Source organism: Petromyzon marinus, chromosome 62 (assembly GCF_048934315.1).
Source record: "Petromyzon marinus isolate PM22_M1 ecotype Great Lakes invasive population chromosome 62, UKy_Petmar_22M1.pri1.0, whole genome shotgun sequence".
Taxonomy (NCBI): Eukaryota; Metazoa; Chordata; class Hyperoartia; order Petromyzontiformes; family Petromyzontidae; genus Petromyzon; species Petromyzon marinus.
The window spans coordinates 10,393,077-10,537,255 of NC_133728.1; the positions used below are offsets into that span (position 1 = coordinate 10,393,077).

General features: G+C 51.7%; 3 protein-coding genes across 4 annotated transcripts in view; 2 read left to right on the forward strand and 1 right to left on the reverse strand.

Moving 5' to 3' along the window:
* Positions 1–28,331: 28,331 nt before the first annotated feature.
* Positions 28,332–79,980, reverse strand: LOC116955863 (uncharacterized). The gene is made up of 14 exons (XM_076053763.1): positions 79,822–79,980; positions 69,285–69,351; positions 57,539–57,629; positions 53,767–53,851; positions 50,783–51,582; positions 44,709–44,787; positions 40,330–42,179; positions 38,422–38,509; positions 35,592–35,735; positions 33,234–33,336; positions 32,569–32,703; positions 31,980–32,100; positions 29,861–30,012; positions 28,332–29,237 (listed from the first exon to the last, which is right to left on the reverse strand). The coding sequence occupies exons 2-14, from the start codon at positions 69,347–69,349 to the stop codon at positions 29,096–29,098; spliced, it is 3,855 nt and encodes a 1,284-aa protein (XP_075909878.1). The 5' UTR covers positions 69,350–69,351; positions 79,822–79,980; the 3' UTR covers positions 28,332–29,095.
* Positions 79,981–110,304: 30,324 nt separating this feature from the next.
* Positions 110,305–123,259, forward strand: LOC116955864 (hyaluronan synthase 1-like). Its single transcript, XM_032977187.2, has 5 exons — positions 110,305–110,930; positions 111,925–112,266; positions 114,682–114,907; positions 119,156–119,288; positions 120,773–123,259. The coding sequence occupies exons 1-5, from the start codon at positions 110,559–110,561 to the stop codon at positions 121,437–121,439; spliced, it is 1,740 nt and encodes a 579-aa protein (XP_032833078.2). The 5' UTR covers positions 110,305–110,558; the 3' UTR covers positions 121,440–123,259.
* A 3,960-nt stretch (positions 123,260–127,219) lies between these two features.
* LOC116955934 (F-box only protein 6-like) overlaps positions 127,220–144,179 on the forward strand; it is a 19,587-nt gene continuing 2,627 nt past the window's right edge. Inside the window, exons 1-5 of one of the 2 annotated variants that reach the window (XM_032977293.2) lie at positions 127,220–127,323; positions 134,309–134,678; positions 136,509–136,629; positions 141,269–141,364; positions 144,148–144,179. The exon at positions 144,148–144,179 is cut by the window's right edge and continues 107 nt beyond it. In XM_032977293.2, the coding sequence (XP_032833184.1) occupies positions 134,333–134,678; positions 136,509–136,629; positions 141,269–141,364; positions 144,148–144,179 (595 nt within the window). In that variant the 5' untranslated portion in view covers positions 127,220–127,323; positions 134,309–134,332. The remainder of the gene's footprint in view (positions 127,324–134,308; positions 134,679–136,508; positions 136,630–141,268; positions 141,365–144,147) is intronic. The other variant, XM_032977294.2, reaches the window with a different exon arrangement.

Genomic DNA, 144,179 nt, shown 5'->3' on the forward strand with positions numbered 1-144,179 from the left:
CACATTTACACTTACGCGATCTAAGCCAAAAACCTTGATTATGATTAAATATTGTATGGCTGATGTAGATGCAGAGCAACAACATGAATTTCACATTCAGGTGGTCAAGCCCAGCTAACCTCGACAGGAGTTGTCGTGGAATGTATCGCTGTGATGTTTTCTTTGTATTTGCCTCGTTATACGTTGTGTTATGGTCTGTTCTGGATGACCACACTCACACACTCCTGGAGAGTTTAAAATTTTCCATTTGTCCATTATCAGGTACCCGCATCTGCTGCCATTGCTTGTGCAGTGGACCATGAGCTTGGTGGAAGATCAAACCGCGGGGATCTTCTGCGTTGGGTTTTTCACAACAAGGTGGTGTTTGTTAGTTTGTGAGCTCTTTTGAACTCCATTGAGCTCTCCAACCTTCATCGGGGTTGAACTCGCATCGTCGAAGGTTAAGTGCATGGGTCCAAAAGGCCCTATCACTTGTGCCCTGGAACAACAACCCCCATACACATTCGCCTCTCTGGACCGTCTGGGATACGCGCTTAAAGGAAAGCAGACAGACTTCAAGAAAATATGGGGACCCTTTCTTACGTCGAAGGACGAACTCCGGTCATCGTCGCAGCAGCGGCTTTTGGCTGGCCATCGAAAAACAATGGTCACCACATCATGCACTTTCAGGCTCACTTCTGCGGCCATCTTGAATGCTTTAAAGCTTTCGTGACTGCAGGGATTCATATTCTCGGTTCCATACTCTTTGGTTCTATTCGGTAAAGTCCCTTCACCTGATGAAGGCCACTTGTGTTGTGGCCGAAACGTCGTGATTTTTGTTGTTTTATTTTTTACCTACGTGACTTTACCGAATAGAACCAGAGAGTATGGATCCTTGCAGTCACGAAAGCTTCAAATCTAGAATATTCTTGGTTCTTTCGGTAAAGTCACGCAGAAGGGAAATAATGAAATAATAAAAATACAACATCATAAAATAAAATTCTCACGACGTTTCGGCCAGGACGCTGTCTTAATTAGGACGCTGTCTTTCCGACAGTTCTGTTTCTTCACCTGAGGACGGCTGCTTGCGTTGTGGACGAAACGTCGTGAGAATTGTATTTTATTATGTTTTATATTCATTATTTTATTATTTCCCTTCTACGTGACTTTACCGAAAGAGTCAAGAATATCTTGAATGCTCTTCCGATGTTAGAAAGCCACTGAGAGCTATGCAGTTTCAAGGCATCTAGATTGAACACTCCTTTCTTTAAAACTGCTTGTTGTATTTAGTTCGTTGTCCTTCCCCACGCACACCTCCGATTAGCACGGTTGGTCATGTACGGTGCAAAAGAATGTCAACATACATACAGATATATAGAGAGTTAGTTAGTTAGTCTTCTTCAACCCTCTCTGGGACATCAGACCGCAATGAGTTTCCCTCCACGCCTTCTGTCCTTGGCAATTCGTTAAGCCTCGCCCCCAAGAGACTTTGACTGCTGAGGCCAGCTCGGCCTTCAAAGTCTTGCGCAACGTGGCATTGAATCTCTTCATTTTCACGGCGGACTTGGGCTGTCTTTGACGTCTCGTACATATTGTGGACGTTCCACGTACCGATCCCTATCTTGTCTTTAGGACCCAGTAGGCTCTCCTTCACACTCCTGACTTCGGGAGTGGTCATACTGCATGTAGGTGGGCTGAAGCCCTACTTTGGGCCTAAGTGTTGTCTCTCTGAGGCAGAGTTGTTAGCACTTCGCCCAACTCCTAACCTGGAGGTGCCAGTATGCTGTCGTTTTTCAGGCCCCTCGCCTGAGAACAGTCCGGTATGGTTAAACTCTGCCGGGAGCCAGACACCCCCAAACAGTATAGCTCTCAGGGTCTTTAAAGCACACAAGCAAGAGTTTGAGGACAGATATATAGATAGCCCTTTTAAATCCCCATCCATACCTCCCTTACTGGCCACGTGAGTTGCCTCTCGGGCCAGCATGTGTGGGCTCATCACCCTTCCATGTAAATATCTTCCTCCAAAAGATCTCCTGAAGCAGAAGATTAAGTGTTGCATACGGCAATCACATTTGCAAATGCGATTTGTAACTCTGATCCTTACCCGCTCTGTAGTATCGATAGTTCAATGTGAACGTGCCATCTTCTTGAGGGACTACTCCTCCTGTGCGGTGTTGTCTTGGTGTGGTCTCGGACAGTCTTTTTTTCTGCCTTGCCCAAGCTTAATAAATTGTGCTTATGTGATTAATTGATTTATATTTATTGATTTGCTTACCATTTCCTTTATTGTTGCACTCCAATAATTTTTGTTGTATTGTGTTTGCTGTTGTAACTTTGCTGACCCCGTGCCCCATACTGGGACAAAAAGAGCTTCACAGCTCATCGGATTCCTCCTCCTCCGGTCTAAATCGAGATTCTAATTCTAATATTGAGCATTCGCCATCTCCCACCTTCTCTCACCTCGCCTTACCCCCCTTTCGCCTCCCCCCTCCCCTCATCCGCCCTATGTTCATATAGAGTACAGCAATCCCTCGCCAACCGCGGGGGTTAGGTTCCTGAAAACCAACCGTGGATGCAAAACCGCGGTTGGCAAGACGAAAGGCTTATGTTAAATAGGGGGTTAGGTTCCACGGCCACGGGTTAACACTCTAATCGAAGCCCAACTACGCATCCTATGCTTTCAGTAAACACGAGAAACGTGTACAGTACTGACTGTACTGCAGTACCCTGTGTTAACAAAATAACTTTATTATTAATAGTGACCGAAATTATTTGTCATTACCTTTAATATTGATCGTGAAGTCCAGGTAACGATGACAGTATACATATACATCAATTACACGCTTGGCCAACCCTGCGGCATTCCAATCATGAACACTGAAGTCAGCGACGCTTCAGACGGTTTCACTGCAGGGCAAAGTGATTGTTTCCGGAATTTGGAACCACGCAACAATAAAACGAGATTATCGCACGCCTCCACCATGACTCATGCGGGCTGCAGGCATAATGCGGATACATACTTGCGAGGGTATTTGAGAGGTAGCGACAGCATGGAGGTTGTCTTGAACCAGCAGTGGACTGATCATGGCTAAGGCTTGTGACTTTATCTGAGTTAGTTTTTTGTAGAATTGATCACGGCCGAGGTTTGTAAACCGCTATGAAGAGCGACTATATTGTATTCTATCAGGTAAGGCCACACTGAAATATGTAGCTCTTGTGTCAGAAGCGACCTGGCCACAAATGAGAGCTCATTGAAGTGACTCATCGCGTGGAAATGTATAGCAGCGAAATACTCGAAACGCGTGTTTCTAAATGTAGAGGGGAAACCCTGGAGGACCCGGAGACAAATTCACGCGACCAGCAGGCCTTAAGGGTCTGGATCGAACCCACGACCTCTTGCACACAAGGCGAGGGAATTAACATCTCGCTGTACGACGCCTCTATGTACATGTTGAACTTATACTGTGCAGGAACCTCCTGGTTACACCACCAGCCCACAGGGGATTATTGTGTCCGTCCGTCGTGCATCCAAAAATGGGAGGGGTGGGGCTGGGTTGGCTTGTGTGCCCGCCCTCACAGTCGGGCATATTGTGCAGTGTACACCACGTGGTGGTGCCGCCGTTGACCCTGGCCATTGACCGAGCAACCCGACGTTCCTACCAGCTCCCTCCGCAGGAGAATGTGTTTTCGCACCGTACATAGCCAGCCGTTCTCATCGGTGGTACCTGTGGAGGTGGAGGTGGGGGACGGTGAATCACGGGAAGAAGACCAGATTAAGTTTGGGGCTGTGCCCCGCCTAAGCATTCACAAGTTTGATTGACACTGCCTATTACAGCGTATTTAAAACACTTCCAGTGCTTTAGAACGCCTGAGTGTGAAACTGAGGAATGTGGAAGGAGAGTTAACCCAGATCTGGGGCCCCCTCGTGAATGCCACTCCAGCGGCCTTGAGTTTACTTGACTGGACTTGAAATGAGACTGACTCCCCCCCCCCACCCCCTCTTTCCCCCTGAAGAAAAGTGATCTGATGCACCACGTACCGCAGAACGCTACGCTCCTACACGTCCGTGTTGGTTGTCTGTCCGAGCCACCTATCCCGCTACGCACCACACTCACCTGTCGCCCAAGTTCTACACCACCCCCCCCGCCCACCCGCTGTGGTCGGATCAATAAAAATAATTTACACAAAAAACACTCCCAGTAACTGAGTGTGAAGGAGGGATCGACTGCGGAGTCAACGCAGCACTGTTTATTGATTGACGGTTTTCTCCTTTCGTGTGCCGTTCGTCTATATATATACTCTAAAAGGGAAATGTGTTTGTTCGAAATGTTTAGCGTACTTCCCGACATGCAACAAACTTGAAATTTGGCATGTGGGTAGCTTCCAGACTGTACACAATGCAAAACGTATAAAAGTATAAAAATAAACTTTTATATATTTTTTTTTTTTTGGGGGGGGGGGGCGCGATAATGCATGTAATATTTTGCACGCCAAGTGAGCGGTGACGTCACATCTGTGATGTCACCCACATGCGGCAGCGTCACGCAGTGTCTGCCGACGTCACGCATCCCCCCCCCACCCTCCGCGTAGGCCGTGTAAGTCAAGAATCCAAGTCTCGTGCGAAGCCGGGTAGTAAAGCTAGCAATAAATACACGGATACTAAAACAAACAGGAGTGCTACAGTTATTATGTTTAAATGTCGTTGGCGAGATGTTAACTGCCTCTCGTGGTATGCAGGAGGTCGTGGGTTCGATCCCAACCCAACAACATTTAAACATACAATTCTTGTGCTTAAATCTTGTTCGCCATTCCACGGCATCTAGGGGCGGTAGCTGGGTGGAGCAGTCCGCTCGCTCCACCAGAGTACCCGTGTCATGTGCTGCGGTGACGAGATGTTAACTACCTCGTCAGGTATGAAGGACGTTGTGGGGTTCGATCCCAAACCCCCTGCTGTATATTTCGAGTTTGCATGTTCTCCCCGTGGTCACGTGGATTTTTCTCCGGGTCCTCCAGTTTTCTTCCCCTCCACATTTAGGATCAACATCACCCGTTTTAGAGTATTCGGCTGCTATAAACGTCCACGTGATAAGCCACATCCTTGAGCTAGTCCCCATGCGTAAATCGCGTAGGGATTCGGAAACAGGACTACCTGTGAAACGTCACAGTACTCAAACTGTAAATGTTGTGGATTTACTCTGTAACACACAACCGGTGAGTGCTGAACTCGTAAACTAATTGGCACGTTTTGTTTATGTGATAAACCCTGACTAATTGGCTGTGTAGGGTGGTGACGGATTAACGACACATTTATACTCTTTGGTTCTTTCGGTAAAATCACGTAGGTAGAAAAATAGAGAATAGATTCCTACAGTCACGAAAGCTTCAAATCAAGACACATTTATATTTACGCGATCTAACCCACAACAAAACGCCTTGATGATGAACACGGTTGGGGTGTTGCCCTGCTGTGGCTTATGTGGTGGATTGACTCATTGATTCGTGACCTCTGGCTGATGTGGTGGACTGACAAATTGGCTCGTGACCTCTGGCTTATGTGGTGAACTGACTCATTGATTCGTGACCTCTGGCTGATGTGGTGGATTGACTCATTGATTCGTGACCTCTGGCTGATGTGGTGGATTGACTCGTGACCTCTGGCTGATGTGGTGGGTTGACGCCTTGACTCGTGACCTCTGGCTGATGTGGTGGACTGACTCATTGATTCGTGACCTCTGGCTGATGTGGTGGATTGACTCATTGACTCGTGACCTCTGGCTGATGTGGTGGACTGACTCATTGACTCGTGACCTCTGGCTGATGTGGTGGGTTGACGCCTTGACTCGTGACCTCTGGCTGATGTGGTGGACTGACTCCTTGATTCGTGACCTCTGGCTGATGTGGTGGACTGACTCATTGGCTCGTGACCTCTGGCTGATGTGGTGGACTGACTCATTGATTCGTGACCTCTGGCTGATGTGGTGGACTGACTCATTGACTCGTGACCTCTGGCTGATGTGGTGGACTGACTCATTGGCTCGTGACCTCTGGCTAATGTGGTGGACTGACTCATTGGCTCGTGACCTCTGGCTGATGTGGTGGACTGACTCATTGGCTCGTGACCTCTGGCTGATGTGGTGGACTGACTCATTGGCTCGTGACCTCTGGCTGATGTGGTGGACTGACTCATTGGATCGTGACCTCTGGCTGATGTGGTGGACTGACTCATTGGCTCGTGACCTCTGGCTGATGTGGTGGACTGACTCATTGATTCGTGACCTCTGGCTGATGTGGTGGATTGATTCATTGACTCGTGACCTCTGGATGATGTGGTGGGTTGACGCCTTGACTCGTGACCTCTGGCTGATGTGGTGGACTGACTCATTGACTCGTGACCTCTGGCTGATGTGGAGGATTGACTCATTGGTTCGTGACCTCCGGCTGATGTGGTGGACTGACTCATTGGCTCGTGACCTCTGGCTGATGTGGTGGACTGACTCATTGATTCGTGACCTCTGGCTGATGTGGTGGGTTGACGCCTTGGCTCGTGACCTCTGGCTGATGTGGTGGACTGACTCATTGTCTCGTGACCTCTGGCTGATGTGGTGGATTGACTCATTGGCTCATGACCTCTGGCTGATGTGGTGGACTGACTCATTGGCTCGTGACCTCTGGCTGATGTGGTGGACTGACTCATTGATTCGTGTCCTCTGGCTGATGTGGTGAACTGACTCATTGGCTCGTGACCTCTGGCTGATGTGATGGACTGACTCATTAATTCGTGACCTCTGGCTGATGTGGTGGACTGACTCATTGACTCGTGACCTTTGGCTGATGTGGTGGACTGACTCATTGACTCGTGACCTCTGGCTGATGTGGTGGACTGACTCATTGGCTCGTGACCTCTGGCTGATGTGATGGACTGACTCATTGATTCGTGACCTCTGGCTGATGTGGTGGACTGACTCATTGGCTCGTGACCTCTGGCTGATGTGGTGGACTGACTCATTGATTCGTGACCTCTGGCTGATGTGGTGAACTGACTCATTGGCTCGTGACCTCTGGCTGATCTGGTGGGTTGACTCATTGATTCGTGACCTCTGGCTGATGTGGTGGATTGACTCATTGACTCGTGACCTCTGGCTGATGTGATGGACTGACTCATTGATTCGTGACCTCTCGCTGATGTGGTGGATTGACGCCTTGACTTGTGACCTCTGGCTGATGTGGTGGACTGACTCATTGGCTTGTGACCTCTGGCTGATGTGGTGGGTTGACTCATTGACTCGTGACCTCTGGCTGATGTGGTGGATTGACGCCTTGATTCGTGACCTCTGGCTGATGTGGTGGACTGACTCATTGACTCGTGACCTCTGGCTGATGTGGTGGACTGACTAATTGATTCGTGACCTCTGGCTGATGTGATGGACTGACTCATTGGCTCGTGACCTCTGGCTGATGTGGTGGACTGACTCATTGACTCGTGACCTCTGGCTGATGTGGTGGATTGACGCCTTGACTCGTGACCTCTGGCTGATGTGGTGGACTGACTCATTGGCTCGTGACCTCTGGCTGATGTGGTGGATTGACTCATTGGCTCATGACCTCTGGCTGATGTGGTGGACTGACTCATTGGCTCGTGACCTCTGGCTGATGTGGTGGACTGACTCATTGGCTCGTGACCTCTGGCTGATGTGGTGGACTGACTCATTGATTCGTGTCCTCTGGCTGATGTGGTGAACTGACTCATTGGCTCGTGACCTCTGGCTGATGTGATGGACTGACTCATTGATTCGTGACCTCTGGCTGATGTGGTGGACTGACTCATTGACTCGTGACCTTTGGCTGATGTGGTGGACTGACTCATTGACTCGTGACCTCTGGCTGATGTGGTGGACTGACTCATTGGCTCGTGACCTCTGGCTGATGTGATGGACTGACTCATTGATTCGTGACCTCTGGCTGATGTGGTGGACTGACTCATTGACTCGTGACCTCTGGCTGATGTGGTGGATTGACGCCTTGACTCGTGACCTCTGGCTGATGTGGTGGACTGACTCATTGGCTCGTGACCTCTGGCTGATGTGGTGGACTGACTCATTGATTCGTGACCTCTGGCTGATGTGGTGAACTGACTCATTGGCTCGTGACCTCTGGCTGATCTGGTGGGTTGACTCATTGATTCGTGACCTCTGGCTGATGTGGTGGATTGACTCATTGACTCGTGACCTCTGGCTGATGTGATGGACTGACTCATTGATTCGTGACCTCTCGCTGATGTGGTGGATTGACGCCTTGACTTGTGACCTCTGGCTGATGTGGTGGACTGACTCATTGGCTTGTGACCTCTGGCTGATGTGGTGGGTTGACTCATTGACTCGTGACCTCTGGCTGATGTGGTGGATTGACGCCTTGATTCGTGACCTCTGGCTGATGTGGTGGACTGACTCATTGACTCGTGACCTCTGGCTGATGTGGTGGACTGACTAATTGATTCGTGACCTCTGGCTGATGTGATGGACTGACTCATTGGCTCGTGACCTCTGGCTGATGTGGTGGACTGACTCATTGACTCGTGACCTCTGGCTGATGTGGTGGATTGACGCCTTGACTCGTGACCTCTGGCTGATGTGGTGGACTGACTCATTGATTCGTGACCTCTGGCTGATGTGGTGGACTGACTAATTGATTCGTGACCTCTGGCTGATGTGATGGACTGACTCATTGGCTCGTGACCTCTGGCTGATGTGGTGGACTGACTCATTGGCTCGTGACCTCTGGCTGATGTGGTGGATTGACGCCTTGACTCGTTACCTCTGGCTGATGTGGTGGACTGACTCATTGATTCGTGACCTCTGGCTGATGTGGTGGACTGACTAATTGATTCGTGACCTCTGGCTGATGTGATGGACTGACTCATTGGCTCGTGACCTCTGGCTGATGTGGTGGACTGACTCATTGGCTCGTGACCTCTGGCTGATGTGGTGGACTGACTCATTGACTCGTGACCTCTGGCTGATGTGGTGGATTGACGCCTTGACTCGTGACCTCTGGCTGATGTGGTGGACTGACTCATTGGCTCGTGACCTCTGGCTGATGTGGTGGACTGACTCATTGATTCGTGACCTCTGGCTGATGTGGTGAACTGACTCATTGGCTCGTGACCTCTGGCTGATCTGGTGGGTTGACTCATTGATTCGTGACCTCTGGCTGATGTGGTGGATTGACGCCTTGATTCGTGACCTCTGGCTGATGTGATGGACTGACTCATTGGCTCGTGACCTCTGGCTGATGTGGTGGACTGACTCATTGGCTCGTGACCTCTGGCTGATGTGGTGGATTGACGCCTTGACTCGTGACCTCTGGCTGATGTGGTGGACTGACTCATTGATTCGTGACCTCTGGCTGATGTGGTGCACTGACTAATTGATTCGTGACCTCTGGCTGATGTGATGGACTGACTCATTGGCTCGTGACCTCTGGCTGATGTGGTGGACTGACTCATTGGCTCGTGACCTCTGGCTGATGTGGTGGATTGACGCCTTGACTCGTTACCTCTGGCTGATGTAGTGGACTGACTCATTGATTCGTGACCTCTGGCTGATGTGGTGGACTGACTCATTGGCTCGTGACCTCTGGCTGATGTGGTGGACTGACTCATTGACTCGTGACCTCTGGCTGATGTGGTGGATTGACTCATTGATTCGTGACCTCTCGCTGATGTGGTGGATTGACGCCTTGACTTGTGACCTCTGGCTGATGTGGTGGACTGACTCATTGGCTTGTGACCTCTGGCTGATGTGGTGGGTTGACTCATTGACTCGTGACCTCTGGCTGATGTGATGGACTGACTCATTGATTCGTGACCTCTGGCTGATGTGGTGGACTGACTCATTGACTCGTGACCTCTGGCTGATGTGGTGGACTGACTCATTGGCTCGTGACCTCTGGCTGATGTGGTGGACTGACTCATTGATTCGTGACCTCTGGCTGATGTGGTGAACTGACTCATTGGCTCGTGACCTCTGGCTGATCTGGTGGGTTGACTCATTGATTCGTGACCTCTGGCTGATGTGGTGGATTGACTCATTGACGCGTGACCTCTGGCTGATGTGATGGACTGACTCATTGATTCGTGACCTCTCGCTGATGTGGTGGATTGACGCCTTGACTTGTGACCTCTGGCTGATGTGGTGGACTGACTCATTGGCTTGTGACCTCTGGCTGATGTGGTGGGTTGACTCCTTGACTCGTGACCTCTGGCTGATGTGGTGGATTGACGCCTTGATTCGTGACCTCTGGCTGATGTGGTGGACTGACTCATTGACTCGTGACCTCTGGCTGATGTGGTGGACTGACTAATTGATTCGTGACCTCTGGCTGATGTGATGGACTGACTCATTGGCTCGTGACCTCTGGCTGATGTGGTGGACTGACTCATTGACTCGTGACCTCTGGCTGATGTGGTGGATTGACGCCTTGACTCGTGACCTCTGGCTGATGTGGTGGACTGACTCATTGATTCGTGACCTCTGGCTGATGTGGTGGACTGACTAATTGATTCGTGACCTCTGGCTGATGTGATGGACTGACTGATTGGCTCGTGACCTCTGGCTGATGTGGTGGACTGACTCATTGGCTCGTGACCTCTGGCTGATGTGGTGGATTGACGCCTTGACTCGTTACCTCTGGCTGATGTGGTGGACTGACTCATTGATTCGTGACCTCTGGCTGATGTGGTGGACTGACTAATTGATTCGTGACCTCTGGCTGATGTGATGGACTGACTCATTGGCTCGTGACCTCTGGCTGATGTGGTGGACTGACTCATTGGCTCGTGACCTCTGGCTGATGTGGTGGACTGACTCATTGACTCGTGACCTCTGGCTGATGTGGTGGATTGACGCCTTGACTCGTGACCTCTGGCTGATGTGGTGGACTGACTCATTGGCTCGTGACCTCTGGCTGATGTGGTGGACTGACTCATTGATTCGTGACCTCTGGCTGATGTGGTGAACTGACTCATTGGCTCGTGACCTCTGGCTGATCTGGTGGGTTGACTCATTGATTCGTGACCTCTGGCTGATGTGGTGGATTGACGCCTTGATTCGTGACCTCTGGCTGATGTGATGGACTGACTCATTGGCTCGTGACCTCTGGCTGATGTGGTGAACTGACTCATTGGCTCGTGACCTCTGGCTGATGTGGTGGATTGACGCCTTGACTCGTGACCTCTGGCTGATGTGGTGGACTGACTCATTGATTCGTGACCTCTGGCTGATGTGGTGGACTGACTAATTGATTCGTGACCTCTGGCTGATGTGATGGACTGACTCATTGGCTCGTGACCTCTGGCTGATGTGGTGGACTGACTCATTGGCTCGTGACCTCTGGCTGATGTGGTGGATTGACGCCTTGACTCGTTACCTCTGGCTGATGTGGTGGACTGACTCATTGATTCGTGACCTCTGGCTGATGTGGTGGACTGACTCATTGGCTCGTGACCTCTGGCTGATGTGGTGGACTGACTCATTGACTCGTGACCTCTGGCTGATGTGGTGGATTGACTCATTGATTCGTGACCTCTCGCTGATGTGGTGGATTGACGCCTTGACTTGTGACCTCTGGCTGATGTGGTGGACTGACTCATTGGCTTGTGACCTCTGGCTGATGTGGTGGGTTGACTCATTGACTCGTGACCTCTGGCTGATGTGGTGGACTGACTCATTGACTCGTGACCTCTGGCTGATGTGGTGGACTGACTAATTGATTCGTGACCTCTGGCTGATGTGATGGACTGACTCATTGGCTCGTGACCTCTGGCTGATGTGGTGGACTGACTCATTGACTCGTGACCTCTGGCTGATGTGGTGGATTGACGCCTTGACTCGTGACCTCTGGCTGATGTGGTGGACTGACTCATTGATTCGTGACCTCTGGCTGATGTGGTGGACTGACTAATTGATTCGTGACCTCTGGCTGATGTGATGGACTGACTCATTGGCTCGTGACCTCTGGCTGATGTGGTGGACTGACTCATTGGCTCGTGACCTCTGGCTGATGTGGTGGATTGACGCCTTGACTCGTTACCTCTGGCTGATGTGGTGGACTGACTCATTGATTCGTGACCTCTGGCTGATGTGGTGGACTGACTAATTGATTCGTGACCTCTGGCTGATGTGATGGACTGACTCATTGGCTCGTGACCTCTGGCTGATGTGATGGACTGACTCATTGATTCGTGACCTCTCGCTGATGTGGTGGATTGACGCCTTGACTTGTGACCTCTGGCTGATGTGGTGGACTGACTCATTGGCTTGTGACCTCTGGCTGATGTGGTGGGTTGACTCATTGACTCGTGACCTCTGGCTGATGTGGTGGATTGACGCCTTGATTCGTGACCTCTGGCTGATGTGGTGGACTGACTCATTGACTCGTGACCTCTGGCTGATGTGGTGGACTGACTAATTGATTCGTGACCTCTGGCTGATGTGATGGACTGACTCATTGGCTCGTGACCTCTGGCTGATGTGGTGGACTGACTCATTGACTCGTGACCTCTGGCTGATGTGGTGGATTGACGCCTTGACTCGTGACCTCTGGCTGATGTGGTGGACTGACTCATTGATTCGTGACCTCTGGCTGATGTGGTGGACTGACTAATTGATTCGTGACCTCTGGCTGATGTGATGGACTGACTCATTGGCTCGTGACCTCTGGCTGATGTGGTGGACTGACTCATTGGCTCGTGACCTCTGGCTGATGTGGTGGATTGACGCCTTGACTCGTTACCTCTGGCTGATGTGGTGGACTGACTCATTGATTCGTGACCTCTGGCTGATGTGGTGGACTGACTAATTGATTCGTGACCTCTGGCTGATGTGATGGACTGACTCATTGGCTCGTGACCTCTGGCTGATGTGGTGGACTGACTCATTGGCTCGTGACCTCTGGCTGATGTGGTGGACTGACTCATTGACTCGTGACCTCTGGCTGATGTGGTGGATTGACGCCTTGACTCGTGACCTCTGGCTGATGTGGTGGACTGACTCATTGGCTCGTGACCTCTGGCTGATGTGGTGGACTGACTCATTGATTCGTGACCTCTGGCTGATGTGGTGAACTGACTCATTGGCTCGTGACCTCTGGCTGATCTGGTGGGTTGACTCATTGATTCGTGACCTCTGGCTGATGTGGTGGATTGACGCCTTGATTCGTGACCTCTGGCTGATGTGATGGACTGACTCATTGGCTCGTGACCTCTGGCTGATGTGGTGAACTGACTCATTGGCTCGTGACCTCTGGCTGATGTGGTGGATTGACGCCTTGACTCGTGACCTCTGGCTGATGTGGTGGACTGACTCATTGATTCGTGACCTCTGGCTGATGTGGTGGACTGACTAATTGATTCGTGACCTCTGGCTGATGTGATGGACTGACTCATTGGCTCGTGACCTCTGGCTGATGTGGTGGACTGACTCATTGGCTCGTGACCTCTGGCTGATGTGGTGGATTGACGCCTTGACTCGTTACCTCTGGCTGATGTGGTGGACTGACTCATTGATTCGTGACCTCTGGCTGATGTGGTGGACTGACTCATTGGCTCGTGACCTCTGGCTGATGTGGTGGACTGACTCATTGACTCGTGACCTCTGGCTGATGTGGTGGATTGACTCATTGATTCGTGACCTCTCGCTGATGTGGTGGATTGACGCCTTGACTTGTGACCTCTGGCTGATGTGGTGGACTGACTCATTGGCTTGTGACCTCTGGCTGATGTGGTGGGTTGACTCATTGACTCGTGACCTCTGGCTGATGTGGTGGACTGACTCATTGACTCGTGACCTCTGGCTGATGTGGTGGACTGACTAATTGATTCGTGACCTCTGGCTGATGTGATGGACTGACTCATTGGCTCGTGACCTCTGGCTGATGTGGTGGACTGACTCATTGACTCGTGACCTCTGGCTGATGTGGTGGATTGACGCCTTGACTCGTGACCTCTGGCTGATGTGGTGGACTGACTCATTGATTCGTGACCTCTGGCTGATGTGGTGGACTGACTAATTGATTCGTGACCTCTGGCTGATGTGATGGACTGACTCATTGGCTCGTGACCTCTGGCTGATGTGGTGGACTGACTCATTGGCTCGTGACCTCTGGCTGATGTGGTGGATTGACGCCTTGACTCGTTACCTCTGGCTGATGTGGTGGACTGACTCATTGATTCGTGACCTCTGGCTGATGTGGTGGACTGACTAATTGATTCGTGACCTCTGGCTGATGTGATGGACTGACTCATTGGCTCGTGACCTCTGGCTGATGTGGTGGACTGACTCATTGGCTCGTGACCTCTGGCTGATGTGGTGGACTGACTCATTGACTCGTGACCTCTGGCTGATGTGGTGGATTGACGCCTTGACTCGTGACCTCTGGCTGATGTGGTGGACTGACTCATTGGCTCGTGACCTCTGGCTGATGTGGTGGACTGACTCATTGATTCGTGACCTCTGGCTGATGTGGTGAACTGACTCATTGGCTCGTGACCTCTGGCTGATCTGGTGGGTTGACTCATTGATTCGTGACCTCTGGCTGATGTGGTGGATTGACGCCTTGATTCGTGACCTCTGGCTGATGTGGTGGACTGACTCATTGACTCGTGACCTCTGGCTGATGTGGTGGACTGACTAATTGATTCGTGACCTCTGGCTGATGTGATGGACTGACTCATTGGCTCGTGACCTCTGGCTGATGTGGTGGACTGACTCATTGGCTCGTGACCTCTGGCTGATGTGGTGGATTGACGCCTTGACTCGTGACCTCTGGCTGATGTGGTGGACTGACTCATTGATTCGTGACCTCTGGCTGATGTGGTGGACTGACTCATTGATTCGTGACCTCTGGCTGATGTGGTGGACTGACTCATTGGCTCGTGACCTCTGGCTGATGTGGTGGACTGACTCATTGGCTCGTGACCTCTGGCTGATGTGGTGGATTGACTCCTTGGTTCATGACCTCTGGCTGTGAGATTCCCCCTCCTCCAGGGTTGACGTCAGCACCCCCCCCACCCCGGGATGACTGACGCCTGGCAACGCATGCCCCGTGGCTCCTGTTGTTGTCCCTGGTAGGGCTCGACTCGTGTGTTTGTGTATGTTCGTAGCCTGGCGACTGACTGGGTGTAACCCTGTACCATCCTGAAACCCAAAGCCCCAAACCAGCACATCCAGTCGCCACTTTGAGTCCCTATCCTAAGGGGGTCTCCTCCTTCGTGAGAACAATTCTGTAAGGTCACCCATCGTAGAAGTGGACTGGTGTACTTACGGCCCCCTAGGCCATGAGTGAGCGTGTGTGAGAATGAATGTGTGCGAGTGTATGAATGTGTAATTGAGAATGAGTGAATGAGTGTTTGTGAGTGAATGAGTGCGCATGTGTGAGTGTGTGATTGAGTGAGTGATTGAGTGTGTAAGTGAATGGTGTGAGTGCTTGTGTAATTCAGTGTGTGTGAGTGAATAAGTGTGTGAGTGCGTGTGAGTGTGTGATTCAATGTGTGTGAGTGAATAAGTGTGTGAGTGAATGAGTGTGTGTGAGTGAATGGTGTGAGTGCGTGTGTGATTCAGTGTGTGTGAGTGAATGAGTATGTGGGTGAGTTTGTTTGTGTGTGGGTGCGTGCGTGTGTGAATCAATGATTGTGCGAGTGGTGTGAGTGGGTGTGCGTGTGGAGCTGTAGTGGGCAGCGGTGGTGTAGCGATTAGCGCGCTCACGGCCACCAACACCAGTGGCGATTATCTGAACCGGTCCTGAGCCTCCCCGAGGTCGACTCAGCCTGAAATGAGTCACTGGTGCGGTGTGTAGTGAACATCACCACTGGGGAAATAAAGGCGGCCGGGCGTGGTGCTGGCCACCTACCCCCTCGTGTGCCTCTGGCGACCTTCATAGGTGGTCGCTAACAGCACTTGCAGCTCCAGCCTGTTAAGACTACACTGGGGATCTTTGTGAGTGCGTAAATGTCTTGAGAGAGGTCATAGTCTGTATGTTTTTATTATTACACGATTTTTATCACACGCTTTTATTTAACTCACTCCGCCTGTTGTCGTATCCTCGAATCTTGTAACTCAATTTCAACCGTCTTCCCTATGTGGTATCGACTGCAAACATGGTATACTTATGTCATACTGATGACAATACCCGTGTTCTATCATTAAAAATTAATACAATATTTTTTTAACATTCTTTTTTACGGGTCTAATTGTCCACGCTCATTTCACGTTGGCTGTAAATCACCACGGCCCATTACGTTGTGGCAAGCTTCTTGGCCACTTCCTGGAGTTGTTCCATTACTAGCACGGTACATTTCATTAAAGCGTGTTTTTTTTAAAAAAAGTGTTTAAATATTACTTATTCCCCTGTTCTGCAGTGTGTGAGTGGAGTTTGTATGTACTCCCGCTGTTTTAGAGTGTGAATGAGTGTGAGTTAGTGGAGCTGGTATCTTCTCAACCCTGTTCTGCAGTGTGTGTGTGACATTGAGTGTATGGAGTTTGCTTTCCCCTTGATCGGCAGTGTATGAGTGCGTGTACTTTGTATTATTGTACCCCCTGTTTTCGCATGGATTTCCTACGATTTCTGCAGTTTCCTCCCAAAGCTAACAACAAAGATCCCCCGTGTAGCCTTAACAGACTGTAGGGGCAAGTGCTGTTAGCGAGTAGCACCTACGAAGACAAAGATCCCCCGTGTAGCCTTAACAGACTGTAGGGGCAAGTGCTGTTAGCGAGTAGCACCTAATGAAGGCCGGCACGGTACACGAGGGGGTGGGTGGCCAGCACCACGCCCGGCCGCCTTTGTCTCCCCCAGTGGCGATGTTTACACACCGCACCAGGTACTCGTTTGAGGCTGAGTCGACCTAGGGGAGGCCCAGGACCGGTTCAGACAATCGTCACTGTGTGTTGGCCGTGAGCGGGAATGGAACTCGGGTCGCCGGGTTCGTAGCGCAGCGCGATAAGGGGCCGGCCATAAATGACGTCACACGATTTTGGACGATTTTTGACCCCCCCTCCCCCCCCCCCATCGTCACACGGCGTCACAAAAAGTCAGACCCCCCCCCCCTCAAATGAAAATAAAACATGCTTCAAATCGCTTTAAACTATTGTCATTGTAGTGGACGGCACCCTCCACGTGTTCACCTTCTGAAGCGCTCGCTCGTCACCGTGGCCTGCGCGATCACCACCACCACGTGACTTTGCTTTCATGTTGTGCGTGCTGCATTTAGCGCCTCAGCGCGTGGATTTATAGCGATTATTTGTTGCTGGTGACTTTGTGTGTTTGTGTTGCTGGTGACTTTGTGTGTTTGTGTTGCTCGTGACTTTGTGTTGCTGGTGACTTTGTGTGTTTGTGTTGCTGGTGACTTTGTGTTGCTGGTGACTTTGTGTTGCTGGTGACTTTGTGTGTTGTTTGTGTTGCTGGTGACTTTGTGTGTTTGTGTTGCTGGTGACTTTGTGTGTTTCATATCGGAATCGCCTCCAGTGCTGTTGTTGCTGGCGACAATGAAAGTTGTTTCAAAGTCGAAAGTCTCTCCAAGCGTCCGTTCCCCTCGTGCGCTCTCTCTGTCTCTCCCCTTTTATACCCCTCGGGCCCCCCTTCTGGAAGGTTCGCTCCACCCCCATTTCCCTCAGCCAATCCCCGTCCTCCTCCTCCAACGGTTGTCAACCGTCTCCCCGACAGCCAACCCTCGTTTCCCGCCTTTTACGTTTGAATTTCTCTCCCAATCATTTCAAACCTCTGCCCTCAGCCAGTCCTCTTTGAGGCCTCCCTGCGCCCATCGGAGGCCTCGACACGCTTCCCGACTGTCCGGTTCGCACGCGTGCCACGTCAGGTGAGTTGGTCTTGTTGTTTTCCGTCGTTATAATTACAATCGAGTAGTTATTAAAAACGTTACGTCACGGTCACCCTCCGGTGCAGTGACGTCAGAGCGCGACGTCATGCACGGCGGGCGGGATGGTGACGTCATGTCCCCCGGGGGTATTTAGGTTGGGACCCGTGACGTAATCGAGGTCGTCGCGAGGAGCACAGGAACGTGTGAAGTTGGAACCCAGTCTAGTTTAGCACTGCGGGTGTGCTATGGAATCCCCAGTAGCCTTCCCCCGGGGTGTGGAGTGTGAGAGGAGATGCGAACGCGTGCCTGCAGTGGGAACAGCCCAGCCGCCGCCGAGGGAAGGCTAGAGGGTGAGAAGCCCCACCTCGTCGCCGGGCGGTGATGGGCGAGCCCCGGCCCGGGGCAGACGAGGAGAAGCCGTTGCCTGGCGTAGACTTAATGGGAGACGGTGCCGCGTGCAGGCCAGAGTTCTGACGCGCGCCATAACGGGGTGTGGAGTGTGTAGGCCAGTGAGTGTGCGGTACACAGGGCGTGTAATAAGATGTTAAATAAACAACTGGCGGAAGCCCTCACATGCAGCTCCGTCTCCGCGTGGATCTCCAGATCTCCAGTGGTGTCAAGACTAACCACGCAACATTTGTGTCACCCACCAGCGATGCTCACCTGACCTGGTGGACATCACCGCGTGCAACGGAAAATCGGGGAAGGGGCCGTCCATAAATGACGTCACGCGATTTTGGACCCCCCCCCCCCTTCGTCACACGGCGTCAAAATAAGTCAGACCCCCCCCCCCTCAAATATGACGTCACAGTACTGCCCCCCCCCCAAGAAAAAACATGCTTCAAATCGTTTTAAACTATTGTAAGTGCGTATTTAATGTGGCTCTGCACTCTGATGTAGGATAAAACATTAAAAAGTCAATTTAATTAAGTAGAACGTGTTGTCTATATTTATTTAAAGTTGCGCATTTTGATGTGACGTCACATTTCTCAAACCCCCCCCTCCCTCGTCACACATCGTCACAAATGTCTGACCCTCCCCCCCTCCCTAGGTGCGTGACGTCATTTATGGACGGCCTCGAAGTAAAAACACAGTCCCTCTGATGTGTTACTTAACCGGGCCTGAAATTGGCGATTGCTTAGAGGCAGGGAAATTGAAAAGGGGAGATTTGAGGAGAAACGCAAACATGGAAAGGCGCGGGAAACGGGGGATGAGATTGACAGGGAGGTCGTTTGGAGTTAGGAAATGTGGGGAAGGTGATTTGGCGGGAGGGACAGCGGAAGGTCAAGGAATCGTCGGGGAAAGGGGCTTGAGGGACAGATAAAGGGGAAGCCAGAGCGAGTTCGGGCCGCTTGTAGTGACGGGAATCCTTGATGACCCCGTGTGTGTCTCTCGTGTTGGAAGAAATAAAGACTCCTATTGTTGAAGACGACTTTGTCGGGTGTCACTGCACTGGCATCAAGGATATCAGCATCCCAGTGATGAAGAAAAACAACCCCGCTCATCAATACTAAAACTGGGACCACACAGCAGCAGCAGCAGTAACGTGGCCTTCCTCCTGCGAAAACGTGGCAGGACCCTCCTGAGAGAAATAGTCTTGAGACTCAGTGAGGCTTCCTTGGGCAAACAGACGTCACGATAAATACTTACAATCTACATCGCTTGTTTACGGTCCTCTCATCGTGCGCTTCCTCTTGCTTATCTATGTTGAACATCCTCTCGAACATTATCTCTCCGTGAGCCATTATCGGGCGGGGTGGCTATGAGATGTTATCTCCCTCGCCCGGTATGCAGGAGGTCGTGGGTCCGACCCCAACCCTGACGCCTGCTGCTGTATATTTGGAGTTTGCGGTGTCTCTCTCTCTCTCTCCCTGTGGTCGCGTGGATTTTTCTCCGGGTCCCCCGGGTTTCCCCCTCCACATTTATAAATCAACATCTGGCGTTTAGGGCATTTGGCTGCTATGCATTTCCACGTGATACGCCAATTAATTTTGGCTATCATTTGTGGCCATGCCGCTTTGTAAAAATAGAGCTATACAACTCATTGGTGCCTTACCTGGTCAAATAAAACATTGTTTAGTTTAACAATTTGGTTTAAAGTTAATTATCGGTCAATCGCCTTCATTGTAAGAGCCCGTGATAAAATCCGTGTTGTGTACTTCTCTTCGTTTTGCTGTTGACCTAGTGCCCACTGCCCACATCTTGACAGAGACTCTTTGCTGCCTATAATGAACATGTGGCGGCTCATCTGCGGTGGTTCACGCAAGGCTGACCCTGTCGATGCTGCGATACCAGCACGTCGCGAGGACGGTCCCGAGTTTCGCTCACATATTATTATTATCAGAGTTGTCTCTTTTTGTTTGCATTTTGACTACTTGTGTTGTGGCTATTGCAAACATGATCCCTTGTATAAAGGCGTCAGTTTTTTTGTGCCAGATAAAAGGGTAAAAACCTATTACTATATCTTGTTACTGGCAAAGGAGGTCTCATTATGTAAGTGCTTACCCCGAGCTCTCAATACTCTGATGGTGCGCTGTTTTTGAGTTGTACGCCTTTTGGCGTCTTCTGGTCCAACACCAGTGGAGACTGGGCTCTAAGAAAAGCCGTCTCGGGTGTGGACCAATCAAATTCAAGGACAGTGCATATCATTATCAGAGTTGTCTCTTTTTGTTTGCATTTTGACTACTTGTGTTGTGGCTATTGCAAACATGATCCCTTGTATAAAGGCGTCAGTTTTTGTGCCAGATAAAAGGGTAAAAACCTATTACTATTTCGCTCTGTTGCAGAAACGCTGTTGAAATGTTCGCGCGCCTTCCAGAAAGCCAGTGTGCGTGGTGGCTGAAGGGGATGTGCAAAGGGGCCGTCCATAAATGACGTCACGTGATTTTGGACGATTTTTGACTCCCACCCCCTCCCCCTCCCCGGTCACACGGCGTCACAAAAAGTCAGACCCGCTTTAAACTATTGCCATTGTAGTGCGTAATTAATGTGGCACTGCACTCTGATGTTGTAGGAGAAAACATTTATTTAAAAAGTCTATTTAATGAAGTAGAACGTGTTGTCTATATTTATTTAAAGTTGCGCATTTTGATGTGACGTCACATTTCTCAACCCCCCCCCCTCCCTCGTCACACATCGTCACAAATGTCTGACCACCACCCCCCCCCCCCCTCTCTAGCCGACTGTACCTACGAAGGGCACGCATAGCACACGAGGGATGAGTGTGGCCAGCAACTGGAACTCATTTTTAGGCCGCCGCAGTGGCTAGGAGATGTCAACTCCCTCGCCTGGTGTGCAGGAGGTCGTGGGTTCGATCCCGGCCCTGACGCCTGCTGCTGCTGCTGCTGTATATTTGGAGCTTGCGTCTCTCTCTCTCTCGCTCTCCCCGTGGTCGTGTGGAGTTTTCTCCAGGTCCTCCGGTTTTTCCCCTCCACTTTGAGAATAAACATCACGCGTGTAGAGTGTTTGTCTGCTGTGCATTTCCACGTGATGATGATGAGCCACTTCGTTGACCTGTCATTTGTGGCCAGGTCGCTTCTGAAAAAGTCATAAATCATAATGGGACCTCCTTTGCCAGTACCAAAGTATGGGAATAGGGTTTCCCCTTTTACCTGGCAACAAAACAGCTGTGTTAAGATGTTAAAACACCAAACTGAAAGAGTTAAATAGCTCAGGGGGCCTCACCAAATTAAATAAATACACTTAGGAATTCAAAAATGAAGGCTGAGTTGACCTCGATGAGGTAGTCCGGGACGGGCTTCGATAACCGTCACCGGTGTTGGCCGCGAGCGGGAATCAAACTCGACTCGCTGGGTTCGTAACCACCAACAACAGCCGCCACGGTGCTTATGCCAGGCTAGGTGCACCTCAGGTCCGCCACAACGAAGTGTGGAAGGCTCGCTGCTGGTAAGACGTCACGGGACAGACCCAGGTGTCCTAACTGAGATGACTGGTTGATAGATGCACCACCTGTGCTCCACGCTGTACAAACCTCGCTTGGTTTTATCCCCCCCAGCGCCCCGCTCGTTGTCGTGACCATCGCTCCTCCGCCCTCCGTTGTTGCTGGAAGACGACTGCCCGCCAGCGTCCTTCACGAGCCTCCTCCACCGAGACACCGCTGGAACCGGTAATTATCGAGAAGTCCTCTCAACTCCACATCCCCCCGGCACCGCATCAGCTCCATCACCCATTTAGCCCCCCCCTCTATCCGGTCCAACAAGCTGTTGGGGCATGTGGTGCCTGGACATGCGAGATTACGTGACCCGGCCGAATGCAGCTTTCTCGCCTGTACAACCACCACCATCACCACCACCACCCACTCCTGGCACATGCCTCACACGTAACGTAACGCGTTGAACTTCTTTCGGACCTTACGCACGCCTGCCCACCCATACGGTTTTACGGCGAATTCTTGTACAGCGAAATTCGATTTTCAGATCCATAAGACGAAAAGCCGTTTCAAGACAGACTTTTTTTATTGTTTGCCTATTGGTTTGTGTTTCTCGCCTTGTGATGGGACTTTGTAGGATGAACGTCGAGATTTATAAGGGCACGGGGTGACCAATGAGGTCTGAATTGGTCTGTGATAAGGTAGGGCGCTGATAAATAATGTATATGTTGACAGCTTTGCCTGCGTAGCCAAGCGTACGAGTTGCGGGGGAAGCACGCACGCACGCACGCCTCTCTCTATAGTGACGGATTTGCAGTGTTGACACGAATCCGCACAACAGTGAATTCTTTGCGAGGGCTTCGCTGGCAATTGCGACACTGAGAGGCAGTACTAGGAGACCGGGGGGAGGAGTAGGGAGAGAGGGAGAGGGGGACACCCCGCGTGTCACGTGACGGTTCATCTCGCAGAGGTTTCGAGGGATTGAGAAGTCCCGCAGCGGCCGCCCTGGACAATAACTGCAACAATCGTGATGGGCGGAGGGGCGGCGCTGCAGTGGTGACACTCGCGGCGTCGCAGCCAATAAGGCGACTGGCTTCGGGAGTGAGTGAATGGTGTGTGAGTGTGTGTGAGAGTGTGTGAGTGTGTGAGAGTGTGTGAGTGAGTGTATGAGTGAGTGTGTGAGAGTGTGTGAATGGTGTGAGAGTGAGTTGATGGTGTATGAGTGAGTGTGTGAGAGTGTGTGAGTGAATGGTGTGTGAGAGTGTGTGAGAGTGTGTGAATGGTGTGTGAGTGAATGGTGTATGAGTGTGTGAGAGTGTGTGAATGGTGTGTGAGAGTGTGTGAGAGTGTGTGCGAGAGTGTGTGAGTGAGTGAATGGTGTATGAGTGTGTGAGAGTGAGTGAATGGTGTATAAGTGAGTGTGTGTGAGTGGTGTATGAGTGAGTGTGCGAGAGTGTGTGAGAGTGTATGGGTGAGTGTGTGAGTGTGTGAGAGTGTGTGAGTGAGTGTGTGAGTGAATGGTGTATGAGTGAGTGTGAGTGTGTGAATGGTGTGTGAGTGAATGGTGTATGTGTGTGAGAGTGTGTGAATGGTGTGTGAGTGTGTGAGAGTGTGTGAGTGTGTGAATGGTGTGTGAGAGTGTGTGAGTGAATGGTGTATGAGTGTGTGAATGGTGTATGAGTGAGTGTGTGAATGGTGTGTGAGAGTGTGTGAGTGAATGGTGTATGAGTGAGTGTGTGAGTGAATGGTGTATGAGTGTGTGAGAGTGTGTGAGTGAATGGTGTATGAGTGAGTGTGTGAGTGAATGGTGTATGAGTGAGTGTGTGAGTGAATGGTGTATGAGTGTGTGAGTGTTTGAGTGAATGGTGTATGAGTGAGTGTGTGAGTGAATGGTGTATGAGTGTGTGAGAGTGTGTGAGTGAATGGTGTATGAGTGAGTGTGCGTGAGTGAATGGTGTGTGAGAGTGTGAATGGTGTATGAGTGAGTGTGTGAATGGTGTGTGAGTGTGTGAGTGAATGGTGTACGAGTGTGTGAGAGTGTATGAATGGCGTATGAGTGAGTGTGTGTGTGAATGGTGTATGAGTGAGTGTGTGAGTGAATGGTGTGTGAGAGTGTGTGAGTGAATGGTGTATGAGTGTGTGAGTGAATGGTGTATGAGTGAGTGTGTGAGAGTGTGTGAGTGAATGGTGTGTGTGTGTGAATGGTGTGCGAGAGTGAGTGAATGGTGTGTGAGAGTGTGTGAGTGAATGGTGTATGAGTGTGTGAGTGAATGGTGTATGAGTGTGTGAGAGTGTGTGAATGGTGTGCGAGAGTGTGTGAATGGTGTATGAGTGAGTGTATGTGTGAGAGTGTGTGAATGGTGTATGAGTGAGTGTATGTGTGAGAGTGTGTGAATGGTGTATGAGTGAGTGTGTGAATGGTGTGTGAGAGTGTGTGAGTGAATGGTGTATGAGTGAGTGTGTGAGAGTGTGTGAGTGAATGGTGTGTGAGTGTGTGAATGGTGTGCGAGAGTGAGTGAATGGTGTATGAGTGTGTGAGAGTGTGAGTGAATGGTGTATGAGTGAGTGTGTGAGAGTGTGTGAATGGTGTGTGAGAGTGTGAGTGAATGGTGTATGAGTGAGTGTGCGAGTGTGCGAATGGTGTGTGGAAGTTCGTGTGAATGACGACTGTGTGAGAGTGAATGGTGTGTGTGATAGTGTGTGAATGGTGTGTGTGAGAGTCTGCGTGCGGAGTGTGGGGGGAGCGGTGGTGTAGTGGTTAGTGCGCTGCACTTCAAACTCGGCCACCTGAGTTCGATTCCTGCTCACGGCTAACAGCAGTGACGATTATCGGAACCGGTCTTTGGGCCTCCCCTGGGTCGACTCAGCCTCAAATGAGTACCTGGTGCAGTGTGTAAAATTATCGCCACTGGGGAGACAAAGGCGGTCGGGCGTGGTGCTGGCAACCCACCCCCTCGTGTGTCCTGCCGGCATTCAGAGGTGCTACTCGCTAACAGCACTTGCCCCAAAAGTCTGTAACAGGCTATAGGGGGTAATCTTTGGAGCTCCCCGATGCCGCGACGGGTGTGATGGTAGCAGCCCCCTTCCTCCAATCTCAGCAACAGCAGGAGAGCGCGGGACGCACCACGGTTAGTCTGCGACGGGGGCAGGTCGCGTGCCGGCGAGGTGAAAGGAAAATCATTGTTTTCATTTGACCAGGTAAGGGGCCCCAGTGAGCTATGTAGCTATTTTTTTTAAGAAATGATAACCTGACAAAAGTGGCTTGTCATCAACGTGGCAATGTATAGCAGCCAAATATTCTAAGCGCAGGGTGTCGATTCTAAATCCACACGACCACGGGGACAGACATGCAAACTCCAAATGTACAGGCTTCATGGTCGAGATCCATCCTACGGCCTCCTGTATACAAGGCGAGGGAGTTAACATCTCACCACCGCGGCACCCCTATTTGAAACGGTACTGTGCCTATCGCTGGGACAATTTGGCCTTGACATCACTACCTGGTGGTGTGCTGTGTACACATCAGCACTGGCAAGACAAAGGTGGCCGGGCGTGCGTGGGGTTGTGTAGTCTCGGCGTTGTGAATGATTGACTCTTGTAGAATTCCTCGTGACCACGAGCTATTCTTTAACTCGCCACTGAAAACTAAAGACTAAACTATGTTTACTTTAGTAGGTACGGCCCCCACTGAGCGATGTAGCTCTTTTTCCGAAGCGACCTGGCCATCAGAAATTATAGCTCAACGAAGTGCCTCATCATCATCATGTGGAAATGTATAGCAGCCAAATATTCTATGGAGGGGGAAAACCCGGAGGACCCGGAGAAAAATCCACGCGACCACGGGGAGAGAGAGGCACGCAAACTCCAAATATACAGCAGCAGGTGTTCAGTCGGGATAGAACCCACGATCTCCTGCATACCGGGCGACGGAGTTTAACATCTCGCCACCCCCGTGACGTCTCAACATGGAGCGAGCGAATCCCAAACCTCCAGGGGTGTTTCGCTTCTTTGAGGCGTTGTGGACAAGGTGGGCGAGTTTAGACCACGGTTATCCTCGAATCAAAAGGCGGCCGGCTAAGGGACACAAACGAGGCTCAACAATTTTACCGGCAGACGCGGTGGCGGAGAGGATTGAATGTGGCGCGATTCGTTCTCGATTAAAAAAAAAAGAAATTCACTTTTATTTTTTCGCTAAAGCAGTTAAAACGAGATCTAAACGAGTGCCACGGCACCAAGGCGATTCCGCACAACTCACACACAGATTCCACGCAGTTCAGCCAGACAAACCCCATGGTGGGAAAGCACTGCTAGCAAGCACCCATTAACCAGAACCGTTAACCAGAACCGTTAACCAGAGCTGGCGTTTACACACTGCATCAAGCACAGTCTATTCTCATACAGCGCCTTGTTTTCATAAATAATCCGATGGATGTATCAGGGAACGAATTTTTTCACAAGGCGGATGCAAATGGTGATATATAATGCGATCCAGCGAACAAAACTACGTCGCAGCGCGAGTAGGGATAAGCTGTCGTTCGGCTGCCTCGGCGTAGCATCATCATCATCACCATCATCGAACAAGGCATTGGGATGCTGCTGGATGCTTCCGAGATGCTACCCACGGCGTCTCAGTCTTTGTTCGGCCTGCGTTACGCATCTCGCGTCACCGCGGACAGCGATTTCACCCCCTATATTATTTATTGCAGCGCGGTTTTAACACAACGCGGTGTTCTTCGTGCAAAAGCAACCGCGCCTGCGATGACCCCCGCGCTATAGGAGAACAGACTGTGCTCATTGAAGGCTGCATTCAACCTTGGCGACGGAGACCCAGGCGTTAAACAGATGTCCCCTGGGACCAAGTGCGCCGCGTTGCCCCTTGCGACCGCATCACGGCGTCGAGCGAGAGCGCTTCCATGGCAGGGTCAGGATTTGTTCGTTTCGCGGACAGGGGCCAGCGAGCCGCTGTCCGCTTGGCGATGGGGCGCGAGGGTTACGGCCCCGAGGGGGGGTGGGTCTGCGTGGACCGTGCGATCACACCAAGACGTTGGCAGAGACGGTAACCAACGGACCGTCGCTGCGGCGCTTACGTGCGGCGCTTCCGCGGCCGTCTGGAACGCTCTTCCTGGCGATACTAGGACGCCGCTGGAGCTGTGTACGCACTTTGAAATCATCTAGATTGACAAACGGGGACGCACGACATTCGTAACTCTCGAGCATCGATTAAAAAAAAAAGCGTGATATTTATCCAGGAGAGCCCCACTGAGCCGTAGACTCTTGTTATCGAGAGGGTCCTGCTACAAGCTTACAATGCTGTAGTGTTTTCATAAGGGGGGTGGGGGTTGGAGTACGCAGTGCAATGAGAAGCCCCACAAAAAAAACAAAGATTCCCCCCCCCGTATAGCCTTAACAGACTGTTGGGGGCAAGTGCTGTTACAGAGAGTAGCACCTATGACAGCCGCAACAGCACACGATGGGGTGGGGTTGCCAGCACCACGCCCGGCCGCCTTTGTCTCCCCAGTGGTGATGTTTTTACACACCGCTCCAGGTACTCATTTGAGGCCGAGTCGACCTAGGGGAGGCCCAAGGACCGGTGCAGATAATCGACGCCGGTGTTGGTGGCCGTGAGCGTGAATGGAGCCCGGGTCGCCGGGTTCGTAGCGCAGCGCTAGCAGACACGCCACCGCTTCCCGCACACACGAACGCACGCAAGGGGGAGAGACCGCACGGAGCCCTGACAGACGACAACTCTCAAGGAGGCACGGCACTCTCCGTACCGCGAGTGCCGCGAGGCATGGGGGCCTTCTGCATCTCGTGCCACAAGGCGGACTTTGTACGTGTACGTGACGCGAATCTGCGTGTGTGTGTGCGTGCGTATATCTTGTCTAGGGGAAACAAAGGCGGCCGGGTGTGGTGCTGGCCACCCACCCCTGTGAGCCGTGCCGGCCTTCGTAGACGCTACTCGCCAACAGCACTTGCCCCAACAGTCTGTCAAGGCATAGCTAACCGTGCTAATTGGAGGTGCGAAATATGCCTTGTTTTCTGTTTCCCGGTACGCGTGTATCCTGTGTATGACAAAGCCGTGTTTACTGTGTGTGTGTACAGTCCATTCTCCTGTAACGCCTTGTGTTTCACAAACGCGAACTGGATTAGAACCACTGGCGGAGCCAGTGGGGGGGGGGGGGGGGTGGCACGTTCCCCCCCAAGGATCATTGGGGTTTATTAGTAATAAATCGGCATTTTGCGACCCCCCACTGCCACTGTGTAGCATTTTATTACGTGCCAGGGACTCTATGAGATGATAGGACAATAGTCCGAGTCCATAATTGGCAATAAGTAACGGCAAAGCGGTTATAAGCGACTCACAGAATTGTGTGCAGTCGCGTCTACAGAGTCCACGACTTCCCTGAAGGCATCGACACCTTCAGTGAGCGCGATGCCGATCACTAACGACGCGGTTCGAATTCGACCCTCGATCGATTGCTGCGCCATCGCCGCACACGCGTCCAATAAGAAGCAAGGGACAAGTCTTTACTTACTAACAACTCCTCTATCCTTTTTCATTGCTGGAGGGGTTGCCACCCCCCCTCGTTGCCACCCCCCCTCCACCCCCCCCCCCCCCCGACCTGAAAATCCTGGCCCCGCCATTGATGAGAACGCGATGGATGTATCAGAGTGAACAGGTTTTCGATAGCGCGGATGCGAATTAAGATATGACGCGATTGAGCCAACGGAACTACGTCGCAGCGCCGTTGTAACAGCTGCCTCGGCGTAGCATTACGACAGACTCTCCGTGCACGCTGCGTGTCTGTACGCGTCCTCTACGTGTCCACGTGCACCGTGTGTGTCTCCGTGCACGCTGCGTGTCTGTACGCGTCCTCTACGTGTCCACGTGCACCGTGTGTGTCTCCGTGCACGCTGCGTGTCTGTACACGTCCTCTACGTGTCCACGTGCACCGCGTGCGTCTCCGTGCACGCTGCGTGTCTGTACGCGTCCTCTACGTGTCTACGTGCACCGTGTGCGTCTCCGTGCACGCTGCGTGTCTGTACGCGTCCTCTACGTGTCCACGTGCACCGTGTGTGTCTCCGTGCACGCTGCGTGTCTGTACGCGTCCTCTACGTGTCCACGTGCACCGTGTGTGTCTCCGTGCATGCTACGTGTCTGTACGCGTCCTCTACGTGTCCACGTGCACCGTGTGTGTCTCCGTGCATGCTACGTGTCTGTACGCGTCCTCTACATGTCCACGTGCACCGTGTGCGTCTCCGTGCATGCTACGTGTCTGTACGCGTGCCCTGCGTGTCTACGTGCACCGTGTGTGTGTGTGTGTGTGCGCGTGGTGTGTGTGTGTGTGTGTGCGCGCGTCTCTCTAGGCCCCACGAGAGACGAGTCCGTGCTGTGCCAGTGCGCGGTACAGCTCGTGCAGGTAGGTGAACACGCACTTCCAGTCGGGCTCTCCCATGCCCACCAGGTCCTCCACGTCCAGCAGGGGACAGCAGCCCACAAGCCGCCTACACACACACACACACAACGCAGAGCGCACACACAATCCCGTTTCTATTTCCGCGTTGAATGTTCGGGGTTTTTGTTGGGTTAGATCACGTGAATATCAGTGTCGTTAAACCCACCACCACCCGACACAGCCAAGGTTTGTCACTTAAACAAAAACATGCCAATGACTTCCTAGTTCAGCACACCGGTGTGTTGGAGAGTAAACGCACACCATGTTTTGCTTCGCATTAGAGGAAAAAAGACTATGTACGTATGTTGAAGATCTCTCGCACCGTACGTGGCCAACCCTGCTAATCGGAGGTGCGGGGGACGGGCAACAAACTCAACACAAAAAGCAGTTCGACAGAAATGAGTTTTCAATCTCGAAGATTTAAAAGTGCATGGCTCCAATTGGCTCCTTATATCGGAAAGAGAAACACAGAGACCCACAGAGACCTAGAAACCTATGTAGAACTATAGAGACCCACAGAAACCCAGAGACCCACTCATATGTATGTATGTAACCGTAATAATCGGAGTTGCGGTGGGCGGTAGTGTGGGGTGGTGTGTGGTGGTGGTGGTGTGTGGTGGGGTGTGGTGTGGTGTGGTGTGGGGTGGTTGGTGGGGTGGTGGGCCCACGCACTCGGCGGTGGAGAAGGCGAGCGTGAAGTTGTGACGGCGGTCGTGCGGCTCCAGGCGGGAGAAGTCGAACTCGTCAGGAAAGAAGTTGTGCACGAGGGCGCAGAAGGCGAGGCCGTCGCTCCAGCTGCTCGAGAGGTCACGCACGTCCACGTGCTGCACGCACGCACACGCATACGCGCACACACACGCACGTCCACGCGCTACATGCACGTCCACGCGCTACACGCCCGCACGTCCACGCACACACGCAGTCCACGCACGTCCACACACACACACGCATGTCCACGCACGTCCACACACACACACGCATGTCCACGGAGTCCACACACACACGCATGTCCATGTACGTCCACGCACGTCCACACACACGCACACGGCAGGATGCTGCTGGATGCTTCTAGACGCTATCCACGGCGCCTCAGTCTTTGTTCAGCCTGCGTTACACATCTAACGTGTTATTGCGGACTGTGCTTTACCCCCTATATTTTATATTATTTATTACAACACGATTTTTACGTGACGCAGTGTTCTTCAGGAACGCAACGACTACCACCACGTTACAGGAGAACAGACTGTGTTTGGTTCGATTCCCGACTCTGCGGGTGCCTTTCTGCGTGGAGTTTGCCTTCTGTTCTCCTCCCCGTGTTCTGCGTCGGCTTCCCTCCCATACTCTTCGGTTCTTTCGGTAAAGTCAAATTAAACAAATTAAATCACGTGACGTTTCGGGCGCAACACAAGCGTCTGCCATCAGGTGGGACAACCACAGCAAGAGACAATTGCTGAAGTGGGCAAAGTGGTTTTATTTTATACCTACGTCACTTTACCGAAAGAACCAAAGAGTATGGATCCCTGCAGTCACGAAAACTTCAAATCTAGATTTTTCCCTCCCATGGCCAAAAGCCATCACACAATGCAAACCGGTCCTGGGGCAAAATATCCCGGTGCTGATGAATAAATATCTGCAAATTGCAAAGTTGGGATGAAACGCAGCGGCAAGCATCGCCCCCCCTTACTCGCAGCCGACTATTCTCTCGGTGCTAAATTATTGTAATCGCAACTAAACAATTCATAATAAAGGTAAACAAAAACAATTTTGAGACCACTGAGCTACGTACATACATTTTCTAGGTAGATGTCGGAGTTAACCCGCATTTTATCCCACCGATTGTCAATTTGTGGTGTGCACGGTTGTACCGCTGGCGGTGGAAATTTGAGAAACATCATCCAGTGTTCGACTGCTTTTGCTGCTCAAGGAAGAAATTGAAGCCATGATTCCGAAGTCCGTTCTGCAAACCACTACTGCATAAACCACTACCGGATAAATCATCACAACACAAACCACCACAGCACAAATCAAGACAGCTAAATCCACTCCACTACAGCACACATATCCCCCATATAGCCTTGACCAGACTGTTGGTGCAAGTGCTGCTAGCGGGCACCTATAAAGGCCGGCACGGCACACGAGGGGGTAGGTGGCCAACACTACGACCCGGCCGCCTTTGTCTCCCCAGTGGCGATGTTCACACACCACACCAGGTACTCATTTGAGGCTGAGTCGCCCAAGGGGAGGCCCAGGACCGATTCAGATAATCGTCACTGGTGTTGGCCCCGAGCGGGAATCTAACTTGGGTTGCCGGGTTCATAGCAAAGCGCTACACTACCGCTCCCCAATTCGTGACACATGGTGTGACACAAAAGACAAAGTTAGCCTTTACAAACTGTTGGGTCAAGTGTTGTTAGTGAGCACCTATGAAGATGGTGTGACACACACACGCGCACAGTGTGACACACACACTTGGTGTGACACGCGCGCAAGCGGTGTGACAGACACACACTCACACACGGTGTGACATGCACACACACGCGGTGTGACATGCACACACACGCGGTGTGACATGCACACACACGCGGTGTGACATGCACACACACACGGTGTGACACACACACACACACGTGGTGTGACACTCACACACGCGGTGTGACACACACACACACACGCAGTGTGACATGCACACACACACGCGGTGTGACATGCACACACACGCGATGTCACATGCACACACACTCACGGTGTGACACACACACACACGCGCCGTGTGACACGCACACACTCGTACCTTGTAGCCACGCGTCTTGGAGCGGCACCATTCCAGCAGCCGCTGCTTCGCCTTCCCCACGCCGCCAACGCCGGCGGCCCCCCCGCCGCCTCCCGGAGTCCGTGGAGCCGGAGTTCCCTGCCTGGGGTCGCGCGCAAACAGCACACGGACCCCCCCACGGCTCAGCCTCACGCACACCGGCGGGGGCGGGGGGCTCACAATGGACCCTGCCAGACACTCCAAGTCGGCTCCGCTGAGCTCCTGCATGTGGCCACCTGGCTCAGAGGCACAGCCGGGGATACCTGGACCTCCTTCATAAGGTGGCGAGATGTTGGCTGCCTCGCCCGATACGCCGGAGGCCGCGAGTCTGGATCCGACACCGACGCCTGCTGCATACTTGGAGTTTGCGGTGTGTGTCTCTCTTCCCGTGGTCGCGTGGATTTTTCTCCACGCGACCACGGGGAGCTACGTCGCTCTTCTTTCAGAGGCGAACAACTCCCAGCCACCGTGGCGACCGTGACAGCCGAGCGTGACGACTGCGGCGCCGCCCTCCGCGTTGGCTCCCTTAACCTACGGGGGGTGGGGGAGTGGGGGGGGGAGCCGCTCTCACCACGCGCTCCGCCCTCCCAGCTTCTCCACCAGCGCCAACCGCGCCTGGCCTCCCGCGGGGGTCGCGACCTTCGGGGTCGCGAGGTCGCGCGACGGCCCAGCTCGACGGGGGGTCTCATCCTCGCGGTCAAACACACTGTGGGGGGGGGGGGGGGGGGCAGAGGGGGCGAGGTGAAGGTGAGTATGCCCATGGTAGCTCGAGAGTCAAATCAATCAGAACTGAGGCATTGGTGCTCTCATCTCTCATAGGGGTGCCATGGTGGCGAGATATATGCATGTGCTTGAACTTCTTTTGCACCGTATGTAGCCAACCGTGCTAATCGGAGATGTAACTGCCTCGTCCGGTATACAGGAGGCCGGGGGTTCGAACCCGACCCTGACGATGCCGATATATTTGGAGTTTGAATGTTTCTCTCTCCTCGTGGTCTCGTGGACTTTTCTCCTGGTCCTCTGGTTTCATTCCCCTCCACATTTAGAATCGACATCATGTGTTTGGAGTATTTGACTGCGATAAAATTTAACACGATAACCAACTTCGCTATATAACTCAGTGGGCCTTATTTGCTCAAATTAAACATAGTTTAGTTTTCCTGACTTGTCCACGCAGTGGTACTCATTTTATAGACCCGCCACCCCACCTTAGCCACGCATCATCATCATCATCACCTGCCGATCTTCTTCGCACCGGACCGTTCACCCAGAGTCGATGGTTTGGTAGTGGAGGTCGCGGTGGAGGTCGCGTTGGAGGCCGCGGTAGAGGCGATGACGCCTGAAACAATCGGAGGCAGGTGCAGTGAGAAGACTGACGGCCAACCCCCTCCTCTGAAACGAAGGTGACGCTACGGGCTACGCTACGGCACCTGGCTGGTGACGGCACAATCACACCGGTGTCACGCGCAAATGCAGTCAATCTTCCGCCCATCGCAGGGGCTTTTCCCATCGTGGAGTTGACCATTCCCGACAATTTCATTTAGGCACAGTTTTATGTAGAGCAGGGGTGGGGAACGTCCGGCCCTGCCAAGGCAACCGCAGGCGGGACTCGAAATTCAATAAATCTAGGAGCATCACACGCCTCACCAAAGAGAAGCAGTTCCAGCCATCACATTAGGGGTAAGTTAATGAAATGTTTGGCCAAATATGACGTACTCATTTTTAAGTTGATAATTTTGTATGGCCTGCAAATTATGTTATAAATATACAAAAGGCCCTTGGCAGAAAAAAATGGAGTGTCATATTACGAACCGTGAACCAAACCCTATTTTTCCCATTTGTCTTTGAGTTTGTGGATGCCACGAATAGGTGTGGAGCAGACAGGTGGGTGTGGAGACACGGGCTGGTGTGGACGAGACACGGTCTGGTGTAAAAGAGACACGGGCATTATCCCCACAAAAACAAGGCATCTCAATGTGGATTTTATGTCATCAATTACTGCACCCCCTCAACTCCCCATGAGTGATGGAGTGCAGCTGTGGAGAGAGTTGAGGAGTTCCAATACCCAGGTAGTGTGCTTATGACAAGTTCCGAATTGGCAGCAGAGGTCTCCGAATCAGCTGAGTAGCACTTTTCATCGGCTGTGTAACGCCTTGGGGAAGCTACCTGCCTGTCGCTGCATACGAAGTGCCGGGTTCTTCTCGGCCACAGTCATGCTATCCCTTCTTTATGCTTGAAAAACGTGGACCCCTTTTAAAGGAACATCTGCGCCGGGTCAGGCTGGCCTGCAATACATTCCATCCTGGCTTTAACACCAGGCTGGATTGTGTGAGCTCACAGATCCTTGAAAGATCTGGGCACAGTCCTCTGGCAGGCAAGGCTGCATTAGCTGGGTCATGCAGTCTGCATGCCCAGACAGTGCATGTCAAAGCAGCTTCTGTTTGGCCTGACAGAGGGGGCTAAATGGGCATAGCACGGCCTAGAGAAGAGATTGTCTGACGTGGTTCAGGAGGATATGGAGCTGAGTGGACTTGCTGAAGCCTGGTATCAGCGGCGTCAAGATCAGCCTCTATGGGGGAAGCTCGTGAAGGACGCTACTGGTAAGTTGGGAGGCAGTCGCCCTCCAACAACAACTGAGGGCAGGAGGAGTGACACTCACAACAACGAGCCAAGCTCAGGGGGGCTAAAACGCAGTGAGTTGGCAAAGTGGGGAGACCAGGTGGCGCATGTCAGCCATCACAGGCAGTTAACCCACAACACCTGAGTCTGTCCCATGACCTCTTGTCAGCGATCCTTCGACACTGGACATGGTCTGAAATTGCACCTCGCCTGGCACAAGGGCAGTGAAGACATCATCGCCACCAAGTTGCAAATGGCTGGCGTTGTGTTTGTGTGGCTGTTTGCATCCGAGTGACGGTGATTGGGTAAATGTGCGAGTGACCGGAAGTGATTGTGTGTCCGCGTGAATGTGAGTGATTGTGCGTCTTTGTTTAAGTGTCTGTGTGTCTGTTTGTGTGAGCGATTGAGTAACTGCGATTGGGCGAGTGGGCGAGTGGCTGTGCATTGCAGATGCACCTGCTGCAGGTGTGCGTAGGGGCTGTGCAGAGGAGACTTGGGGTGTCGAGGCGACACGGGCGGGTGCACAGGAGACACGGGCGGGTGTGGAGAAGACACGGGCGGGTGTGCAGGCGACACGGGCGGGTGTGGAGAAGACACGGGCGGGTGTGCAGGAGACACGGGCGGGTGCACAGGAGACACGGGCGGGTGTGGAGAAGACATGTGCGGGTGTAGAGGAGACACGGGCGGGTGTGCAGGAGACACGTGCTGGTGTAGAGGAGACACGGGTGGGCGTGGAGGAGACACGGGCTGGTGTGGACGGGACACGTGCTGGTGTAGAGGAGACACGGGCGGGCGTGGAGGAGACACGGGCTGGTGTGGACGAGACAGGGGTTGGTGTGGAGGAGACACGGGCTGGTGTGGAGGAGACACGGGCTGGTGTGGACGGTACACGTGTTGGTGTAGAGGAGACACGGGCGGGTGTGGAGGAGACACAGGCTGGTGTGGACGAGACAGGGGTTGGTGTGGAGGAGACACCGGCAGATGTAGAGGAGACGCTGGGTGCGGCGGAGATGCTGGGTGTGGAGTTGACGCTGGGCGTGGAGAAGGGGAGCAGCCCCGTGTGGGTGCTGTGCAAGGAGCTCCCAGATGCATGGCCAATCAACGTCCCCCGTGTCTCAGCTGCACCACATACACACACATTCACACACGCGTACGCAGTGCAAATGTAAAAGGGTTACAGGTGCAGCCCTGCAATTATTTGTTCACGTTGCTGTCGGGAAAGGTAAGTAATATAGAGGCCCCATGAAGGGTGAAAGGCCTAAGTCTCTCACGCTGGCCACATAATGGAAGTGCCCAGACTTTACTCCACCACACGCGGACATGCCGATTCGACCGCGGTGAACCCATTAACACTGCTGGGTGGTTAGAGGAGGTGGGGGGGGGGGGGGAGGGATTTAATAAATAATGCCCATTGTTATTAACTGCCGTGCCGGAAGATCAAATCCAACCGGCGACCTCTGGACTGCAACCCGAGCGTGCCAACCATTAACACCACAGTCGCGTCTAACACGGTGCACGTATCCATTGCAGAGGTTTCTTGGGTTAGATCACGTAGATATAAACGTGTCGTTAAACCTGCCACCACCCGGCACAGCCAGTTAGTAAGGTTCGCGTCAGATGGCACGGCCTTTCCGATTGGTGGAGATGTTCAAAGCATTGCGGGGGAGCTGCCGTTTTGCATCCGGGTGGGAAACGTCTTTGTTATGCTGCAAGTGGAACGCAGAAGCCACTGTGTGTCCATTCTTCCACAGTGGAGCAGCATTTGAAACCGTCAACGGTGGCAAGGAGATGTTAACTATCTCGCCCGGTATTTAATAGGAGGTCGTGGGTTCAATCGCAAACCCTAATGCCTGTTGTATATATGGAGTTCGCATGTTCTCCCTGCGGTTACATGGATTTTTCTCCGGGTCCTCCGTTTTTTTTTTCCTCTATTTCCAATCAACGTCACACGCGTTTTAGAGTATTTGGCTGCTATGAAAGTGCACATGATGATACGCCACTTCGTTGAGCTATCATTTGTGAAAAAGAGCTAATACAGCCGAGTGGGGCCTTACCTGGTCAAAATGAAAAATAGATTAATAGTTTTAAAAAATAGTTTAGCTTAGTGAAGTGCATCAGGGCATGCCAGGCGGACTGGTTGTCCCTGGATGGAGGAGGAAAGAGCGAGGAGGGAAGAGGGAGGAGGAAAGAGGGTGCTCTGCCTTCGCTGAATAAATCAATAAATGGTACAGGTGCCCCATTCAGGTGATGACTGACCACCTCAGCTGCCTGTAAGTGCATCTGGATGGGTACAACACCCATTTAAATGCCAACCTGAAAAACAATGGATCTGCCCGCAGCTGAAATATATATATATATACACCAGGTAAGGCCCCCACTGAGTTAAATAGCTATTTTTCAGAAGCGGCGGCCTGCCCACAAATGATAGCTCAACAAAGTGGATTCTCGCGTGGATTTTTATATCAGCCAAATACTCTCGAAACTAAACGATGTTTATTTTTCCAGGTAAAGCACCACTGAGATGTGTAGCTCTTTTTGAGAAGCGACCTGGCCCATCGCAAATGAGAGCTCAACAAAGCGGCTCGTCATCATCATCATCATCATCGCCGTGTGGACATTTATAGCAGCAGCCAAACACTCCAAACCGGGGGTCGGCAACCAAACACAACAAGAGCGGCCAATTTTTGTCGAATTCGGTAAAAAAAGCAACCCCTCAATATTGCAAGAGCCGCCGCAATGCACCGTGGTGAATGCGAGAGGCGGTGGTGGGCCTTCATAATGAACGTCACGAAACAGTCCCTTAGAGAGCCCGCCGCAAGCGGCTCCGGAGCCCGCAGGTTGCTGTACCCCTGCCCATGGTGAACTGGGCCATCTTCCATGGTGAACCGGACTCCCATGGTGAACTTGGGCAACTTCCATGGTGAACCGGACAATCATGGCAAAGAGGTCGGCAAATAAATTCCAAGAGCGGCCATTTTTTTTCCGAATTTCAAGAGCAGTCCCTTAAAGAGCCGCCAGTTGCTGACCGCTGCTCTTAGACACGTGACGTCGATTCTAAATATGTGGGGGGGGGGGGGGGGGAGGAAAACGGACCAATGGAACGGCTCATGGACACACTTCACGCGATTGGCTATTGCACCAAACACAATTCCGAGCTCCTCTTCCACTGTGAAAAAAAATAAAAACGCGTGCCTTGAAATTGACGGGTGCCCTTTTTGCAAGCACGGACATGTGTGCGAAGCCAGATTCAACGCACGTTTGTACGTACGTGTGTGTGTGTACGTGTTTAACTTCTTTCGCACCGTATTTAGCCAACCGTGCTAATTGGAGGTGCGATCCATACTTAGGCTTGCACCAAGCCTAAGTACAAGCTGAGATCCGACGTGCAACATCAACCACACCGCCAGATTTTGAGAAGCTGCTGTCGAATGTCCCAAGGGCATGTTCTCTCCGTGGTTGCGTGGATTTGTCTCCGGGTCCTCCAGTTTTTTCCCTCCACATTTATAAACACGCGTTTAGAGTATTTGGCAGCTATAAATTTCCACGTGATGAGCCACTTCGTTGAGCTATCATTTGTGGCCAGGTCACTTGTGACAAAAGAGCTGTACAGCTGCTTAGTGGGCCTTACCTGGTAAACAAATAATAATTATTTAGTTTTAACAATCGGATCGACTCCCTGCCCAGAGCCACAGCTCAAACCCCGCAGGATCTCAGAAGCGCAGGCTCGGTGACTCATGGGGAGCCAGGACCTCCTGCCTCCTCACTGACACACGGAGATCCAGGACCTCCTGGCTCACTGACTCACGGGTAGCCAGGGCTTCCTGCTTCCTCCTGAGCGCTCTCCGCGCCGCTCGGATCAGAAGCCTCTGCTCGCACTCCTGAGTCTGCTCCAGCTGTGAGAGAGGGGGTGGGGGGGGCGACACCACGGCTTTTATAAGAATGCGTTGACGTGGCCTTATAGCGGGAAGCGTACGCAGACTGCGTTTGTCTTGGCTGTGATCGAGTTGGCTGATTGATTCCTTCACGCATGTTGAGCACCCAGTTACGAGACAATGACTCTTTTTGTCTAATCTACATAGTGTTCAACCACTTTGTGTTTAGTGTTGTTGTCCTTTGCCCACAACTCCAATTAGCAAGGTTGGTACGTATGGTGGTACGAAAGAAGTTCAACACACATACATACACTGCCGGTCACAACCACACACTCACTCATACACAAATCCACTCACTCACTCACCCACCCACACCCTGAACCACTCAGTCACTCATACATACAAACACTCACCCACCAACCCACCCACCCACACATTTACCCACCCACCCACACCCTCAACTACTCACTCCGATTAACTCTACAAACACTCACCCACCCACCCACTCGCTCACACATACCCACCCATACACCCACTCACACATTTACTCACTCACTCCCTCACCCACCCACTCACTCACACTCCACCCATTCACTCCCCGACTCAAAGATGTAGGTCACCTCACGTCTCGTTCCTCGCAGTTGCTCCACGATGGAACTCCCTCCTAGCAGTCTCTTTCCTCCCACACCGAGCTCTTTTACAAAGATAGCCTTGCTCAAATCTTGAAACAAACTACAGGCGACCCCCGTACCTACGACCAAATTGATTCCTGGACGGTCGCAAGTCGAGCCATCGTAAGTTTCCCATAGGCGTAATGTTATACACTGGGGTTCTGTTCCTGGAAACCCATTACATACCATAAAAAAATACCTAAATTGGCAACAAAAATTTATGAAAATAACTCTAACAAACATTTATTGTAACTTAACACAACCTTTACAAACATTTCTATTCAGTAAGGCACTTATATTTCCCCTTCTCAGATGTAGCAAAATGCGAAGAAAAAAAAGCAGCAGCAAAATTTTAAGAAAATTGACAAAAAAGTGAAGGGCGTTGTGAAAGACGCCGCTGCGTTCGCCCTAGGCACAGCTGCAGCTTGACGGGCTACACTGTGCATACCCAAACGGAAGAGCAGCAAAGCAGCGCCATCAGGCGACGAGTCTGTGCACGCTATGCAATCGACTCGGCATCGGTAGCAGTCGTTAGGCGTTTGTTGCTGGCCGCGTGGCGTGTTAAGCCTGTGCTTTGCTACTGTGATAAAATAACTTGGGCAACACGCGTGCACGATATATAAACGAGACTATTTTTATTTCACCAGGTAGGGCTGAGCTATATATATATAGCTCTTTTTGAGAAGCGACCTGGCTATCACAAATTATATCTCAACGAAGTGACTCATCATCAAGGGGGAATCTATAACAGCAGCCAAATTGATCTAAACGCGTGATGTTGATTCTAAACGTGGAGGGAAATACTGGAGGACCCAGAGAAAATTCCACGTTATCACGGGCAGAACACGCAAAGTCCAAATATACAGGGCAACTCGGGTCACCGGGTTCGAAGGGCAGCACCCTAACCACTTTGCTAACGCTCCCCCATGCACACACGCGCGTGCATATCCCGTGGAATCTACACCACAAATATGGCACAGAGGGCAGCGGTTTGCGCCTCCTCAAAATCCACACAACCACAGGGAGAGAGAGAAACACGCCAACTCAAAATATACAGCAGGCGTCAGGGTCAGGATTGAACCCACGACCTCCTGTATACCAAGCGAGGTAGCTAACATCTCCGAGTCAACATGGCACCACCGTACATATACGTGGGAAGCCAACACTCACCATGGCTGTGAGCGCGTCCTCATCCTCCACCTGGCTCAGTCGAGCCAGCGAGGCTCCTCCCGACTGCTGCTCCTCCGTCCCCGCTCCCCTGGCTCCCGGGGCCCCGCTCCGAGCCGGCGTCGTGTCGCTGCGGGGACCGCGATCCCCATCCCCGCTCCCTCCCCGCCTGCTCCCTCCATTACTGCCCGCTCGGTCCGGCCCGGACCCCACGTTCCCCTCCTCGTGCGACCGGAGGAGCCGGTGAAGATCGGCGGACGAGGAGCATCCACTCCCCCCGTCCAACTCCTCCGGCTCCTGCGAGCTTGTGGAGACGGTGGACTCCTCCTCCTGCTGCTGCTGCTGCTGCTGCTTAGCGGTCGAGTGTTCATCCTCCTCCGCCCTCCGTGCCGCACGTTCCTGCGCCCCGCGAAACGCCGCGCGTCTCGCAGTCGCGCTCGCCGCCGTGCGCTCCTTCCACGCACGGGCAAACGTGCGCTCCTCCCCTTTGTTAGTCGCGTGTTCCCACTCCCACTCTGTGCCGGAGGCCGCGGGTTCCTCCACTCTCTGCGAGGCCGCGGGTTCCATCACTCTCTGCGAGGCCGCGGGTTCCCCCACTCTCTGCGAGGCCGTGCGTTCTCCCACTCTCTGCGAGGCCGCCGGTTCCACCACTCTCTGCGAGGCCGCGGGTTCCTCCACTCTCTGCGAGGCCACGGGTTCCTCCACTCTCTGCGAGGCCATGCGTTCCACCACTCTCTGCGAGGCCGCGGGTTCCTCCACTCTCTGCGAGGGCGCGGGTTCCACCACTCTCTGCGAGGCCGTGCGTTCCCCCACTCTCTGCGAGGCCGTGCGTTCTCCCACTCTCTGCGAGGCCGCGGGTTCCTCCACTCTCTGCGAGGGCGCGGGTTCCACCACTCTCTGCGAGGCCGTGCGTTCCCCCACTCTCTGCGAGGCCGTGCGTTCCTCCACTCTCTGCGAGGCCGTGCGTTCTCCCACTCTCTGCGAGGCCGCGGGTTCCTCCACTCTCTGCGAGGGCGCGGGTTCCACCACTCTCTGCGAGGCCGTGCGTTCTCCCACTCTCTGCGAGGCCGTGCGTTCCCCCACTCTCTGCGAGGGCGCGGGTTCCACCACTCTCTGCGAGGCCGTGCGTTCTCCCACTCTCTGCGAGGCCGCGGGTTCCTCCACTCTCTGCGAGGCCGTGCGTTCCCCCACTCTCTGCGAGGCCGTGCGTTCCCCCACTCTCTGCGAGGCCGTGCGTTCCTCCTCCTCCGCATGCTCCTGCGCCCCGCGGAAGGCCGCGCGCTGCTCCCGCGTGCTCGTGCGCTCCCTCACCGCACGCGTGAACGTGCGCGCCCCAACGCTCTTGGCGGGCGAGGCCTCCGCGGCGGCGCCGTGTTCCCGCCACGCGGCCCCGGCCGTGCGCTCCTCTTCCTCCTCCGCCCCGTTTGCGAGGGGGGCGGCCGTGGCGGCGCTGCGTTGCCGCCCCGCGCTCGTAGACGCCAGCTCCCGGCCCGCTCTCTCGGCCCACCGCTCCTCCCTCCTGACGAGCGAGGAGGCTGCGCGCTCCTTGGGCGGGCCCGGCGCGGCGTCTCCCATCGCGCCCTCGGCTTTGCCGACGTCGCGACGCGGTGGGGAGGGAGATCCCTGCCGCTGCTCCTGTTGCTGCTCCTGTTGCTGCTCCTGTTGCTGCTCCTGCCGTTGCCGCCGGGACGCGCGATGACCCACGGGCAACACCGGGGTGCCGGTGCTCGGCCAGAGATTCACGCTTAGGGCTTGACACGGAGCCCGCAGGGCGGCGGGCGCGGCGTCGGTGGCGTCACAGAACTGGCGCGCGCGCTCACGTACGGACAGCAGCAGCGGGTGCGGGGTGGAGCCTGCACGAGAGGGGGTGAGGAAGAGGAGGCGGCAGTAGACATGGCTCGCGGTCACAGGACAGCAACACCCCCAGGGGGTTTCATGGAAAAATAAATCGCCCGGCCAGGGCCTGCGAAGACGATGGCTACCCTGTGGCAGCCGTCAGAGCGGCACTGCTACGGCAGCGGTGGCCGATGATGCGAGCGATTCAGATTAAGATACTGGGGGTTTTTGGAAGTTCATCAACGCGTTGAATCTTGAAGTTGAAAAAAGTTACATGCGCTACAGCGGCTCACAGTATTGGACGGAACTGCTTTATAGGACGGCGGAGGTTGTGAATACGTCTGCAAATAAATAAAAAATCGGCGGAGGATCTTTTTTCACCGGATTGCAATTATATCTGTAGCAATAATAATAATAAACGCAAATTATAAACGCTCGCATATTTCGTGAATCAAATGTAATGTTTGATCGAGAACTCGGAGGTGCGGAGAGCCAGGGCTCAAAGCCCCTCTCTCTTCAGCTCGCTTGAACATGCGAGAGCCTGAACGGGAGCAAACCTGAACATGTGAGACCACGGGGAGAAAGACACGCAAACTCCAAATATGCTGCAGACGTCAGGGTCGGGATCAAACCCATAACCTCCTGTATACCAGGCGAGGTAGTTAACATCTAGCCACCGTGGTGCTTTGCACCACCCCACACGCGAACCGCCCATTACAGATGGAACTCGGTTGTCCCCATTTGTACGGCGGCGGCTGCTGCTGCTGCTGCTGCTGCTGGGTGGAGGACAGAGGCGGCGAAGAGAGGAAGGGATTTGAGAAACTTGTGCCACTGATTCAATCGCCGTGCCGGGAGACGGAGGGGCCCGCGTGCCTCTGTGCGCACTGCGAAGCGTGCAGGCGGACCTGGCCGCTGTCGCGAGAGCTGGCGACGCTGGGTGAGACCGTGGCATCTCAGGGGAGACGGCAGGAAGGGTGTGGTGGGGGTGGTGGTGGGGGTGGGGGTGGTGGTGGTGGGGGTGGTGGTGGTGGTGGGGGTGGTGGTGGTGGGGGTGGTGGTGGTGGGGGTGGTGGTGGGGGTGGTGGTGGTGGGGGTGATGGTGGTGGTGGGGGTGATGGTGGTGGTAGGGGTGGTGGTGGTGGGGGTGATGGTGGTGGTGGTGGTGGGGGTGATGGTGGTGGTGGGGGTGATGGTGGTGGTGGGGGTGGTGGTGGTGGGGGTGGGGGTGGTGGTGGGGGTGGTTGTGGTGGTCGGGGTGGTGGTGGTGGTGGTGGAGGTGGTGGGGGTGGTGGTGGTCGGGGTGGTGGTGGGTGGTGGTGGTGGTGGGGGTGATGGTGGTGGTGGGGGTGATGGTGGTGGTGGGGGTGGTGGTGGTGGGGGTGATGGTGGTGGTGGTGGTGGGGGTGATGGTGGTGGTGGGGGTGGTGGTGGTGGGGGTGATGGTGGTGGTGAGGGTGGTGGTGGTGGCGGGGGTGGTGGTGGTGGTCGGGGTGGTGGTGGTGGGGGTGGTGGTGGTGGGGGTGGTGGTGGTGGGTGGGGGGGGACTGGAAGTGCGGCTTCAGTGGCTCCACGCGATCGACGGAAGAGGAGGAGGAAGGAGGACCGGCGCCACCAGGAACAAGACAAACAAACAGGACGCGGTTTCGGCGCTGTGAACGATCACTCTGGGAGTGCCGTGTGCCCGGCTATATTTAATGCTGTGCAGGGGTTAGCGGCAGGGCAGAGGATCTGCACGTCGATTAGCGGGATGAGATCAAACGACATTGGCAGGAGAACCTATGGCCTTGCGGTAGAATTATAATCTGCAAGCATCTTGGCCACACTAACCGGTGAACTGGTCTGGAGCCTCTCCTAGGTTAACTCAGCCTTCAATGAGTACCCAGTGCAGTGTGTAAACATCAGCACTGAGGAGACAGAGGCGGCCGCGAGTGGCGTTTGCTGGCCACACCACCCCCTTGTTCCCCATGATGGCCTTCAGATGCTCGTGAACAGCACCTGCCCCATTAGAATGTTCAAGGCTATAAGAGACGTTTTGTCTCTGTTCAACAAGGTGCTATATTGTGTGCTGTGCGCGTGCTGTCTCCCTGCTGTACTGTGCTGTGTGTGCCGTGCGTGTGCCGTGCTGTGTCTCCGTGTCACATCGGCCGCGTACTGTGCGTGTACTGTACGTGTACTGTGCGTGTGCTGTGCCCGTGCTGTGTCCGTGCTGTGTCCGTGCTGTGTCTGTGCGTGTGATGTGTCTGTGTTCGTGCTGTGTCTCCGTGCTGTACCGGTCATGTGTGTGTGTGCTGTACTTGTACTGTGCGTGTGCTGTGCGTGTACTGTGCGTGTACTGTGCATGTGCTGTGCCCATGCTGTGCGTGTGCTGTGCGTGTACTGTGCGTGTGCTGTGCCCGTGCTGTGCGTGTGCTGTGTCTGTGTTCGTGCTGTACCGGCCATGTGTGTGTGCTGTGCGTGTACTGTGCGTGTGCTGTGCCCATGCTGTGTCTGTGCTGTGCCCGTGCTGTGTCTGTGCTGTGCGTGTGCGCCGTGTGTCCGTGCCGTACCGGCTGTGCTGCGTCGCTGCCCCCGTGCCGGTGTTGCCGAGCTTCCATCTGAGGCGGCGGAGGCGGCGCCGCGTCCCCGCTGGCTCACGGAGCCAGGGGAGGGGGCACAAGGGGAAGGGAATCCGTGGGCGGTGTTACAGAGGCAGAGCACAACAACAACAACAATAAGGGCGGTGGTGGCTAGATGTTAACCACCTCGCCAGGTATGCGGGAGGTCGTGGGTTCGATCTCTACCCTGACGATGCCTGCTGCTGCTGCTGCTGTATATTTGGAGTTTGCGTGTCTCTCTCTCCCTGTGGTCGCGTGGATTTTTATCCCGGGTCCTCCGGTTTTCCCCTCCACAATTAGAATCAACGACACACGTTTACAGTATTTGGCTGCTACTATAAATTTCCACATGATGATGATGATGAGCCACTTCGTTGAGCTATCATCTGTGATCACCTACGTGACTTTACCGAATAGAACCAAAGCGTATAGAGGGAGACTTCTCTGGAGGCAACACGTTGATATCGATAACAGCTTAACACAAAGGGGTTACGGCCAGTTCGACCCGACATCCTACGGAGGTATGTCCTCCACACTTGCGTGTCCTCCACACTGGTGGAGTAGCTCACTAAGGCTCCTCCGGCGAGCGGGACCTAGAGAGGATATTCTGACCCCGACCCAGCCAAGGTCCTCGGGTCCGGCCCCGGCTCCAGGTCTTCAGGGTGGCTTCTTCTGGAAGATTTTGCTGTTTTTTCGTGCATTTTTTCTGTTTGCGCATAGTCACTTTAAGATGTTTTTCTCGTTCGTGTTTTTGTTTTTTTTTGTTTGTTGCGGTTGCGCCCGATTCAAGAGCCGAACGGCTCGCAGGGCTGTACCAAAATAAATGAAACTGAAATGAAAAAAACTGAAACTGAGTGGACAACTCCCGGACGCGTTCGGGGGTCCGGCTCTTAGACACGGTCCCCAGCTCACTCCGAGGGACCTGGAGTGGGACGTCTTCCCCCAACCTCCCCTTCCTGGGGGTCTGGGGTCCGCACCCTTGGTCACGATGCTCCCTGGGGGTTACCTCGGCCCAACGGCCCGGCTTCATCTATCCGGCTTCAGCCTCTCTTCCGCCCCCCTGTTGACACAGGGCCGGTACTACCGGCTAAGAGAGTAGTGGCGATCAACGCATCGTGCCCAACAATGCCACGACAAGTACAAGGGTGGCAGCGGCACCGCGGTGCCACACCATTCGGGCATTCTCACAGCAGCGAGCGACGCGGGCGCCTCTATGTGGAGCTTGCGCAGTGTGTTCTGCTATAACGCCGTGCGTTTTTTTTTTATCCCACAAATAGGATTATGAACGTGTCGGGGAACGCATTTTTTGTAAGGCAGATGCGAATTGTGATATACGACTCGATCGAGCGAACAGAACTCCGTCGCAGCGCGAGTAGGAACAGGCGGTTGCAATACGGCTGCCTCGGTGTGGAATCATCACACCACGAGGCATTGGGATGCTGCTGGATGCTTCGAGATGCTACCCACACGTCTCAGTCTTTGTCCAGTCTACATACGCATCTCACGTGTTGCCACCGACTGTGCTTTGCCCCTATATTATTTATTATAAAGCGATTTTTCCATAACGCGGTGTCCTTCAGGGATGCAACTACTGCGTTATAGGAGAACCAGACCACATTGTCCCCCTGTTCTGCAGTGTGAGTGATGTTGGGGCCACCGCGGTGGCGAGATGTTAACTACCTCGCCTGGTATACAGGAGGTCGTTGGTTCGATCCTAACCCTGACGCCTGTATATGTGGAGTCTGCGTGTTCTCCCCGTGGTCGCGTGGATTTTTTCTCCGGGTCCTCCGGTTTTTCCCTCCACATTTAAAAAAGGTGTGTTTAGAGTATTCGGCTGCTATACATTAACACGTGATACGCCACTTCATTGAGCTATCGTTTGTGGCCAGGTCGCTTCTGAAAAAGAGCAATTTAGCTCGGTGGCGCCTTACCTGGTAAAATAAAAATTATTCAGTTTAGCTGAGAGTGAGCGCTAACTGTGTCCGTCCAGTGCTCGCCGAGCGGCATTGGCGCCCGGTTGCTGAACAAATCCATGACAAGGTCGTGCTCTCATTATACCGCAATACCTCGCCAATCTCGTGAAGCAGCATGAACCGCCATGCAAACTCCGGTGATCCTCACGGCAGCGGCTTTTGGCTAGCCGTCGAACAAAGACGGCCACTGCATCGCGCGCTTTCAGATGCCCTTTTGCGGCCCGCCTGGAACGCTCTTCCTTCTGATATATTAGGAAGCAAATGGAGCTATGCACTTTTAAATGATCATTTAGATTGTAAACTCATTTCTTAAGAATGTATTTTTGTGTTCTAGTTTGTTGTCCTTCCCCTGCACACTCCGATTAGTGCGGTCGGCTATGTACGGTGCAAAAGAAGTTGAGCATACATACATACTCTGAGTGAGTGAGTGCGATTGTGAGGGTGTGTGTGTGTGGAGCGGTGGTGCAACAGTTAGCGTGCTGCACTACGAACCTGGCCACCCAAGTTCGATTCCTGGTCACGGCCAACACTAGTGGCGATTATCTGAACTGGTCATGGGCCTCTGCTAGGTCGACTCAAATGAGTACCTAGTGCGATGTGTAAATGTCTCCACTGGGGAGACAAAGGCGGGTGGACGTGGTGCTGGCCACCGACCCGTTCGCGTAATGTCCCGGCCTTCACAGATGCTGCTCGCTAGCAGCACTTGCCCCAACAGTCTGTTTAGGCTATACGGGGGATCTCCGTCTCTGTAGTAGGAGTGAGTGGCGTTTGTATGCTCTTCCCCTGTTCTGTATTGGTTTCCTCCGGATGCTCCAATTTCCTCCCAAAGCTAAAAGAAAAAGACACCGCAACATATTCTTGTGTAATGACAGGGTGCCACCTGTCGGCCTGAAGGGGGAAATCGTGGTTATGGGCATGTTACGTAATGTCTAATTACGAGGGAGGCATATCTGAGGTAAAGGTGAAAGGCGGAGTCAGTCGGGAAGCTCTGGGAACCTGCTCGAAGGTTCTGGAAGGGGGCGTGGCCGGAGGCGGGGCTTGGTCACGCCAGAGGTTCGGTGCTGTTGCGGGTCCTAGTTCCTGGCTGCGTCGCCGCTCGCCGTCATCTCTCTACATCGTTCGGCAACGTGGCCGATCTTCTGCAAGGCTCTTGTGGTGCCACAGCAGTGAAGCCGCTCCGTCGGAGCCGTGCCTGCAACGCCACCACGGGAGAGCGTCCGGGCCGACGCTGCTTCTCCCTCACCACCCCCCAAATGAGCACACACAACACACAAACCCCCCACGTAGGACCTCGTGGGGAAGTCACCTGGCCTCCAGGTTTTCACCCAGGGGCCCTCTTCGTAGGGACATCCCCCCCGGTTTACTGGGGTCAGGGAATTGGCTGACTTCTCCCGGGTTGAATTACACCGCGGAGCCGTGAATTGACGTGCAATTGCATGGTCATGACAAGGCGACTCAGTCACCGCGGTTAGGTCCACACGAGCACCAGGGGAAGCATCCGATTGGCCGGAAAAGTACGCTTGCACGCCGTGGCCAATGGCAACGGCCCAACGGCGGCCCCGTTGATGGGTAGAGCGGGAAGCGGACGTCTGTGAAGGCACCGAGGCGGGTGCACCAATGGCGGTGTGGTATCGCGGGTTAGCCGGGCAGACCTTTGATGTAGAGAGAGATAAAATGGGAGAGGAGAGAGACGATGGGAATTCGCGTTCTCCTCAAGCGAACGATCGGAGCAGTCAGCTTGCCGGCCACTGGGTCGTCCGTGTGACGAGTCTCAGCGAAGCCAGGCCCGCTCCGCGCAAGAACCTCGGGCAGCCTCATCCCCCCGCGACGGCCCACGCACCCGAGGCGAAACACGAGTACGAAAGAGAGAGTGGGGATTTAACCGTAAAAGCCTAGGGAGTTTCATTCCAAGGGGACGAGGTAGATCGGGTTTAGACCATCGGGAGATAGGTTAGACTTGCTCTGCTGACTCGGACTGACACGGGTAATAGTAGCTCGCAGACACGCCGGGAATAAATCGTCAGTGATCAATAAACCTTGTCGTGTGGTTTCTGCGAGTATGGAACGGGCGCATGGTGGTGCGAGTCCGCTCGTCGTGGTACGGGGATTTGCGCGCCCGACCGGGATTCCTGCATCGTTGTACCCTGTGTTTGCGCACGAGTGTGTATTTACCCACGTGTTTGCGCTCTCCCCTGCGTGTAACTCGTGGTTAGCGTGAGCGTGTGGCGAGGGGCGGCGGACCTGTACAGGGGCACGTGAGGTTACTCATGCGCCCTTGTGTTCAACGTGTGCGTGAGGTAGACGGGCGGCGTGCACGCGAGATTACCCATACGGCCTGTGTTAAGCGTGTGCCCGCGGTGAGCGACGGTGGACTCGCCTGGGTACACGTGGGATTATTCATACAGCCCTTTAAATAATCTCCGAGACAACCGCCCAATCGGCTACGCGTGTAAGAGTGACGTCCCTGCCCTCTGATCCCCGACCCTCCGTCCCGCGCGTGCGATTGGTGTGTCGCCCTAAGACCGACTCCGAATCCCCGCCCCGCAGCCCTTTAAACAATCTCCATTGCCCGCCCTCGGTGGCAACGCGTGTGCGAAGGACGTTATTGCCCTCTGACCCCTGACCCCCGGTTCAGCGCGTGCGAGGGGTGCGCGGGGTTGTGTGAATTGAAACGTCGCGTTTGAGTGGCTGAGAAACGACGGATTGACTCCAGGCAGCCGTGCGCCAGCCCCGAGCTATGCCCCCCAAACAAAACCCGCAGACCCGAGGGGCTGCGGCGCGAGGAGGGGAGCCGGGGAGCGGCAGCCCTCTCCCCACGAGCGAGGAGTTGGATAGTGGCGGCTCTCACACGAGCGAGCAGCCCGGAACCTGCAGCCCTCCCGAGATCAACCCTCCCCCGGAGGGGGAGCCGGGGGCCCGCGTCCCTCACTCTCATCGTCGCCATCGCTGCGCTAGTCAGACAGCTGTGTAGTTGGACGCCGGCGATGGGGTTGTGTAGAAGGGTCGGCTATGTGTAGCTACGTAGAACGTTACATCGATGTATCGCCCAGTCTTGTGCTTAAAGTGTGAGAATAAATAAGAAGCCTTCTACGCGACGTGTCTCGGAAGTCGCTCACTACACATGTACGTTTAACTTCCTTCGCACCGTACTTGTAACTGGTAATGGCCACAAAAGCACTCCCAGTGCTGAAAAACTCACCTGCAAATTTTGAATTTGGATTACACAGAACAGCAGCAACATCTCCCCATCACTGTGAAAGAACTTGGCAGGGCTCTCCTGTAAATTACTCTTGAGGGTCAGTGAGGTTTCCCTGGGTAAACGAGCTGGATAATAATTATTATTCAGGGCGATTATAACCACCCTGGGTGATTGTGCCCGACTGTCAGATCTGGGAATTTTCATTTTTTTGTATTTTATTGAGCTATGTAGCTCTTGTTCAGAAGTGACCCTGGCCAACAACAAAGTGGCTCATCATCAGATGGAAATTTATAGGAGCAGCCAAATACTCTAAACACGTGATGTTGATTCTAAATGTTGAGTGAAAAACTGGCGGCCCCGGAGAAAAATCCACTCGACCACGAGGAGAACATGCAAACCCCAAATACACAGCAGGCGTCAGGGTCGGGATCGAACCAACGACCTCTCGCATACCAGGCAAGGGAGATGACATCGCCACTGCGGAGCCTGCCTGCTCAGCGGGAAGCTGAGTGAGTAGATGTGAGCGAGTTGACCATGTGACTGCTTCTCCATGTAATACCGCAACACAGCGTACCACACCACAGCACACCACACAGTAAAACACCACACTGCGTCTCACCTGCACCACACCGCACCATGCAGCACCACACCACACCACGTCTCACGCGTACCACACCGCACCACACCACACTGCACCACACCTCACCGCGTCTCACCCGTACCACACCACACCACAGTGCCTCACCCGTACCACACCGCACCACACTGCGTCTCACACACACCACACTGCGTCTCACCCGCACCACACTGTGTTTCACCCGTACCACACCGCACCACACCGCACCGCGTCTCACCCGCACCGCTGCCGCGCCGTCCTCGTCTCCGTTCCCACTCGTGTCTCCGCTGTCCACCTCGGCCACACTCCCCCCCGCCTGGCCCCCACCCCTCACCCCCAACCGGGAGCGGCCCTCCCAGCCCCTCTCCCTCCTGCAGCCGCCCCCCTCCCTCCGCACCAGGCCAAGTGCTGCACCCCTCCTCGCCGCCCCACATCCTTCCTCTCCTCCGACGGCTCCTCCTCGCTCTCCTCCCTCGCCTCCATCCTCCGCCTCCTCCTTCCTCTTGGCACCACCCAAACTCAGGACGTCGTTCCCTCTCTCGCGCTTCACTCTGCTGCTACTCCTCCGCCCCGCGTCACCCCTCTCCCGCTTCTTCTTCTTCTTCTTCTTCCCCTCCCGGGCGCTGCCTCCCTCCTCTCCCATCCCAGCACCCGCAGCCAACAACCCTCGCTCGTCCTCTTTTTCACTTCCTCCACCACCTTCCCCTCCATCGCTCGCGGGCTCCTCCCGCCCTCGTCCCGGCTTCCCGCCGCCCCTGCCGGCCGCCCCTTCATCTCCCTCTCCTCCCCGCGGCCTCGCGCCGGCGTGGAGATCCGCCTCGGGCTCGCGGCGGCCCCTGTGCTCCGCCGGCCGCCCGCCCGCAACGCCCCGCGGCAGCTGCCGCTCGGCCCTCTCTGGCGCCGCGCAATCCCCGTGGCGTTTGGAGGTGGAGTCGCCGCGCCCCACTCGGGCCCCCGGGGTCCCGTCCACCTCTCCCTGCCCTTGGCAGGCCCCGAGGGCCTCCGCCACGCGGGCCCTGAGAGATGCGCGCGAGAAACCTGGGGGAGGGGTGCCGTGTATTGCGTGCCGCCGGTGTTATGGTGCAAGCAAAAAAAATTATTCGCCAAATTCGGGAAAAATAACATTGCAAAAGTACACAATTGGGCACCTCCAATTAGTACGCATGGCTACGTACAGCGCGAAAGATGTTCAACATATATTAACACACAGAGAAGCAATCATCGGGCCCCCTACTGACAAACGTATGCACACTTGCGGCCCGGGTGCTGAGTCACCTTGTGCCATACAGGACCAGCTGCCACTGGGGGATACCCTTGCAGGCTACGTCTGTGAAACACAGCAGTGTCTACCGTCGTAATAAACGGATAGGGACAATTGTAATTGCGCGCCGTACTGACAGCGCACAGGTGATCCAATAGGAAAGCTCCGTGGTTACGACTCATAACTGGCTTCCTTTGGGTAAGGTGACTGTGGAGGTCCGTCAATGTCTACTTCGAACCTTAACCCTCCCAAAGGCCCCACGAAGCCAACCAAATCAAGCTGCCAACATGGCCACGGGTGCCAATCCATTTGGGTTATCGGCAAAAAGTCCAAAGGATTGTTGAGACGGCAACATTTTGGCAGGTTAATATTTTGATCGCTTACTCTTTGGTTCTTTCGGCAAAGTCACGTAGGTATAAAATAAAATAAATCACGACGTTTTGGGCGCAACACAAGCGTCCGTCATCAGGTGGGAAAGCATGGTCTGCTGCGGAGGCAAACTGCTTTAAAAGGTTTGAAATGGGTGTAGCCCAAGGGTCCTAAAGTGACCTGGGCTAGTGATGTTAATGTGAGAAATTAGCATGTAACTGTAAGATAACAGGAGAGCAGCCTCCTGGACGAGGGCACGGAAGTGGCTATGTTAATGTGAGAGATTAGCATGATGTTAATGTGAGAGAAATCCAAGAGAGAGGCATAGAGAGAGACACAGAGAGTCGGAAATGAGCAATCATTGGAAGGACGTTATTAACCAGGTAATGTCTTAACTGACTGTGGTGTTTCCATCCTACCAGCCTATGTCAGCTGTTATTTCCAATGTTAACTAGCTCGCCTGGTATACAGGCCATATTTGGAGTTTGTATGTTTTCCCCATGGTCGAATGGATTTTTCTCCGGTTCTTCCAGTTTTTCCCGCCACATTCAGAATCAATATCAGGTGTTCAGAGCATTTTGGCTGCAATAAATTTCCACGTGACGATGATAAGCCACTTCGTTGGGCAGTCATTTGTGATAGGCAGGTCGCTTCTGAAAAAGTGCTGAATAGCTCAGTGGCCCTTACCTGGTAAAATAAAAAAAAAAGTTTAATTTACTTGGTTTTAGTTTAGATCTTAGGGTCACGGTAGTTTAATCAGGGTAGTTTACGTAACTTATTAACTATAAGTAAAATATTACGTCCGAAACAAAAGGTATAAAACATTGCTATTATTATTATTTCCACGTCGAGCTGCGTTTGCATCACAGCCACCTGGAAGAACCGTCACAGCCCACCGGTGGTACCGGCTGACCACACTTTGAGAACCACCGCTCTAGATTATCGCTGTGATTACAGATTCCATTGGGACGTGGTGGTTCCAGGGGACCACACCTTGAGAACCACCGCTCTACATTATCACTGTGATTACGGATTCCATTGGGACGTGGTGGTTCCAGGGGACCACACCTTGAGGACCACGGCTCTAGATTATCGCTGTGATTACAGATTCCATTGGGACATGGTGGTTCCAGCGGACCACACCTTGAGAACCACCGCTCTAGATTATCGCTGTGATTACGAATTCCATTGGGACGTGGTGGTTCCAGCGGACCACACCTTGAGAACCACCGCTCTACATTATCACTGTGATTACGGATTCCATTGGGACGTGGTGGTTCCAGCGGACCACACCTTGAGGACCACCGCTCTAGATTATCGCTGTGATTACAGATTCGGATGGGACGTGATGTTCCGTGCACCACACCCTGAGAACCAATGCAGTAGATTATCGTTGTAGTTACGAATTCTGATGGGACGTGGTGGTCTGTGCACCACACCTGCAGAACCACCGCACTAGATTATTGTTGTAGTACGGATTCCAATGAGATGTGGCGGTCCGGGTGACCACACCTTGAGAAGCACCGCTTGAGATTATCATTGTGTTAAGGATTCCGATGGGACGTTGTGCGAGGTGGTGGAGGTAGGTGCACCTGTTGCGGGCATCTCGTCATGGCACTGCTTGCGGATGGCAGCGCGGATGAGCCGCCGCTCCTCGTAGGAGCTTGCAGACAGCAGCTGCCCGGGGGGGGGTGGGGGGGGGGAGGACCACACGAGCGTCAGTCAGGTCGGACAATCTCTTTGCATGTCAGAACCGCTACTACGAGGCCTGCACCAGCGTTACCTCTGGCCTCGCCCTGCCGAGGCATTATTCAGCACGCCCCCCCCCCCCCCCCCGCCCTCAGTTGGCCAAGTAAGGTGCGAAAGAAGTTCAACACGCATGCATATATAGGGTGGCGGTAACTTGGGAAGGCCTTTGTCCAGGAGCGGACACACCATGGCCGATAACGACGAGCTTTATATGGGAGTGCAGTGGCGCCGCAGGGGTTAGCGCAACTGCGCTATGAACCCACGAACCGAGTTTGATGTATGAAACTCATTGGTGGACTGATTGTTGCATGACCATGGTGGCGAAATGTTAACTACCTTGCCTGGTACACAGGAGGTCGTGGGTTCAAGCCCGACCCTGACACCTGCTGTATTTTTGGAGTTTTCTGTGTCTCTCTAACTGGTCGCGTTGATTTTTCTCCGGGCCCTACGGTTTTTCCCTCCATATTTCGAATCAACGTGCGTTTGGAGTGTTTGGCTACTATCAATTTACACGTGATGGTGAGCCACTTTTCGTTGAGCTATCATTTTGTGGCTTCTGAAAAACAGCGACCGGGCCCCTCAGTGGAGCCTTACCTGGCAAAATAAGTCTTTAAATCGTTTTAAAGTGAGAGGTGGCAACCGCTTGGGAAGGGAGGTCTATCGCCATAGCGGTGGGTCGATCGCGACATCAACGATGAGACTGTAGATCGATGGCGATGATAATGCAGATGCGAGTGCTGCGACTCGCTCTCCTGGAGTGACTCGAGTGCCAGGCAACATCTGCACAGCGACGTCCTCCTCCTCCTCCTCCTCGTGCGCACCTGCGCCGCATCAATACTTAATGTGGCCATTGTCGGAGCGGGCATGGGTGTGTGAGACCGGCTCGCCCCTTCCATACCACCCCCTCTCCCCCCCCCCCCCCCCCCCCACCCACCATGTGTGCGTGTATGTAAGTACGTGGAACTTCTTTCGCACCGTACGTAACACAACCGTGATCATCGGAGGCACGGCGGGGGAAGGGGGCGGAAGTTCAGCAAACTAACGCTCAGAGAAGCGGCTCTAAAAGAAATGGGTTTTCACTCTCGCTCAACACCTCAGCGCCCCGTGCACAGTGGAACGCCGCCGCTCCGCTTCCAACGCGGCGCCACTGACGGGTGGGGGGGGCCGACGACTCTCCCATCGATCGTTGCTCGACGCGACACGAGCGCGCGCCCCCGCTCCGCGAGAAGCGGCGCGCTCGCAAAATAATAATGTGCCGCTCGGCTTGCGTCCAAGCCAGGAAAGTCTCACCGGCAAGTGTCGCACGTACGCGTGTACGCCGGACTTCTTCCGCACCAGCGCGTAGCACAACCGCGCAAATCGGAGGCGTGGCAGGGGATGGGGGAAGCACAACAGACTAGCACACGAAAGGCGATTCTAAAGAAATGAGTTCAAATTTAATGTAGTTGCGTATTGTATAGCAGTGTAGTGCACATGGCATGCTGCAGTAGCGGCCACCCTCACAACGTCATTGGCAATCTCCCTTGCGTTTTAGCCAGGAGAGCCTCACCACCCAGTGTCGTACGTTTCACGAACGTTGCATAGGGCGCAACACATAGAGGCAAGCACTGCCACTATTACACCAGGGGGTTCTCTCATACAGGGCGTGTGACGTATGTTGAACTTCTTTCGCACCGTACGTAGTACAACCGCGCTAAATCAGAGGTGCGGGGGTGGGGTGGGGGGGAAGGGCAACAAGCTAAACACACAAAGCAGAGGATCAAGACTCTGTTGCAGGAGGGTCGGTGCCGGTTACATTGTATGGGTATTTTTTTTTTTAGCTATGGGGAGGAAACTGGGGAGGAAACTCATGCAGGACAGTGGGAGAAACGTGTAAACTTAGACAGTCTCACATGCGCACACTGACACAATCGCACTCTGTAGAATAGTGGGAGAATGTACAAATGCCTCGAAGAAAGGCGCCCGAGTCAGTTGTTGCAGTAGGGAGCGATGTTGCTGTTGCTGCTGGGTCTAATCCCAATTAAGTTATTGCAGGCAATTTTTCAGCTTTGGAATGTTGTTTGGGCTAATACCAGTTGCATTTGGGTTTTTTTAGCTATGGGAGGAGACCGGAGAACCCGGAGCAAACCCATGCAAAACAGAGAGAAAACATACAAACTCTACTCACTCAATCACACTCTGTAAAACAGGGGGAAACCATACAAACCCCACTCACTCACTCTGTAGAACAGGGGGAGATCACACAAACTCCACTCACTCACTCTGTAGACCAGGGGTAGATCATACAAACTCTGCTCACTCACTCTGCAAACCAGGGGGAGATCACACAAACTCCACTCACTCACTCTGTAGACCAGGGGGAGATCATACAAACTCTGCTCACTCACTCTGTAGAACAGGGGGAGATCATACAAACTCCACTCACTCACTCTGTAGAACAGGGGGAGATCATACAAACTCTGCTCACTCACTCTGCAGACCAGGGGGAGATCACACAAACTCTGCTCACTCACTCTGCAGACCAGGGGGAGATCATACAAACTCTGCTCACTCACTCTGTAGACCAGGGGGAGATCACACAAACTCTGCTCACTCACTCTGCAGACCAGGGGGAGATCATACAAACTCTGCTCACTCACTCTGCAGACCAGGGGGAGATCATACAAACTCCACTCACTCACTCTGCAGACCAGGGGGAGATCATACAAACTCTGCTCACTCACTCTGCAGACCAGGGGGAGATCATACAAACTCTGCTCACTCACTCTGCAGACCAGGGGGAGATCATACAAACTCTGCTCACTCACTCTGCAGACCAGGGGGAGATCATACAAACTCCACTAACTCACTCTGTAGAAAAGGAGGTCATACAAACTCCACTCACTCTGTAGAACAGGGGGAGATCACACAAACTCCACTCACTCTGTAGACCAGGGGGAGATCACACAAACTCTGCTCACTCACTCACTAGACCATGGGGAGATCACACAAACTCTGCTCACTCACTCTGCAGACCAGGGGGAGATCACACAAACTCTGCTCACTCACTCTGTAGAACAGGGAGAGATCATACAAACTCCACTCACTCACTCTGTAGACCAGGGGGAGATCATACAAACTCTGCTCACTCACTCACTAGACCAGGGGGAGATCATACAAACTCTGCTCACTCACTCTGTAGAACAGGGAGAGATCATACAAACTCCACTCACTCACTCTGTAGACCAGGGGGAGATCATACAAACTCTGCTCACTCACTCTGCAGACCAGGGGGAGATCATACAAACGCCACTCACTCTGTGGACCAGGGGGAGATCACACAAACTCTGCTCACTCACTCTGCAGACCAGGGGGAGATCATACAAACGCCACTCACTCACTCTGTAGAACAGGGGGAGATCATACAAACTCTGCTCACTCACTCTGCAGACCAGGGGGAGATCACACAAACTCTGCTCACTCACTCTGCAGACCAGGGGGAGATCATACAAACGCCACTCAATCACTCTAACTATGCAGACTGGCGTGGGTGACCGGCATGGGTGTCCGACTCCTGAGTGACCGGCTCCGGGATGACCTCGGTGGGTGGGGGTGAGAGTTGGTGAGCGAACTCACCAGGGTGGTGAGCTTCAGCAGATCCTTCTCGCACTCGAGCCTCTCCCCGAGCGGCAAACATCCGTCCCCTTCCTGCCCACTCACCCGCATCCTGGCCCGGCGACACAAAGACAAAGATCCCCCATGTGGACAGGACAAGACTGTTGGGGAAAGTGCTGTTAAGCGAGCTAAACTAAAAACTCAACAATTTTTTTTTATTTTACCAGGTAATGCCCACCGAGCTGCGTAGCTCATTTTCAGAAGCGACCTGGCGACAAATGACAGCTCAACAAAGTAGCTTATCGTCATCACGTGGGAATTCAGAGACGCCAAATACTCTAAACACACGTGACGTTGATTCTGAACGTGGAGAAAAATCCACGCGACCGCGGGGAGAGAAAAACACCGCAAACTCCAAATATACAGCAGCAGGCGTCAGAGTTGGGATCGAACCAACGACCTCCTGTATACCAAGCGAGGTAGTTAACATCTCATAGCCACTACGGCGCCCCTTGAACGCCAGAATAGCATAATAAGGGGTGGTGTGGCAAGCACCATCCCCGGGCCGAGTTGACCTCGGGGAGACCCAGGACTGGCTCGGATATCACTCGCCACCGATGTCAGCCGTGGCTGGGAATCAAGTACGCCGACCGCTGCGCCATCACTCGTCACATATAGAGATTAAGACCCCCCCGTATAGCCTTAACAGACTGTTGGGGCAAGTGCTGTTAGCGAGCACCTTTGAAGGGCGGCACGGCACACCAGGGGGTGGGGTGGCCAGCACAACGCCCGGCCGCCTTTGTCTCCCCAGTGGCGATGTTTATACACACTGCACCAGGTACTCCTTAGAGGCTGAGTCGACCTAGGGGAGGCCCAGGACCGGTTCAGATAATCGTCACTGGTGTTGGCCATGAGCGGCAATCGAACTAATTTCACAGGGTACGAAGCACAGCGCACTGACCGCTACACCATGCAGAACAGGGAGAGAACACACAAACGCCACACAGAAAGGTATCCGAGTTGGGAATCTAACCCCGGCCCTTCGTGCTGCGAGACCAAAGTGTAACCACTGCACTGCAAATCTGCTGCCCAGCATGCAAACACAGCAGGTGAACACGAACTGACGACTCGACTGATGAACATTACATTAAAGAGTGAACGAGAAGATGAAGAGATAAATCCATCAACACATGAACAAGTGGACGAACACACGTAGGCAAACAGACGGACGAATGGGCCGACGAACGCATGGACCAAGCGGACAGACCGAAAGGACAAATGTGCAGATGGGCGGACGAACGAACGGGCCGACGAATCGATGGACTAACGGACGTGAGGACGGAGGCAGGCTTGCCGGAGGCCACGTACCTCTCCGTCCGCCGCGGGTACACCGACTGCAGTGCCGTCGCGACACCGGCGCACAGAGCTCCCTCCCCCCTACCCCTCCCTCCTCCCCCTGCCCCATTCACCACCATGCAGCACGCAGCAACACTGGGGGGCGGGGGTCGATGGCAGGCACAGGTGTTCTCCACACCACCCCCCTCACCCCTCCTCACCACGCTCACCCCTCCCCAGGGATTGTGTCGACCCGTGCAGCTCGCTCCCCACTCACCACAACCCTTAAACAACACACAATCTCACACCCAGTGCAGGGGGCGGGAGGAGCCTCCCTCTTCCTCACCCAGGGTCGCACGTCCTTGGACTCTCACACTCCTTGGACTCTCACACTTGGTGGTCACAGTCACACAGGATTTATATTATGAGACCTCCTTAGCCAGTAACAAGATATGGTAATAGGTTTTACCCTTTTAATTGGCACAAAAACTGACACCTTTATTCAAGGCATCATGTTTGCAATAACCACAACACAAGCAGTCAAAATGCAAACAAAAGAGTCAAAATGCAAACAAAAGAGACTCTTTTGTTTGCATTTTGACTGCTTGTGTTGTGGTTATTGCAAACATGATACCTTGAATAAAGGTGTCAGTTTTGTGCCAGTTAAAAGGGTAAAACCTATTACTGTAAGTCACACAGGACTCTCACACTCAGCCTTGGTGGTGACCAAGTCACACAGGATCCTCACACTCAGCCTTGGTAGTGACCAAGTCACACAGGACTCTCACACTCAGCCTTGGTGGTGACCAAGTCACACACGACTCTCACTCAGCCTTGGTAGTGACCAAGTCACACACGACTCTCACACTCAGCCTTGGTGGTGACCAAGTCACACAGGACTCTCACACTCAGCCTTGGTGGTGACCAAGTCACACAGGACTCTCACACTCAGCCTTGGTGGTGACCAAGTCACACAGGACTCTCACACTCAGCCTTGATGGTGACCAAGTCACACAGGACTCTCACACTCAGCCTTGGTGGTGACCAAGTCACACACGACTCTCACACTCAGCCTTGGTGGTGACCAAGTCACACAGGACTCTCACACTCAGCCTTGGTGGTGACCAAGTCACACAGGACTCTCACACTCAGCCTTGGTGGTGACCAAGTCACACACGACTCTCACACTCAGCCTTGGTAGTAACCAAGTCACACAGGACTCTCACACTTAGCCTTGGTGGTGACCAAGTCACACACGACTCTCACACTCAGCCTTGGTGGTGACCAAGTCACACAGGACTCTCACACTCAGCCTTGATGGTGACCAAGTCACACAGGACTCTCACACTCAGCCTTGGTAGTGACCAAGTCACACAGGACTCTCACACTCAGCCTTGGTGGTGACCAAGTCACACAGGACCCTCACACTCAGCCTTGGTAGTAACCAAGTCACACACGACTCTCACACTCAGCCTTGGTGGTGACCAAGTCACACAGGACTCTCACACTCAGCCTTGGTAGTAACCAAGTCACACAGGACTCTCACACTTAGCCTTGGTGGTGACCAAGTCACACACGACTCTCACACTCAGCCTTGGTGGTGACCAAGTCACACAGGACTCTCACACTCAGCCTTGATGGTGACCAAGTCACACAGGACTCTCACACTCAGCCTTGGTAGTAACCAAGTCACACAGGACTCTCACACTTAGCCTTGGTGGTGACCAAGTCACACACGACTCTCACACTCAGCCTTGGTGGTGACCAAGTCACACAGGACTCTCACACTCAGCCTTGATGGTGACCAAGTCACACAGGACTCTCACACTCAGCCTTGGTAGTGACCAAGTCACACAGGACTCTCACACTCAGCCTTGGTGGTGACCAAGTCACACAGGACCCTCACACTCAGCCTTGGTAGTAACCAAGTCACACACGACTCTCACACTCAGCCTTGGTGGTGACCAAGTCACACAGGACTCTCACACTCAGCCTTGGTGGTACCCAAGTCACACACGACTCTCACACTTAGCCTTGATGGTGACCAAGTCACACACGACTCTCACACTCAGCCTTGGTGGCGACCAAGTCACACACGACTCTCACACTCAGTCTTGGTAGTGACCAAGTCACACAGGACTCTCTCACTCAGCCTTGGTGGTGACCAAGTCACACAGGACTCTCACACTCAGCCTTGGTGGTGACCAAGTCACACAGGACTCTCACACTTAGCCTTGATGGTGACCAAGTCACACACGACTCTCACACTCAGCCTTGGTGGCGACCAAGTCACACACGACTCTCACACTCAGTCTTGGTAGTGACCAAGTCACACAGGACTCTCTCACTCAGCCTTGGTGGTGACCAAGTCACACAGGACTCTCACACTCAGCCTTGGTGGTAACCAAGTCACACACGACTCTCACACTCAGCCTTGGTGGTAACCAAGTCATACAAGACTCTCACACTCAGCCTTGGTGGTGACCAAGTCACACAGGACTCTCACACTCAGCCTTGGTGGTGACCAAGTCACACACGACTCTCACACTCAGCCTTGGTGGTGACCAAGTCACACACGACTCTCACACTCAGCCTTGGTGGTAACCAAGTCACACACGACTCTCACACTCAGCCTTGGTGGTAACCAAGTCATACAGGACTCTCACACTCAGCCTTGGTGGTGACCAAGTCACACAGGACTCTCACACTCAGCCTTGGTGGTGACCAAGTCACACACGACTCTCACACTCAGCCTTGGTGGTGACCAAGTCACACAGGACTCTCACACTCAGCTTTGGTAGTGACCAAGTCACACAGGACTCTCACACTCAGCCTTGATGGTGACCAAGTCACACAGGACTCTCACACTCAGCCTTGGTGGTGACCAAGTCACACACGACTCTCACACTCAGCCTTGGTAGTAACCAAGTCACACAGGATTCTCACACTCAGCCTTGGTGGTGACCAAGTCACACACGACTCTCACACTCAGCCTTGATGGTGACCAAGTCACACAGGACTCTCACACTCAGCCTTGGTGGTGACCAAGTCACACACGACTCTCACACTCAGCCTTGGTAGTAACCAAGTCACACAGGATTCTCACACTCAGCCTTGGTGGTGACCAAGTCACACACGACTCTCACACTCAGCCTTGATGGTGACCAAGTCACACAGGACTCTCACACTCAGCCTTGGTAGTGACCAAGTCACACAGGTCTCTCACACTCAGCCTTGGTGGTGACCAAGTCACACACGACTCTCACACTCAGCCTTGGTGGCGACCAAGTCACACACGACTCTCACACTCAGTCTTGGTAGTGACCAAGTCACACAGGACTCTCTCACTCAGCCTTGGTGGTGACCAAGTCACACAGGACTCTCACACTCAGCCTTGGTGGTGACCAAGTCACACAGGACTCTCACACTCAGCCTTGGTGGTGACCAAGTCACACACGACTCTCACACTCAGCCTTGGTGGTGACCAAGTCACACACGACTCTCACATTCAGCCTTGATGGTGACCAAGTCACACAGGACTCTCACACTCAGCCTTGGTAGTGACCAAGTCACACAGGACTCTCACACTCAGCCTTGGTGGTGACCAAGTCACACAGGACCCTCACACTCAGCCTTGGTAGTAACCAAGTCACACACGACTCTCACACTCAGCCTTGGTGGTGACCAAGTCACACAGGACTCTCACACTCAGCCTTGGTGGTACCCAAGTCACACACGACTCTCACACTTAGCCTTGATGGTGACCAAGTCACACACGACTCTCACACTCAGCCTTGGTGGCGACCAAGTCACACACGACTCTCACACTCAGTCTTGGTAGTGACCAAGTCACACAGGACTCTCTCACTCAGCCTTGGTGGTGACCAAGTCACACAGGACTCTCACACTCAGCCTTGGTGGTGACCAAGTCACACAGGACTCTCACACTTAGCCTTGATGGTGACCAAGTCACACACGACTCTCACACTCAGCCTTGGTGGCGACCAAGTCACACACGACTCTCACACTCAGTCTTGGTAGTGACCAAGTCACACAGGACTCTCTCACTCAGCCTTGGTGGTGACCAAGTCACACAGGACACTCACACTCAGCCTTGGTGGTAACCAAGTCACACACGACTCTCACACTCAGCCTTGGTGGTAACCAAGTCATACAAGACTCTCACACTCAGCCTTGGTGGTGACCAAGTCACACAGGACTCTCACACTCAGCCTTGGTGGTGACCAAGTCACACACGACTCTCACACTCAGCCTTGGTGGTGACCAAGTCACACACGACTCTCACACTCAGCCTTGGTGGTAACCAAGTCACACACGACTCTCACACTCAGCCTTGGTGGTAACCAAGTCATACAGGACTCTCACACTCAGCCTTGGTGGTGACCAAGTCACACAGGACTCTCACACTCAGCCTTGGTGGTGACCAAGTCACACACGACTCTCACACTCAGCCTTGGTGGTGACCAAGTCACACAGGACTCTCACACTCAGCTTTGGTAGTGACCAAGTCACACAGGACTCTCACACTCAGCCTTGATGGTGACCAAGTCACACAGGACTCTCACACTCAGCCTTGGTGGTGACCAAGTCACACACGACTCTCACACTCAGCCTTGGTAGTAACCAAGTCACACAGGATTCTCACACTCAGCCTTGGTGGTGACCAAGTCACACACGACTCTCACACTCAGCCTTGATGGTGACCAAGTCACACAGGACTCTCACACTCAGCCTTGGTAGTGACCAAGTCACACAGGTCTCTCACACTCAGCCTTGGTGGTGACCAAGTCACACAGGACTCTCACACTTAGCCTTGATGGTGACCAAGTCACACACGACTCTCACACTCAGCCTTGGTGGCGACCAAGTCACACACGACTCTCACACTCAGTCTTGGTAGTGACCAAGTCACACAGGACTCTCTCACTCAGCCTTGGTGGTGACCAAGTCACACAGGACTCTCACACTCAGCCTTGGTGGTGACCAAGTCACACAGGACTCTCACACTCAGCCTTGGTGGTGACCAAGTCACACACGACTCTCACACTCAGCCTTGGTGGTGACCAAGTCACACACGACTCTCACATTCAGCCTTGATGGTGACCAAGTCACACAGGACTCTCACACTCAGCCTTGGTGGTGACCAAGTCACACAGGACTCTCACACTCAGCCTTGGTGGTGACCAAGTCACACACAACTCTCACACTCAGCCCTGATGGTGACCAAGTCACACACGACTCTCACACTCAGCCTTGATGGTGACCAAGTCACACAGGACTCTCACACTCAGCCTTGATGGTGACCAAGTCACACACGACTCACACTTAGCCTTGATGGTGACCAAGTCACACAGGACTCTCACACTCAGCCTTGGTGGTGACCAAGTCACACACGACTCTCACACTCAGCCTTGATGGTGACCAAGTCACACAGGACTCTCACACTCAGCCTTGGTAGTAACCAAGTCACACAGGACTCTCACACTCAGCCTTGATGGTGACCAAGTCACACACGACTCTCACACTCAGCCTTGATGGTGACCAAGTCACACAGGACTCTCACACTCAGCCTTGGTGGTGACCAAGTCACACAGGACTCTCACACTCAGCCTTGGTGGTGACCAAGTCACACACGACTCTCACACTCAGCCTTGGTAGTAACCAAGTCACACAGGATTCTCACACTCAGCCTTGGTGGTGACCAAGTCACACACGACTCTCACACTCAGCCTTGATGGTGACCAAGTCACACAGGACTCTCACACTCAGCCTTGGTAGTGACCAAGTCACACAGGTCTCTCACACTCAGCCTTGGTGGTGACCAAGTCACACAGGACTCTCACACTTAGCCTTGATGGTGACCAAGTCACACACGACTCTCACACTCAGCCTTGGTGGCGACCAAGTCACACACGACTCTCACACTCAGTCTTGGTAGTGACCAAGTCACACAGGACTCTCTCACTCAGCCTTGGTGGTGACCAAGTCACACAGGACTCTCACACTCAGCCTTGGTGGTGACCAAGTCACACAGGACTCTCACACTCAGCCTTGGTGGTGACCAAGTCACACACGACTCTCACACTCAGCCTTGGTGGTGACCAAGTCACACACGACTCTCACACTCAGCCTTGATGGTGACCAAGTCACACAGGACTCTCACACTCAGCCTTGGTGGTGACCAAGTCACACAGGACCCTCACACTCAGCCTTGGTGGTGACCAAGTCACACACAACTCTCACACTCAGCCCTGATGGTGACCAAGTCACACACGACTCTCACACTCAGCCTTGATGGTGACCAAGTCACACAGGACTCTCACACTCAGCCTTGATGGTGACCAAGTCACACACGACTCACACTTAGCCTTGATGGTGACCAAGTCACACAGGACTCTCACACTCAGCCTTGGTGGTGACCAAGTCACACACGACTCTCACACTCAGCCTTGATGGTGACCAAGTCACACAGGACTCTCACACTCAGCCTTGGTAGTAACCAAGTCACACAGGACTCTCACACTCAGCCTTGATGGTGACCAAGTCACACACGACTCTCACACTCAGCCTTGATGGTGACCAAGTCACACAGGACTCTCACACTCAGCCTTGGTGGTGACCAAGTCACACAGGACTCTCACACTCAGCCTTGGTGGTGACCAAGTCACACACGACTCTCACACTCAGCCTTGATGGTGACCAAGTCACACAGGACTCTCACATTGAGCCTTGGTGGTGACCAAGTCACACACGACCCTCACACTCAGCCTTGATGGTGACCAAGTCACACAGGACTCTCACACTCAGCCTTGGTGGTGACCAAGTCACACACGACCCTCACACTCAGCCTTGATGGTGACCAAGTCACACAGGACTCTCACACTCAGCCTTGGTGGTAACCAAGTCACACAGGACTCTCACACTCAGCCTTGGTGGTGACCAAGTCACACAGGACTCTCACACTCAGCCTTGGTGGTGACCAAGTCACACAGGACTCTCACACTCAGCCTTGGTAGTGACCAAGTCACACAGGACACTCACACTCAGCCTTGGTGGTGACCAAGTCACACAGGACTCTCACACTCAGCCTTGGTAGTGACCAAGTCACACAGGACTCTCACACTCAGCCTTGGTGGTGACCAAGTCACACACGACTCTCACACTCAGCCTTGGTGGTGACCAAGTCACACAGGACTCTCACACTCAGCCTTAGTGGTGACCAAGTCACACACGACGCTCACACTCAGCCTTGGTAGTGACCAAGTCACACAGGACTCTCACACTTAGCCTTGGTGGTGACCAAGTCACACACGACTCTCACACTCAGCCTTGGTGGTGACCAAGTCACACACGACTCTCACACTCAGCCTTGGTAGTGACCAAGTCACACAGGACTCTCACACTCAGCCTTAGTGGTGACCAAGTCACACACGACTCTCACACTCAGCCTTGATGGTGACCAAGTCACACAGGACTCTCACACTCAGCCTTGGTGGTGACCAAGTCACACACGACTCTCACACTCAGCCTTGATGGTGACCAAGTCACACACGACTCTCACACTCAGCCTTGGTAGTGACCAAGTCACACAGGACTCTCACACTTAGCCTTGATGGTGACCAAGTCACACACGACTCTCTCACTCATCCTTGGTGGTGACCAAGTCACACACGACTCTCACACTCAGCCTTGGTAGTAACCAAGTCACACACGTCTCTCACACTCAGCCTTGATGGTGACCAAGTCACACACGACTCTCACACTTAGCCTTGGTGGTAACCAAGTCACACAGGACTCTCACACTCAGCCTTGGTGGTGACCAAGTCACACAGGACTCTCACACTCAGCCTTGGTGGTGACCAAGTCACACACGACTCTCACACTCAGCCTTGATGGTGACCAAGTCACACACGACACTCACACTCAGCCTTGGTGGTGACCAAGTCACACAGGACTCTCACACTCAGCCTTGGTAGTGACGAAGTCACACAGGACTCTCACACTCAGCCTTGGTGGTGACCAAGTCACACAGGACTCTCACACTCAGCCTTGGTGGTGACCAAGTCACACACGACTCTCACACTCAGCCTTGGTGGTGACCAAGCCACACACGACTCTCACACTCAGCCTTGGTGGTGACCAAGTCACACACGACTCTCACACTCAGCCTTGGTGGTGACCAAGACACACACGACTCTCACACTCAGCCTTGGTAGTGACCAAGTCACACAGGACTCTCACACTCAGCCCAGATGGTGATCAAGTCACACAGGACTCTCACACTCAGCCTTGGTAGTGACCAAGTCACACAGGACTCTCACACTCAGCCCTGATGGTGACCAAGTCACACAGGACTCTCACACTCAGCCTTGGTAGTGACCAAGACACACAGGACTCTCACACTCAGCCTTGGTGGTGACCAAGTCACACACGACTCTCACACTCAGCCTTGGTGGTGACCAAGTCACACACGACTCTCACACTAAGCCTTGGTGGTGACCAAGTCACACACGACTCTCACACTCAGCCTTGGTAGTAACCAAGTCACACACGACTCTCACACTCAGCCTTGGTGGTAACCGGGTCACAACATTTACAATTCGAGTACTCCAATTGTAGATGTTGCAATGGGTTTACTCTCCAACACAACGGTGTGCTGAACTAGTAGCGAATTGGCAGGTTTTGTTTACGTGACAAACCTTACTATACGGCTGTGTCGGGTGGTGACAAGTTTAACTAAACATTTATATTTTCGGGCTCTAACTAACAAACCTCTTTCATGGATATTTTTGTTTTACCAGGTAAGGCCCACTGAGCTATGTAGCTCTTTTTCAGAAGCAAACCTGGCTATCACAAATTACAGCTCAACAAAGTGGCTTATCGTGTGGGAATGCATAGCAACAGCCAAATACTCTAAAACGCGTGACGTTGATTCTAAATGTGGAGGGAAAACCGGAGGGACCCGGAGAAAAATCCCTGCGACCACGCGGAAAGAGAGACACGCAAACTCCACATATACAGGAAGCGTCAGGAACAGGATCGAACCCACGGTCTCCTGTATACCAGGCGAGGTAGTTAACATTTTGCCACCGGGGCACTCACTCTGCAGAGCAGGGGGAGAACATGCAAACTCCATGTAGAGAGGCGCCAAAGTTGGGAATTCAATCCAAGCACCACTTGCTGTGAGGCACAAGTGTTACTACTGTGCTACCCTACCACAGATATGTGAAACACCAACCATTCTATATTTATTTTCCCTTTCAGGGTCAGCATTACTGAGGAATGCGATCGTGAGCCACTGTCAATCCAGTCTCATGGAGACAGCGCGAGAGACACATTTGCAGTTAGACTCAGCTCTCCTTTGGCGAGGGCGAAAACCTGCTGGTCTCTCTGGACTCTCTCTCTCTTGGTGATAAACTCGGGGTGGGATAGTGGTGGTGGCGAGCCTACGGCCTACGGCTTCACGTTGAACGGCCCGCGGAAAACATGCGAGGCCCGTCACCACATTGCAGCGTCCCTGCAAACGATCATGATCCATCACTGCACGCAGCATCTTCAGCCGCACTAATCAGCCACTAAAAGGGGTGAATATATACACGGAAACACTCGATGTCGAAACGCTGCTGTGACTCGTCAGGGTTAGTTATAGGGTTAGTTAGGGTTAAGGGTTAGGTTAGTATAAATGTTGGGGTTAGGTTAAGGCCATTATTTTTTCACATTCAAGAGAGGACTCCCATTTAGGCACACAGAACTTCGAAGTTGAATACGGCTGAGAAGTGCCCCAAGTGTCATCGCATAGAAACAAATGGGGCCTGGTTGTGCAGGCTTCCACTATGTAAACGTATTCTTTAATAACTCCAAAATTCAACATCGCTGTGTTTACAATCATATCGCGCGCACCAGTCTTTCAAGTAGTTCTGAGCCAAAGGTCGTGATAAATCACACACAAAGTGCTTTGCACAAATTAACCGCAATACCTCGCTGAGCTCTTCAAGGAGCACAAACCATCACGCGAACCCCGGTCATCCTCAAAGCGGCTTTTGGCTAGCCGTCGGACAAAGACGGTCACCGCATCGCGCGCTTTCCAGATGCGCTCCTGCTAGCGTCTGCATCGCTCTTCCTTCCGATTGAAAACTAATTTCTTTAGAACTGCTTTTTCCGTTCAGTTTGTTGTCCTTCCTCCGTACTTCCGATTAGCAGGGTTGGTTATGTTCGGTGCCGAAGGGCGATCCGGACATCCGCAGAAGCGCATCTGAAATCGGCGTCAAGGTATAGTGCTTCATTTGTGGCAAGTCCTATTTGTCCATCAGCAAGGGGCAGGAATTACCAGCCGCCACGTGACAAGACACGGCTCTCATTCGTCCGTCCACCACGGACGCACGGGGAACTCGCGAGCCAAAAGAAAAATCACCTGCTGTCGTTTTCCTTGTTTTCCGGACGGAATCTCTTGGCCTCACAATACGGCATGTCCTCCATTTCTGCTGCACGCACACACACGGGCAATACGGGATGTTACAAACAGGGGGAGAACATACACACTCACACATTCACTCTGCAGGGCAGGGGGAGAACACTCAAACTCTCACTCGCACACTCACTCTGCAGAGCAGGGGGGGAACATACAAACTCCCACTCACACACTCACTCTGAAACTCAAAAGATCCTCCACGTAGCCTTCAGCAAAGTGTCAGGGAAAGTGCAACATACCCGGCCACCTTTGTCTCCCCAGTGGTAATGTTTACACACCGCACCAGTACTCACTGAAGGCTGAAAAAACCTAGGGGAGGCCAATGACCGGTTCAAATATTCGTCACTTTGTTATTGGTCGTGAACAGGAATAGATCTTGGGTCGCCGGGTTTGTCACGCAGGGCACTAACCACTGTGCCACCGCTCCACACACTAACCACTGCATAGACATACAAAGATCCCCCATATAGCCTTGTAACAGACTGTTTGGACAAGTTATGTTAGAGAGTATCTAGCAAGGCCAGCACAGAACACAAGAGGTTGGGTGGCCAACACCACGTCCAGCCTCCTTTGTCTCCCCAGTGATGACGTTTACACACCACAACAGGTACTCATTTGATGCCAAGTCGAACTAGAGGAAGCGTAGAACCGGTTCAGGTAATGAGGCACTGTGGCGGCGAGATGTCATCTCCCTCGCCTGGTATTTCAGGAGGCCGTGGGTTTGATCGCGATCCTGACACCTATATATTTGGAGTTTGCATGTTCTCCCGGTGTTCGCATGGATTTTTCTCCGAGTCCACCACTTTTTCCCTCCACATTTAGAAACATGCGTTTAGAGTAATTGGCTACTATGGATTTCCACGTGATAAGCCACTTCGTTGAGCTATCGTTTGTGGCCAAGTTGCTTCTGAAAAAGAGCTAAATAGCTCGGTGGGCCTTATCTGGTAAAATAAAACGTTTAGTTTAGTTTTAGACAATCCATCACTGGTGTTGGCCATGAGCGGGAATAGAACTCGGGTCGCCGGACTCGTAGCGCAGACAATAGTGTTACACACACATACGTAAAGACAAAGATCCCCGCCCCTGCATAGGTAGCTATTATTCAAGCTGTTGGAGAAAGTGCTGCTAGCAACAAGCACGCCACCATCTCCCTCAGTGCGCTCGCACAGCGCACGAGAGAGGGTGGTGCGGCGAGCACCGAGTCTGGCCGGCAGTGCCAGTGTTTGAGACAGCGCACTGATGAGGCTGATGTGAAGGTACGGGAGGGCTTGCTGTTGGCAGGGGCTCATGAGACAGACCCAGGTGCTAATTGGTTAAATACAGTACACCTGTTTTCTCCCCCCATTATACATCCCACTGCCATGGCACTTTGGTCTGTCCCGTGACCTCCTGCCGGCGGGCGTTCGACATTCCACGCGACCTTAACGTGCACATAGCCTGGCACAAGTGCCGCGGTGACGTCACCGCCACTTAGTGGCGAATGTGGTTGCAATTGGACACTCTACATATCTAGTGTATTTTGAATGCAAGAGAAAAAAATCTCCCCCGCGAAGCCTACGGCAGGCTGTTGGGAAAGTGCTGTTCGCAAGCACATATTAAGGCCGGCATGGCACATAAGGGGAACGGTGTGGCCAGAACCACGCGTGGCTGCCTTGCTATCTCCCCCAGTGTTGAACTTCACGCACCACACCGGGTGCTCATGCAAGGCTGGTTTGGTGGTCATAGCTCAGTCACACACAGGAGAAATTGTGTTGTCCACTTGTGCATTAGGTATCCACGTCTTCCTTTGTTTAGTAGTGCCGTGAATTCACGCGGACGACAACCGTCTCTTTTTCCGCCGTCACTTTTATTCCATCGTTCCGTACACACAGTAATTCTCTCCATGCTCCGCCAACTCGGACACTCCGATTTACTTAAGCATCGTCCGTGCATCCCCTTCCACATAGTGTTCCTTCCTCTATCTCTACACACACAGTGTCTTCCCTTCCACACACAGTGGTTCGTCTTCTATCTCCTCACACACAGTATCGCCGCTATCTCTTCACACGCAGTGACTTTCCTTCCACACACAGTGGTTCGTCTTCTATCTCCTCACACACACAGTATCGCCGCTATCTCTTCACACGCAGTGACTTCCCTTCCACACACAGTAGTTCTTCTTCTATCTATTCACGCACAGTATCCTGTCTGTCTATTCACACACAGTGACTCCATCTATCTATTCACACACAGTGACTCCATCTATCTCCGCTAACGCTGACTCTCCCTATCACTATTTACTGTCTTTGGGGTCCGGCTCTCTATCTATTGTTCCCTAACATTTCCAGCTGTCTTCTTCGTATCTCTTCACCTCTCGCCAACAACTGCCCAGCAACAACTCTCCAACAACAACTCCCCAGCAGCAACTGCCCTCCGTTCAAACCACCTCACGTTTTATCCCCTTTCGCATTAGCCCTAATTAATTGCCACGTGGCTTGCTGGCCGTTTTCCGCCAGCTGGCACCTGTCCCCTCCATCAGACATCCAGACGCCACCACTTAACACTAACAGCCTCTCGACCAATCACAGCCCTCGTGCCACGACTCCCTTAATTACTTCGGGTTGTTTACGCCACCCGCGACTCGACCACCTGTTCGACCTCATGTGACCCGTTCTCCTTGTCTGTCTGTATGTACTGTATATGGCCAATTCCTATGCGTATTGTTTACTCCACTACATCACCCCCTCCCCGTGATGAAAGAACCTAGCTGTACCCGGCTACGATATACTCGAATTGGAGTAGTGGAGTGAAGCGGACGGAACGATGACAACATATATACATAACGCATTTGCAATATACAACCATTTTGTACAATCACGCAACGACACGCACACAACACCTTTATACAGAATTCCCAACCCCCAAAGTCAATGTATTGTATTCCTCCTGGAACGGGTTCCCGCTGCCGGTCCATCTCCCCTGCACAGGATACCCTGCGGTAAGGGAGGGCCTCGCCCGTCTCGCCAACGAGGGGCGCTCCTGGGCTCCACCCTGCGCCCATCCCTGTCCCAGCGACACTCAGCTGGCGGGGCTGTCCGTCGTTCACGGTCGAGACGGCCATTGGTCCGGATCTGTGGCCGTTCAATCGGCGTCCGGTCGGTAACCCTGCCCAAAAAGGGCGATCCTGCAGGCACACGGGGGGCAGATCTCTGGGACACGCGCACTTGTGACCTCCCCACAGGTTCGTCGGACACATCCAATACAGGCCGCTCTCGGATGGGGGATGACGCATCATATGGTAACACAAATTACTTCAAGCGCGACAGGTGAATAAAACCATGTCCGACGACCGAATTTTATTCGCACACTCTGATCCCGTAAAACCTCCACAATATCAACGGGCTCCTGCCAGGGGCGATCCCATCACGTTTTTTTAACGAGGACAATAGGGGCTCCCCACGGGCTGGAGGATGGGGCGATAATATCCTGCTCTAGCATTTTATCAACAGATCGCCGAATACATTATTTCTCAAGAGGACCTACATGATGCGAATTTAACCTGATCGGGGGTGCATTCCCCGTGTCAATACGATGCTGCAACAGCGTCGTTCGACCCACGTCGTATTTCCCTGAACTGAACACATCCTTAAATTCCACTAGCAACGCATGCAAACTCCACCGTTGCACAGGCGATAACTCTGGGTTTTGTTTGTAAAGATCCCTTAACCATTCCGGATCGTCCTCCTCCCTTGACAACATTTCATCCTGCCCCGTAGCAAAACATGTTTTTGTTTCTGGACCCGGCGCACCCGTTGCATGCGCCAACGTAGTGCCCCCTTGAATAACAACCTCTTCGTGCCCCGCGTTTACAATTTGAATGAAGGGATCACAATAAGTTTGTATTATGGTCAAAGCTCCTACCACGGTGGGCATTCTCGACACAGCATTTGAGGGTGTCAACAGCACTCCCTCCTGTAGCTCATCCCAAGGCAATTCCTTCTTTAACCGTAGCGGTACCAATATTTGCGATGCAGGCGGGACGTGCACGGTGCGGCTCACCACGGCCTGCACCACAGCGTTCGCCACCGCAAATTTCGAAGGCGTCCCAAAAAATTTCATACATTTCCCCGATGGTAATGCCAAACAACCTTTTCCCACTGAAATATTAATTGGCATCTTTTGCAAAAAATCCGTGCCCAACAAACACGGTACCGCCAAGGCCGTTGAAACCAAAACACTTCCTGTCACAATAACCTCCCCAATTTGAATTGTCGCAACAACGCAGCCTATAATGCCCAACTACCCCCGTTTGCCTCTACACATGGCCCTTCCACTGGCGCTAACGATCTAAGCGACATCGGCAGCGACCGAAAAGTTTGCAACGAAATGAGAGTTGCCGAGGCCCCGGTATCCACAATAACCCGTACCATAACACCTTGAATACATGCCATCACATCCGACGATCCCGGCGCGGCCCCCAACACACGATGTACCAACGCGCCCCACATATCCCGGCCATGCGTACTATCCGAACCCGATGAATACGGTTGAGATGACGCGGATGAGTGATGTGGATAGGGCGGCCGTGTATTGAATGCATCTCGACTCACCCGGGATCCTTGGTCTTGGGGGAACCGCCCGCCGTAGTGGTTCGGCGCCCACGGAGAACCACCTCTTCGTCTCCAGCAGTCGCGGGCGAGATGACCCCTCCGCCCGCACTCGTAGCATGTCCGATGCACGCCGTCTCCATATGCCCCGGGACGACGCCGTCGGTCTCCGGTCGACACCCCAGCCGCCGCTGCCATCGGCGGCGCCTCGTCCACCACCACCGTGCTCGCAGCCCCGGCAGGGGTCGTCAGCGACGGCTGCGCTACCGCCGCCGCTGGTTCATCTCGTATATCAAGGTTGACCTGTATGTTCCTGGCGATCAGCAACGATGACACGTCATCGTCATCATCCTTGTCCGAGAGCGACAAGACGACTTTCAGTTCCTTCGCCAGCTGTAGCATCTTCTCTTGCAGCAGGGAGTCCCAGCCCTCCTCGTCCATCGCCGGGTACGCAACCTGGGCAAAGGCCAGCAAGGCGCTGCGAAATGCCAGGGGGGACTCCGTGGCCTCCCGTTTCCTCTGTTGAAATCGACGTTTGGCGACCGATCGTGGCTCGTAGACCTTCCTCATTGCCGCAATAACACCGTCAAATGTTTTTCTGACAGCGGCAGGGAGTCCGTTAAAAGTCGCCAAGGAGTCATCATCCAATGCCGTCGTCAGTGCTCATAACGCGGCACTCTCCGTCCAATTCAGGGACTCGTAAGCCGCACGGAATCTTCGTATGAATGCCATCCAATCTCCCACTTTGGCCTCAAATCGTTGTACGTGTAGCCGTCGTGGCGGTCCCTCCGACTGGTCGTCTTCGTCGTCAGAATCTTCCAACCGCTCCGGCTGAGCGGCAACCTCCGGCGGTGGACCCGGTACGGGTAGTTGAATGCGGTTCTCTGTCAAGAAGTTCTGGAATTCCTCCGACAACTTCTCCATTCTGGCCTCCCACTGGGTCATGAGGACTCGCCAATCCTCTGGCGATCCCGGGCCTTCAGCACCACTCGAACCGCTGTCACCGTCCGGAGTACTGCCGGCCATCTGGCCGGGCTGCAAATCGTCGTTGTCGCTGTCGCCGCCCGAGTTCACTGGCACATTTATTTTCTTTGCCGCTTTCCTTAACATCGTGGCGTGTTCCGTACTTTTTCTGACACCAAATGTAGTGCCGTGAATTCACTCGGACGACAACCGTCTCTTTTTCCGCCGTCACTTTAATTCCATCGTTCCGTACACACAGTAATTCTCTCCGTGCTCCGCCAACTCGGACACTCCGATTTACTTCAGCATCGTCCGTGTATCCCCTTCCACACACAGTGGTTCGTCTTCTATCTCCTCACACACAGTATCACCGCTATCTCTTCACACGCAGTGACTTCCCTTCCACACACAGTGGTTCGTCTTCTATCGCCTCACACACACAGTATCGCCGCTATCTCTTCACACGCAGTGACTTCCCTTCCACACACAGTGGTTCTTCTTCTATCTATTCACACACAGTATCCTGTCTGTCTATTCACACACAGTGACTCCATCTATCTATTCACACACAGTGACTCCATCTATCTATTCACACACAGTGACTCCATCTATCTCTGCTAACGCTGACTCTCCCTATCGCTATTTACTGTCTTTGGGGTCTGGCTCTCTACTGAAGAAGCTTGATTCCATCTATCACTCGCCCTTAAGATTTGCATTGAACTGCCCATATAGGACTCACCACTGTGATCTCTACATTGGGTCAAACTTAACATCTCTTAATGTTCGACGGCTTGTGCACCAGATCTTATTTATTCACGATGTACTTACAAAAAATTCCGCAGACTACCTACTGGATCACCTCTCTGTTTCAAAGAACAAATTTGACCTCAGGTCTTCACTCATTTACCAGCTTCACATTCCCTATTGCCGTACAAAAACTGGAGGAAGGGCCTTTGCTATTGATGCCCCCAGGGTCTGGAATGCTATTGCCAATAAACTGCAACTTGAATCACTACCTATGAGATCTTCACTCAAAACTGCTCGAGAGTTGTACAACCCTAGCTGCCACTGCTATTCAGTGGCCTAAAATATGGCTCTAGCTTTTGGTGTTATAATTTATTTATGTAGTTTATTGTTAAAAATTCGGTCACAGTCCCTATGATCACTGTTACATTGGATTTATGGCTTTTATTTTGGTGATTTCGAAAAGTTTTTTGTTTGTTTTGGCCATGTTTTTGTTTATTGTAGTACGGAGTTAGACTGATGGCTTTAATCTTAGTTGTCTTGTGGTTGTTGTTATTTGACTTGCATCCCACTGGGAGTTTTGCACACAGCGTTGGTGTACGGTGCTATTTCAGGAATATTTTGATATTTTTTTCCTGTATTTTCTGTTTGCACAGTCACAATCACTTTAAGATGTTTTCTTGTTCATGTTTTTTGTTTGTTGCGGTTGCACTCGATTCAAGAGCCGAATGGCTCACAGGGCTATACCAAATAAATGAACTATGAACTATCTATTCTTCCCTAACATTTCCAGCTGTCTTCTTCGTATCTCTTCACCTCTCGCCAACAACTGCCCAGCAACAACTCTCCAACAACAACTCCCCAGCAGCAACTCCCCTCCGTTCAAACCACCTCCCGTTTTATCCCCTTTCGCATTAGCCTTAATTAATTGCCACGTGGCTCGCTGGCCGTTTTCCGCCAGCTCGCACCTGTCCCCTCCATCAGACATCCAGACGCCACCACTTAACACTAACAGCCTCTCGACCAATCACAGCCCTCGTGCCACGACTCCCTTAATTACTTCGTGTTGTTTACGCCACCCGCGACTCGACCACCTGTTTGACCTCATGTGACCCGTTCTCCTTGTTTGTCTGTATGTACTGTATATGGCCAATTCCTATGCGTATTGTTTACTCCACTACAGTTTGTATCCAATTAAGCAATTCTCGTTGAAAACAGCCATTTATCTTGTCACAATCAGAATATTTATTGATACTGGAGGAATCCGATGAGCTCTAAAGCGCTTCTTCACAGATGTCCAGTGGGGGGCATGGGGGTCAGAACGTTACAACAACAAACGTAATACAGAAACGCAATAGGAGTGCAAAGTAGAGTAAAAGTAAACAAATCTCTATCGAAAACATACAACTAAAACTAACTTTTTTTTACCTTAGCAGGTAAAGCCCCCATTCTTCAGAAGCGACCTCGCCACAAAGGGTAGCTCAAAAAAGGGGGTTTATCACCAGGCGAAAATTTATAGTAGCAGACAATTAATCTGAACGCATGATGCCGATTCAAAATGTCGAGGGGAAAAAACCAGAGGACCCGAGGAAAAATAGCAGCACAAGCACACAATTAAAATATACAGCAGCAGGCGTCAGGGGTTGGGATCGAACCCACGACCTCCGGCATACCAGGCGAGGTAGTTAACATCTCATAGCCACCGTGATGATGATGAGAGAGAGAGACACGCAAACTCAAATATACAGCAGCAGGCGTCAGGGTCGGGGTCGAACCCACGACCTCCGGCATACCAGGCGAGGTAGTTAACATCTCATAGCCACCGTGATGATGAGAGACACGCAAACTCCCAATATACAGCAGCAGGCGTCAGGTGCCGGGATCGAACCCACGACCTCCGGCACACCAGGCGAGGTAGTTAACATCTCATAGCCACCGTGATGATGATGAGAGAGAGACACGCAAACTCCAAATATACAGCAGCAGGCGTCAGGTGCCGGGATCGAACCCACGACCTCCGGCACACCAGGCGAGGTAGTTAACATCTCATAGCCACCGTGATGATGATGAGAGAGAGAGACGCAAACTCCAAAGATACAGCAGCAGGCGTCAGGTGCCGGGATCGAACCCACGACCTCCGGCATATCAGGCGAGGTAGTTAACATCTCATAGCCACCGTGATGATGATGAGAGAGAGACACCGCAAACTCCAAATATACAGCAGCAGGCGTCAGGGGTCGGGATCGAACCCACGACCTCCGGCACACCTGGCGAGGTAGTTAACATCTCCTAAGCACCGTGACGCACTTTTGCTTCCTGTGCACTCCACTCCCCTACAGCCACTGCCATCTCCACCGCAAGCACAACAGGAACTGGCCCCGGGGCTCCCTCGGGAATAACGTCCAGCGACACGCGGCGGATCGCTTAGAAGCGAGAGACGCAGGATTACAGATCCACAGAGGGCAGAGCCAGCACAGCAGAGATCCAAGATTCAAAGCCAGGTTTGCAGCCGCTGACCGTGGTTAACTATAAACTAAAGCTATTTTTATATATATTGCCAGGTAAGACCCTGGCTATCACATATGATAGCGCGACAAAACGGCTCAGCATCAACATGGACATTGGAATCACTTTGCGGGACCCCGGGGTCCCGCCAAAAATCAGGTCAATAATAATAATAATTATTTTTCGATTTAAAGCTTTCGTGACTGCAATGATTCATCTTCTTTGGTTCTCATTCTACGTGACTTTACCGAAAGAACCAAAGAAGAATAATAATTATTATTTTTATTTTAAAGTCCGCCCACTCGTGATCCAGCAAGGACACCGGACGGACCCCGCCAGGGCCGCTGTTCATTCTTGCTTGCCAACAAGCGCCAGCAGCAGCAGCAGCAGGCGGCAATCGACACGATGGGCACCACCCCACCGGCCAAACGCGAGCCCCGGGGGGACAACGCCCTCCGGTCAGCCGTCCATCCTCAGCTTCTTTGCCAAGGCGAGCGCCACCGCCACCCACCCCCCCTAGGCAGTGAATTTAACGTGTTTACGTAATATTTCAAATATTTTACGAAACTTAGTGCCCCGAGTAGCTCTCGACGAGGCCGATCGATTTGACCACTAGTTTTTGTTGTCGCTACGCTGGTTTTTCCCCACCCCGGGGTAGTGATGGTAGCCCCGGGGTCCCGCCAATTGCTTCAATTATAGATGCCAAAACGGTACTCGAAATGTGGTGGGGGGGGGGGGGGGGGAAACCCGGAGGACCCGGAGAAAAATCCACGCGACCACGGGGAGAGAGAGAGACAACGCGCGAACTTCGAACACACAATCTAGATTTGAACATACAGCAGGTGTCTGTGTAACCTGATGGAACCCACGACCTCCTGCATACCAGCCGAGCTTAGCCGTCACCTCCAGGCCACCGCAGCGCCGAACAATCATCACAATCACAGCACAAGTGGCCGCTACAGAGACATTTCCTCTTCAGATGTCATTCCATTCGGTGGCAATGTTCATCAACTTGACCGATGAAGCATCGTGCAATTTTTGTAATTGAATTAAAACAGTCTGCCTCAGCAGCAGACCATGCTTTCCCACCTGCTGATGGACGCTTGTGTTGCGCCCGAAACGTCGTCATGTATTTTATACCTACGTGACTTCACTGAAAGAACCAGAGAGAATGGATTCCTGCAGTCGCCAAAGCTTTAGATCAAGACTGCATTAAGAAGTTATTCTCTCTCTGCCAACCGATGACACTGCCCCACTTTGGAATTGCCTCCCATCGCCTGAGGCCCACCAGAGGGAGCTCCAGAGATTGCCCGTGGCATTTGGCCTACTCTTCCACGGTGACCACGGTATAAGAGGTGAGAGCCACTTACGAGTTGACCCCCCCCCCCAACACACGGCGACCTGCCCGATCGACTTAACGTCATTTTAATTAAACTGCCGGGTGCACAGAGGCGGCGTGGACATTTAAGACACATTTAAACTGCTTTGCCGGGAGCTAGAATCTCACCGGCAACTCCGCGGAAGTCGAGTTTATGCGCTCTGGCCATGCTACACACCGCGTATTACACAACAACAACAACAACCTTGTTGCTTCGAGTTGCTTTTAGGCGTGTTGCTCAGCCGAACGTGCCGCTTCAGGGCAGTTGCAATGACCGCGCGATCCGCACGGCGTCTGTAATCACCTGGGGACGTTCCAACACCCGGCTGGGGACCCGTCAGGCTCCACCGCAGCCGCCGGAGCCACCAGCGCCGCCGCCTGAACTTTTTTAAATCTCGTCCGAAACCGGGAGGGGTCACGTGACGACCAATACGAGGAGTCGCGCGTCCCCATTGGCCGGATTCAAATCTGGCTACGTCAACATGACAACAACCAACCGTCGCCCGCCTCGCGCCGCACCCCCCAAGCCCCTCCCCCCCAGCCCAACCCCTCCACCACCAACGGTCTCCACCAGCACACCCCCCCCCATACAGAACGCCCCCCCCCCAATCCCCAAGACCCCGCCCCCAAGCCCCACCTCACCCCCCCAAACTCCACCCCCGACTCCCAACGGTCTGCACCCCCCACCGCCCCCCCCCCGTTCAGCACCCCCCCCCCCGTTCAGCACTCCCCCTCCCAGCCCCCCTCCAACCCCCCACCCCCAACGGCCGGCACGGGCACCCCCGCCCAACGCCCCCTCCCCGCACAGCACGCACGACCCCGCCCCCAAGCCCCACCCAACCCCTCTCAACCCCCCACCCCCAACGGTCTCCACCCCCCCACCGACCCCCCCCTCCCCCGCTGTACAGCACGCCCCTCCCCCAAACCCCTCCCAATCTCCCTCCCCCCAAGCCCCTCCCAACCCCCCACCCCCTCAGTCTCCACAACGCCCGCCCCCCCCTCGCATCACTCACCGTTGGGGGGGTTCCCCTCCCCCCACACGTGATGTCACCCCCTCCCCCCACACGTGACGTCACCCCCTCTTCTCTGCTTCCCCGCCTAATTCCTCTGTGGGTGACGTCACCTCGTCGAGCGGTTGCGGTGGTGGTCCCGTGACGTCACCATAGAGCTTGGACCCACCCCACCCCGACGCAGAACGTCACGGGCCCATGCAGCTTCTCGACAAGAGAATTATGACGTCATTTGTCTCCGCAAAGGCACAGATGTGGTGGTGGTGATGGTGGTGGATAGTGATGCAGTCATCCACTCCTATGCAGGAGGCTCGTGAAGGACGCTGCTACTGGGACAGTTGGAGGCAGTCCGCACTCCAACAACAACGGAGGGCAGAGGAGCGACACTCACAACAAAGAGCGGAGCGCCGGGCGGTTAAAACGCATCAAGTTGGCACAGTAAAGGGACCACAGCTGATGTGCATCTGCCAGTCATTTCAGTTGGTCAACCCATGGATTCTGTCCATAAATGACGTCACGCTATTTTGGACGATTTTTGAGCCCCTCCCCCTCCATCGTCACACGGCATCACAAAAAGTCAGACCCCCCCTCAAATATGACGTCACAAAGCTCTGCCCCCCCCCCTCAAAACCATAAACATTCTTCGAATCGCTTAAAACTATTGTCATTGTAGTGCGTATTTAATGTGGCGCTGCACTCTGATGTAGGAGAAAACATTTAGAACGTGTTGTCTATATTTATTTAAAGTTGCGCATTTTGATGTGACGTCACATTTTTCAACCCCCCCCCCCTCGTCACACATCGTCACAAATGTCTGACCCCCCCCCCCTAGGTGCGTGACGTCATTCATGGACGGCCCCCGTGACCTCCTGGCAGCAGCGAGCATTCGACACTTCACATGGTAGCCTCAAAGTGCACCTGGCCTGGCACAGAGTGGCGAATGTCGGGTTGTGGTATTGCAGTCATCCACTCGCGCGATTGTGATGGAGCCGGAGCTGTTATTGTGCCCACTTGCAGGCTCGGGTGCCGAGTTCTTCTCCTGCCGCACAGGGACAGCTGCCACTGGGGCATGCCCTCTGAAATGTCGATTCATGATTATCTTATTATTTAAAAAAAAAGAGTAAAATAAATGCACGTGAAATTCGAGCAGCGTAAATATGTGTCGTACACCCGTCTGACACGGCCAATTATTATTTATATTATTTTACCAGGTAAGACCCACTGAGCGAGGTAGCTCTCAACGAAGTGGCTCAGCACGTGGAAAATTCATAGCTGCCATATTATCTAAACCGGGGGCATACTCCAATGAAAATAGCTGTTACTAAAAGTAAAAAAAAAAGACTAAAATAAATATTAAGATTTTTTTTCCACTGATCTATGTTATAAATGTAATTTCTGTACGATTCCAATCATTTTTGTAGTCAAAATCGCCAAATTTGCGGAGCTCCGCTGCAAATACAGGAAGAGACGAGAGGTGAGGCAGCGACGAGCTCAGCCTCCCCTCTGATTGCGCAACCCCTCAGTAACTGGATGGAGCGTGGGCAATAAGCGAGTGCCTGTTACTATCTCAGTATGTCACCAATGTAATGTTTGTAGACCCCTTCATTTCATGTCCTCGCCTTCCATACTCCAGGTAGCTTATTTCACGTTTGTGTATAAAGATATTTGGGCTTGCTGGTCTCGTCATGAAACTACAATGAAAAAGCACCAGGGGAGGCAGCTATCACATCTGCCTCACTGAGGGGGACGTGTCTAACACGTCCCCCTCAGTGAGGACACGCCCCCCTCTTTGGGACCACGCCCCCCTCCATGAAGCCACGCCCCCCTCAGTGTGTGAATCTGGCTCTGACACTAGCCAGTGCCTCCCCAGCCATTGACCTCACCGCACGTCACTGCTCTAAACACACGTTGTTTCTAAATGTGGAGGGGAAAAAAGCCGAGGGCCCGGAGAAAAATCCACGCGACCACGGAGAGAGATAACACGAAAACTCCAAATACAGCAGCAGGCATCAGGGTGGAGATCAAACCCACGACCTCCTTACATACCAGGCGAGGGCGTTAACACCTCCTAGCCACACGTTCCAATGTACAGTATCGCTGTTCATCTTGCCTGGAGACTGGCGGTAACTAGGGCTGGAAATGGGAATACATGACTGGGGGAACTCAATTATATTCATCCCCACCCTCGCGAGATATTGTGATGCCACGACCGTGGACCAGCTGCGCAAGCGCCGCGATTGTCCACTACCCCCCACCCTGAGCACACACACACATGCAGCACTTGCACCCACGTAGTAGTGTCCTGGCGGGGGATTGCCTGGCACATCGGGTTTTAATCCGAAGGGCCCCTAGAGGGAGAGTCCCACGGTTTCCCGGTGCCAGGAGATTGGCCGACCCTCTCAGGACAGGTTACGTTGCGGTGCCCCTAAATTGGCTTAAAATTGTGTTGTGTTGCTAATGACGACGCGGAGGCAGGTCCTCAGGTAAGGGCTTGCGCCAGTTTATTAACAAGGAAGGTGGTAAGTAAACACCAGGGGTAGGCGTCCTACATTCGGTCCTTCACGTGGACCCTTGGCTCTATCTACTGCTAGCCTCGGCTATCTCTTTGGGCTCTCTCACTCGAGTCAGGACAGGGGTTCAGCCAACACCGCCCGTCCGAGGAGAGCAGCACCTCCCGTAACTACAGCCGGCTTCTACAGACGTCTTTAGCTCTACCCCTGGCTGTCTCTTCGGCTCTCTTCAACCGCTCACCATCCCGGGCTCCCCGGGCTCCCTGAACGTCACGGGCCCCCCTTAAGTGGTGACATGACATCATTATTCAATTTCCGAAAGTCCACACAGAACCGCAAACTCCCATCCTTTTAAACCAGGACAATGGGAGCACCCCACGGACTGGTTGACGGGGAGATTATATCGGCGGCCAACATCTCGTCGACCGTTTGACGAACGTATTCCTTATCATATTCTTTGAGTCAATGAAGCCACGTAGATATAAAAAAGAATCAAAATAATAGTAATATCACGAAGTTTTGATCGCAACACAAGCAATTGTTTCACCTGAAGACGATTGCTTGTGTTGCGATCGATACGTGGCTTTACCGAGCGACGCAAAGAATATGAATTCCTGCAGCCACGAAAGCTTTAAGTCAAGATGAAGTCCCATTCCTTCGGACTAAACCGAAATGAGTTCTGACGAATGGGAGCGGCGCCACCCGCATCAATATGGTGATGCAGCAGGGACGTGCGGCCCACATCAAATTTACCCTTATTAAATACATCGGAGAATTCCCAAAGCAATGCCTGCAACTCGCCCCTCTGCTCCCACGATAAATCCGGATTACCCATGCACAACAGATCCATCCATGAGTCATCCAACACTGCTTCCCATTCAACCGCGGTCATGACCCGAGTGCTCACATCATCCGTATCCTCACAACACGCCACCGTCGCGTGGGCCAACACTGTACCAGCCTGTATGACCACGGTATCCATCCCAGCATTTAATACTTGTAGGAAGGACTCCTGATCATCCCTCACACTCGTCTGAGCCCCTATCAAAGTCAGCCCACGAACTGCTCTATTTGAGGGGGTTAAAAGAACCCCACCCCAGTGATTTTCTGGTCGAGCCGCTTCCGCAGCCTCAAGGGTACGAGCATCTGTGCCCCTGGGGGAACCCTAACAGTTTCACGCACCAGGGCCCAAACCACAGCGTTAGCCATAAATCGTCCATTAGGGGACTCTAAAAACCCTCAACCGATGTCCCGACGGTAACTCAACACAACCCTGGTCAACTCAAATTTGGAGGGACATCCTCTTTTAAAAAATCTGTCCCCAATAAACAAGGCACCGCCAATGAACATGAAACCAACACCGGGCCTGTCCTTTCAATTTCGCCAATCCATATTGATGCCTTAATTTGGCCCACAATGCCTAAACTCCCACGGATTATCTATGAACATCCGCACTTCAACACTCTGCACAAATCCCCCTACCGTAGATGATCCCGCTCCCGCTGCTATGACATGGTGTGCCAGTGCGGTCCATTGCCCGGACCACCGTGGCCAACCATCACACACCGAAGCACCATCCTCATACCCCGTATCACTATGAGAGGCGATGGCATGTGCACCCGACACTGACTGCAATGGGGATGCATGAGGTGGCTGTGTCGTCGGCCGGGTGTGTGACGCATCGCGACCTGCCTTTGGACCCAGAGGAGCGGACGCCGGCAGGGCGGACGGCGGCGAAGCCAGAAAAAATTGCCCCAAATCAGCACAGCAGCCACTGGAGATGTGGCCCGGCAGGCGGAGTTGCCCGGCTCTTCCTGCCCAGCTACCCCACCAGTGCCGTCACCGTGGAGAGCAGCTCCACGATGTGCGTGCTGAGTGCCTGTGGCCCTTCTCCAGCCGGCAGCGGTGCGGAATCATTGTCCTTCCTCCACTGCCCCACCGGGACCGCCACTCCGGGACCCCCCGCTGGGGCCTCGACAGCCAGGGCTGCCCGAGAACTCTCCTTGCCGTCGTCCTCTTCGCTCGAGGACGTTCCATCCTTTTCTTGGATTCCGCAATAGCTTATTTCCCCCTCAAGGATTCGAAAGGAAAAAAAGAAAATTCCTAACAACCCTACTATATATTAAAAATTCGTTAACACTGCTGACACCAAATGTAGTGTGCTAATTCACAGACACTAGTAGGAGGTACTCTCTCTCTTTTATTCCAGCCTTCACAGCCTTTAGGGGATAACCACCCATCGGTCGGGACAGCCAACATGTTGCCAGACCCACAGCTTGAAGAGGGTGACGATCACAACGTATTTAAAAAGTTTTATTCCAACCATGTACGATCCACTGTATCGAACAATTGCCAAATAGTACCAACAACAACTCACACGAGGAACATTGCCGCGAATACAGGGTCTTTTACAACACCTTAAACCATGGAGTGTACCAATCGCGAAAACTTTGCTGGCCCATCCACTATATTTAAAAACAAGGGTCCGCGGTTGCCGGACCCAGTCTCGTTCCTCAATTCCTGGTGCTATGGCAGAGGACTTTTCCTAGTGCTGCTTGTTTCAATCCATGCCACATGGAGGCGGAGGCCACTGCCATTTCTTTCTTGCTGCGTCGCAGCCCATTTTTGCCTCGTTTACCTCCACCACCCGGCCGATCAGCCTACAGGTTAGGTGGTAAATCTCGGTAGGCGTCATGTAGGTACCTTGGAGCATCAGACCTCTCGCCTTCCACAAGGCTTCTTTTATAGCCCCACACAACGGCACATGTCTGAGACCAAGCCCTTCCTGCTTTCCGTTGAAAAACTCCCCAAATAACATTTGGCATTGTGACCTTGACCGGATAAAACCGGGCTAGCAAAGGCTGGCACAGTTTCGCACAAAAAGATGACTTGTATACTCGTCCGAATTACAGCCCCTTGGGCATTTAGGGGTGCGGGCCATATGGCGAAAATGCATAAACGCTCTGCATGGCAACCTGTCCCAGGCCACCAACCAAGATCTACCCCTTTGTGTCTTCGTTAAAGCCTCAGATGCCACGTTCTCCCATATTTGATGGTGGAGGACACTCCGTGCGCCTGGTACCTCTGTGCAGGCTTCCCTTTTGTCAATCTCGACAAGGACACTCCGTGGGTGCCACGACTCCTTTACTAGAGTCGGCGCGTATTCTGCGATGTACTTGTTTACCGTGGCACATAGCCACCCTTGCATCCAGGTGAGGGGCTTTCCGCAAGGCAATGGAGCCATCCCTAATCTACGAAGGAGCCATGCCAGCCTAAACTGTAAAAAATGAGGCCTTTGCCTGGGACCCATCTGAAAAAAAAAGCGGAGCATATTACAAACAAAAATCGTAGTCAGGGTACGCGCGACGTCAGGGGCTCCCCTCCCACAGTTCGCAAGGTGTTTGTACACGGTCTCCCTCTTCACCCAGTCCATCCTGCTTCCCCAAATGAACTCGAAAAACAATGTCTCCAAGCAATGCAATATTTCCACGCCTGGCGGGAAGATGTGCGCCAGGTAGTTGAGCGTAGGAAGCATTTCTACCTTCAACATCAATATCCTCCCTTCCATGGTGAGGCTTCCGGTCGTCCACCTGGCCAGCCTGCCCTTCACTGCCTTTATTTTTTCCTTCCAGTTATTTTTTGCAGATTCCTGTCGATAGGTGACCCCTAGGATCTTAATCCCTTCTTCCTTCACTCTCAGTTGTATTGGCCGACCTTCAAAAAGCCTAGGGTCTCCAAAAATCATCATCTCGCTCTTACCCAGATTAAATCTGGATCCCGAGGCCAAATTAAAAAGTCTTGCAAGTTCCAGTACCTCCCAAACCGAGGAGACATCCCTGCAGAACACCACAACATCATCCATATACATTGCTATCTATGCCTGTTCTTTACACCCCGGGATGTGCACTCCTCGATTTCTCTGATTGGCTCTGACCGCCTGGGTAAACGGTTCCATGCACATGACGAATTGGACTGGCGACATGGGGCACCCCTGTCTCACGCCCGATCTAACTGGGACTGCTTCAGAATGGACCCCGTTTATCAAAAGCCTGCTATATAGCTTTTTTACCCACCCACCTAAACGCTCTCCTATCCCCATGCGTTCGAACACCGAAAACAAATAATCATGCAATATGCGGACGAAAGCCTTCTCCTGGTCTAAACTAATGAGCCCCAGTGGTCCTCCCCCATCTACCGTGATCTCTAGGACCTCTCTTAGTAAGATACGATTGTCTAAAATATGCCTACCTGGGACAGCACATGTCTGGTCTGCATGTATTAGTTGTTCTACCACTTTCCCTAGTCGTGCTGTGATGGATTTGGCTAAGATCTTATAGTCTGTATTTAGCAGGGTGATAGGGCGCCAGCTCCCAAGGTAGCTGCGAGCCCCCTTCCCCTAAAATATAAGGGATATTACCCCTCCGCTCATGGACTCTGGTACTGGACCCTCCGCCAAAATTTCCCTGTACAGTTGTAACAAGTCATGCTTGATGGTGTCCAGAATTTTGTATTAAAATCGGTCGGTATTCCGTCATTCTGCCATAGTGCTAAAGCAGCACTGTAGGCTTCTCCATTCTTCGTAGCGTTTGATGAAAGCCCTTGTCACCTTCTCGTCCACTAAGACACTCACATTCATCTTCCAGATCCCTTTTCCTAACCGTAATCTACCCGGAATTCGTAGCCTCGCCGTAATCAGTTTGTGATCCGAAAATGAGAACGGTTCAGTCTCCACATACTCCGCTATAATTTTAGCCGAGACAAAGAGAAAATCTATTCTTGAAAGCAGAGATCCCGAACTACTGGCCCAAGTGAAACCTGGACGTGCTGGGTGCAGCAACTGAAAAGGTGTCAGTTAAATAAAAATCATTAACCAAGGCACTGAGTTTCCTAGAAGAGGGGTCTATCTTACGGCCCTCAGAAGTAGACAGCACATCTGACAGGCTGAGTGGGCAGTTGAAATCACCCCCCAATACGACATGCCTCTGCGTAACCATCAGGGCAGCTATATTACCCCATAGTTCCACTCTCTCCGCATACCGCGTGGGGGCGTATACGTTGATTAGGCGTACTGCAGCTCCGTCGTATGTGGCGTCGACATATTGCAGACAGCCAGGGACCACTTCCTGGGCCTCCCATACCTCGACCCTTCTACGTCCTAGGAGGATGGCTACCCCAGTGTACTTATTAGCGTTGCTCCCGGATCAGAAACAGTGCCTGTCCCAGGGCTCCAACAGCTTCGCCCGGCCGAGGGAGTACGGCAGGTGGCATTCCTGCAGGAAATAAATGTCTTTCCTTAAAATTCGCAGATAATGCACTGTTGCTCTAGGCTTAGCCATACCCCAAATTCCCCTCACATTGACCGATGCTATGGAGAGCTCCATAACCAGGGGTGTCTAGTCCGGCTCAGAGACATCCTCCAGCAATGAATAACAGTTCTTGTTTACCAAGTCCAGGAGACATTCAGCACTCATGGGTTTCGGGGAAAACCCCCTCTCTTGGCTCGTCTTGGTTGTTATTTCTTCTTCAGATGTAACCAAGTCTGTTGAAGAGTCTGACGGTCGTGGGCTTAACCCAGGTGGCAGATCGCGGTGAAGCACTCGGTGTCCTCCACTTCCTCTTCGCTGTCCTCTCCAAAGACCCCCTCTTGTCACCCTTCTTCTGTTGCGCCCCTTCGCCCTCTGTCGCCTCCACCTCCTCCGCCCAATCGCCCACTGTTGGCTCAGGAGCCACCTCCTCCATCCCATTGGCTTTGGGCCCATCTTCCCGCCGGCTCGCGAATGCTTCCCCTTCCACGGACGGCGTTTCCAGCTCCTCCCTCTCGTCCAACAGGGGCGTTCTCTGGTCAGCAATTTCACCACCTGCATCATCTGTTGCCCGGTTACGCAGCGTGTGCACGACCTGGCCTTGGTCGTCTCCCTGCTCCCTCCACCGGTAGTCTGGTGCTTATGTGCCCGGACCATATTGGTGTATGATTCGTGGCAATTCCGGTACAGATGATCCTTGCTGCCACAAAGGTTACACTGTGCTGGGATTCGACACTCATCTACTTCGTGGCCCAGTGATCTGCAGCGATAGCACACTCTTGCTTCACACGCCGCCGCCAGATGGCCTCGTCCACCACACCTCCTGCAAATTTTGGGTTGGCCCTCGTAAACGACATTGCCCCTGCTACCCCCAATGTTAAGGGCACTAGGGATGTGCTGCAGGGCACCATCCGCAGCTCTTAATATCACCTGCCACTGCCTAGCCCCTGTCCAAATGTCCAGCGAGTCCTGGACATGCTTGCAACTCGACAACAAATGGTAGTGCTGTCGCAACCACACCTCCCGCATCGTGGCCTGGTCGTGATTAGTTAAATAGAAAAACCATCACCATTATTGTGTTTAGTTCCGACAACAGTTGCAGTTGAGCAGCGACAGAGGCCTCTCGCCTGCCTTTTGCTCAAACCGTGTCAGGAAGCGCTGCAATAAGTTGCTCGTCCTAAAACTGACGTCGAAAGCCCTGCCGCCCGGCAAAGCTATTAAACAAAAAAGGTCCATAGGCTCGACTTGCAGCATCCCCACAACCACTGTCCGCACAAAAATCGAGCGGTCCTTCGTTACTTCGTCTGGTACGTCTTCCTTAAAGGCCACCCGAACGCAGTTGTGTCACCTAGCATGGACCGGTGTGAAGCTTACCCCCCGGTCCACAGCGCCAACGCCCCGCACATTCCTGGTGCTGCTCTGCCCCCACAGATTCTGCATCTGCCTTAGTAATCTTGTTCTGGTCACCTTGTGCCCGCTGGCCAGCAGAGTCCTCAGCTTCCGCAGTATTCTCGTCCAGCCTGACGGAAGTCACCTCCCTCTGCGCCGGCACCTCTGCTCTCCTTGGCCGCTGCCTCCAGGCGTCCTCCGCAGCCCGCCACCTCCCAGTCGAGGTTGACACCTGCGCCGCATCGCCCTCCTTCACGGACCCCCGTCCTCCAGGTGGTCGAGTCGTGGCGGTTCCCACCTCCTCAGCTGTCGACATGGCCTGGTCTTCTTGGCTCGCCTCGACAGCACGGGAGTTCTCCATGTCCACCTGCGATTAGGCGAGGCAACCACTGGCCCGACAGCCAGGGTACCTCGCAGGTACGCAGGCCGGTACGCAGGCGGGTACACAGGCAGGTACGGCGCGCAAGATGAGGAATGGACTCTCTCCTACACCGCCCGTGCCTGCTCAAAACAAAGACAAAGGCCACGGCTGTTGAGTGGAGACGATCACAACGACGACGGCACGACAAGTTCCACTCCAGATCGCAGCAGCCCCGACTGTGAGTCGGAGCTCGCCTCATATCCTGAACAGCGTGGTTAGGCTCCTGTTGTATATATCGGGTCTTGAAAAATTAATAAAAATAATAAAATTAAATAAAAAAAGTGTAATTATCCGAAATTATGCTAAATTATGTAATTATGCAAATATGTTATGCAAATTAGTGATGTGTAATTGTATGAAGCGGTGCAAGTGTATGCTATTATGATAATGTATGCAATTATGATAATTAGGCTTGCCTCGTTGTCTAGGGTCATATTACCAATCGGGATAATACGATGAATTGTCTTCTTTGGTTCTTTCGGTAAAGTCACTTAGAAGGGAAACAATAAAATAAAAAAATAGATATTTTATTATTTTATTATTTCCCTTCTACGTGACTTTACCGAAAGAACCAAGAATATGAATCCCTGCAGTCGCGAAAGCTTTAAATCAGAATTGTATGAAGTTATGCAAGTGTGGGTTGTATTATCAATCGGGTTAATACAATGATTCTCGCTTTAACATTTACTGATTATGTCTTAGTGTGTTGATGTCAGGTGTCAAAATTCAGATCTCTTCGCAGGATACAGTTCTTATAATTAAGATTATAATGCATGAACTTAGGAAGGCACCACTCAGAAACTGTTGTGTTAAGCAACTTTAATTTCTAAACAAAAACATAACACTTTAATATGCGAACTCTTATGCTTGGAATGTCAACACAGTACTCCTGGAGATGTCCTCCTCACTGATCCGTACATTTAACCCTCAATGATCACGTTTGTCAAACTGGGTAACAGAACATTCGGTTAATTCCTCAGAGTAAAGCGAGCATACACGGCGATAGGAAAAAAAGTCCTTAAAAATGAATGTGACAATATTCATACGAACAGCAATGAAGAAACATGTCCCGAAAGCAAACGTAGACCTCAATTAATTCATTGGTAAGATTATGCAATTAACGTAATGTCTTGGAACAATGGTGTGCGACCGTGTGCCTGCTTGTCTAGCAAATGCTTCTCTATTGGCTAAGGCATCAATAAATTCGCGGGCAAGATTATATGATCAAAAGAAAGATTTCAACACAATAGTATCCCTGTGAGTGTGTAGATTCGTAAACGTAGATGTTTTTAATTGTTTTAGTTTCATCAATGAATTCATCGGTACAGTTATGCAATTAACAAAAAAAATGACTAAAATACTTCTAAACGACCGTATACACGTAACTCAATGGGCAAAACACAAGAATAACTTTTGGGGTACTCTTATTAGTTCCGATATGTGCGTTATATATGTGTGTTGGTGTATCGTCTCCTTGCTCAACTCTTTGAGTTAAGCAGACGCCGAGGTGGCGTTTCTTGTACCAAACAAAAAATAGTTTGTTCCCTGCTGAGCGATGGGTGTGCGAGTGTGTGCGTGCCATACACACGGCTCTCCCTCCCTCTCTCTCGAGGCGGCAGCTGCTTGTCCGCTGCTGGATGAGCTGAGTCGGCACGACGCTTGTCCTTGCAGGTGCTGCTCGATCGCTCTCGCAGCTCGTCCGCTGGCCGCTGACACCCCCGGACGGTGGCGCTGGTTGCGCGCTCGCTCCTGCCCCGTGCACTCTGGCGATGCACGATGCGCGATTGCTCTTCCAGCACGCTCGTTGGTCGCCGACGCCTGGTGCTTTCCGCCCTTTCTCCAGGTTGATTGCTTGTCGTTGCTCGTCGCTCTTCATCTCTCTTTCTCTCTGGCTCTCTCCTTGATCGTGCCGCTGCCGGGTGGGAGCTGGCGCTCGATGCAGAGTTAAAACTTCGAGCGATGCTTCGTCTGTCAGCGCCCGAACTCGCACTCGGTGACACATCGCTACTCGGCAAGCCTCGTCGTCAGCCCACCCCTCGGTGCTTGCCGCAGCAAGGCTCAACTCTTTGCGTTGACTTCGTAGACTCGTGGCTTCTGCTGATGCCGCTCCCTTGTGTGTCTGTGGTTCTCTATGTGTGTATGTGGGTCTCTATGTGTGTCTGTGGGTCTCTATGTGTGTATGTGGGTCTCTATGTGTGTCTGTGGGTCTCTATGTGTGTATGTGAGTCTCTATGTGTGTCTGTGGGTCTCTATGTGTGTCTGTGGGTCTCTATGTGTGTATGTGTGTCTCTATGTGTGTCTGTGGGTCTCTATGTGTGTCTGTGGGTCTCTATGTGTGTCTGTGGGTCTCTATGTGTGTCTGTGGGTCTCTATGTGTGTCTGTGGGTCTCTATGTGTGTCTGTGGTTCTCTATGTGTGTATGTGGGTCTCTATGTGTGTCTGTGTGTCTCTATGTGTGTCTGTGGGTCTCTATGTGTGTCTGTGGGTCTCTATGTGTGTCTGTGGGTCTCTATGTGTGTCTGTGAGTCTCTATGTGTGTCTGTGGATCTCTATGTGTGTCTGTGGGTCTCTATGTGTGTCTGTGGGTCTCTATGTGTGTATGTGTGTCTCTATGTGTGTCTGTGGGTCTCTATGTGTGTCTGTGGGTCTCTATGTGTGTCTGTGGGTCTCTATGTGTGTCTGTGGGTCTCTATGTGTGTCTGTGTGTCTCTATGTGTGTCTGTGGGTCTCTATGTGTGTATGTGTGTCTCTATGTGTGTCTGTGGGTCTCTATGTGTGTCTGTGGGTCTCTATGTGTGTCTGTGGGTCTCTATGTGTGTCTGTGGGTCTCTATGTGTGTATGTGAGTCTCTATGTGTGTCTGTGGGTCTCTATGTGTGTCTGTGGGTCTCTATGTGTGTCTGTGGGTCTCTATGTGTGTATGTGTGTCTCTATGTGTGTCTGTGTGTCTCTGTGGGTCTCTATGTGTGTCTGTGGGTCTCTATGTGTGTCTGTGGGTCTCTATGTGTGTCTGTGGGTCTCTATGTGTGTATGTGGGTCTCTATGTGTGTCTGTGTGTCTCTATGTGTGTCTGTGGGTCTCTATGTGTGTCTGTGGGTCTCTATGTGTGTCTGTGGGTCTCTATGTGTGTATGTGAGTCTCTATGTGTGTATGTGGGTCTCTATGTGTGTCTGTGGGTCTCTATGTGTGTCTGTGTGTCTCTATGTGTGTATGTGGGTCTCTATGTGTGTCTGTGGGTCTCTATGTGTGTCTGTGGGTCTCTATGTGTGTCTGTGGGTCTCTATGTGTGTCTGTGGGTCTCTATGTGTGTCTGTCGGTCTCTATGTGTGTCTGTGGGTCTCTATGTGTGTCTGTGTGTCTCTATGTGTGTCTGTGGGTCTCTATGTGTGTATGTGGGTCTCTATGTGTGTCTGTGGGTCTCTATGTGTGTATGTGAGTCTCTATGTGTGTCTGTGGGTCTCTATGTGTGTCTGTGGGTCTCTATGTGTGTATGTGTGTCTCTATGTGTGTCTGTGGGTCTCTATGTGTGTCTGTGGGTCTCTATGTGTGTCTGTGGGTCTCTATGTGTGTCTGTGGGTCTCTATGTGTGTCTGTGGGTCTCTATGTGTGTCTGTGGTTCTCTATGTGTGTATGTGGGTCTCTATGTGTGTCTGTGTGTCTCTATGTGTGTCTGTGGGTCTCTATGTGTGTCTGTGGGTCTCTATGTGTGTCTGTGGGTCTCTATGTGTGTCTGTGAGTCTCTATGTGTGTCTGTGGGTCTCAATGTTTGTCTGTGGGTCTCTATGTGTGTCTGTGGGTCTCTATGTGTGTATGTGTGTCTCTATGTGTGTCTGTGGGTCTCTATGTGTGTCTGTGGGTCTCTATGTGTGTCTGTGGGTCTCTATGTGTGTCTGTGGGTCTCTATGTGTGTCTGTGTGTCTCTATGTGTGTCTGTGGGTCTCTATGTGTGTATGTGTGTCTCTATGTGTGTCTGTGGGTCTCTATGTGTGTCTGTGGGTCTCTATGTGTGTCTGTGGGTCTCTATGTGTGTCTGTGGGTCTCTATGTGTGTATGTGAGTCTCTATGTGTGTCTGTGGGTCTCTATATGTGTCTGTGGGTCTCTATGTGTGTCTGTGGGTCTCTATGTGTGTATGTGTGTCTCTATGTGTGTCTGTGTGTCTCTGTGGGTCTCTATGTGTGTCTGTGGGTCTCTATGTGTGTCTGTGGGTCTCTATGTGTGTCTGTGGGTCTCTATGTGTGTATGTGGGTCTCTATGTGTGTCTGTGTGTCTCTATGTGTGTCTGTGGGTCTCTATGTGTGTCTGTCGGTCTCTATGTGTGTCTGTGGGTCTCTATGTGTGTCTGTGGGTCTCTATGTGTGTCTGTGGGTGTCTATGTGTGTCTGTGGGTCTCTATGTGTGTCTGTGGGTCTCTATGTGTGTCTGTGGTTCTCTATGTGTGTATGTGGGTCTCTATGTGTGTCTGTGTGTCTCTATGTGTGTCTTTGGGTCTCTATGTGTGTCTGTGGGTCTCTATGTGTGTCTGTGGGTCTCTATGTGTGTCTGTGAGTCTCTATGTGTGTCTGTGGGTCTCTATGTGTGTCTGTGGGTCTCTATGTGTGTCTGTGGGTCTCTATGTGTGTATGTGTGTCTCTATGTGTGTCTGTGGGTCTCTATGTGTGTCTGTGGGTCTCTATGTGTGTCTGTGGGTCTCTATGTGTGTCTGTGGGTCTCTATGTGTGTCTGTGTGTCTCTATGTGTGTCTGTGGGTCTCTATGTGTGTATGTGTGTCTCTATGTGTGTCTGTGGGTCTCTATGTGTGTCTGTGGGTCTCTATGTGTGTCTGTGGGTCTCTATGTGTGTCTGTGGGTCTCTATGTGTGTATGTGAGTCTCTATGTGTGTCTGTGGGTCTCTATGTGTGTCTGTGGGTCTCTATGTGTGTCTGTGGGTCTCTATGTGTGTATGTGTGTCTCTATGTGTGTCTGTGTGTCTCTGTGGGTCTCTATGTGTGTCTGTGGGTCTCTATGTGTGTATGTGGGTCTCTATGTGTGTCTGTGTGTCTCTATGTGTGTCTGTGGGTCTCTATGTGTGTCTGTGGGTCTCTATGTGTGTATGTGGGTCTCTATGTGTGTCTGTGTGTCTCTATGTGTGTCTGTGGGTCTCTATGTGTGTCTGTGGGTCTCTATGTGTGTCTGTGGGTCTCTATGTGTGTCTGTGTTTCTCTATGTGTGTATGTAGGTCTCTATGTGTGTCTGTGGGTCTCTATGTGTGTATGTGAGTCTCTACGTGTGTATGTGAGTCTCTATGTGTGTCTGTGGGTCTCTATGTGTGTCTGTGTGTCTCTATGTGTGTATGTGGGTCTCTATGTGTGTCTGTGGGTCTCTATGTGTGTCTGTGGGTCTCTATGTGTGTCTGTGGGTCTCTATGTGTGTCTGTGGTTCTCTATGTGTGTATGTGGGTCTCTATGTGTGTCTGTGTGTCTCTATGTGTGTCTGTGGGTCTCTATGTGTGTCTGTGGGTCTCTATGTGTGTCTGTGGGTCTCTATGTGTGTCTGTGAGTCTCTATGTGTGTCTGTGGGTCTCTATGTGTGTCTGTGGGTCTCTATGTGTGTCTGTGGGTTTCTATGTGTGTATGTGTGTCTCTATGTGTGTCTGTGGGTCTCTATGTGTGTCTGTGGGTCTCTATGTGTGTCTGTGGGTCTCTATGTGTGTCTGTGGGTCTCTATGTGTGTCTGTGTGTCTCTATGTGTGTCTGTGGGTCTCTATGTGTGTATGTGTGTCTCTATGTGTGTCTGTGGGTCTCTATGTGTGTCTGTGGGTCTCTATGTGTGTCTGTGGGTCTCTATGTGTGTCTGTGGGTCTCTATGTGTGTCTGTGGGTCTCTATGTGTGTCTGTGGGTCTCTATGTGTGTCTGTGGGTCTCTATGTGTGTCTGTGGGTCTCTATGTGTGTCTGTGGGTCCCTATGTGTGTATGTGAGTCTCTATGTGTGTCTGTAGGTCTCTATGTGTGTATGTGAGTCTCTATGTGTGTCTCTATGTGTGTCTGTGGGTCTCTATGTGTGTGTGGGTCTCTATGTGTGTATGTGAGTCTCTATGTGTGTATGTGAGTCTCTATGTGTGTCTGTGTGTCTCTATGTGTGTCTGTGGGTCTCTATGTGTGTCTGTGGGTCTCTATGTGTGTCTGTGGGTCTCTATGTGTGTATGTGAGTCTCTATGTGTGTCTGTAGGTCTCTATGTGTGTATGTGGGTCTCTATGTGTGTCTGTGGGTCTCTATGTGTGTCTGTGGGTCTCTATGTGTGTCTGTGGGTCTCTATGTGTGTCTGTGAGTCTCTATGTGTGTCTGTGTGTCTCTATGTGTGTCTGTGCGTCTCTATGTGTGTCTGTGCGTCTCTATGTGTGTCTGTGGGTCTCTAAGTGTGTCTGTGGGTCTCTATGTGTGTCTGTGGGTCTCTATATGTGTATGTGGGTCTCTATGTGTGTCTGTGGGTCTCTATGTGTGTCTGTGGGTCTCTATGTGTGTATGTGGGTCTCTATGTGTGTCTGTGGGTCTCTGTGTGTCTGTGTGTCTCTATGTGTGTATGTGAGTCTCTATGTGTGTCTGTGAGTCTCTATGTGTGTCTGTGGGTCTCTATGTGTGTCTGTGTGTCTCTATGTGTGTCTGTGTGTCTCTATGTGTGTCTGTGTGTCTCTATGTGTGTCTGTGGGTCTCTATGTGTGTCTGTGGGTCTCTATGTGTGTCTGTGGGTCTCTATGTGTGTCTGTGGGTCTCTATGTGTGTCTGTGGGTCTCTATGTGTGTCTGTGGGTCTCTATGTGTGTATGTGAGTCTCTATGTGTGTCTCTATGTGTGTATGTGTGTCTCTATGTGTGTCTGTGTGTCTCTATGTGTGTATGTGGGTCTCTATGTGTGTCTGTGGGTCTCTATGTGTGTCTGTGAGTCTCTGAGCTTGTCTGCGGGTCCCTATGCATGTTTGTGGGTCTCTGAGGGTGTCCGTGTCTGTTTATCTGTGAGTCAAACAAATAATTTAAAAAAATGTTGAATGCTTAACTCCTTTCCAGAACCCAGTCCCATGATTTCAAATGTTCACTCCCACCACGGCGTTCCGGTCCATTCCCACCACTGTCTGTAACTACCAGCGAGACGCCGGAAACTACCCAGATGCTAAAGTGCGAGTGGCTCGCTCTCCAACAAGCGGCGAACAATGAACGAGACTCCGGTGAGTGACAATGAACGCACGCAGTGCTCATCACATCGGTATCATTGCCCCGGGCTGCGTGAGCCTCACCCTGGCCACCATCAACGTTGACTTAAGCTCCAGTAAATCCCATAATCGCCTCGTTGTCCTCGTCGTCGTCATCAGCCATGATCGATCCACTGCTGGGTGAAGGCCTCCCTCCCCCACCCACCCACACCCACCCATGCTGTCGGGAACCTCTCGCTACGGACTCGCTACGGACTGCGTTCGTGCGTACAATGGTCGCCGCAGCAGCATAAATCTGTTCCGGATCTCGATGCCAATGTGGAGGAGGTGTGCTGCTGGCCACGACGAAGAGGGACTTCAGGCGAGAGAGAGAGAGAGGAGACGGAGTTCATATTCTTGGTTCTTTCGGTAAAGTCACGTAGAAGGGAAATAATAAAATAATGATAAAAAATTTGCGATAAAATTCTCACGACGCTTCGACTGCAACACAATCAATCATCGTCAGATGTGAAGACCACAGCAAGACATTTTTTTTTTGCTGTGGTTTTCACGCCTGATGATGATTCCCTTCTACGTGACTTTAGCGAAAGAACCAAGAATATGAATCCCTGCGGTCACGAAAGCTTTTTAACGAGACGGAGTTCGTTAGCGGAGTGTCGCTAATTCCTCCTCCGTCGTAGGAGCGCAGTTATTTTTTGGACGATGCGGTCGGTCCTCTAGTTTGGGTTGCACGGCCACAGTCGTGCGATCGTGGCCTGCCTCTGCAGAGTTTCTGGTTCACGTAGGAGATGGCGCCCATTGGCCTGGTGACGTTCCTGGATCGTCGACATGCGGACAAATTGTCGCATTTTTTTTTTTAATGTGGACCGTAACGCAGGTGCCACACAACTAGCCCAGCTCGTTTCGAATGACCGCCGAATCGTCTCTAACATTTGCCACGAGTGAAACAGACACGGCGTGTGGTCGGGCATATTTACAGGGGATACACATGCACACGCGGTATTAACCGGGGGCGGCCCGCTGGATTTGAACCACGAGCCTCTGAAACGAGCGGGCGGTGAAACGCGATACCGCTGGATGCCCCATCACCGACCCATACACAGCGCCCGCATCTCGGGACCGTAGTTCCCGTAGCCCACCCGGGCCACCACCAACACCACCAACACCACCACCAACACTACCACTAACATCACCAACACCACCAACAACACCAACACCACTACCACCAACACCACCACCAACACTACCACTAACACCACCAACACCACCAACAACACCAACAACACCAATAACACCAACACCAACAACACCAACAACACCACCACCACCAACAACACCACCACCACCACCAACACCACCAACAACACCAACACCACCAGCACCACCAACACCACCACCAACACTACCACCAACACCACCACTAACACCACCAACACCACCACCATCACCACCACCAACAACACTACCACCACCAACACCAACAACACCAACACCAACAACACTACCAACACCACCAACAACACCACCGACACCACCAACACCACCAACAACACCAACACCACCAACACCAACAACACCAACACCACCAATAACACCAACACCAACAACACCACCTACAGCACAACCAACACCACCACCAACACTACCAACAACACCAACACCACCACCAACACCACCACCACGACCAACAACACCACCTACAACACCACCAACACCACCTACAACACCACCAACACCACCACCAACAACACCAACACCACCACCAACAACACCACCAACACCACCAATAACACCACCAACAACACCACCACCACCACCACAAAGTGCCGCGCGGACAATGCCCTGCAGCTCAATTGCGCGCTGCCGCAATTGAGCTGTGACGAGTGGGTGATGGCATTGTGACGAGTGGGTGATGGCATTGTGACGAGGGGGTGATGGCATTGTGACGAGGGGGTGATGGCATTGTGACGAGTGGGTGATGGCATTGTTACGAGTGGGTGATGGCATTGTGACGAGTGGGTGATGGCATTGTGACGAGTGGGTGATGGCATTGTGACGAGTGGGTGATGGCATTGTTACGAGGGGGTGATGGCATTGTGACGAGGGGGTGATGGCATTGTGACGAGTGGGTGATGGCATTGTGACGAGTGGGTGATGGCATTGTGACGAGTGGGTGATGGCATTGTTACGAGTGGGTGATGGCATTGTGACGAGTGGGTGATGGCATTGTGACGAGTGGGTGATGGCATTGTGACGAGTGGGTGATGGCATTGTGACGAGTGGGTGATGGCATTGTGACGAGTGGGTGATGGCACTGTGACGAGTAGGTGATGGCACTGTGACGAGTGGGTGATGGCACTGTGACGAGTGGGTGATGGCATTGTGACGAGTGGGTGATGGCATTGTGACGAGTGGGTGATGGCACTGTGACGAGTGGGTGATGGCATTGTGACGAGTGGGTGATGGCATTGTGACGAGTGGGTGATGGCATTGTGACGAGTGGGTGATGGCACTGTGACGAGTGGGTGATGGCATTGTGACGAGTGGGTGATGGCATTGTGACGAGTGGGTGATGGCACTGTGACGAGTGGGTGATGGCACTGTGACGAGTGGGTGATGGCATTGTGACGAGTGGGTGATGGCACTGTGACGAGTGGGTGATGGCACTGTGACGAGTGGGTGATGTCATTGTGACGAGTGGGTGATGGCACTGTGACGAGTGGGTGATGGCATTGTGACGAGTGGGTGATGGCATTGTGACGAGTGGGTGATGGTATTGTGACGAGTGGGTGATGGCATTGTGATGAGTGGGTGATGGCACTGTGACGAGTGGGTGATGGCATTGTGATGAGTGGGTGATGGCACTGTGACGAGTGGGTGATGGCATTGTGACGAGTGGGTGATGGCACTGTGACGAGTGGGTGATGGCATTGTGACGAGTGGGTGATGGCATTGTGACGAGTGGGTGATGGCACTGTGACGAGTGGGTGATGGCATTGTGACGAGTGGGTGATGGCATTGTGACGAGTGGGTGATGGCACTGTGACGAGTGGGTGATGGCATTGTGACGAGTGGGTGATGGCATTGTGACGAGTGGGTGATGGCACTGTGACGAGTGGGTGATGGCATTGTGACGAGTGGGTGATGGCATTGTGACGAGTGGGTGATGGCACTGTGACGAGTGGGTGATGGCATTGTGACGAGTGGGTGATGGCACTGTGACGAGTCGGCATCTCCGCGATTGTGGCCGAGCCGGCGGCAGCTCCGCGCTTGTGCCACGCCAAAGACAAAGAGTTCCCCCGTATAGCCTTTTGCCAGACTGTTCGGGCAAGTGGCTGTTAGCGAGTGGCACCTATTTAAGGCCGGCTACGGCACACGAGGGGGTAGGCGGCAAACACCACGCCCGGCCGCCTTTGTCTCCCCAGTGGCGATATTTTCCGCACCGCACCCGGTATTCATGCAAGGCAACCTAGGGGAGGTCGCCAAGGACCGGTTCACTTTTTTTATTGGTCGTGAGCGGGAATCGAACTCGGGTCACCAGGGGTCCGTAGCACAGCGCCCGAATCACTGCGTGGGGAGCGGTCGTGGTGTAGCTGTCAAGCGCTACGCTGCGCTACGAACCCGGCGACCCGCTCACGGCCACACCAGTAACGATTATCTTAACCGTTCACCGGCCTCCCCTAGGTCGACTCAGACTTAAATTAGTACCTGGTGTGGTGTGTAAACATCGCCACTGGGGAGATAAAGGCGGCTGGGCGTGGCGTTGGTCACCCACCACCTGTTGTGCCGTGCCGGCCTTCATAGGTGCTCGCTAACAGCACTTGTCCCAACAGTCTTTGATTACTCCACTACCGCTCCCCATACATACATCTAGCCCAGGGGTCACCAAACTACGGCCCGCGGGCCGGATCCGGCCCGCGACGTCAGTCCATCAGGCCCGCCGACGGTACTTGAATTTGGTTGATAAAACGTATGGAGCACGAGACGTTGTGATACAATTTAAATATTATGTTTAGAATACTAGGAGATCTTCACGCGTGCGGAGACCTCCTTACTGCTATGTGCCTTAAATGTACTATTTTAAATTTTAAATTATTGTATCTAGATTTTCTTGTTTATTCTAATGTTTGCTTATTTCACGCCATCCCAAGTCCTTCCCCGGCTCGTGGTAGCTCCGCCTATGCTCTGACGTTACCATGGTTTCCATGGCAACGTCATAGCAACACGTTACCATGGTTTCCATGGCAATACACACAAATACGCACCTTTCCCGCCCCCAAGTATTGAACACGATGATTATGCGGCCCGCGCTCGTCATTCTATCACTTATCCGGCCCGCTGTGAAACAACTTTGGTGACCCCTGATCTAGCCAGACACGCTCTGCTGATGAGACCCAGAATGTCGAGCCAGTCCATAAATTATTGTTGAACAAATTTAAAAAAGGCACCGCGATTTCTGGCTCAAACGAGAAACGAGACATTAGTGCTCATCTCCCGTTTACAGCCCTGAACCTACGGTGGAATTTCCACATTGTCATAGGACAACCAGCGACTTCCACGCAAAGCGATGCTGCACTCATTGTATTCACCCCAGAAGATCAGCAGTAGAACGAGCGAATCGCCAATAGTAAGGTTGTGAGTTCAAATCCGGATTGGGTTTGGGGTTGACTCAGCCAATCATCAACACCTCTCTTCAGGGTCGATAAAACGTGTGCCACTCTGTGTGTGGGAAGGGAAAGTTACCGGTGGTAGGCCTGTGGATAGACTTGCCTCCCCCCGCTAGAGCAATGTAGAATTTCCACCACTGGATCTGCAGGGCTGTAAACGGGACATCATAAAAAACATATTTTTGTTTCATCAGCTAAGGCCTCGGTGACCTATGTGGCTCTTTTCAGAAGCGACCTCGCTACAACTCAACAAAGTGGCTTATCACGAGGAAATGTATAGCAGCCAAAGACTCTAAAGGCGTGTTTCCATGTGCGGAGGGAAAAACCGAAGGGCCCGCAGAAAAATCCACAGCACCACGAAGAGAGAGAGAGAGAGACACGCAAGCTCCAAATTTACAGCAGACGCCAGGGTCGGGGATCGAACCCACGGGGCCTGCACACCACGCGAGGGAGTTCACATCTCGCGACATTGGTGCATGTGCATGAGCACCAATGCCTCGCTCGATTAATCAGTCGAGCAGCAGGAAATCATCGCTTTGACACTTCTGACCCGTGGGGGTGTGCCCACGGCATCACCGGCGGAACGCAATGGAGTTGTTTGTCACGCGTGCCAATGATCTACGCGGCATCCATCCCACGCGACGTGGCGTTTTATCTTCGCCGACAATGGCTTCATGGTCGTCCGTTCGCCAACTCTGTGACGCAGAGACCACAATTATTATAATGGCGCTGATCCTCCTGCTGAGAGCCTTAAGCACGCACTGGCACTCAGCTGCTGCTGGTGGTGTAACCATCAAGCGCATCATCATCATTAGGACGTCACACAGCCCCTTCGCGAACGGAGCATTCAAGATGCAAGCCACGGTCGTCCGATTGTGGCCACGCGACACGAACAATGGACCGTAGAGGACAATGGCCGTGAAGTCGGCACTCCTTCAACAGAGGCGGAAGAGCAAAACGAGGCGAACTCTCTCTCTCTCTCTCTCCCTCCCTGTCTCTCGCCTGAAGCCCGCTTCGTCGTGGCCAGCAGCAGACCTCCTCCGCATTGGCATCAAGCTACGGAACAGATTTATGCTGCTGCTGCTGCTGCGAACGCAGGCGGCTCCTGGTGCAGGCGCCGTGTGGATTGTTGTCACCGTTCGGACGTAGCGGAATAGAAATTTAGTTTCGGGTGTTCCATCCGCGTAGCACAGGCGAGCAATGACCTCACGAGATCACCGCCTCAAGATTGTCACCACCGCGAGCCCCCTCTTGACCTTGGGAGTTGAGCGAAGCTGAACCCGAAGGCGGCGGAATTAGCACGGAAACAGATAACAAAAATTCTCGCGGCTCGTGGGGTGTGAAGAGAGAACACGTGGAGCCCCGAACTCAAGGTAAGCCCCGGTGGGTGGGGAGGTTTCGACATTCAGGGTCTCATCAGCAGCAGTCAGCAGCCTTGCGTTGAACCAATGCTGATGAGTGTGTAAGATGAGTATGGTGAATCGTGGCTTCACGCGAGTTAACACAACGAGTTTGTATAGGCAATGATTAGTTGCGACATTCAATGTCTCATCAGCAGTAGTCAGCCTCGCTTCTAAAGCTGAATGTTATAGTCAGTCCCGTGGTTTTGTTTTGTGTTAAACCCAATTTTGCCGGTGTTGTGCACACCCAGAGGGCAGGTCGCGCGCGTGCTAAAACAGCCGCATTTTTGACGCGTAGAGACAGATACGGGAAGTGTGGAGGGAAATTGTTCGTTCGAACCTGCTTGTCCTGATGAGGGTGGCGGCGGCAGCGCGTTGAGTGGTGGCGGTCCACACCTCCCTTTCCCTGGCGACAGACTCCAGCACTACTACTACAATACACTACACTATACACTACTACACTCTACACTACTACACTATACACTACTACATTATACACTACTATACACTACTACACTATACACTACTACACTATACACTACTACACTATACACTACTACACTATACACTACTACACTATACACTACTACACTATACACTATACACTACTACACTACTATACACTACTACACTATACACTACACTATACACTACTACACTATACACTACTACACTATACACTACTACACTATACACTACAATATACACTACTACAATATACACTACTACACTATACACTACTACACTATACACTACTATACACTACTACACTACTATACACTGCTACACTATACACCACTACACTATACACCACTACACTATACACTACACTATACACTACTACACTATACACTTCTATACACTATACACTACTATACACTACTACACTATATACTACTAAACTACTATACACTACTATGCTATACACTACTACACTATACACCACTATACAGTACCACCCTATACACTATACACTACTATACACTACTACACTATACACTACTACACTATATACTACTATACACTACTACACTATACACTACTACACTATTCACTACTATACAGTACCATATTATACACTATGCACTACTATACACTATACTCTACTATGCACTACTACACTATACACCACTACACTATACACTACTACACTATACACTACTTCACTATACACCACTACACTATACACTACTACACTATACACTACTACACTATACACTACTACACACTACACTACTATACACAAACTCCAGCACTACATTACTGTACACTACTAGACTACTACACACTATACTATTATACACTATACACTACAGTAACACTATGCACTACTATACACTAAATACGTTGATTCATTAATCCCCCCCCCCCCACTTTCCACAAGAAGAGTGCACAAGCGTGGTCACCACATCTACGCCTCTCTATACGGAACGAAACAGGTGGACTTGTCCACAAATCTGGCTGTCGCCTGATGAAGCTAGTTGTAATTACTGGCGAAACGTCGTACTCAGATTGTAAATGTTGTGGCTTGGCTCTCCATCACACCGGTGTGCTGTACTAGTGACGAATTGGCCACGTTCTGTTTACGTGACAACCCTTTACTAGTTGGCTGTGTCGGGTGGTGGCGGGTTTTAACAACACATTTATATATTTACGCGATCTAACCCAAATAACCTGTATTATAGATGACATTGGTCGCGAAAGCCTACATGTTAAACAAACTACTATACACTACTACACACAACACTCCGATACACAGACTCTAGGCGTTCCCAGGCCAGCCGAGCGAGCGACGTCACCCCGCCAGGGTGTCCTGGGCCGGCCCCGGGGTCTTCGGCCAGTTTATTTTGCTCCTTGCAACAACAACAAAACAGAGTTGCGCGTGTCTCTATTACGGAGCAATCGGTTGCACAATTGCTCGCATTGGATTGCAGAGACGTCTGTGCGAAGACGCGGTTCGGTTTGAATTGATGGGTGATGGGAAGGCGGGCGGTGACGTCTACGCGTGTACGTGTATCCATAATAGAGGGGGGGTTTTTGTGGGGGGACGGGGGGGGGTAGATATCATAAATATAAATGTATCGTTAAACCCGCCACCACCCGAAACAGCCAATTAGTCAGACTTGTTACATAAACAAGACGTGGACAATTCGTTTCTAGTGTAGTGACGTTGAATGAGTCACTGTAGCGCGTGCCGCTGGGGGATTGGTAGACTATAACATTCGGGGTAGCAGCCCGTCCTACCAGTTGGACCTGTGGGCAAGGCACGGAGCCTTCTGGGGGATGCAGAGGTGTGGCGGGGGTGGGGGCCGAGGGCGGAGCCTGGCCACGCTGGGCAGGATAAAAGGCGAGCTCCGACTCATAGTCGGGGCTGCTGCGATCTGGAACGGAACTGGTCGTGCCGTTGTCATCGTGATCTTCGCCCTCTTCAAGTTGCGGGTCTGGAAGCATGTTGGCTGTCCCGACCCGGTATGAAGTTATCCCCTAAGGCTGTGAAGGTCGGAATAAAAGAGAGAGAGAGAGTACCTCCTACTAGTGTCTGTGAATTATTACACTACACTGTTACAGCACTCAGCGGTTGTGTGTTGGAGAGTTAAACCCACTACAACATTTACAATTCGAGTAATCGTGACGTTTCGCCGTTAAATAGAACAACGAGCATAATCAGGCGACAGCCAGAGGGTTGTGGAGAAAGCCTCCACCTGTTTCAGTCTTAAATAGATGGGGGGTAAATACTGATGCCATCACTTGCGAGCCAATCAGGTGTGAAGACTAGAGGGGGTTAATGTATTCATGTAAATTACAAAGGATAACCATTAACGGTTGGGTTATTCATAGGGTGATCAACATACATAATGCGCATGTACGTGTATGGTGAATGTCTGTCGCACTGGACGGAGCCAACCATGCTAATCGGAGGACAACAAACTAAAAACAAAAAGCAGTTAGATAGAAATACGTTTTCAACCGAGGCTATGATTTAAAAGTGCGTAGCTCCAGTGGCTTCCGAATATCGGAAGGAAGAGCGTTCCAGACGGCCGAAGAAGCGCATTTCAAAGCGCAGCGCAGTGCGGTGACCACCGTCTATGTTAGATCGCTCGCCAAAAGGCGCTGCTGTTGCGAGGATGATCGGAGTTCGCGTGGTGGTTTATGCTCCTTGACGAGATCAGCAGCGAGGTATTATTGGTGGTTCATTTGTGGCAAGCACTTTGTCTGTAATGAGTGCGACATTAGAATGTATTCGTTCGGCAACGTGAGGCCAATGCAGCTCAGTTAGCACTGGATGGACGCGGTTGGATCTTGCAGACCCCATCACGACACGTGCCAAAGAATGTTGCCCACACTGCAGCTTAGTAATGTTTTTTGCCAGACGTCCCGTAGAGTAGTGAGTTGCGATTATCGAGACTTGTCAATACTCCGCTACACGCCACCGTGTTGGCTATGTCACGACCCAATTGTGGTCGAATGTGTCATAGAGCCCTGACATGGAAATGTCAGGACCTGACCACATTTTGGTGATATTTGGGTGATGAACGGGATTGGTAAGAGAATAACAGCAGATGGAGAGAACATGCCCAGCAGGACATCCACCGCAGGGATGGAGTCGATCAGACCAGTTTACAAATGTGCGGGATTGAGACGGATTGTGATATCTCAGACACGGCAGAGTCTCCGTGTCGTGTCTCCTCCAATGTGCCAACTCCGATGTCACCCCAGTCTCCCGTTGTCACCCCCACTCGTGTCTCCCGCCGACCCCGTCACGACAGGCGCCGGAGGAGTTGTGCACACGCTGCAGTCGACGACGCACGGGGCACAGAACCCAGCACTGTGCAGGCAGCAGCAGCAGCAGCGTTGGTGGATCACCACACAGATGGGCTGTGGAACTCCTCTCGTACGTACGCTTGACGCACCCCCCACCCCCCTCCTCGAATCCTATAGAACGGCCGATATTTCACCCACGCAAAAATGATAAATAATTCAAAATGCTAAAGTGTTGAAGCAAATAGATAGTCCACCGCTGGCTGCATTAAGTCCAGATTCACGTCCCTCTCCTAGCGTCCACGCAACGCTCCCCCCCCTCCCCCTACCCCCCCCCCCCCCTCTGTTACCTCCTATAACCTCTTACCACGGCATATCTCTCCCACTTCAGCAAAACATTTTCTCTGCTGTGGTTTTCCCAGCTGCTGACGATTGCTTGTGTTGCAATCGAAACGTCGTGATTTTTTTTATTTTTATTTTATTTTATACCCACGTGACTTTACCGAAAGAAACAGAGGGTATGGATTCCTGCAGTCACGAAAGCTTCAAATCAAGATTGGTAGAGCAGTGGTTCTCATCCGGGGGTATGCGGGCCCCTGGGGGTACACGTGGCAATGTCCCAGGAGGTGGTCGGTGAGGTGATTTTAAAATGTGTGAAGTTGTATCCTGCGTGAGAGTCATTGGTGGATGATCGTGTATGAATATGCCAATATAAAATCACAACGATAGAATAATAATCCGCGTGGTCACCTCGAGCTTAAGTTCTTCTCAATCTGGTGTGCACGCACCCCTTATGGCTGCGAGGCATTGCCAGATTTTTTTAGAATGTAAATAATCTTAAACACAAATTAAGCCACGGGCACGTAAGTTACAACTTCCTGTTTCATCAAACCGCTTAATTATTTATTTACTTATTTACATCGTGCATTTCTTAACCATTGAGAACCAAAGGGGGTAAACGCTGTCGTAAAGGTTAAGAACTGCTGACCTAAACTCATTTATCGTAAACAATGTTGGTTTCCAAGAGTAACCAGCGAGCGTGAACACATTATGTAACGCGCGTGGGGACGTCCGTTGATTTTTCTATTTGCTTGCAGTTACTTAGCTAGTTAGGACAAACCTCACATGGACAATCGTTAAAACATATTGACGATGCTCATAATTCATACATTTATTTCTCAGAACCACGTTGGGTCAGGCAAGGGGGATATACTCAGTGCCGGATTATCCAAGTAGCAAAAGGAGCTACAAATGTTGTAGCTATGAGCCCCACACTTTCAAGGGCCCCGCGCTAAATACTTTCAAGCTATCAATAGCGGTTCAGTGATTCTGCGCTTGCTCTATTACTATTGTACTATACGGCTTTAACATTTTTTGAACTACTGGGTGTTGAAGGTTAGCGATTTGTTGTATTATCTGGCTGCATAAAAAATGAAAAAATACAATTACTTTACTGTGCAAGTAAAAAAATGTGTTTTAATATTTTTTTTTTTAATTTAGGGCCCCTTTATAACAAATGCTACAGGCCCCGCACGAGCTTCAACCGGCACTGGATACAACAAGAATTGGGTTTACCCTTTCTGTAAATCAAACGGGAGGTGTTAAGATGTTCAAAGACCAAATAGGTACACTGGTTGGTTCTTTCGGTAAAGTCACGTAGAAAGAACCAAAGAGTTATTCCTGTAGTCACGAAAGCTCCAAATCAAGTGCCAAATAGATACATTTTGCAAAGAATCAAGTACTGCATTAGCCACAGACTGTACTCGCGGTGACCATGCGAAATAAAACATGCTCTGATAATAAACGCATTGTCTTTTAAACTGACTGGTCTGCACCAGGGACAGCCTTCTTTATGGCGTTGTCTCACCAGTGCCAGACCAGGGGGGGTGGGGGTACAGGGGGGTACAGTCGCCAACAACGGGATAGTGTTAGCGTGATAGAGTGTTTGAGTGATAGAGTGTTTGAGTGATAGAGTGTTAGAGTGTTTCCCACTCGAACGCCTGGATTTTCTCTCGTGGGTCCTCCGGTTTCCTCCCAAATGCATAAACGCTCATCGCGAATTGGTCGAGAAAACCTTCACAAGTAGAGGACAACGGAGCTTGGGCAATCGTTGGTAGCGCCGGCTCATACACCGCGTGACTGCTGCTGCCGCTGCCTTCCCGCTCCTCGTCTGCGTGGCTCCTCTTTGCGTCTCCGGGTGGCTCCTTTCTTTCCTCTATGAGAGCGAGCGGGACACTGCGCCCGTGACTGTGCCTAGGAGATGTTAACTCCCTCGATTGGTATGCAGGAAGTCGTGTGTTCGAAGCCGACCCTGACGCCTGCTGCTGTATATTGGGAGTCCGTGCGTCTCTCGCCCTCTCCCCGTGGTCGCGTGGATTTTTCTCCGGGATCCTCCGGTTTTTCCCCTCCACATTTAGAATCGACGTCGTCACGCGTTTAGAGATTATTTGTCTGTACTCTTGAGTTCTTTCGGTAAAGTCACGTGGGTATAAAATAACCGAAAGAACCAAGGAGTATGGATTCCTGCAGTCACGAAAGCTTCACATCTAGTATTTGGCTGCTCTAAATTTCCACGTGATGATGAGCCGCTCCTTTGAGCTATCATTTGTGATGGCCAGGTCGCTCCTGAAAAAAGAGCTAATATAGCTCAGTGTGGACATTACCCTGGTAAAGTATTTTTTTTTCTAGTTTACAAGTTGACATTATTATTATCACGACAATCAGGGGCACACCTCTGGGGTATGCGGCAGCGTTATGCGACGCATAGGGGGCCCAGTCGGTCACAACGGGGGGCCCGACTCCACAGATAAACACAAGCACAAAAATGAAGTTAAGAAAAAAATATTTGAAAAAAATATTTGAAAAAAATATATTTCATTAAAAATTAAGCCCGATGATGAAGGCATCCTGGCTTCATCGCATTAGTAGAGCGGCATTAAGTTGCGCGATCCACCCCCTTTTTGAGGAAGTCCTAGGCCGATAGGGCCGGGCATGAAAGCAAAGACGTGGGACAACTCAATTGTGAAGATTGTTACCGTTATATCTTTCGTATATTAATACTCACTCAAGACTATCTTCCTCAAAACCCTATACACGGTGCGGCAACTAAAATACTAATACGTAAAGAGTCATAGCCTACATATAGTATTGTTATACGGGGTTAAAAACCATCCGTAGCTATTGCAGCGAAAGCGAGTCGGTAGAAAGAAGTGGGGGCCCACAGTCGGATCTTGCCTTATTCCCCCCCCCCCAACCCCCATTGTAAGAGGTCATTGCGCCCCTGACTGCTATTGTCCACTTGCTTATGAGGTCGCCTACCTCCGTACTCAGGTAGGGGGAGGATCTGGGCTAGTCCCCCCCCCCCCGCTCATCACAGCACAGCAGCAGCTGCCACAACCCACTATGGCCGTGGCTGTCGAATCGCCGCCACCCGTGCCACCACCGCTGCGCCGCCGCATCGCCACCGCCCTCTTCGCGCTGCTGGTGGCGGTGGGCCTCGCGTGGACCTACGTGCAGGGCGCCGACCTGTGGTCGGACGGCGAGCGGCTGGTGTCGCTGGGTCTGTACGGAGCCTTCCTGCTGGCGCACGCCCTCGCGCAGAGCGGCTTCGCCTACCTGGAGTGGCGACGAGCGGAGCGGGCGCGCGACGGGACGCCGTGGGAGCCCCGGCGGAGCGTGGCGATAGCCATCGCGGCCTTCCAGGAGGACCCCGGCTACCTGCGTGGGTGCCTCGTGTCCGTGCGGGACTCGTCCTACCCGCGGGACAAGCTCAAGGTTCGCTGGCCACTCGCACGCACACTCGATTCTCACGCACGTCTCCTCATCTACCGAATCAGTGGCAAAATCCCCCAGGTGTTGTCACGGTATTTTTGGAAATTGTTGGAAAGTAGAGAACTAAACTATGAACCATGAACAATTATAAAGAACTAAACTGTCACCTTTTTTTTTCATTTTACCAGGTAAGATTCCACTGAGCTGTATACTGTAGCTCTCGTCTTTCAGAAGCAACCCGGCGATCACAAATAATTGCTCAACGAATTGGCTTATCATCAACGTGGAAATTTACGACTATATTTACTCAAGAATGTTAGTGTGTAACGCGTGTGACGTCACTGCAAGTCGACCAACCCCCCTCATTAATAATACGTCCTCCACATGGACCCGCCCCTTATTAATACTCATGAGTGGGTGACGTCACTCCACATGGGGGGGCGAGGCGCCTCCTCCCCCCGCCTCGGCGTCAACTTACAACCCTCACTACAAAGGCAGAACCCTCACGTCACGCGATCTCCGTAACGCTGTTGAGACATCAAAGTAAAAAGGACGTCATGACGAACAAGGGATTATAACCTTTAAATGAAATAGGGCTGTGTCACCGCAGCCTTACAAATTGCACACGAATGGATGCAATACCACGTCGCAGTCTGATTTTCACTTGCAAGTTTCATATTGACTGCAATGCACCCATCCTTGGACGGGCAAAAGGCTAGTTTATAATAGCCAAAACGTACTCTAAACGCACGCTGTTTCTAAATGTGGTGGTAAGAACCGGAGGACCCGCAGACAAAAATCCACACTACCACAGGGAGAGAAACACCGCAAACTCCAAATATACAGCAGCAGCAGGCGTCAGGGTCGGGGATCGAACCCCACGACCTCCTGCACACCAGGGGAGGTACCTAACAGCTCGCCGCCGTGGCGCCCCATCCCAACAATACCCCATGCGTGGTAGTAACGTTGCGCAACGTCCCCATCGCGACAACCGAAGGTCGTCATGGTGGTGGACGGCAACGGGGCCGAGGACGCGTACATGATGGAGCTCTTCCGCGAGGTCTTCCGCGACGAGGCGGAGGAGGCTGTGCGCACCGTGGCGTGGCGTGGGAACTACCACGCGTCGGAGCCGCGGCCCCGGCGGCCCGAGTGGTCCGCCACGGCCACGGAGGGGGCCCCCGACCGGGACGCGGAGTTGGAGTTGGAGGCGGATCGGCGCGAGCTCGAGGCGGCCGTGCGCTCCGCGCGCTGCGTCTGCGTCATGCAGCAGTGGGGTGGCAAGCGGGAGGCGATGTACACGGCGTTCAGGGCGCTCGGCACGAGCGTCGACTACGTGCAGGTGAGCGGGCGGCTCGAGCCCACGGGCGGCATCGCCGCTACACACACGGCATCACCATTACTACACACGGCATTACTACACACGGCATCACCATTACTACACACGGCATCACCATTACACACGGCATTACTACACACGGCATCACCACTACACACGGCATCACTACTACACACGGCATCACCACTACACACGGCATCACCACTACACACGGCATTACTACACACGGCATCACCACTACACACACGGCATCACCACTACACACGGCATCACCATTACACACGGCATTACTACACATGGCATCACCACTACACACAGGGCATCACCACTACACACGGCATCACCACTACACACGGCATTACTACACACGGCATCACCACTACACACACGGCATCACCATTACACACGGCATCATCACTACACACGGCATCATCACTACACACAGCATCACCACTACACACAGCATCACCACTACACACGCATTACTACACACGGTATTACTACACACGGCATCACCACTACACACGGCATCACCACTACACACACGGCATCACCATTACACACGGCATCATCACTACACCCGGCATCATCACTACACACGGCATCACCACTACACACGGCATCACCACTACACACGGCATCATCACTACACACGGCATCATCACTCCACACAGCATCACGACACAGCATCACACATAGCATCAACACTCACAGCATCACCACACACGCGTGTGCATTTGGTAACAGGTGTGCGAATCGGACAAGAGGCTGCACCTATGTTGTGACCCCGTGCCCCTACTGGACATCTGTGAAAAAGAGCTTCATAGCCCATCAGATTCCTCCAGTGTAATTAAATTGATTCTGATTCTTAATTGGCAACAGGTGTGCCACTCGGATTAGTAACAGGTGTGCCACTCACATCAGTAACAGGTGTGCCACTCACATCAGTAACAGGTGTGCCACTCGGATTAGTAACAGGTGTGCCACTCACATCAGTAACAGGTGTGCCACTCGGATTGGTAACAGGTGTGCCACTCACATAAGTAACAGGTGTGCCACTCACATCAGTAACAGGTGTGCCACTCGGATTGGTAACAGGTGTGCGACTCGGATTAGTAACAGGTGTGCCACTCGGATAGGTAACAGGTGTGGCACTCGGATTGGTAACAGGTGTGCCACTCGGATTGGTAACAGGTGTGCCACTCGGATAGGTAACAGGTGTGCGACTCGGATTGGTAACAGGTGTGCCACTCACATCAGTAACAGGTGTGCCACTCACATCAGTAACAGGTGTGCCACTCACATCAGTAACAGGTGTGCCACTCGGATTAGTAATAGATGTGCCACTCACATCAGTAACAGGTGTACTACTCGGATAGGTAACAGGTGTGCGACTCGGATTGGTAACAGGTGTGGCACTAGGATTGGTAACAGGTGTGCCACTCGGATTGGTAACAGGTGTGCCACTCGGATTAGTAACAGGTGTGCCACTCACATCAGTAACAGGTGTGACACTCGGATTAGTAACAGGTGTGCCACTCGGATTGGTAACAGGTGTGCCACTCGGATTGGTAACAGGTGTGCCACTCACATCAGTAACAGGTGTGCCACTCACATCAGTAGCAGGTGTGCCACTCGGATTGGTAACAGGTGTGCCACTCGGATCAGTAACAGGTGTGCCACTCGGATTGGTAACAGGTGTGCCACTCACATCAGTAACAGGTGTGCCACTCGGATTGGTAACAGGTGTGCCACTCACATTAGTAACAGGTGTGCCACTCGGATTTGTAACAGATGTGCCACTCGGATTAGTAACAGGTGTGCCACTCACATCAGTAACAGGTGTGCCACTCGGATTTGTAACAGATGTGCCACTCGGATTAGTAACAGGTGTGCCACTCACATCAGTAACAGGTGGGCCACTCGGATTTGTAACAGGTGTGCCACTCACATCAGTAACAGGTGTGCCACTCGGATTGGTAACAGGTGTGCCACTCACATCAGTAACAGGTGTGCCACTCACATCAGTAACAGGTGTGCCACTCACATCAGTAACAGCTGTGCCACTCACATCAGTAACAGGTGTGCCACTCGGATTTGTAACAGATGTGCCACTCGGATTAGCAACAGGTGTGCCACTCACATCAGTAACAGGTGGGCCACTCGGATTTGTAACAGGTGTGCCACTCACATCAGTAACAGGTGTGCCACTCGGATTGGTAACAGGTGTGCCACTCACATCAGTAACAGGTGTGCCACTCACATCAGTAAAAGGTGTGCCACTCACATCAGTAACAGGTGTGCCACTCACATCAGTAACAGGTGTGCCACTCGGATTAATAACAGGTGTGCCACTCGGATTAATAACAGGTGTGCCACTCGGATTAATAACAGGTGTGTCACTCGGATTTGTAACAGGTGTGCGACTCGGACACGAGGCTACACCGCGACGCCACGGCGGAGCTGGCGCGGCTGCTGGACGCGGACGCGGGCGTGGGCGCCGCGGGCGGCGACGTGCGCGTCCACAACGCCTCCGAGTCGTTCATCAGCTTCCTGAGCGGCCTCCGCTACTGGATGGCCTTCAACGTGGAGCGCGCCTGCCAGTCCTACTTCCACTGCGTGTCCTGCATCAGCGGACCCCTGGGTCAGTGAGGAGGGGGGGGGGCAAAGAAGGCAGCGTGGCGCTGCGGATTTAAAACCACAACTCAGTTTTAGTTTAATTTATTTTGAATTGCTCTGTGCGCCAACAATCTCTTAAATCGGGTTTCATCAACAAAAACAACAACAACGGCCCTTCCCCGATATACGCAACATCACAATAACATAAATAAATGATAATAAATAGCAGATAAGCAAAAAAATGATAGCAAATCCTAATTACACTTTTTAAAAGAAATATAAATTAAATATGGATTGTTATCAAAATAGCATGCTTAATCTAAAAAAAATGCTAATTTAAATTTGCCATATTAATTGTAATGCAGATACGGCGTAAAAGACGATGGTATTAGAGTGAGGATTAAAACAGCAACCATAAAAAAACGTATTGGAAAAAACGTGCTAAAGTGGTCGTTTTCAGGCAATAAAAATTTGTACCATGGCAGTAAGGCTCTCGATTATCCGCGTGCGGTTTAACCACATATCGGACAAACCCAATTAACCGCAACCCTGGATATCGTATCAAAAGAGCAGCATAACGTTGCGTGATCCACCCCTTTTGAGGAAGTACTAGACCGATGGGGCTCGCATGAAAGCAAAGACGCGTGACGACTCAACTGTGAGTATTGTTACCTTTACATATTTAATCTTGATTTCAAGCTTCCGTGACTGCAGGAATCCATACTCTTTGGTTCTTTCGGTAAAGTCACGTGGAAAGGAAAAAAAATAGACCGCGACGTTTCGATCGCAACACAAGCAATCGTCACAGCAAGAAAAAAACCTGCTGAAGTAGGCGAGAGATCTGCCGTGACACGAGGTTTTATATAGTAGGCCTCGGCAGTAGGGGGTGAGAGAGAAGGGGTGGGGGAGGAGGCGGGGCAGAAAGTGGACCCCGCAGTAGCACCCGGGTCACTGGAATGAAGTGGACCACCATCTGTAAAGGATGAGATTCCTGATATGCAATACCCGGGTGTCTACAAACTGAGTTTTGGCTGTGGCAGCAGTTACATTGGGGAAACGAAACGACATGTCTCAGACCGCGTTTCGCGAACTCAAAGCAGATCTGAAACACGGTAGGACCAATACCTCTGCCGTTGCTGATCATTGTTTTAATGCAGGTGGGCTCACAGGAAATTGACTTTTTCAAGACGAAGGTACTTTGCAAACCCACCGGCTATTATCAGAGATTTGTTCATGTGGCCATCCAGATATCTTCTTGGTTCTTTCGGTAAAGTCACGTAGAATGGAAATAAAATAATAGAAATAAAACATAATAAAATAAAATTCTCACGTTTCGACCACAACACAAGTAGCCTTCTTCAGGTGGAGAAACAGGACTGTCCAGAAGACAGCGCTTGAGTGAACACTGCCAAGCATGGACCGCGTCTTTTAAGCCGTGTGGGCGGAATTAACTTGTGAATTAGCATGTTGCTCAGCCCCACCTCCGAGGCGGAAGAGGGGGGCTGGGTGCACAAGAAAGCAAAACAGCCACGGTGCGTTGCTTTGTACCGTGTTGCATTATAACTATGCTATAAACTGGACTACTATACCATACAATATTATACCTTCCAATCTAAACTACATGGTATAATATCATATACATAAACAAATTCCACCTTTGAATTATACAACGTGTTACTATACTCTACCCTATACTTTAGACTATAAAATATTAGACTTGTAATATTACACTGTCTTATTCTATCAACCCTACTGTATACCACACTGCTGTCTATTCACTATACAATTACGATACTATATATTGCCTTATGAATTATGTTAAATATTTCAATGTTATACTATTTATTATTATACCACATGCTATAAACTATACCATTGACCGTCGTGTGAAAGGTATTAAGAGGCAGTGCCAACGAATGGACTGCGGTCTGAAGGTCACCGTAAAACACAATCAATTAAGAACCGAAATGGTTTATAACATCTTTCCAATGGTTACTAAGCCAGAAGATGGATTCTCTTGTGCTTCACTTTGAGTTTTAATTTACAAACTGTGCAATGGCAGAGAAACTGATTTTTGTAATAGAACAATATCAATACATTCTTTACTACAAACCGTTGTTTTGTTCATTAACAAATTAAATTTTCTTTTCTTCAAAATAATGTATACAGTACCTATGTAGTGGGTAAATAATCGGCGGAGAACTTCTTGTGGCAACACAATATTTATTAACTCTCTATTCTACAGGGTCCCTAACACAAAGGGGTAGCGGCCCCCTGGTATGGCCTCCGGACTACACGAGCCCTAACACCGGGACCCCATTAATTCCCCGCCCTCTGGCTGGGGGCCCTAGGGGAGGGTATGCTGACCTGGCCGTACCAGGGTCTTCAGGCCTGACCACTGGCCTCACTCAGCTCCGGCCCTTAGAAGGACGACGGAGCTTGGGGTCCAGGGTCCTATCCTCCAGGGACCTATCTTCCCTTGACCACTGGCCTCACTGAGCTCCAGCCCTTAGAAGGACGACGGAGCTTGGGGTCCAGGGTCCTAACTTCAGTCCAGGTCTTCAGTCTTCGGCTTGGAGGTAACTGAGCCGGACCCTTGAGAGGTCTGGCTTATATACTGGTTCGTGGCTTGCTCCGCCCTAGCCACGCCTCCCTTCCAGAACTTTCTGGAAGGTGACATCATCCCCCCAGTCCCCCCTCCCGAGGTCTGGGGATTATGTCCCAGGATCCGCTTCCCAGGGATTGTCGTTGGCCCCTTGGGCCATAGTCATTGACACTGGCGTGATAGCGCTTCCATCCCCCGTTGTCGAGAAGGGGGAGCTACCTGCTAACAGGATGAGGAGTGCCGATTAATGCCTCTACACCGATATTCGTGGTTTTTGGCATATAGATCCACGGAAAATGGATATTGTATGTTTGGATTATTCACAATTTTTCATTATAATCCGCGGCCGTCCTTACCATTATTAGCGCGGATAATTGAGGGTCTACTGTATTTTTTTATTTTACCAGGTAAGGCCCCACTGAGCTGTAAAACTTTTTCAGAAGCGACCTGACCATCACAAATGACAGCTCAACGAAGTGGCTTATCATGTACTAGCGGGAAGTACCCGACGTTGCCCGGGTCCAAAAAATATTTCAAACCTGCTCTTAAAAATCTAACAGCAGTGCATACTGACTGTGGTGGTACCTATGATTACAGCAGTGCATACCGACTGTGGTGGTACCTGATATCACTACAGTAGTACATGCTGACTCTATAGCAGTATTTATCGACTCCATATCACAAAGTACTCACCTGACAGAGTGGCGTGGTGAGGCCTAGTCCCGTGGAGAGCCTCCGGCCTCGCCTAGATTGTCCAGCCAGTCGAGGTGGCACCTTGGCAGGCTGGGGCTGGGCTGCTACCTCTGACCCCCCCCCCCACCGCCATGATCTCCACGGCCGCTCTGCAGTAATATGTACGGCCTACAGTGGTAGCATCTAGCGACTGTATAGTAGCAATGACTGCACGCATTAGTGGGGGGGGGGGGGGGGACATCACACAGTGAAGAATTTACCTGAGCGTTTAGTGTATTTTTAAAGCATTTTTAACGTGAAATAAAATGTCCCCGTCACTGCCACCGAAGGCGTGCGACTTGGCATGGGCTGCTCCCTCCCACCGAAGGCGCGTGAGTTGGTATGGGCGTGCAGGCGTCATAAATAAATGAATAAAAGGGAAGCACACAAAAATCGATAATTAAACTAATTTTAAGTTGACGGATGTGAAAAAGGCATAGCGTTTGATCACCGCGGGGCTTACAGGGTGGTACCTGGCTATTTTATTTTTTATGTAAACCCCACCGTGGGAAAGCCAAGCGCGTGACCACACACAAAACCACACACAAACTTCGCCACAAATCCACGCACAATGTTTTACTTTTTTTATATATATAGATAGCAGCAGCCAAATACTCTGAACGCGTGACGTCGATTCTAAACGTGGAGGGAAAAAAACCGGAGGACTCGGAGAGAAAAATCTACAGCACCACGTGGAGAGAGAGAGACACGCAAACTCCAATTATACAGCAGCAGGCGTCAGGGTCGGGATCGAACTCACGAACCTCCTGTATACCAGGCGAGGTTGTTAACATCTCCTAGCCACCGCAGCGCCCTCTTGTCGTGTACCCGCAGACCGACGTTGGCATTCAGCTCGTGAACGCATTGCTGCCGAGCACAGAACAGAGTAAAACGATTCTCGTGAATTTTTTTGTGTGACCGCCCTACCACTACCAGGCCTCTACCGCAACACGCTGCTGCAGCAGCTCGTCGAACCGTGGTACAACCAGACGTTCCTGGGCGCTCGTTGCACGTTCGGGGACGACCGCCACCTCACCAACCGGGTGCTCAGCATGGGCTACGCTACGAGGCGAGGAGAACGGCAGCGGCAAATTCCCTGCGTCTGTCTCTTTTCTCTCTCTCTCTCTCCGTCTCCGCGTGTGTGTGCGTAAGGGGGCCGGGCGGTAGAGGTGTAGCGGTCAGCGCGCAGGGATTGACGCCAGCGTGGATGGGGGTAGGGAATGCTGATGTTGAAGGGGACCGTTATGGAGGATTCGTACGGTGCGGTCATGAAGTCCTCGCTTGACACGTCGTGTTCACGTGATGCATTTGCGCTGAAACGCGGTTCTCCTGCTCGGGAACGCTTTTCGCACGACGTGCAACTCCACATCCTGTTGTAAGGCGGAACGTGCATCCTGTTGTAAGGCGGAACGTGCACTGTTATTACGCGGTTTCTGAGCGGTTGACGAACTGCTTTCTCGAGCTGCGTGTCTGAGTGGCAGAGCGCAGGGTGATACAGTCGGCATTCCATCATCATCTCAGTTATTTGTCCCTGCCTTGGGATGACTGCAGGCTGACATCGCAGTGCAAACATGATTCACATTAGCAGTGTTCATTATGTATTCCCTGTAACGTATATACACAGTAAACAAATATCTGGTAAAAAAATAAATATATATAATCGCACATTGTGCCCCTGACACACAGCCCCCTGCTGTGAAAACCTGGCAGGACCCCCTCCGCAAAAGGAGTCTTGAAAGTCGGCAAGGCTCTCCTGCAAGATCCGACCGTGTCAGTCCAGTGCTCGATGAACTGCATTGGCTTCGGGCTGCTGAACGAATTTATTATAAGGTCCGCATCCAATATGATGCTGACCCCGCCAAGGGGCGTAAACCATCGCGACGTGAACTCTGGTTATCGTAGCAGCGGCTTTTGACTAACCGATGAACAAAGGCGGTCACCGCATCGTGCACTTTCAGATGCGCTTCTTCGGCCGTCTGGAGCGCTCTTCCGTACAATGTTATCTAGATTGACCGACGAATTTATTTAAAACTGATTTTTGTGTTTAGTTTGTTGTCCTTCCCCCGCACCTCCGATTAGCACGGTTGGCTACGTGCGGTGCGAAAGACGTTGAACACAGACGTGCAGCATAAACCATCACGCAAACTCCGGTCACCCTCGCAGCAGCGGCTGTTGGAAATCGGAACTTTACTCGTAATAAAGGTTTTTGGGTTAGATCACGTAAGTATAAATGTGTCGAAACCCTCCACCACCCGACACGGCCATCAGCAAGGGATTTGTCACGTAAACAAAACGCCAAATAGTTACTATTTCAGCCCACCAGTGTGTTGAAGAGTGAATCCACAACATTTACAATCTGAGTACGACGTTTCGCTGGTAATTACATCAACCGGCATCATCGGGCGATTTGCCATACTTACGCGATCTAACCCAAAAACCTTTTATTGTGAATAATATTGGTCGCGAAAGCCTACGTGTTAAACGTAACATTACGCGTGCTCTCCTCCTCCTCCTGCTCCCTCCTCCTCCCTCCTTTTCCTCGTCCGCCGCCAGGTACACGAGCCGGGCGCGCTGTCACACGGAGACTCCCGCCCAGTACCTCCGCTGGCTCAACCAGCAGACGCGCTGGGCCAAGTCCTACCACCGTGAGTGGCTCTACAACGCCATGTGGTGGCACAAGCACCACATCTGGATGACGTACGAGTCCCTGGTGGCCGGCATCTTCCCCTTCTTCGTCGCCGCCACGGCCCTGCGCCTCTTCTACAGCGGCAGCCTGTGGGACATCGTGTGGGTCATGGTCGCCATCCAGGTCGTGGCGCTCGCCCGGGCCCTCTACGCCTCGCTGCTGCGCAGGAACCTCGTCATGGCCTTCACCGCGTTCTACTCCGTCCTCTACGTGAGCAGCCTCGTCCCCGCCAAGCTCTTCGCCGTCCTTACCATCGCCGAGGGAGGCTGGGGCACGTCGGGCCGCCGGAGGCTCGTCGGGAGCTACGTGCCCCTCTTGCCGCTGTCCGTGTGGGGGGCGGCACTGGCCGGGGGGCTCTGCTACAAGCTGGTGCAGGAGGCACGCTCGGCCCGGTTGGCGTCCGAGCGGGTCGTGCTGGCATACGGTGCGGTGGCGTACGCCGTCTACTGGCTCCTCATGGTGGTGCTGTACCGGTGCCACTCGAGGCGGTGGTGCTGCCGGAGGGAGCCCGAGTCTCATGCCGTCGAGGTTTGAGGAGGAGGAGGAGGATGATGACGATGATGTCATAATGGGTGGCCATGCAGCGCACTGCTGTTGCAGCACACGGCCTGTGTGTGGCCCGCCTTCTCGAAGCTACATGCAGATTGCCCTCCTAAATTCGCATTCTGTTGCACAATATGGAATATATTTCCATGGCAATTACATCTGGCAAAATTTTATTAAATCCTGATCACTTGCCGGCTCACAATAATGTTTTGCCCTTGAGGCTGCCACACACGGTGCACTCAAGGATCTGCACTTTATTTCTTCCTTCCGTGTACTCTGGCCCCATTGCCCAGCAGACTCTGTCGCCAGTGCAGTGTGCGTTTCGTGAACGGTTTGATTCCAGTACCCAAACCGTAACCATTCACTTCGGGTGCAGCTCTCGCGAATGCCCGTCAATAACTTGCCCGTCACGAACGATCCAGAGCGCTGTGTGAAACGCCAAGTTGCGTGTCGAGCATCGTGAGTCGGCCGCAACATCTGCAATTGGGCTCAAGCCTCGAACTTTACTGCTCTGCCAAACATCAACGGTTTTGTTTGACATGTTGAGGGCCCTTTTGCAGCCAATGCAGGCATCCCTCGATTTTCCGAAAGGGATGCGGGTTTAAAAAATAAAACACGCATGAAACAAAATTTCATGAATTGTAATAGCTTTTCCCGCGGTTGGCTACATACGGTGCGGAATAATTTCAACGTACGGACATACAGGCGTCGTGGTGGCGAGATGTTAATTCCCTCGCCAGGTACGCAGGAGGTCGTGAGTTTCCATCCCGACCCTGACGCCTGCTGTATATCTGGAGTTTGAGTCTGGCTCTTTTCCCCCCCATGGTCGTGTGGATTTTTCCGGCTCCGGTTTTTCCCTCCAGAATCAACGTCATGCGTTTAGAGTATTTGGCTGCAGTCAATTTCCACGTGATGAGCCACTTCTTTGAGCTATCATTTGTGATAGCCAGGTCGCTTCTGCAAAAAAGCTACGTATCTCGGTAGGCCTCACCTGGTAAAATAAAAACTAGTTTAGTTTTTCATAGTAGTTACATACCTCGGTTGTGATCAGCTTTACGAAAATTACCCGGATAAAATCACGAACCTTAGCCATGATCAGTCCACTGCTGGTTGAAGACACCTCGTTACCTCCTCACCTTTTTCACTTTTCAAATACGAATATAATAATAAAGAACGTAAATATTAAAACCATTGAATGATACTAATTCATTTAAAAAGTAATAATTTTGCCTTTTCAGGGAACTAATCAATAGGTATTCTTGGTTCTTTCGGTAATGTCACGTAGAAGGGAAACAATAAAATAATAAAAAAATATAAAACAATAAAATTCTCACGACGTTTCGACTGCAACACAAGCAATCATCATCAGGTGTGAAAACCACAGCAAGAAAATTAAAAAGTGGAGTTTTTTAACGTTAGCACCACGGATAGCGATTTGACAGTTTGTTCAGATGGACGAGTCCATCTATGTTCGGAAAAGAGGAGGGGGGAGACAAAAAATAATGGATGCGGTCTGAAAGCCACATTAAGCGTGATCAATCAATTAAGAGCCGAAATGGTTGATCAAATCCTCCCAATGATTGCTAAGCCAGAATCCATCTTCTCGGTTGAAATTGTCTCTGTGTTTGTATATGTGGATAGCCTCATGAACGAATCTCTCATGGTAGCCAGATGGCTTGCAAAGAACCTCTGTCTTGGAGAATGCAATGTCATGTGAACCTACTGAATTAAAACAGTGATCTGCCACGACCAAGGTGTTGATCCTACCGTGTTTCAGGTCTGCTTTGTGTTCACGAATTCGGTCCGAGATATGTCGTTTGGTTTCTCCAATGTAACTACTACCACAGAGGCAACTTAGTTTGTAGACGCCAGGTACTGTATGTCCGGAATCACATCTTTTACAGACGGAACCAGATCACGGATTTCATGTAATGTGTTGAAACGGACCTGGATCTTGTGTTTATTCAAGATTTTGGAGATCTTTTTGATCCCCGCAATGTAGGGTAAAGTGATGGTTTTGAAAGGCTCCTCAAGAGGGTCCTTCTTCATGGTTGGAGTGATAGCTTTTCGGATTGTATAGTCGGAGTAACCATTAGCCTTAAGAGCTTGGTGTACGTGCTTGAGTTCACTGCCTATGTGTTCCTGGTCGGATATGCATTGGACTCTATGGTGCAGAGTCTTGATGAGGGAATTCTTCTGGGATGGATGGTGGTGGGAATCCGGTTTCAGGTAAGCATCAGTAACAACAGAATACCGGAGTCCTGCCTAACTCTATAGCCTCCAAACTAGTGGAGAACACAAAAGGACCGCTAGACAAAAAACATCAAGCGTGACTTTACCGAAAGAACCAAGAAGATGAATCCTTGCAGTCACGAAAGCTTTAAATCGAAAATCAAGCGAGAGATTCATCGTCAATTACACCAGACAATTGGCCTTCATTTCTTCACAAGACCCCACCGCCATCAGCACAGAGGAAGTCACGGAGGGTCTGGCTGCAATGAAAAAAGGCAAGGCTGCCGGCAGAGATGGTATCCACCCCAGAATTTCTCTATTACTTAGGCCCTAGGGGACACCAATGGCTGGCAACCCTGTACACAAAAACCATGAAAACCGGTTGCATGGTGGGAGGCGATGGTGATGATTGCCATAACAAAAAAACGGGCAAGCCAACCGACGATCCGAGCAGCTATAGCCCGATATCACTCCTGTGCACCACCTATAACATCTTGGAACACTTGGACGCAGCTGCTGTGACCAAGTTTTTTGGCCCTTGCAACACACACCGAGGCCGGATTCTACCTGAAGCAGGGCCGTTGTGGCAACGGCCCGTTTTGACGAATATGTTGAGTTTTTGACGAGTTTACTTAGTTATTTAGGCTGCTGTCGGGCTATGGTTAGGTGCAGCAGAGGACTGTGCAGGAAAACCCATTGAACCCCATATCACTTTTATTATGTACAATCTCGTGAATATAAATGTGTCGTTAACCCACCACCACCCGACAACAGCCAATTGGTAAGGTTGGTTACGTGACAAACTTTACCAATCGGAATATTTATGCTGGAGGAATCAGATGAGCTATGAAGCTCTTTTTGCACAAATGCTCAGTAAGGGGCACGGGGATCAGAACGTTACAACCACAAACACAATACACGAACACAATAGGGGTGCAACAAAGAGGAAAGGTAAACAAGTCACTGAAAAATATATGCAAATAAAACTAAACTATTTTTTATATCTTCCCAGGTAAAAGCGCAATTAGCTATGAATATTTTTCTTCCAGAAGCGACTTGGACACAGGGGGCCGTCCATAAATGACGTCACGCGATTTTGGCCGATTTTTTACCCCCCCTCCCTCCCCCCCCCATCGTCCCACGGCGTCACAAAAGTCAGACCCCCCCCTCAAATATGACGTCACAAAGCTCTTCCCCCCCCCCCCCAAAAAAAAACATTTACATTTTGAAAATAAAACATGCTTCAAATCACTTTAAACTATTGTCATTGTAGTGCGTATTTAATGTGACGCTGCACTCTGATGTTTTAGGAGAAAACATTTATTACAAAGGAGGCACTGGGAAGCTGAAATTGAGCATAAAATCAACTTGAAAATATTCAACGTCTAACTAAAACTGCAGATGTTCAGAATATATTGAAATTCTCTCATAATTATAAAATATTAAACGAAATTATAACTACAAAAAATACTTGAAACGTTGTAGTAGAACGAAGCAAAATGCAGAGTACAATTATAACAATCACATATTCATTCCACAGAATGAAAAGCCCTGGTAGAATCATTAGAATCAAAATGTTTAATAACAATCATTAAAAAAATACGAAATTTATGCTTCTCCATTCTCCCATGGAGAAGCAAAATGCTCCTTCATGGAATAAATCAAAGGTGACCTAAATTTAAATAATCAAATAGTTAATAATACAAATTTATCAAAATGAGTGTTGTGACAAAAACTATATTGAATTAAGTAGCACGTGTTGTTTATATTTATTTAAAATTGCGCATTTTGATGTGACGTCACATTTCTCAAACCCCCCGCCCCTCGTCACACATCGTCACAAATGTGTGACCCCCCCCTCCCCCCCTAGGTGCGTGACGTCATTTATGGACGGCTCCTAACCGAATAGCTCAACGAAGTCGCTTATCACGTGGAAAGTTATAGGAGCAAAATAATATAACATCCTAAACTAAACTACTTTCATTTACCAGGTAAGGCCCACTGAGCTATATAGTCGTTTTTCAGAAGCTGCCTTGGCCACATATGATCGCTCAACGAAGTGGCTTAGCACGTGAAAATGTATAGCAGCCAAATACTCTAAAGGCACGTCTCTACGAGGGTGCTTTTTTCAGGAATATTTTGCTGTTTTTTTCATGGATTTTCTGTTTGCACAGTCAACACATCGTCACTTTAAGACGTTTTTCTTGATCGTGTTTTTTTGTTTGTTGTGGTTGCACCCGATTCAAGAGCCGAATGGCTCACAAGGGCTATACCAAAATAAATGAACTGAAATAAACTGAAAAAAAACCTCCTGGTTCCACCACCAGCCCACAGGGGATTATTGTGTCCGTCCGTCCGTCGTGCATCCAAAAATGGGAGGGGTGGGGCTGGGTGGGGAGGGGCTGGGTGGGGAGGGGAGGGGCTGGGTGGGGAGGGGAGGGGCTGGGTGGGGAGGGGAGGGGCTGGGTGGAGAGGGGCTGGGTGGGGAGGGGAGGGGCTGGGTGGGGAGGGGAGGGGCTGGGTGGGGAGGGGCTGGGTGGGGAGGGGCTGGGTGGGGAGGGGAGGGGCTGGGTGGGGAGGGGCTGGGTGGGGAGGGGAGGGGCTGGGTGGGGAGGGGTGGGGCTGGGTGGGGAGGGGAGGGGCTGGGTGGGGAGGGGAGGGGCTGGGTGGGGAGGGGAGGGGCTGGGTGGAGAGGGAGGGGCTGGGTGGGTAGGGGAGGGGCTGGGTGGGTAGGGGAGGGGCTGGGTGGGGAGGGGAGGGGCTGGGTGGGGAGGGGAGGGGCTGGGTGGGGAGGGGCTGGGTGGGGAGGGGCTGGGTGGGGAGGGGCTGGGTGGGGAGGGAGACCACGGTACACACGAGGGGGTGGGTGTCCACCTACCACGTTTTCAGTTTTTCTTTATTTTCAGTTTCAGTTTTTCTTTATTTTGGTATAGCCCTGTGAGTCATTCGGCTCTTGAATCGGGTGCAACCACAACAAACAAAAACACGAACATCTTCACGACATTTTCCCCTCCACGTGGAGAATCAACAACATGCGTTTGGAGTATGCGGCTACTCTCAATCTCTACATTGTAAGTCGCCAATTCGTGGGTGTTGAACTCTTTTTTTTTCCTTGAGGAACAGATTTTTTCTTCTCTCCACCACCCCAGGCCCCCACTCGGTCCCCACCCTTCACGCCGGATGTGTGCCCGCCCTCACAGTCGGGCATATTGTGCGGAGTACACCACGAGGTGGTGCCGCCGTTGACCCTGGCCATTGACCGAGCAACCCGACGTTCCTACCAGCCCCCTCCGCAGGAGAATGTGTTAAATGTGGAGGGAAGAATCGGAGCACCCGGAGAAAAAATCCACGTGATCACGAGAAGAACACTCAAAGTTCTAAACCCAGGGATCTTCTGACACCCGTGACGACGAAGAGCGCCATGCCACCCCCCCCCCCCCCCCCAAGCGCGGGGCCCGGGACGGTCGCCCCGATCCCTCGGGGCCGCCTCTGATTGGAGGTGACAGAGAGCGGCTGACGGCGGCCCCTCGTCACGTGGTCCGTCATCACTGCCGCCCCCCCCCACCGCTGTGTAGTCACGTGACCCACGCACACACTCCGCGTCACGTGACTGGAAGATGGCGGCGCCCTGCGAGCAGTGGTGATTCGCTCCTCCCTTCCCCTCGTCACCCTCTCACTCGTCACCCTCACACTCCTCTCCCTCCCGCTCGGCACCCTCACACTGATCACCCTCACACTCGTCACCCTCACGCTCGTCACCCTCACACTCGTCACCCTCACACTCGTCACACTCGTCACCCTCACGCTCGTCACCCTCACGCTCGTCACCCTCACGCTCGTCACCCTCCCGCTCGTCACACTCGTCACACTCCCGCTCGTCACCCTCACACTCGTCACCCTCCCACTCGTCACCCTCCCACTCGTCACTCTCACACTCGTCACCCTCACGCTCGTCACCCTCACACTCGTCACCCTCCCGCTCGTCACACTCGTCACACTCCCGCTCGTCACCCTCACACTCGTCACCCTCCCACTCGTCACCCTCCCACTCGTCACTCTCACACTCGTCACTCTCACACTCGTCACCCTCACACTCGTCACCCTCCCACTCGTCACCCTCCCACTCGTCACCCTCACACTCGTCACTCTCACACTCGTCACTCTCACACTCGTCACCCTCACACTCGTCACCCTCCCACTCGTCACTCTCACACTCGTCACTCTCACACTCGTCACTCTCACACTCGTCACCCTCACACTCGTCACCCTCCCACTCGTCACCCTCCCACTCGTCACCCTCACACTCGTCACTCTCACACTCGTCACTCTCACACTCGTCACCCTCACACTCGTCACTCTCACACTCGTCACCCTCACACTCGTCACACTCACACTCGTCACTCTCACACTCGTCACCCTCACACTCGTCACCCTCACGCTCGTCACCCTCACACTCGTCACACTCACACTCGTCACCCTCACACTCGTCACCCTCACACTCGTCACACTCACACTCGTCACCCTCACACTCGTCACACTCACGCTCGTCACCCTCACACTCGTCACCCTCACGCTCGTCACCCTCACACTCGTCACCCTCACACTCGTCACCCTCCCGCTCGTCACTCTCACACTCGTCACTCTCACACTCGTCACCCTCACACTCGTCACCCTCACACTCGTCACTCTCACACTCGTCACCCTCACACTCGTCACCCTCACGCTCGTCACCCTCACACTCGTCACCCTCACGCTCGTCACCCTCACACTCGTCACCCTCACACTCGTCACCCTCACGCTCGTCACCCTCACACTCGTCTCCCTCACACTCGTCACCCTCACACTCGTCACCCTCACACTCGTCACCCTCACACTCGTCACCCTCACGCTCGTCACCCTCACGCTCGTCTCCCTCACACTCGTCACCCTCACACTCGTCACCCTCACTCGTCACCCTCACACTCGTCACCCTCACACTCGTCACCCTCACACTCGTCACCCTCACTCGTCACCCTCACACTCCTCTCCCTCACGCTCGTCACCCTCACGCTCGTCACCCTCACACTCGTCACACTCACACTCCTCTCACTTCCTCTCGTCACCCTCACGCTCGTCACTCTCACGCTCGTCTCCCTCACACTCGTCACCCTCACTCGTCACCCTCACACTCCTCTCACTTCCTCTCGTCACCCTCACACTCGTCACCCTCACGCTCGTCACCCTCACACTCGTCTCCCTCACACTCGTCACCCTCACACTCCTCTCACTTCCTCTCGTCACCCTCACGCTCGTCACCCTCACACTCGTCACTCTCACACTCGTCTCCCTCACACTCGTCACCCTCACACTCGTCTCCCTCACACTCGTCACTCTCACACTCGTCTCCCTCACACTCGTCTCCCTCACACTCGTCTCCCTCACACTCGTCACCCTCACACTCGTCACCCTCACACTCGTCTCCCTCACACTCGTCTCCCTCACACTCGTCACCCTCACACTCGTCACCCTCACACTCGTCACCCTCACACTCGTCTCCCTCACACTCGTCACCCTCACACTCGTCACCCTCACACTCGTCACTCTCACACTCGTCACCCTCACACTCGTCACTCTCACACTCGTCACCCTCACACTCGTCACCCTCACACTCGTCACCCTCACACTCGTCACCCTCACACTCGTCACCCTCACACTCGTCACCCTCCCACTCGTCACCCTCACACTCGTCTCCCTCACACTCGTCACCCTCACACTCGTCACCCTCACGCTCGTCACCCTCACGCTCGTCTCCCTCACACTCGTCTCCCTCACGCTCGTCACCCTCACACTCGTCACCCTCACACTCGTCACACTCACACTCCTTTCCCTCACGCTCGTCACCCTCACACTCCTTTCCCTCACACTCCTTTCCCTCACACTCGTCACCCTCACGCTCGTCACCCTCACACTCGTCACCCTCACACTCGTCACCGTCACCCTCACACTCGTCACCCACCCCCTCGTGTGCCGTGCCGGCCTTCATAGGTGCTCGCTAACAGAACTTGCCCCCTACTGTCTCACAGGCTACACGGGGGAGCTTTGTCTTTATCCTGTGTGTGTGGGGGGTGTGGAGGGGGTGTGTGGAGGGGTGTGTGTGTGGAGGGGTGTGTGTGTGGGGGGGGTGTGTGGGGGGGTGGGTGTGTGGGGGGGTGGGTGGGGGGGTGTGTGGGGGGGTGTGTGGGGGGGTGTGTGTGGGGGGGGTGTGGGGGGGGTGTGGGGGGGTGTGTGGGGGGTGTGGGGGGGTGTGTGGGGGGGTGTGTGTGGGGGGGGGGCAGCGACTGCGTAGCGATTCGCGCGCTGCGCTACGAACCCGGCGATCCGAGTTCGATTCCCGCTCACGGCCACCACCGGTGACGATTATTTGAACCGGTCCTGGGCCACCCCTAGGTCGACTCAGCCTCAAACGTGTGGTGTGTGAACATCGCCACTTGGGGGAGACAAAGGCGGCCGGGCGTCGTGAATCCAAGCCCCGGACGAAGCCGGGTAGTAAAGCTGGTATATATAAGGGACATTTGTGAATGCGTGTCTGTTCGAAATGTTTAGCATACTTCCCGACATGCAACAAACTTGAAATTTGGCATTTGGGTAGTTTACAGACTGTACACAATGTGAAAAGTATAAACATAGACTTCTGTATTTGGGGGGGCGGGGGGATTGAAGTAGTGTGTGGCGTCAACCCGTGCATGCAGGACTGGCGAGAATCGATACCTGGTCAGCGTTTGTGGTGTCAATTAAACGGGAATAGGCCGATTCTAAATAAAACTATAACCTTCGATTCCTTGTCGCGATTTAAATAATCGAATCTTGGAGCGCGAGCTCAAGGTTTTTTTTCCTCCACCGCGCGTTGTGTTTTATTTTATTTTGTTAATTAAGGAGATAACGATACAAGTTTTCATTTGTACGTGTTATGTTTTAAAGTTTTAAGAAGTTTTAAAATATACTTCCCGCTAGTAGCAGTATATAGCGAGTCTATAGCACAAAGTACCATATTTACCCGCATATAACCCGCGGGGTATACCACTTTTTACAACAATACATGGAGGTGCGGGCTATCCCAAAAATATTGTACACGTGTGACATGTCATGACGCCTATATAAGGAACGAAACAGCTGGACTTGTCCACAAATCTGGCTGTCGCCTGATGAAGCTATTTGTAATTACTGGCGAAACGTCGTACTCAGATTGTAAATGTTGTGGCTTGGTTCTCCAACACACCGGCGTGCTGTACTAGTGACGAATCGGCCACGTTCTGTTTACGTGACAACCCTTTTATTAATTTGCTGTGTCGGGTGGTGGCGGATTTAACGACACATTTATATATTTACGCGATCTAACCCAAAAACCCTGTATTATGGACACTTTACACTACACTATTATACACTACTATACACTACACTATTATACACCACTACTATACACTACACTATTATACACTACTATACACTACACTATACACTACACTATTATACACCACTACTATACACTACACTATTATACACTACACTACTATACACTACACTACTATACACTACACTATTATACACTACACTACTATACACCACTACTATACACTACACTATTATACACCACTACTATACACTACACTACTATACACTACACTATTATACACTACACTACTATACACTACACTATTATACACTACACTACTATACACTACACTATTATACACTACACTATTATACACTACACTACTATACACTACACTACTATACACCACTACTATACACTACACTATTATACACTACACTACTATACACTACACTATTATACACCACTACTATACACTACACTATTATACACTACACTACTATACACTACACTACTATACACTACACTACTATACACTACACTATTATACACTACTATACACTACACTACTATACACTACACTACTATACACTACACTATTATACACTACACTACTATACACTACACTACTATACACTACACTACTATACACTACACTACTATACACTACACTATTATACACTACACTACTATACACCACTATTATACACTACACTACTATACACTACACTATTATACACTACACTACTATACACTACACTATTATACACCACTACTATACACTACACTATTATACACTACACTATTATACACTACACTATTATACACTACACTATACACTACACTATTATACACTACACTATTATACACTACACTACTATACACTACACTATTATACACTACACTACTATACACTACACTACTATACACTACACTACTATACACTACACTATTATACACTACACTACTATACACTACACTACTATACACTACACTACTATACACTACACTACTATACACTACACTATTATACACTACACTACTATACACTACACTATTATCCACTACACTACTATACACTACACTACTATACACTACACTATTATACACTACACTATTATACACTACACTACTATACACTACACTATTATACACCACTACTATACACTACACTATTATACACTACACTATTATACACTACACTATACACTACACTATTATACACTACACTATTATACACTACACTACTATACACTACACTACTATACACTACCCTACTATACACTACACTACTATACACTACACTACTATACACTACACTATTATACACTACACTACTATACACTACACTATTATACACTACACTACTATACACTACACTATTATACACCACTACTATACACTACACTATTATACACCACTACTATACGCTACACTATTATACACTACACTATTATACACTACACTATTATACACTACACTATACACTACACTATTATACACTACACTATTATACACTACACTACTATACACTACACTATTATACACTACACTACTATACACTACACTATTATACACCACTACTATACACTACACTATTATACACTACACTATTATACACTACACTATTATACACTACACTATACACTACACTATTATACACTACACTATTATACACTACACTACTATACACTACACTACTATACACTACCCTACTATACACTACACTACTATACACTACACTACTATACACTACACTATTATACACTACACTACTATACACTACACTATTATACACTACACTACTATACACTACACTATTATACACCACTACTATACACTACACTATTATACACCACTACTATACGCTACACTATTATACACTACACTATTATACACTACACTATTATACACTACACTATACACTACACTATTATACACTACACTATTATACACTACACTACTATACACTACACTATTATACACTACACTACTATACACTACACTATTATACACCACTACTATACACTACACTACTATACACTACAATATTATACACTACACTATTATACACTACACTATTATACACCACTACTATACACTACACTATTATACACCACTACTATACACTACGCTATTATACACTACACTATTATACACTACACTATTATACACCACGACTATACACTACACTACTATACACTACACTATTATACACTACACTACTATACACTACACTATTATACACTACACTACTATACACTACACTATTATACACTACACTACTATACACTACACTATTATACACCACTACTATACACTACACTACTATACACTACACTATTATACACCACTACTATACACTACACTATTATACACCACTATTATACACTACACTATTATACACCACTATTATACACTACACTACTATACACTACACTATTATACACTACACTACTATACACTACACTATTATACACCACTACTATACACTACACTATTATACACCACTACTATACACTACACTATTATACACCACTACTATACACTACACTATTATACACTACACTACTATACACTACACTATTATACACCACTACTATACACTACACTACTATACATTACACTAATATACACTATACTATACACTACACTATTATACACCACGACTATACACTACACTACTATACACTACACTATTATACACCACTACTATACACTACACTACTATACATTACACTAATATACACTATACTATACACTACACTATTATACACTACATTACTATACACCATTACTATACACTACACTACTATACACTACACTATTATACACCACGACTATACACTACACTACTATACACTACAATACTATACACTACACTATTATACACTACACTATTATACACTACACTACTATACACTACACTACTATACACTACACTATTATACACCACGACTATACACTACACTACTATACACCACTACTATACACTACACTACTATACATTACACTAATATACACTATACTATACACTACACTATTATACACCACGACTATACACTACACGACTATACACTACACTACATGACACCACTGTACTAAATTGAAAACTCATTTCTTTAGAACTGCTTTCTTGTGTTAGTTTATTGTCCCCCACCCCCGCACCTCGGATTGGTGCGGTTGGCAGCGTACGGCTGCGAAAGCAGTTCAGCGCCGGTGTTAACAGCCAATGACGTCCGCACGCTGCGCCCAGGAGCGCGTAGCGCTGGCACGCCTCATGGGTCAGAGCGCGACACGGCCGACCGTCCCACGCCCCGAGGACATGTCCGCGCCGTGCCCCCTCCCCCTCCTCGTCGACCTGTCGGCCGCCCCGGACGATGTCCTGCTGGAGATCCTGAGCTGGGTGCCGGAGGCCGACCTGAGCCGCCACTGCCGCGCTGTGTGCTCCGCCTGGCTTCGCCTCGTCGACTCGGGCGCCCTGTGGAAGCTCAAATGCCGGCGCGAGGGCAAGTGGAGTGATGCCAGCTGCTGCAGGATGCCCCTGCCGCCCGCGTTTGACTGGAGGGCCTTCTACCTGAAGGGCCCGTTCAGCAGGAACCTGCTGCAGAACCCCTGCGCTACCAGTGAGCATTATTATCATCATTGGGATCATCATATTTATTGTCATAGTTTATTATTACGTCGCTTGTGGCCACCACCACCATCGCGAGGACTGGGCTTGGGGTCCGCCTTTAACGCTGATATCTCGTCATTGTCTCCATCGGACACTGAGTGGGGTCTGGATAGTGGATAAGGGTGCCCCGGTGGTTAGGAGATGTGTTAACTACCTCGCCTGGTTTACACGAGATCGTGGGTTTAATAACCGACCCTGACGCCTGCAGTATACATTTGGAGTTTGCATGCTATCCTGGTGGTGGCATGGATTTTTCTCCAGGTCCTCAAGTTTTACCCTCCACATTTAGGACCAACCTCGTGCATTTAAAGTATTTGGCTGCGATACATTTCCACATGGTAAGCCACTTATTATTATCATGATTATTATTATCATGATCATTATTATTATGCTGCTTGTGTTTACCCTGCAGGAGAGTCGTGGTGGCTAGGAGATGTTAACTACCTCACCAGGTATACAGGAGGTTGTGGGTTCGAACCCAACCCTGACGCCTGCTGAATATTTTGAGTTTGCGTCTCTCTCTCTCCCAGTGGTCGCTTGGAGTTTTCTTTGGGTCCTCCAGTTTTTCCCTTCCACATTTAGGATCAACATCACACGTTTAGAGTATTTGGCTGCAATACATTTCCACGTGGTAAGCCTCCTCATTGAGCTATCATTTGTGGAATGGTCACTTCTGAAAAAGTGAAATAGCTCAGTCAGCCTTACCTGGTGAAATAAAAAAAACTAGTTTAGTGAGTGTTGAAAGCTTGCTAACAGATCACAGGACCAACTCAGTGCTCTGCTTGCTCTGCTAAGGCCCATACATTGCTCCGTGATCCTTGGTAAAACAATTGAGTAATTCGTGAGGTATATTTGTCAGCATTGGGATAATTGTACCGATATCAGTTTTTAATATTTTTTCTTTTAACTATTGAAGGAAAATGGAGAACACCCCATGCAGAACAGGGGGGAGAACATACGAACTTCATCCACTCACCCTCACCAATACCCGCCATTCGCCACTAAGTGATGGTGATGTCACCACGTTGCCTGTGCCAGGCTAGGTGCACTTTCAGGCTACCACTTGAAGTGTCGAGGTTATCGCTGCTGATAGGAGGTAACGGGACAGACCCAGGTGCCACGGGCTGACCGACTGAGATGACTGGCAAGATGTACCAGCTGTGACCCCTAATGTGTCAACATGCCGCATTTTAACCACCCGGCGCTCCACTCGCTGTTGTGAGCGTCGCTCCTCTGCCCTCTGATGGTGCTTGAGAGAAAATTGTCTCCAGCTGCCCAGTAGCGTCCTTCATGAGCCTCCTCCACAGAGGCTGATTTTGACACCGCTGGTACCGGTTTTCTGCAAGTCCACTCAGCTCCACATCCTCCCGTACCGCATCAAGCTCCATCTCGTCTCTAGCCGAGTGTCATGCCCGTTTATAGCCCCATCTATCCGGAGCGAGCTCACTGATGGGAATGTGTCCAGATCACCCTCACACAGCCATTCTGATATACTAGGAAATCCTCACTGGGTCTTAAGTATTCACAGTAGGGGACGATGTTGCCTGCTGCTGCTCCTCTTATGTTCTCCCAATTGAGTTATTTCCCAGATAATCTTTCAGCATTGGGATTTTTCGGCTAGCAGCGGTTGCATTGTGTGGGGTTTCTTAAAATGTTAGCTATGGGAGGAAGTTTAACACGTTGGCTTTCGCGACACGGCCAATCAGCAAAAAATGTGTCACGTTGACAAAAGACAATCTTTCCTCTTGCCCCCCTCACCCGTGCACTCTGTACGTGCAAGACCAGTTTGACGGTTGGCATATCACGAGCAACGGCGGCGACCATTGGAACGTGGAGGATGTGATGGTGCCTCTTCCAGAGCCGCACGCCCACATCACCAAGTCCTTTGTGTCGTCCTACAAGTACGCTCCCTCCCCCTGCACCCATGGCACCGCAGTCCTATCATGGCCCGCATTATTCTTTAGTTTCGACTCGGCTCAGGCTCGACTCTGGCTTGACTCTGGCTCAAATGAGCCAGCTTAATTAAGCCAAGTTTAACTTGAGCTGGCCCAATTAGAGCGTGGTCCCAGTCGTGCTCAGAATTTCCATGGGGCTGAGCCCGAGCCATAGCTGAGCCAGCCACTCACGCGTCTTTAAAAGCAAGTGAGTGGCTCAAGCCAGAGCTGAGCCATAGCCGAGCCTGAGTATTAGAGACCGAGCCAGAGACTGAGCCTGAGTGTTAGAGACCAAGCCAGAGACTGAGCCTGAGTGTTAGAGACCAAGCTAGAGACTGAGCCTGAGTGTTAGAGACCAAGCCAGAGACTGAGCTTGAGTGATAGAGACCAAGCCAGAGACTGAGCCTGAGTGTTAGAGACCAAGCTAGAGACTGAGTGTTACAGACCAAGGTAGAGACTGAGACTGAGTGATAGAGACCAAGCCAGAGACTGTGCCTGAGTATTAGAGACCAAGGTAGAGACTGAGACTGAGTGTTAGAGACCAAGCCAGAGACTGAGCCTGAGTGCTAAAGACCAAGCCAGAGACTGAGCCTGAGTGATAGAGACCAAGCCAGAGACTGAGCCTGAGTGTTAGAGACCAAGCCAGAGACTGAGCCTGAGTGTTAGATACCAAGCTAGAGACTGAGCCTGAGTGTTAGAGACCAAACCAGAGACTCAGCCTGAGTGTTAGAGACCAAGCCAGAGACTGAGCCTGAGTGTTAGAGACCAAGCCAGAGACTGAGCCTGAGTGTTAGATACCAAGCTAGAGACTGAGCCTGAGTGTTAGAGACCAAGCCAGAGACTGAGCCTGAGTGTTAGATACCAAGCTAGAGACTGAGCCTGAGTGCTAAAGACCAAGCCAGAGACTGAGCCTGAGTGATAGAGACCAAGCCAGAGACTGAGCCTGAGTGTTAGAGACCAAGCCAGAGACTGAGCCTGAGTGTTAGATACCAAGCTAGAGACTGAGCCTGAGTGTTAGAGACCAAACCAGAGACTCAGCCTGAGTGTTAGAGACCAAGCCAGAGACTGAGCCTGAGTGTTAGAGACCAAGCCAGAGACTGAGCCTGAGTGTTAGATACCAAGCTAGAGACTGAGCCTGAGTGTTAGAGACCAAACCAGAGACTCAGCCTGAGTGTTAGAGACCAAGCCAGAGACTGAGCCTGAGTGTTAGATACCAAGCTAGAGACTGAGCCTGAGTGTTAGAGACCAAACCAGAGACTCAGCCTGAGTGTTAGAGACCAAGCCTGAGACTGAGCCTGAGTGTTAGAGACCAAGCCAGAGACTGAGCCTGAGTGTTAGAGACCAAACTCTTTGGTTCTATTGGGTAAAGTCACGTAGGTAAAACATAAAATAACAAAAATCACGACGTTTCGGCCACAACACAAGCGGCCTTCATCAGGTGAAGGGACGAGACTGTCTGGAGGACAGCGCTGGAGTGAAAAAAGCCACGCTCAGATCACGACCTTTAAGCTGTGTGAGAAGAAACAAATTAAGCAACCATTGGAAAGATGTTCTAAATCGAACTAAACATTAAACTAATTTCAATGGTACAGTATATTTTTCAAGTAGTGGTACCCCAATCTTTCGCAGCTCTTATAAATTCCCTTTTCACACCATCAATAGGTAAACTCCCCCTACCCCCCGCGCCAAACGGCAATTCCACCGGCACGTACACCACCTCTTTTCTAAAATCGGCCAATCAAATGCTAATTTTTATGCTAATTTCTTTGTCAGGACACCTTGTTTGCTCGCACACAGCTTAAAGGTCCGCGGTCTGAGCGTGGTTGTGTTTCGCTAAATTCTCCTGTTTGATTTGTACTAGGTGCCTCGGTGAATGTATATGCTCTGACTTTAACATAGCTATTTTTGTGACCAGTTACAAGCTAATCACTCAGCTATTTCAATGCTAAATTCTATGCTAATTCCTTTGTCAAGGGGTGCCTCTGCGGATGTGTATACTTTAACTTAGCTATTTCAATGCTAAATTCTATGCTAATTCCTTTGTCAAGGGGTGCCTTTGCGGATGTGTATGCTTTAACTTTAACATAGCCATTTCAGTGACCAGTCACAAGCTAATCACTCAACCATTTCAAGGCTAAATTATATGCTAATTCCTTTGTCAAGGCGTTTGTTTCTTCTCACACAGCTTAAAGGTCGTGATCTGAGCGTGGCTTTTTTCACTCCAGCGCTGTCCTCCAGACAGTCTCGTCCCTTCACCTGATGAAGGCAGCTTGTGTTGTGGCCGAAATGTCGTGATTTTTGTTATTTTATTTTTTACCTACGTGACTTTACCCAATAGAACCAAAGAGTATGGATCCTTGCAGTCACGAAAGCTTTAAATCTAGAATTGTTAGAGACCAAGCCAGAGACTGAGCTTGAGTGTTAGAGACCAAGCCAGAGACTGAGCCTGAGTGTTAGAGACCAATTCAGAGACTGAGCCTGAGTTTTAAAGACCAAGCCAGAGACTGAGCCTGAGTGTTAGAGACCAAGCCAGAGACTGAGCCTGAGTGTTAGAGACCAAGCCAGAGACTCAGCCTGAGTGTTAGAGACCAAGCCAGAGACTCAGCCTGAGTGTTAGAGACCAAGCCAGAGACTGAGCCTGAGTGTTAGAGACCAAGCCAGAGACTGAGCCTGAGTGTTAGAGACCAAGCCAGAGACTGAGCCTGAGTGTTAGAGACCAAACCAGAGACTGAGCCTGAGTGTTAGAGACCAAGCTAGAGACTGGGCCTGAGTATTAGAGACCAAGCCAGAGACTGAGCCTGAGTGTTAGAGACCAAGCCAGAGACTGGGCCTGAGTATTAGAGACCAAGCCAGAGACTGAGCCTGAGTGTTAAAGACCAACCAGAGACTGAGCCTGAGTGTTAGAGACCAAGCTAGAGACTGGGCCTGAGTATTAGAGACCAAGCCAGAGACTGAGCCTGAGTGTTAGAGACCAAGCCAGAGACTGAGCCTGAGTGTTAGAGACCAAGCCAGAGACTGAGCCTGAGTGTTAGAGACCAAGCCAGAGACTGAGCCTGAGTGTTAGAGACCAAGCCAGAGACTGAGCCTGAGTATTAGAGACCAAGCCAGAGACTGAGCCTGAGTGTTAGAGACCAAGCCAGAGACTGAGCCTGAGTGTTAGAGACCAAGCCAGAGACTGAGCCTGAGTGATTGAGACCAAGCCAGAGACTGAGACTGAGTGTTAGAGACCAAGCCAGAGACTGAGCTTGAGTATCAGAGACCAAGCCAGAGACTGAGTGTTAGAGACCAAGCTAGAGACTGACCCTGAGTGTTAGAGACCAAGCCAGAGACTGAGTGTTAGAGACCAAGCCAGAGACTGAGTGTTAGAGACCAAGCCAGAGACTGAATGTTAGAGACCAAGCTAGAGACTGAGCCTGAGTGTTAGAGACCAAGCCAGAGACTGAGCCTGAGTATTAGAGACCAAGCCAGAGACTGATTGTTAGAGACCAAGCTAGAGACTGAGCCTGAGTATTAGAGACCAAGCCAGAGACTGAGTGTTAGAGATTCAGCCAGAAACTGAGCCACGACCTGGAATACGGTGGCCCGAATCTCCGTTTGGAGCTCTGCGGCAGCGGAGCTCTGAGGAGCACTCGCATGGAGGACGGCCCCCACATGTAGCTTTCCTGCTCACACCTCTGTCGCGTGCGTGCGTTTGTCTTTGTGCGTGTTGGCTTTCGTTGTGCTTTTTTTGTTTTTTCAACGTTTCTGAGGATGGGCCCAAAAAGGTGAAATAGACGAGCAGCAGACAGCGCCGTCAAAGTTTTAATACGTAATATTGCGAAACCTTTTCCTGACCTGAGCAAGGCGATTATTGTCATAAGAGCTTTGACGGGGGAAAAGCGACGACGACGACGACGATGATGATGATGATGGGAGGAAGGAATTCCACAGTGGAACAGTGCGAGGGGCGATGCAGAGAGAGGTGAGGTGACCTGTAGTGTGGCGAGTAGGTGTGAGTCCCTGTTGCGGGTGAGTGAGTGTAGGGGAGCGGTAGTGTAGCGGTTAGCGTGCTGCGCTACTAACCTGGAGACCCGAATTCAATTCCTGCTCATGGCCAACACCGGTGACTATTATCTGAATGGTTCCTGGGCCTCCCATAGGTCGACTCGGTCTCAAATATGTACCTCGTACGGTGTGTAAAACATCGCCACTGGGGAGACAAAGGCGGCCGGGCGTGGTGTTGGCCACCCAACCCCTCGTGTGCCGTGCCGGCCTTCATAGGTGTTCTCTAACAGAACTTGCCCCAACTGGTCTGCTCAGGCTATGCAGGGGGTCTTTGTTGCTTGTTGGGTAGCGGTTGGCGCACTGCGCTACGAACCCAGCAGAGACCCCAGTTCGAATCCCGCTCGTGGCCAACACCAGTGAGGATTATCCAAACTGGACCCTAGTGGGCCTCCCCTCGGTCGACTCAGCCTCCAAAATGAGCATCCTGTGCAATTTATAGTTTACATCAAAGGTGGCCGGGAATGGTGCTGTCCACCCACCCCCTCGTGTGCGGTGCCTGCGTTCATACAGATCTGCTGCTCGCTAACACTCGCTCGGGATCTTTGTCTTTGACGTGTGTCAGCTGGTGCGGCAAGGAGCAGGTGGTGTCCCTGCTGGCAGAGGGGCTCTGGGTGGAGCTGCTGGACGAGCACCAGCCCCACATCACCGTCTCGGACTGGTGGGTGGCACGGGGGAGCCTCCCTTCACATTCGATGCCCGCGCGCTCCTCCGACCCCGTACCGATCTCGCGGTCGTGCCGCAAACTCCGCCGCTGCTGCCGCTGCCGGCCATCGAACGGGTCCAGTCCCGATCCAACGATAGGCAGCACTCAGGAGAGAACGAGCGTGATAAAGCCAGCCGAGACGGCGATTGGAAATGTTGGGACGATGAATGCAGCTTGAAAGTTGAAAAACACGGCTTCCGATCTAAAGGGATGCCAAGAGTCGGTGCGATGAAGCACACCCAACTGTTGCCAGGCCAGGGGTAGAGAGTGTCTGAGAAAGCCTCCGTTGACTGCCCAATGAACATTGCGTCATTGCCAGCCTTAGAACAAAGACGCATTCGCCGCCATCGCGCACTTTCAGATGCGCGTCTGCGGCCGTCTGGAACGCTCTTCCCCTCCGATGTTAGGAAGCCACTGGAGCTGTGCGCTTTTAAGTCATCGTCTCGATTGGCAAACTCATTCTCTTTAGAACTGCTCTTTGTGCTTAGTTTGTTGTGTCTTCCCCCCTCGCAAATTACTCCGTTGGGAAACGCACAGCGGCATTCATCACCCCACGCTACCGCCAAAAAAAACCTCACGGGGCAAGAGTCTTGAGAACCGCTGAGGCTCTCCTGGGCGAACGAGCAATATCAGTCGGTCAACAAACCTGCCTTGGCGTCGTCGGAGATGATCGCGAAAAATTATTTTGTTCATTTGGCATTGGTGCCTTCGCCCTTATAGCGACCGTCAAGAGGAAAGGCGCCGCTGTGTTTCACGTGTGCACAGCCATGGAGCGGCTTCACGGTCGTCGGCAATGCTGCTGCCGCCGCTGCTTCGTGCAATCTCAATTGAGGGATTTACCAGGTGCAAATGAAAGAATTTGGCAAATTTGGACGGTGACGGTAGCACGCGACGTACCTGCCGATGGATTTCGATTTAAAGCTTTCGTGACTGCAAGGATTCATCTTCTTTGGTTCTTTCGGTAAAGTCACCACGTAGAATGAGAATTAAAATAATAAAATAAAACAACACAATTCTCACGACGTTTCGGCCACAACACAAGTGGCCTTGTTCAGGTGAAAGGAACAAAACTGTCGTCCCGACAGGTTTGTTCCTTTCCTACAGAGCTCTGTCGTCCCGACAGGTTTGTTCCTTTCACCTGAAGAAGGCCACTTGTGTTGTGGCCGAAACGTCGTGAGAATTTTATTGTTTTATTTTATTATTTTATTCTCATTCTACGTGACTTTACCGAAAGAGCCAAAGAAGATGTACCTGCGGATGTACGTTGAACTAGGTTTTCACCGTACCTAGCCAGCCGTGCTAATCGGAGGTGCGCAGGGGGACGGACAACAAACTAAGCGCACAAATAGCAAGTTCTAAAGAAATTAGTTTGTCAAGCTAGACGATTTCATAGTGCGTAACTCCCAGTGGCTTCCTAATATTGGAAGGGATGAGCATTCCAGACGGCCGCCGAAGCAGCCGCATCTGAAAGCGCCGCGTGATGTTGCGGTGACCACCGTCTTTTTTCGACGGCTGAGCCAATGCCAGAGACCACGTCTTAGCGGATGTACGTTGGAACTTCTTTCGCATCGAACGTAGCAAGCCGTGCTGATCGGAGGTGTGTGCGGGGGGGAAGAACAATAAACTTGCACGCAAAAAAAGCAGTTCTGAAGAAATTAGTTTTCAGTCTAGATTTAAAGCTGCGTAGCGACTGGTGACTCACGTGCACACGCAAGAACCCCCCCATACAACCTTTAACAGACAGTCTCGCTCCCTTCACCTGATGAAGGCCGCTTGTGTTGTGGCCGAAACGTCGTGAGAATATTATTGTGTTATTTTATTTTATCAATTTATTATTTTATTATCATTCTACGTGACTTTACCGAAAGAACCTTTAACAGACTGTTGGGGCAATGCTGTGGTGGCGTGGTTAGTTACGTTGGGACGGTGGCTGTGATGGTGGCGATCGTGACGGTGCTGATGGCGATCGCAACGATGACGCCAATGATGGAGTGGTGGCTGTATGGTTAGGTACGCCACGCTTTGGCTGCGGCTGTGTTGTGAATGATGCTGATGGCGATCGTGGTGATGACGACGGCGATCTTGATGATGATGGAGTGGTGGCTGTAGGGTTAGGTACGCCACGCTGGGACTACGGCTGTGTTGTGAATGATGCTGATGGCGATCGTGGTGATGACGACAGCGATCTTGATGATGATGGAGTGGTGGCTGTATGGTTAGGTATGCCACACGCTGTGGCTGCTGCTGTGTTGTGAATGATGCTGATGGCGATCGTGATGATGACGACAGCGATCGTGATGATGGTGGAGTGGTGGCTGTATGGTTAGGTACGCCACACTCTGTGACTGCGGCTGTGTTGTGAATGATGCTGATGGCGATCGTGGTGATGACGACGGCGATCGTGATGATGATGGAGTGGTGGCTGTATGGTTAGGTACGCCACACTCTGGGACTGCGGCTGTGTTGTGAATGATGCTGATGGCGATCGTGATGATGACGACGGCGATCTTGATGATGATGATGATGGAGTGGTGGCTGTAGGGTTAGGTACGCCACGCTGTGGCTGCGGCTGTGTTGTGAATGATGCTGATGGCGATCGTGATGATGACGACGGCGATCGTGATGATGATGATGGAGTGGTGGCTGTAGGGTTAGGTATGCCACACGCTGGGACTGCGGCTGTGTTGTCAATGATGATGATCACGATCTTAATGATGGAGTGGTGGCGGTGCGGTTAGGTATGCCGCGCGCTGGGACTGCGGCTGCGTGT

Coding starts and splice junctions, on each gene's coding strand:
- LOC116955863 (XM_076053763.1), bottom strand. CDS start 69,349: ATGGAGGACATGCCGTATTGTGAGGCCAAGAGATTCCGTCCGGAAAAC. Junction 57,630..69,284: donor AACAAGGAAAACGACAGCAG/GTGATTTTTCTT, acceptor TCGCCGGGCCAG/GATGCGGGTGAGTGGGCAGG. Junction 33,337..35,591: donor CGTCTCCTCTACATCTGCCG/GTGTCTCCTCCA, acceptor CGATTGTTTCAG/GCGTCATCGCCTCTACCGCG.
- LOC116955864 (XM_032977187.2), top strand. CDS start 110,559: ATGGCCGTGGCTGTCGAATCGCCGCCACCCGTGCCACCACCGCTGCGC. Junction 110,931..111,924: donor ACCCGCGGGACAAGCTCAAG/GTTCGCTGGCCA, acceptor CGACAACCGAAG/GTCGTCATGGTGGTGGACGG. Junction 114,908..119,155: donor CTGCATCAGCGGACCCCTGG/GTCAGTGAGGAG, acceptor TACCACTACCAG/GCCTCTACCGCAACACGCTG.